Consider the following 144,179-nt stretch of genomic DNA (forward strand, 5'->3'; position numbering starts at 1 on the left):
TACAGGTCAGGTTAAAAGGTAAAAGCAGGAAGTTGAATTAGAACTGATAGAAGGGTGGTAGCTGATGCCCAGCAAATACTTCTAAGCTGGAGCTAGCTTGCAAAGACACAGGGAGACTGTTTCACAGACGTATGCTTCTGGGAAGAAAAGGAGTTTGCATGATAATGTGTCTTGGAATACGGTATCAAGTAATGTAGTTCAAGTTTCTAGTAGGTCTAAGGTGATCAACAAAAACAAGGTGTTGTTGGATCTTGTACAACATAGTAACTGCGCTGATCCTACGGCGTTTGCCAGTTTAGTTCATTTAACATTTTGGGGACACTTTTGGGGGACAATACCAGTATTGAGGGAGATTTGGAATATGTAGGTAAGGACAGGGGCTGTTTCTAAGTACAGTTCCTTCGATAACCTAGGTGGCAGTTCATCTAGGCCAGAGGCTTTGCTTGGATCAAGATTTTTAAGGAGCTTTTCTACACCTTCCTGGGATATGTTGACCTTGGGCATGACTGGTTTATTTACAGGTGTTAGCAGCTGTTAGCATGACTGGGCGAGGCTAAGGGGCTGAGGCCGTGAGAAGACTGACTCAAATTGTCGATTGAGTATATTTGCTTTTGCTGTCGGATCGACACATGTTTGACCTTCACTTTTAACAGGAGCAACACCACTATTTTCTGTCCTATTTGATTTGACAAATGAGTAAAAAAAAATTGTTTTGACTTGGGGCATAATTCATGAAAAATTGGTGCCAGAGTTATGAACCTTGTGTCATATGATGTTGGTGTGGCAATCTGATCACCTCGGCCTTTATGCTACGTATTTACCGGAGTATACGGAAATGCCCGATGTTGCACGATTGGTTGGTGTGGAACAACTATGACTGAAATATCAATCAAGTAGCGCCTATTATCCGGATTTTACGAATAAGGTAACGAATTAGCACGCCATATTTTGGGAAAATGTCGAAGCGGCATCGGATCGACGTTGGGGATTCGCATAGTAGTCGAAGAAGGTACCATTTTGACTTGTCATTTACAGAAACGAGTAAAGAAATTGAACCTGTTAGACCCGACCCAGCAGACGTTTTACTTGCAGTTTTTTCCCCCTCACTTTTGAGGGGTCAGTCCTTATTTAGCTGGGGGAAATCTTGACCCGAACGAGCTGAAAGGGAAATTTTTGTGGCATAGAAACGATAGTGTGGTTATTTTAGCCACTGGTGGAGAAGGTATCAAGTCAAAACGTCCCCTAATTAAAACACCCCCCATTTTGGTCAAAACGTCCCCCATTCAGTTTAGAATTTGGTCAAAACACCCCCCTAATATTTTTTTGTATTATTCTTAATTCTTTTTAATTAATTTATATATTTTATTATCTTTTCAATTTGAAACTTACGGATTATATACTGATAATACACAAAATTGATTTATTAGCACCTAAAATAATGCAATCAACACCTATCAACTATATATAGTTGTGCATTAATTGAGCTGTGGACTTAATGTTAATAGGTGTCATAAACCCATTAATCACCAGTAATAAGGTGTGAACATTTGTGAAGGGAAAATCTTTTCTTCTATACAATCAAAATTTGTATAGAATGAACAAAATGCTGATCAGAGTTATAACTTTATTTATAAAACATTAATTAATAAAACATCAGAACAGTCACAACTGCATATTTACTAAGTAAAAATAACATCACACTATTCATTCACTGTTCTTCACCAAGATGTCAAATTCACAATATCATATATTATTATTATTGTTATTATTATACCAGATTTGTTGAGCGCCCTTTTCGTATGAAATATACGGTCAAGGGCGATATAAATACAATTAAACATGTGACATATCGCAGATATGTAGGAAAATCACAAAACATGGCATATGCAATTATAAAACTGAAACTGAATAATTTGCTGTTCCAGTGTTCGTAGGTAATTCCAGTCTTAGTGAACCATTCTGGGATCGTAAGTCTCGTTTTGGTTGGTATACATTCAACATTTTCTTGATATATATTGGAACTTTGTTACGTAATGTTTTATAGGTAAGTGTTAGGTTTTTGAATTTGATTCTGTACTCTACAGGTAGCCAGTGGTGATCTTTCAGGATAGGAGTAACATGGTCATAGCGGGACAATTTTGTGATGAGGCAGGCTGCTGTGTTTTGAACGAGCTGTAGTCTTTTAAGATTTGTTTTCGGTATTACATGCAGCAGCACATTACAATAGTCCATCCGTGATGTTACTAGGGAGTTTACTAGACATTTTGTTGCGTCAGTTGTTATATATTTTCTTATGTGACCAATTTGTCTGATCTGACCATAGCATGATCTGGAATCTGAGTTTATGTGCTGTTTCATGTCTAATCTCGTGTCAAGAATATCACAATATTATTTCAATGTGTTCCAGCTACACAATATCAAGAAGTCCAATTCACGTTTATGCAAGTTAATGTTTTCATCTCAATTATTCCTCATCCTGAACTGTTCTGGTGAGCCTTGGTTTGTAAATGGTGCTCATCTTTTTAAGCCCCTGTGCAGTAGCTGTAAAAGACATAAGAAACATTTATAGGAGATAGAAATCACAAATTGTGCATAAGTAACTGAAAAAAAATATAGTAAGAAAATGAAACGACTGAAAAGAATGTTAATACCTTTTTACACAAACTATAATAATAATACTTTTTTACACAAAATGCCTTCGGTGACTTACTAGCATTGTAATTCTTGAAATAGTGAAGATAATTACTTCAAATTTTAAGATTTGAAAGATAAAAGAAAGTTATTAATGAATATTTTGCTATCTTAATTTTGATTTTTGTCACTAATACAGGTTTCCTCATGGAACGGCCCATATTTCTTCATTATATCATGATTTCTTTTTAATTCTGGTACTTGTAAATAAATATTTATCATTTATTTCTCATTTGTTTTTACTAATCAGTTCGATCAATATACAGAATCTGTTGATTGAATTAACACCTATTGTAATCTGTTTCTGTTATAACACATTATCTACTCTGATTGGATTAACTTGACAGTGCATTGATTACTTGTATATTTGAATTTGTTTTCTTTTCATAATGCGATTATGATCTGTATATTGTTTTTTTTTTTTCTTTCTGACCAGATTTTCAATATTTTATAAAATATTATTAAATGGTAAAAGGTAGTTAATCAAATTTTAACAGAAAATTACATATTTGCCAAAAAAGTAGTTAGACAATTTTGAATATGATAAGTATTCCACAAAAGACATTTACTGAAGTCTAGTAATTCAAGAAATCAATAATAATAATAACATGAATATAACTTACCTGTGTCACAGGTTCTGTGTTGCCCGTTGTCACACGAGTCGCAGGCAATGGCATGTTGACGCAGTTTGACTTAGTTCCTATACACTTAATGTAAGGACACTTAATTTTTAATAGTTATAACTTTTTTCACATTATTTAATTGTTGTGCAATTATACTTTTAGATACCTGTTTACAAATTAACAGCTTGTTTGATCCATTACTGCCTTGTCTTCATACAATTGTAACAATTTCATTTATAACATAACAACATTATAATTTCATTTCATTTAACTTTATTAATAAATAACAGAAACATCACTTTTACACAATATAAACATCAGATAATTTCACAACATGTAACATTCTAAAACTAATGGTTTACAATATTCTAATTAAAATCTATGCATGTAAAACAATATAATGAACATTATAATTTAATAATGTTTACCAAATTAACTTAAGTAATATGTATTTACATATATAATTTTTAAGGGGGGTGTTTTGACCTGGTAATTTTTGGAAGGGGGGTGTTTTGACTAGAAAAGGGGGACGTTTTGACCAAAATGGGGGGTGTTTTGACTAGGGGACGTTTTGACTAGGGGACGTTTTGACTAACATCCGTGGAGAATGTACAACCATTTTGGCTAATCCAATATCAAATATTTGATTTCTTTCTCCAAAATAATCATTCGTTTTCGCCAAAATTGAACAAATTATTTTGCATCTGCAAAAAAAATGACGAAAAGTGCAGAACCCGATAGATTATCACAGAAATGACATGACAATTCTAGTCCATATATTCAAAATTCAAGAAATTGACTAACTATTTATGACAGTGCCAGAAACAAGTTTTAAGGTTCATCAAGTGTTTGTAGTTCAATAACATTAAACTTGTCCAGGGCGCCTTTTAATATTGGAAGTGTCTAGCCGTCCGGTAACCGGATGCCTAGCCTGCGTTCTAGCCGTCCAGTTACCGGACGACTAGCAAATCCTCGGGATTTTCTAGCCGTCCGGTAATTGATTTCTTAATGAATTAGTAATGGTTTGATATAGTTTTAAATGTTATTTACTTAAGATATCAATACTTATCTGATATTTCAGTCAATAAAACGAATGAGATCGTGTTTGTATACAAATCCGTTGATATTCTATTTTTAGAAATGATAAAACATTGTTCGCCGAACGTCCATGTTATTTTGTAAAAGTGATGTTTTTCTAACAGCCTAAACTTTAATTCTTAAAACACAAAATATATTTGTTTTGAAGAATAGAAAGCTTATAAAACAAGCAATTCATTAATTAATTTTGACATTATTTCGAAATAAAATGCATTAATTATAAACGCTTAACTACTGTTTTACTAAAAGTTTTGAACATCACACTGCCGCTATTGAAATTAAATGTCATTTGAAACAGTTATTCATTAAAAAAATATTTGAATACTAAATATGAAAATTGTAAGTAGAATCTGTTTCAAAACTGTTTTAATTTTGAAAATCCACTGAAAATGTTGTTAAAATTTAAATATTCCGAAAATAAAAGCCATCAGATGAACAGAATTTAATGAGTGACGTCACGGCGATTTCGCCATTATTTATTTCGGCTTCCTTTTATCGGCTGATTAATGCAGTGATTTATTGTAAATCTTCAATATGTATTCACTCAAAATTTTGTTTGCAGATAACTATCGATATCTGAAGTAAATAACATTAAAACTATGTAAAATTATTTTTATTCATTCAGAAATCTATTACCGGATGTCTAGAAACTCCTGCGAGGATTTGCTAGTTGTCCGGTATCCGGACAGCTAGAACGCAGGCTAGGTGTCCGGTTACCGGACGGCTAGACACTTCCTTTAATATTTGGACGTTCAACATGTCCCTGTGTCAAGTTTAATCGAATGACAGCCGTTTGCATAGCAAAAATTTCAACCTTATTAGCTCGACTATTCGAAGAATAGTCTAGCTATTCTACTCACCCTGGCGTCGGCGTCGGTGTCTGCATCGGCGTCACACCTTGGTTAAGTTTTTGCATGCAAGTACATACAGCCATCAATTAAAGGCATATAGCTTTGAAACTTATGTTTTCTTTTTCTAGGTCAGTTGCCAACCTCTCTGGGTCAAGTCCCATAACTCTGACATGTATTTTGAGCAAATTATGCCCCCTTTTGGACTTTGAAAATTTTGGTTCAAGTTTTACATGCAAGTTACTATCTCCAAAACTAATGCAGATACTGATTTGAAACTTCACATGTGTCTTTGGGGTTATAAAACTAGTTGATAGCAGCAAGTCTCATAACTCTGACTTTCATTTTGGCCAAATTATGCCCCCTTTTGGACTTAGAAAATTCTGGTTAAAGTTTTGCGTGCAAGTACATACAGCTATTTCTAAAAGGCATATAGATTTGAAACTTACTTTTTCTTTTTCTAGATCAATTACCAACCTCACTGGGTCAAGACCCATAACTCTGACATGTTTTTTGAGCAAATTATGCCCCCTTTTAGACTTAGAAAATTTTGGTTTAAGTTTTACATGCAAGTTATTATTTCCAAAACTAATGCAGATATTGATTTGAAACTTCACATGTGTCTTCGGAGTTATAAAACTAGTTGATAGCAGCATGTCCCATAACTCTGACCTTCATTTTGGCCAAATTATGCCCCCTTTTGGACTTAGCAAATTCTGGTTGGTTTTGCGTGCAAGTACATACAGCTATTTCTAAAAGGCATATAGATTTGAAACTTATTTTTAGCTCACCTGTCACAAAGTGACAAGGTGAGCTTTTGTGATCGCGCAGTGTCCGTCGTCCGTCGTCCGTCCGTCCGTGCGTCCGTCCGTCCGTAAACTTTTTGCTTGTGACCACTCTAGAGGTCACATTTTTCATGGGATCTTTATGAAAATTGGTCAGAATGTTCATCTTGATGATATCTAGGTCAAGTTCGAAACTGGGTCATGTGCGGTCAAAAACTAGGTCAGTAGGTCTAAAAATAGAAAAACCTTGTGACCACTCTAGAGGTCACATTTTTCATGGGATCTTCATGAAAATTGGTCAGAATGTTCATCTTGACGATATCGAGGTCAAGTTCGAAACTGGGTCACGTGCGGTCAAAAACTAGGTCAGTAGGTCTAAAAATAGAAAAACCTTGTGACCACTCTAGAGGTCACATTTTTCATGGGATCTTCATGAAAGTTGGTCAGAATGTTCATCTTGATAATATCTAGGTCAAGTTCGAAACTGGGTCACGTGCGGTCAAAAACTAGGTCAGTAGGTCTAAAAATAGAAAAACCTTGTGACCACTCTAGAGGTCACATTTTTCATGGGATCTTCATGAAAGTTGGTCAGAATGTTCATCTTGATGATATCTAGGTCAAGTTCGAAACTGGGTCATGTGCGGTCAAAAACTAGGTCAGTAGGTCTAAAAATAGAAAAACCTTGTGACCACTCTAGAGGTCACATTTTTCATGGGATCTTCATGAAAGTTGGTCAGAATGTTCATCTTGATGATATCTAGGTCAAGTTCGAAACTGGGTTACGTGCAGTCAAAAACTAGGTCAGTAGGTCTAAAAATAGAAAAACCTTGTGACCACTTTAGAGGTCACATTTTTCATGGGATCTTTATGAAAGTTGGTCAGAATGTTCATCTTGATGATATCTAGGTCAGGTTCGAAACTGGGTCACGTGCGGTCAAAAACTAGGTCAGTAGGTCTAAAAAAAGAAAAACCTTGTGACCACTCTAGAGGTCACATTTTTCATGGGATCTTCATGAAAGCTGGTCAGAATGTTCATCTTGATGATATCTAGGTCAAGTTCGAAACTGGGTCACGTGCTGTGAAAAACTAGGTCAGTAGGTCTAAAAAAAGAAAAAAAAACGATGTCATACTTAAAACTGGGTCATGTGGGAAGAGGTGAGCGATTCAGGACCATCATGGTCCTCTTGTTTCTTTTTCTAGATCACTTACTTACCTCACTGGATCAAGTTCCATACCTCTGGCATGTATTTTGGGCAAATTATGCCCCCTTTTGGACTTTGAAAACTCTGGTTAAAGTTTTACATGCAAGTTTCTATCTCCAAAACTAATGCAGATATTGAATTGAAACTTCACATGTGCCTTCGGGGTTTTAAAACTAGTTGATAGCAGCAAGTCCCATAACTGATATGCATTTTGGTCAAATTATTCCCCCTTTTGAACTTAAAACTCTTTTGATATTTAACCTTTTTGGGTAATATTTTCCTGCTTCTGGGACAATATTTCGAATAGTCGAGCTTGGCCGTCTTACGGACAGCTCTTGTTTTATTAAAGAGTAATCATGTAATGTAGGAAAACTCTCAAACACGTAATAATGTTGATTTACCGTAATTAAAACTGCACCACCAATCACTTCCCCGACGCGTTACACATGAATCTTCTAGCGTAATTTAATGAAATACCATGAACAATACAACACTGAATAAATGTATAGAATCAATTATACATGCTTAGACGAAAACGTATACATTTAACCAACGGCACTAGTAAAAATCTGCGGCCATTATGCCCCCGGCATCTACTGATGCAGGAGGCATAATTTTAGCGATTGTCCCATCCGTCCGTATGTCCGTCCGTACGAGGTTAACCAAATGGGACCGTTTCGTCTAGCATTAATACCACTTACAAGAATGAATTGATACTAGATGTAACCTGTGACCATTCCTCAACTTCAGACATCACCTGACCTCAGTTTGACCTTGACCTCATTATGGACTTGGGTTGCTTTATATGGGCCATCACTCGGTTAACCAAATGTGACCGTTTCGTCTAGCATCAATACCCCTTACTAGAATGACTTGATACTAATGCAGATGTAACCTGTGACCATTCCTCATCTTCAGACATCACCTGACCTCAGTTTGACCTTGACCTCATTTTGGACTTAGGTTGCTTTATATGGGCCATTTCTTGGTTAACCAAATGGGACCGTTTCGTCTAGCATCAGTACGGTATTACCCCTTACTAGAATGACTTGATACTAATGCAGATGTAACCGTGTGACCATTCCTTATCTTCAGACATCACCTGACCTCAGTTTGACCTTGAACTCATTTTGGACTTAGGTTGCTTTAAATGGGCCTTCTCTCGGTTAACCAAATGGGACCGTTTTTCGTCTAGCATCAATACCGCTTACAAGAATGAATTGATACTAATACAGATGTAACCTGTGACCATTCCTCATCTTCAGACATCACCTGACCTCAGTTTGACCTTGACGTCATTTTGGACTTGGGTTGCTTTATACGGGCCATCTCTTGGTAAACCAAATGGGACCGTTTCGTCTAGCATTAATACCACTTACAAGAATGAATTGATACTAATACAGATGTAACCTGTGACCATTCCTCATCTTCAAACATCACCAGACCTGTTTGACCTTGACCTCGTTTTGGACTTAGGTTGCTTTGTATCGACAAGGATGCCACCGGGGGCATCAAGGTGGTACCTACTTTCACATTTCTCAAGCTACAGCCTCCAAATTTGAAGCACATGCATAGTTTTGTGTACCAAAATGAACTTTGACCTTGAAATTGATCTAGTGACCTACTTTAACATTTCTCAAGCTACAGCTTTCAAATTTGAAACACATGCATGGACCACATGCACAGTGTTTTGTACCAAAATGAAGTTTGACCCTGATTTTGACCTTGAGCTACATGGAGTCTTGAAATTTGGAACATTCAAAAATGGCTCTGTGGAGGGCGCCAAGATCACTCTGTGATCTCTTGTTACTAAATGGATTTGATTCAAACTTAAAATACATGTATCACCTTATCACCCACATCATGTGACTCAAGGTGCATAACTCTGGCACCATTTTTTGATTAATTATGCCCCCTTTTACTTAAAATTTAAGGTTAATTTTGATGCATTTTCACTATATCTCAGTTATTACTAAATGGATTTGATTCAAACTTAAAATAGGTATTCCACCTTATCACCTGCATCTTGTGACACAAGGTGCATAACTGTGACGCTAACTTTTCATGAATTATGCCCCCTTTTACTTAGAATTTAAGGTAAATTTTGATGCATTTTCACTATATCTCAGTTATTACTAAATGGATTTGATTCAAACTTAAAATAGGTGTTCCACCTCATCACCCACATCATGTGACACAAGAAGCATAACTATGACACCAATATTTCATGAATTATGCCCCCTTTTACTTTGAATTTAAGGTTAATTTTGATGCATTTTCACTATATATCATTTTGATTGGCTTAGAGTCAAAGGGAAGTAACCTTTTTTTAACTTTTGTACTGAGTTACTTCCCCTTAAATTCCAAGAATTAGTCTATTTTTAGAAATTCTATTTTTAGATTTTTTAATATTTTAGGTATTTTTCTAACTTTATTATTATTAGTGCTATGTAAAAAGTAAAGACATTTTTCTGTGGTAACATGTGTCGGTAAGACGTTTTTGTATTCATTTTCAGTTTATCTCTGATATAAGAGATTTTTATATTAATACCTCATCCCTCATCCTGGGCACATATACTAGTATTACTTATATGTTCCACGGAAGCCCAGGATGAAGTACTCGATAGATGAATAAAAATTTTTTTTAAGTATTAAGTTTTTTTTTTACGTTTTATATTATTCCTTTTAAAATTTCTTATGGTTGATGGTTGCCATTCTTCTGTGACAAGACCGTATGGTGGGGGTATAAGTCACTCCTGTGACAGTTCTAGTTCCTCTAGTTTTCTAGAAGTTTACTAATTGCATTGAAAGTCAGGGCTTTTTTCCCCTATAAATCTACCTCCGGTAAAAGGAGGTAATCTCAATGCAAAAAAGTATGTTTTTTTCCCAAAGTTGAATTTAAAATTCCCAAATGATTATACCTCTTAGGGTTTTTGCTGTTTTAAGATAGTTTTGCTAATTTGTATGTATATTTAGGTAAATTGTAATACTGTTGAACAATTTAATACTAAAATGCAATTCATTAATATTTCACACAAAAACACATGTTGATTTTGGTAATTTGGAAATTGTCCCAATTAAGACAATTTCCGAGAGCATTTTCCCAATTCCACCGGTATCGGTGGCATTCCCAAACTGATGAAAAAAAGGCCTGAAAGTAAACAACTAAATTTTTATCTCTTGGGTTGTCACTAGGGCCAACATTTTTAGCTCACCTGTCACAAAGTGACAAGGTGAGCTTTTGTGATCACATGGCGTCCGTCGTCCGTCGTCCGTCCGTCCGTCCGTCCGTCAGTCCGTGCGTGCATGCGTAAACTTTTGCTTGTGACCACTCTAGAGGTCACATTTTTCATGGGATCTTTATGAAAGTTGGTCAGAATGTTCATCTTGATGATATCTAGGTCAAGTTTGAAACTGGGTCACGTGCGGTAAAAAACTAGGTCAGTAGGTCTAAAAATAGAAAAACCTTGTGACCTCTCTAGAGGCCATATTTTTCATGAGATCTTCATGAAGATTGGTCAGAATGTTCAACTTGATGATATCTAGGTCAAGTTTGAAACTGGGTCACGTGCGGTCAAAAACTAGGTCAGTAGGTCTAAAAATAGAAAAACCTTGTGACCTCTCTAGAGGCCATATTTCTCAATGGATCTTCATGAAAATTGGTCAGAATGTTCAACTTGATGATATCCAGGTCAAGTTCGAAACTGGGTCACGTGCGGTCAAAAACTAGGTCAGTAGGTCTAAAAATAGAAAAACCTTGTGACCTCTCTAGAGGCCATATTTCTCAAAGGATCTTCATGAAAATTAGTCAGAATGTTCATCTTGATGATATCTAGGTCAAGTTCGAAACTGGGTCACATGCGGTCAAAAACTAGGTCAGTAGGTCTAAAAATAGAAAAACTTTGTGACCTCTCTAGAGGCCATATTTGTCAATGGATCTTCATGAAAATTGGTCAGAATGTTCAACTTGATGATATCCAGGTCAAGTTCGAAACTGGGTCACGTGCGGTCAAAAACTAGGTCAGTAGGTCTAAAAATAGAAAAACCTTGTGACCTCTCTAGAGGCCATATTTTTCAAGAGATCGTCATGAAAATTGATCTGAATGTTCATCTTGATGATATCTAGGTCAAGTTCGAAACTGGGTCACGTGCGGTCAAAAACTAGGTCAGTAGATCTAAAAATAGAAAAACCTTGTGACGTCTCTAGAGGCCATATTTCTCAATGGATCTTCATGAAAATTGGTGAGAGTGTTCAGCTTGATGATATCTAGGTCAGTTTTGAAACTGGGTCCAGTGCGGTCAAAAACTAGGTCAGTAGGTCTAAAAATAGAAAAGCCTTGTGACCTCTCTAGAGGCCATATTTTTCATGAGATCTTCATGAAAATTGGTCAGAATGTTTACCTTGATGATATCTAGGTCAAGTTCGAAACTGGTTCACGTGGGATCAAAAACTAGGTCAGTAGGTCTAAAAATAGAAAAACCTTGTGACCTCTCTAGAGGCCATATTTCTCAATGGATCTTCATGAAAATTGGTCAGAGTGTTCATCTTGATGATATCTAGGGTCAAATTTGAAAGTGGGTCACGTTGGGTCAAAAACTAGGTCAGTAGGTCTAAAAATAGAAAAGCCTTGTGACGTCTCTAGAGGCCATATTTCTCAATGGATCTTCATGAAAATTGGTGAGAGTGTTCAGCTTGATGATATCTAGGTCAAGTTCATAACTGGGTCATGTGCGGTGAAAAATTAGGTCAGTAGGTCGAAAAATAGAAAAACCTTGTGACCTCTCTAGAGGCCATATTTTTCATGAGATCTTCACGAAAATTGGTGAGAATGTTCACCTTGATGATAACTAGGTCAAATTCAAAAGTGGGTCACGTGCCTTCAAAAACTAGGTCATTAGGTCAAATAATAGAAAAACCTTGTGACCTCTCTAGATTCATATTTTTCAATGGATCTTCATGAAAATTGGTCAGAATTTTTTATCTTGATGATATCTAGGTCACATGTGCTCAAAAACTAGGTCACTATGTCAAATAATAGAAATAACGACATCATACTCAGTTCAACACTGGGTCATGTGGGGATAGGTGAGCGACTCAGGACCATCATGGTCCTCTTGTTTATTATTGGCCATAGGGGAAAACCGAGACCACTTTTCTGTGGTACAACATGGATGGTACCTCCAATTTTTAGGTGTATTTTGACATATCTATACCTTGAAAGAACTGTTTTTTCTTTTTGGTTAAATTTCTTCCCTTAGTTGTTCCTGTCCTTTGGATTTAGATATTTTTTCTGAGGACCTTCTTGTCCTCAAGTGCAATGATAACAGGTGAGCGATATAGGGCCATCATGGCCCTCTTGTTTAATTTTCTGGTTTATGGGAGCGCCGACCCTATTTTTTGACAAAGCAAAATAAAAATAAAAGTGATTTTCAGTACTTTTATTTTCATTTTATCCGCCGACCGTCCATAATTGCTGCTGCCAAAAATAAAAGTTTAACTGTAAGGTAGAGGTTTTTAATCAAGATTGTAAGCAAATTGGATCTGAGTAGAAATTACAGAACCTAAAGCTCAACATTAGGAATAATCACATAGGAAAAATGACCTTCACTATCAACGCTGTCCAGATGTTGAAAAATCTGGCGTATCACATGTACGAGATTTGTTGTCTGTATATTATAATTGGACAACGATCAAATTCATGTGGGACTGTCAGAAAAATACCACATTTGATAAAAAGGAAAGAAACCAAAGAAATGGCAAAATGGAAGAGCAAAAGTGAGATTCAACTTGCTAAACACATTTTTTTTTAGCCCACCATCATCAGATGGTGGGCTATTCAAATCACTCTGCGTCCGTGGTCCGTGGTCCGTCCGTCAGTCCGTCCGTCCGTCCTTCCGTTTTAACAATTTCTCATTATCGCATCTCCTCAGAAACTACCAGGTGGATTTTGACCAAACTTTGTCAGAATGATGTATTGATACCCTAGTTGTGTCCCCCTGAAAATCAGACTGGTTCAACAATTTTTTAGTGAGTTATGGCCCTTTGTTTATTTCTATAATTTACATAGGTTTATGTAGGGAAAAAATTTGAAAATCTTCTTGTCCAAAACCACAGAGCCTAAGGCTTTGATATTATGTATGAAGCATTATCTAGTGGTCCTCTACCAAGATTATTCAAATTATTTCCTTAGGGTCTAATATGGCCCCGCCCCAGGGGTCACATGGTTTATATAGACTTATATAGGGAAAAACTTTGAAAAACCTCTTGTTCAAAACCACAGGGCCTAGGGCTTTGATATTTTGTATATGACATCATCTAGTGGTCTTCTACTAAGATTATTCAAATTATCCCCCTAGGGTCAAATTTGGCCCCGCCCCAGGGGTCACAGTGTTTACATAGACTTATATAGGGAAAATCTTTGAAAGTCTTCTTGTCCAAACCACAAAGCCTAGGGCTTTGGCATTTGTAATGTAGCATCATCAAGTGGTTCTCTACCAAGTTTGTTCAAATTATCCCCCCCAGAGTCAAATATGGCCCCGTTCTGGGGGACACATGGTGCATATAGACTTGTATAGGGAAAATATTTTTGAAGGTACAGGCTTCAAATTTGGACCACATGCATAGTTTCATGTTCCAAAATGGAATTTGACCTTGATTTTGACCTACTGACCTACTTTCACATTTCTCAAGCTACAGCCTTCAGATTTGGACCACATGCATAGTTTTGTGTACCGAAACAAACTTTGACCTTTACATTGACCTAGTGCCCTACTTTCACATTTTTGAAGGTACAGGCTTCAGATTTGGAACACATGCATAGTTCTGTGTTCCGAAATAAAATTTGACCTTGATTTTGACCTAGTGACCTACTTTCACATTTCTCGAGCTACAGCCTTCAAATTTGGACCACTTGCATAGTTTTGTGTACCAAAATGAACTTTGACCTTAAGATTGACCTAGTGACCTACTTTCACATTTCTGTAGCTACAGGCTTCAAATTTAGACCACATGCATAGGATTGTGTACCGAAACAAACTTTGACCTTGACATTGACCTAGTGACCTACTTTCACATTTTTGAAAGTGCAGGCTTTAAATTTGGACCACATGCATAAATTTGTGTTCTGAAGTGTAATTTGACCTTGATTTTGACCTAGTGACCTACTTTCACTTGTTCTTGAAATTGATCTAGTGACCTACTTTCACATTTCTCAAGCTACAGCTTTCGAATTTGGACCACATGCACAGTGTTGTGTACGGAAATGAAATTTGACCTTGAGCTAGTCAGTAAGTCTTGAAATTTGGAACACACAAAAATGGCACATTGGTGGGCACCAAGATCACTCTGTGATCTCTTGTTTTACTTTGAAGTCTTGGATGTTAGAGTAGAAAAAATAACTAATACCATAATTTTCAGTAGTTCTGTTCAAAACAAAGTGCATTTCAATGTAAAATGACACATGTCCCTGCAAATGCTTGACAAAGATACAAATGTACATGTGATAAAAAATGCAAACTTCATGTAGTCGAAATAATTGGACAGTCAGATTAATGGTTGTTTAATATTTTTTACAGGCAGTCTAATCCGAGTGGAGATATTTCTCATATGAAAAGATTATCTCAATATTTCCTACATTGTAGGATCGTGTCAAATTTGTTTGACTAAAGTTCTAGCCAGGTACTGTAACTCGAAAGATAATTATCAAACATCAAACTCTCAGCAATATTCTCATGAGTCCTGTTCACTTGAAGTATACCGATAAAATCTGTAAGAAGACACTTTGAAAGTATGTTTGGGACAAACATTCAGACACTATATGCCACATGTGCCTTTGACACTGAGGAACACATAATGACATATTCAGTAATGAATGTTTTTTCGGACCCATAACTTACTAAGTCCAAGTCCGATCTCAGTGAAGAGTCTTATAAATATCCGATACTGTTGTTTGAACATCTACCGATAAGGTTGTTATTTTATACACATTTTAGCTGAACCAAAATTCAGTTTGTTTTGACTTCTTGTCGTACAATATAGGTGGCACTGACAATCGGCAAAATATAAAACAATATTTAAGCCACTGAAACTTAACCAAAGCCATTTAATTTTAAAGCCAGTTTATCAATTTGTAATTTTTGCTTTCTAGTATTACATGCCTGTCTTTTAAGACTTTTTATCTAAGGCCAATTAATATGCAGGATGCAGACCTAAAGTAGTCATTGCATATCCCCATTCTAATAGCAGTTTTTATTCATGTTTATATAATAAACATTATGCAATGTTCTTATGATATGTCAACTGTGGTATCTGTATATTTTATTATGAAAAACCACAAGACTTAGTATATTTTTACTACAAAATAGATACATACAAAAACACAAATAATACATATCTTGGTTGACTTTGAAAATTGCATTATTCATACAAGTTACACATAAAGAAAACAACAGTATACTGAGATGATGAGATATAAACCAGTTCAGAATAGTTCATTTGTGAGTGTGTATGCAATTTAAGCTTGCAAGCTTTTGTTTTCTGTGGTGTACAAAAAATAAAAAAAATTGTATCCTTTTGGACATTTTATTTTTAGCTCGACTATTCGAAGAATAGTCTAGCTATTCTACTCACCCTGGCGTCGGCGTCGGCGTCACACCTTGGTTAAGTTTTTGCATGCAAGTACATACAGCTATCATTTAAAGGCATATAGCTTTGAAACTTATTTATTCTTTTTCTAGGTCAATTACCAACCTCACTGGGTCAAGTTCCATAACTCTAACATGTATTTTGAGCAAATTATGCCCCCTTTTGGACTTAGAAAATTCTGGTTAAAGTTTTACATGCAAGTTACTATCTCCAAAACTAATGCAGATATTGAATTGAAACTTCACATGTGTCTTCGGGGTTGTAAAACTAGTTGATAGCACCAAGTCCCATAACTCTGACCTTCATTTTGGCCAAATTATGCCCCCTTTTGGACTTAGAAAATCCTGGTTAAAGTTTTGCGTGCAAGTACATACAGCTATTACCAAAAGGCATATAGCTTTGAAACTTATTTATTCTTTTTCTAGGTCAATTACCTACCTCACTGGGTCAAGTTCCATAACTCTGACATGTATTTTGGCCAAATTATGCCCCCTTTTGGACTTAGAAAATTTTGGTTAAAGTTTTGCGTGCAAGTACATACAGCTATTACTAAAAGGCATAGAGATTTGAAACTTATTTTTTCTTTTTCTAGATCAATTACCTACCCCATAACTCTTAACATGTATTTTGAGCAAATTATGCCCCCTTTTGGACTTAGAATATTCTGGTTAAAGTTTTACATGCAAGTTACTATCCCCAAAACTAATGCAGATATTGAATTGAAACTTCACATGTGTCTTCGGGGTTGTAAAACTAGTTGATAGCACCAAGTCCCATAACTCTGACCTTCATTTTGGCCAAATTATGCCCCCTTTTGGACTTAGAAAATTCTGGTTAAAGTTTTGCGTGCAAGTACATACAGCTATTACTAAAAGGCATATAGATTTGAAACTTATTTTTTCTTTTTCTAGATCAATTACCTACCTCACTGGGTCAAGTCCCATAACTCTGACATGTATTTTGGCCAAATTATGCCCCCTTTTAGACTTAGAAAATTTTGGTTAAAGTTTTGCGTGCAAGTACATACAGCTATTACTAAAAGGCATAGAGATTTGAAACTTATTTTTTCTTTTTCTAGATCAATTACCTACCTCACTGGGTCAAGTCCCATAACTCTGACATGTATTTTGGGCAAATTATGCCCCCTTTTGGACTTAGAAAATCCTGGTTAAAGTTTTACATGCAAGTAACTATCTCCAAAACTACTACAGATATTAAATTGAAACTTCACATGTGTCTTCGGGGTTATAAAACTAGTTGATAGCACCAAGTCCCATAACTCTGACATGTATTTTGGGCAAATTATGCCCCCTTTTGGACTTAGAAAATCCTGGTTAAAGTTTTGCGTGCAAGTACATACAGCTATTACCAAAAGGCATATAGCTTTGAAACTTATTTATTCTTTTTCTAGGTCAATTACCAACCTCACTGGGTCAAGTTCCATAACTCTTAACATGTACTTTGAGCAAATTATGCCCCCTTTTGGACTTAGAAAATTCTGGTTAAAGTTTTACATGCAAGTTACTATCCCCAAAACTAATGCAGATATTGAATTGAAACTTAACATGTTTCTTCGGGGTTATAAAACTAGTTGATAACATCAAGTCCCACAACTCTGATATGTATTTTGGTCAAATTATGTCCCCTTTCGAACTTAAAACTCTTTTGATATTTAACATTTTTGGGTAATAATTTCCTGCTTCTGTGACAATATTTCGAATAGTCGAGCTTGGCTGTCTTACGGACAGCTCTTGTTATTTATTTGGTCGACTGCTCATAATTGGGATTTTTATTTTTATTTGTCCCCCCCCCCCCCCCCCCCCCCCTCCCGACCCAAACTTTTTGAAAAATCTCCCGTAAACCAGAAAATAAAAAAATGCTGGCCTCACTAGGTATGTCGTGTGCACTGTAAGTGTCGCAGGGCTCCAGATAAGCATCGTTTTATCATTAAAACGAAATGATTTTCATCAAAAAAGAATTAAATTCCAAAACCTGTCGTTCAAAAACGAATTGATTTTCAATTCCAATCGTTTCAAAAACGCTTAAAATCGCCGAAAATGACAAGAAACCATCTTACGATCGCTGTTTACATTGATACATTTTGTCAGGGTGTTAAATTACAATTACACCCCTAATGCAAGTCAGCGATAAAATCCGAACACCACGCCGTTATTAGCATGCTAGAATGATGTCGTCTCCAAGGAAATAGGGAATATGGCGTTGGCAGTAAGAAAGCGAGATTGAGCAAAAATTGAAAAAAAAAACTGACAGCGCATTTCCTTCTATGATTAATTTTGTGACAGAAACTGAAAAATCTAAATGAAGAAATCATACGTGGAATTGTGACAGAGATGGTAACAAATGTCATCGATTCTGGTCGGAAAAAGCCCATAAAACATAGTGGACAGTATCTAAGACTTAGAATGCTCATCTGTAGCTTTATAAAATACATGTACATGTAGTACCCCATAGAGTTGAATTATTGGTAAAACACTCGTTATTAAATGAATGATAAATACGCTCCCTCCGACAAAAAAAACTAAAAGGTTAAACTTTTGCGATGAAAAACTAATTGAAAATTTAAAAAAAACTAATTGAATTTAAAATTTGGTAGTGAAAAAACTAATTGCGAAAAAAAATCAAGAAGTGAAAAACTAACTGCATGAAAAATTATCTGGAGCCCTAGTGTCGTCTGCTGTGAGAATATTCGGCTGCATTTTAATATGTTTTAATGAAGATTCTTGTACTAATAATAGACTAGCAGTTTTCAAATTTATAAATTTATGTCTAAACTTTATCATCAATGTTGTAGCAAGGTACATGTATGTAGTGCACACTATGTTCGTTGTCTGTTGAGAGAAATATTCAGAGGCATTCTACAGTATATTTTTATCATGATTCTCTTAAAATATAATGTTTATATATAATGGTTTTCAGATGCAATTTTAAGATGTATATGACATTACATTTACTTATTTGTCAACTGAATGTGTGAAATTTCGCCACCCGTAAGTGGGGGTGGGGGGAACTTTTTCATCTGGAAATAGACTGCATTTACCAAAAGAAAAAATACCCTGTAGAACTTACTGCATTATATGAAAGAATTTTTCTAAGTGAGAGAAGGCAGTAAATAATCCCTACTATAGAAGAAAAAAAAAACCCTGGCAAACATTATAATTATTGAGTACATAGTTTTATCATTGTTTTACAGAGATGATGACAGAGATAAGAAGCGCGACAGGTCAAGGTCGCCCCATCGTGGTGACATCAAGGATGAAAAACACAAGTCTATATTTGAACAGTTTAACATTCCTAAACCACAACTAGCAATTAATCCTTTCTCAGGTATGTTCTTTTGGTTCTTGAATATATTTGTGATGAGGGAACAGGGCTCAACAAATTACTTTGTTCATTAGTAAGTACAACTAGAATTCAGCTCTGGGCAGGTGTAACTTGCTGTACATAGTATAATGGTATTTCTAGAGCTCTTAAAGAGGCAGGGTGCTGTCTAAAGGGATCAGGATGCTGTTCTCAAACGGAAAAAGTACTCTAGAAGTGATTCCTGATTTGATGTTTTGACTCTACTGCACACTTGTCACAAAACACAGTGGTGAATAATTTCTTTCCAAACCAATAGGAAAGGTTTTTTATGCCCCCAAATGTGGGCATGTTAAAATCGCACCATCCATGCGTGCGTCCGTCCGTGTAAATTCTCTTCCGGGCTGTAACTCTGCCATCCATAAAGGGATTTTGCTCCAAGGTCAAGGTCACACTTAGAGGTCAAAGGTTAACAGGGTCCGTTTCGTTTCTGGTCCGTAACTCTGCTATCCATGAAGGGATTTTGAAATAACTTGGCATAAATGTTTACCATAATAAAACGACATGTCATGCGCAAAACGCAGACCCTTAGCTCAAAGGTCAAGGTCACACTTAGAGGTTAAAGGTTAATATGGTCTGTTTCTTGTCTGGTCCATAACTATGCCATTCATAAAGGGATTTTGAAATAACTTTGCATAAATGTTCCCCATAATGAGACAACTTGTCATGCTTAAGACCCAGACCCCTAGCTCCAAGGTCACGGTCACACTTAGAAGTCAAAGGTTAACATGGTCTGTTTCTTGTCTGGTCCATAACTCTGCCATCGATGAAGCGATTTTAAAATCACTTAGCATAAATGTTTTCTATAATGAGATGACATGTTTTGCTTAAGACCCAGACCCCTAGCTCCAAGGTCAAGGTCACATTTAGAAGTCAAATGTTAACATGGTCTGTTTCTTGTCTGGTCCGTAACTCTGCCATTTATCAAGGGATTTGAAAATTATTTGACACAAATGTTAACCATATTGAGATGTGTCGCACTTATGACCCGGGTCTCTCAGGTCAAGGTCACAATTTGACAAAATGATTCATATTTTGCGCAGACAACTGTAGCATTCTTGGGCACGCTTCGGGGGCATTTGTCACCAATAGTGACAGCTCTTGTTTAAATTATAAATTTAGATCTTTTCATATTTTTGGTCAAACCATCCATTTTCCAATTAAGATATATCACCAAGAATATGAAATTATTCATATAATTGTTAAAAACGAAGGGCCCTTATGTTTAAACTTGAACCAAGATTATGTTACAATTAAATAAAAAGGTACTGTTTCAGCATTGTAAAGCAAAATTCATGTTATTGATAAGGCAGACTTGCTAACAGAAGTTTCGATATGCCAACCAGTCGATTCAGTAATTATGAATAGCCATATCGGCAAAAGAAACCACCAAGTTTGGATAAAAAAACCCACCATGTTTGGATTATTGACTATTCATCTGGGGAACTTGTCAGGCACAGGTCTGAAAAGGTAGTTCTAGTAAAGAATATTAAATAAACATGATTCTCTGCCCACAGTTGCGTAATGATAACTGTTGAAAACAAAGATATATTTTATTATGGGGTGCTTTTAGGTACAGTTGAAACTTGGTTCGCTTGAACTGGGATTAATCGAACACCATCCTATGTTAGAACTCATCGTCAGGTCCTGGTAAAATCCCTGTATCAGGGTTTTTTCTTTCTGATTTGGGAACGTAGCCTATACCCCCAATATTGGGAATTTTGATGGGTAAATGTTCCAAATTGGGAAATATTTAGTCCCATAGGATATAGTAAGGATGTATTTAAGTACTTTCTCATACACTTGCTTCACATTGTACAACCTCTTTAACATACTGTCATTACAATATTGTCCACAACTTGGTCAGTGTTTGTGTAATTTTGATGAAATTTTTCTTCAGAATGTTGATTGGGAATTTTTGCACTAATTTTGGGAAAAATATATACTTTTTGGCATTGGGAATATAGCCCAATAATGGCTATAAAAACGGCCGAAAAAAAACCCTGTGTATAATGTATTTTGCTCGATATTTCGAACTGCCGATAACTCAAACAAATTTTTCTGAACAGTCTAGTTTTAGCAAACGAAATTGTGAGGTCACGCGTTGTCGTGCTGATAGACTTATCCTTGACGTTGACGGAATAAAGGGACAACTACATGACGTAATATCTGGTCGATGTAACGCCTGGCTGTGAGATGCTTCTGTAATTTGCACCTTTTTATACTACACTAAGTTCAAAAACCAGAAGCCCTAGAGCTTAGATATTTGGTGTGAAGCATTCCCTAGCGGACATTTTGACTACTATAAAAGTGATACAGAATCATAAGTTCTTGGGTAAATGTGTTGAATTAGGAACAAACTTTGTTCTTTTGTTTTTACATTTTTAATGTCATGCATGGTTTTGTTACAGGTTTACCACACACACCAAGATATTTACAGCTTCTTGCGAAAAGAAAGACATTGCCTGTTTGGGAATATAAGGAAAAGTTTGTAGAGGTGCTTAATAAACATCAGACCCTTGTATTGGTTGGAGAGACTGGTTCCGGTAAAACTACACAGGTAAGTCAGAGCTAACAAGATACTGTGAAAGTGGCCTTACTTTAAACTTTTGCAGACTCGTTTTGTTTGGGAAATTTCTATATCGTATCTAATGATTTTCAAAAAGACACTTTCATTTTTTGGCTTAAAATGCTGTACAATTGTGACTTTGGGCATTCAAATCCTTAATGATGACTGGATATAAAAACATAGTATGGCCCCAGATAGTTGACATTTGATATGTGAATGATAGTTGTATATAGCATAGGTAGATAGAGTTAACATTGCTGTGGTACTGGAACTTTTTCAGATTCCACAATGGTGTTTAGACTGGGTACGTTTACGATATCATAAAAAAGGTGTAGCATGTACACAGCCACGTAGGGTAGCTGCGATGTCTGTGGCACAGCGTGTATCAGAGGAGATGGATGTTGGTCTTGGTCAGGAAGTTGGATACAGTATCAGATTTGAAGATTGTACATCATCAAAAACAATTCTCAAGTAGGCCATTGCTTTATGATAACTCTTCTTTATTCAGATTTTTCATTTACTTGAGTATTAGGACTAAATTCATCTTTCATTTGTTTAATCAAGATGTACATTTATCTTACATACATATGTTATCTTAGGGGTACGAAAATTCTGCTCGCATTGACGAGTAGAAATAGCCAGAGGACGAGTGGAATTTTGTGTTCGGTCGTCCTGCAGGACGAGTGCATATTAGAAATGTAATGAATGTGCCAATTAATCAGACCATCGTCGTCTGTAAAAAATATCAGACTTCGGAAAATTGCAGGACTAGCTAACTCTGTTGCAGGATCGGTAACATTTGTAAGTCACTAGCCCTGCAAGATGAGTAACTGTTGTCTCTAAAATAAAATTGTCCCCTGATCTTTCAAATGGCATTGATACCATTTACTTCAAATACGTGGCTCAAAAGAACAGCTGTAACAATAAGCTTAGAAACCAGTCTCAAACTGTATGACTTGCCAAAACCCTTGTTTCTATAATGTGAACAGGAAAGACACATTAAAATGTTGGGAGTTGGAGGCTTGTCTCCAGTTTTTTTCTTTTTAGCCTTTAACTGTGTATAGTTTCTGATTTTGCTTTGTTTCCAGCTGTAATGAGTAGGTGACAACCAGAGATTCACGATAACATGTCCTTCTACAAGTAACTAACACAACTTCTCATATATCAGGGGCTCTTGATTGGCCTTGCTGGGTTCTGTTTTTTGAGATAACTTGTTGGGGGTGGAATTTGAGTAAAATTTTTGTTTTTCGACAGATACATGACAGATGGTATGTTGCTACGTGAAGCTATGTCAGACCCACTTCTTGAGAACTATGGAGTTGTGATAATTGACGAGGCTCACGAACGTTCTCTCGCCACAGACATTCTGATGGGTCTGTTGAAAGAGGTAGCAAAACAAAGACAGGATCTCAAAATCATCATTATGAGTGCTACATTAGATGCTGGAAAATTTCAGGTACTTTTGACACGTAAAGTTTGTATTTAAAGGGAAGTCGTATAGCCTGTCTAATTGATATTACATTATGCGGTATGAAAAAACATCACATGATTGTATGCTAATACTTTGCTTTTCGACAACAGTAAAAAGAAATACATATAAGGTATTGAATATGTGCGTGGTTTAGACAAATGTGTCCTTGCGTGATTTAGTAATTATTGTGATAGTAAATATTTAAATGGTTGTTTAATACATATTGATAAAAACATTCTTATGCATACAAACAGACTGGAAGATTTTCCTAGAAATGCACGGAATGATACTCCAGATGATAATATTTTCTGCACTTTCGATAGAGTGAAAACAGAAAGGGAAGTTTAGAAAAAATGTATTCGTAGATAATCTGCAGATACTGTTGAATGTTTACAGTTGAACATGTCTTAGGGGTCACTGGTATTAAACATCTGCTTGTATAAAGCCATTAGTTAGCTAACTTTCCCATTTGAGTCTCTGTTCTGATTTCAACTTTTCTTTAGCAACCACCTACAATAAGCAGCAATATTGTGTCACTATCTCAGCCAACTGTGTAACAAGTCTTTGACTTTATTTGTTTGATTTTCAGAATTACTTTGACAATGCTCCATTGATGAGTGTTCCTGGCAGAACCCATCCTGTGGAGATTTTCTACACACCGGAGCCCGAGAGAGATTATCTTGAAGCTGCCATAAGAACAGTACTGCAGATACACATGTGTGAGGAGATTGAGGGCGATATTCTGCTCTTTTTAACTGGACAAGAGGTAAGTTGCAAGACAAAAGGTCTGTAATTCTAGCACCAGTAATTCATGAGTTATGCCCCCTTTTTCCTTAGAATTTCAGTTTGATGCAGATGCTTTTTCACCATATCTCTGTTTCTAATAAATGGATTTGATTGGTTGATCATCACCCACATCATTTTGCGCTATGTAAAGTGCCTTTGAAATATAATATGGCATAAGTTCTATAACTCTGGCACCAATATCATATGACTTATGCCCTGTTTCAGGTTAAAGTCACTAATTGTGATGAGTACAATGATCTGATTTTACCTTTCAGGAGATTGATGAAGCTTGTAAAAGAATACAGCGTGAAGTGGACAATTTGGGGCCAGATGTAGGCGACATGAAATGTATACCATTATATTCCACCTTACCCCCAAATCTTCAGCAGAGGATCTTTGAACCTCCACCTCCGAACAAAGCAAATGGGGCCATTGGCAGAAAGGTGGTTGTATCCACTAATATTGCAGAGACCTCACTAACCATAGATGGAGTTGTTTTTGTGATTGATCCAGGATTTGCTAAACAAAAGGTAAAAAACTGAAGGTAGATGTTTCTGTTATAGAAAATGGTACACAGAATATGAATACACACTAATACTCTTGCCTTTCAGACAACATATTAAGGTTAATCAGTTTTACTTACTAAGTGATTTTTGGCAGTCTTTGGTTGCCAGTGTGAGATTTGTTCACATTTGAGAATTTCAGATTGCCAATATAAACATAGACAGTAGTAGAAGTGATGTGATTGTATTGTTACATTGCTATGGACATGTGTCTGACATTGATTCCCTTAGTTAATTGACATATTGACATTGTATTTATCTTTGTAGTCAGTCTGTTGTTGCCAGTTTGAGATTTAGTCACATTTTAGAACTTCAGATTGCTGATAATACATAGACAAAGGTATAAGTGATATAATTGTTGCATTTCTTTGTACATATGTCTGAAATTGATCTTCCAGGTTACTTAATTATGTCATGTGCGTTAATATCGGTCACCGCCTCGGTAGCCTATTTGTAGAGCGTCGGCTTCGAGTGGGGGAGGTCGCTGGTTCGATCCCTGGCCGCGTCATACCAAAGATATAAGAAATGATACTAGTAGCTTCCTCGCTTGGCGTTCAGCATTAAGAGGATAGCACTAGGACTGGTCAGCCAAGTCAGTATTATGTCACCTGTCTACAGCTTGATATTCCAGTAAGGCAGCACTATAAAGTTGGGCATTGTGCTCACTGCAAGTAGAAACTGTCGTTTATACGACTGAAAAATTGTTGAAAAAGACGTTAAATCTGAACACAACACAACTTAACTTGTGTGCAGCAATTTACAAAGATAATGAAGGCAGTCTTCGGTTGCCATTGTGAGATTTGTTCACTTTTGGGAATTTCAGATTGCCGATATAAACATAGACAGCAGTAGAAGTGATGTGATTGTATTGTTACATTGCTATGGACATATGCCTTACAATGATTTCCAAGTTAACATTATCAAGTTAAACAAGTTACAGAGAAAAAGAAGGCAGTCTTTGGTTGCCAGTGTGAGATTTGTTCACAGCTGAGAATTTCAGATTGCCAATATAAATACAGACAGCAGTAGAAGTGATGTGATTAATTTGTTGCATTGCTATGGACATATGTTTGACATTGATCCCTTAAGTATCTTCATTCTGTCTGGATCTCAGCAACTTAAATATAATGCAGGCAGTCTTTGGTTGCCAGTGTGAGATTTGTTCACATTTGGGAATTTCAGATTGCCGATATAAACATAGACAGCAGTAGAAGTGATGTGATTGTATTGTTACATTGCTATGGACATAGGCCTTACAATGATCCCCAAGTTAACATTATCAAGTTAAACAAGTTACAGAGAAAAAGAAGGCAGTCTTTGGTTGCCAGTGTGAGATTTGTTCACAGCTGAGAATTTCAGATTGCCAATATAAATATAGACAGCAGTAGAAGTGATGTGATTAATTTGTTGCATTGCTATGGACATATGTTTGACATTGATCCCTTAAGTATCTTCATTATGTCTGAATCTCAGCAACTTAAATATAATGCAGGCAGTCTTTGGTTGCCAGTGTGAGATTTGTTCACATTTGGGAATTTCAGATTGCCGATATAAACATAGACAGCAGTAGAAGTGATGTGATTGTATTGTTACATTGCTATGGACATATGTTTGACACTGATTACCTTAGTTACCCAGTCAGTGTTGTCTTTTTGCTGTGAAATCATATAGTTTTATGGGTATAAAGTTCTGTAGCTTCAGTTGAAACAGCTGATTTAAAGGGACAAGCATTACTTGATTTCATTAATGGGCATTTTATTAGTTCACATGAATAAATTTGTGGGGTTGACAGTGTTCACGAAAGACCCTGAAAATTCACAGGACAGTCGGTCTGGTAAACATGATTTTTTTACAGGACCAGATAATATTTTACCAGACCGAATTCTTTTTAATAAATTTGATATCTGATCTTAAAAATTGGTATTTATACATAGTCTATATAGACAGCATTACATAAATTACATCCCTTAAGTTTATTTCCACATATTAATTGAAACAGATTTCAGACATTAAGTTTTCAGGCTGTAAAAAGTCTCCCCATACTTGGATTCAGTGTTGTTATATTTTCTGGTCCTTTGGGATCATGGAGTCCATTCAACATATGTGTAATAGAGTCCCGGTTAAGCCAGTGCTAGGGGGCGTGAGAGGTGTTGCACATTTCATTACCTCTCATGAACAGACTCCATTAAACGGACAAACCGAGTCTGCTGTTATTGTACCCCCCGACAACAAAGTTGTAAGGGGGGGTATACTGGTTTCAGGTTGTCTGTCTGTCTGTCTGTCCGTCTGTCTGTCTGTCCGTCTGGTCGTCTGTCCGTAGACGCAATCTTGTGCGCACCATCTCTCCTTATCCCCTTGACAGAATTTAATGAAACTTCACACAAGTGATCAGTACCAACAGTAATTGTGCATGGGGCATGTTAGGTTCTTTAAGAAAAAAAAATTGCAGAGTTATGGGACTTTGTTTTTTGTTACTATACTATATACATAGACACAATCTTGTGCGCACCATCTCTCCTCATCCCCTTGACACAATTTAATGAAACTTCACACAAGTGATCAGTACCAACCCTAGTTGTGCATGGTGCATGTTACATTCTTTTAGATAAAATTCTGCATAGTTATGGGACTTTGTTTTTTGTTACTATACTGTATACATACAGTCCACATAATTATGCAGTCTTGTGTGTGTCAAATTCAATGTACTGTGTCAGTGCATGCGGGGGGTACATTCATCACCTTTAGTGATAGCTCTAGTTCTTCTTGGTTGCATTCTTTGCTTCCGAAGGATCTTTTTACAGATTTTAGGGGGCCTCCGTGGCCGAGTGGTTAGAGTCGTTGACTTCAAACCATTTGCCCCTCATCGATGTGGGTTCGAAACCTCATTTGGGGCGTAGAATTCTTCACGTGAGGAAGCCATCCAGCTGGCTTACGGAAGGTCGGTGGTTCTACCCAGGTGCCCGCTCGTGATGAAATAGTGCACGGAGGGGCACCTGGGGTCTTCCTCCACCATTAAAGCTGGAAAGTCGCCATATGACCTAAAATTGTGTCGTAGCGACGTTAAACCCAACAAAATAAATAAATAAATTTTACAGATTTTATTCATATTCATTTTCTATAGCATCGATGTCTTTTCCCCCACAAGTCTATTGTTTGCACGGTGACATTGAAAGAGAAAGATGACCTCTGAATTTCTGGGAATTCCTGTCTGGTTCCCACGTACTTAAATTGAGTACCATCCAGGATTAGTCGAACAACACATCCAATGATAACGCGCATTCTTAGAATTGTCGTGACGTCATGAGGGGTTTCCACTGTTTCTATTTTAAGGACCAATCAAACAAGCGCTTACTAAAATATAGTTTGACAACAATTTCTCGGGATTCCATGTTACAATAATAGTGAAAGTAAAATTTTTAGCTTGACTATTCAAAGAATAGGAGAGCTATTGGACTCACCCATGCGTCCGCGTCGGCGTCCCGATTTGGTTAAGGTTTTGTATGTAAGCTGGTATCTCAGTAACCACTTGTGGGAATGGATTGAAATTTCACACACTTATTCACTGTGATAAACTGACCTACATTGCACAGGTTCAATAACTTTATTTTGCTTTTTTACAAAATTATGCCCCATTTTTGACTTAGAAATTCTTGTTTAAGGTTTTGTATGTAAGCTGGTATCTCAGTACCCACTAATGAGAATGGATTGAAACTTCACACACTTGTTCACTGTCATGATCTGACATGCACTGTGTAGGTCCCATAACTCTACTTTGCATTTTTTTCAAAATTATGCCCATTTTTCGACTTAGCAGTTTTTGGTTATAAGATCTTGCAGTCCATGAAGATTAGTCTGTTACAAATAAAAACGATTTCACGATAAATTCGTTTTGATCTTGTCTTGTTGTATGGTGAGTCATTAACATGTAATACCTAATCCATGTAGTTTTTATTGATACCTTGTTGTACTTTCAGAATTTGTTGATTTTTTCTGATTTTAGGTGTATAACCCAAGAATTCGTGTCGAGTCCCTGCTAGTCACAGCCATAAGTAAAGCTAGCGCACAACAGAGAGCAGGTCGTGCTGGAAGAACAAAACCTGGAAAATGTTTCAGACTTTACACTGAAAAGGCATTTAAACAAGAGATGCAGGAAAACACATATCCAGAAATTTTACGATCAAATCTAGGTTCTGTAGTGTTACAGCTGAAAAAACTGGGAATTGACGATCTAGTGCATTTTGATTTTATGGATCCTCCAGGTAGGTGGTCATTTAATCATATATCACTAAGCTTGGGCACTCTCATTTCTTAACGAGTCCTCGTTATACTTACACAGAATATAAAGTTGAAACTCGGTATCTCGAATTCCAAGGGATTGAGTGTTTCACTTCCAGATAACCGAAATTTGACTAATGTTTTATGAAAGTGTTTTCGGGATGGTCTTCAAGATAGCCGGAATTTCAAGAAAAGTGAGTTCGAGATATCAAGTTTCAACTGTAAATATATGTATCCTTATGAAAATTCATAACTTGAACTTTGCTTAAACTTTCACTGGTTATCACTTTTAAGATTAGTTACAGAATTTTTAAGGAGCACATGGTTTTACCTCTTTTAAAACATTCAGTGGCAAAAAATACACCAGTAGATGTTAATCAGACATGAAGGTAGACTGAGAAATAGTATGGGTTGGGTCTAGTTTGGCATGTCATCAGTTTTTAGCTCGACTATTCAAAGAATAAGTAGAGCTATCCTACTCACCACGGCGTCGGCGTCACACCTTGGTTAAGTTTTTCGTACCAGTCCACATTTTGACAAAGTCTTTTGAGATAAAGCTTTGAAACTTTCAACACTTGTTTACCATCATCATGGCCAGTTATAGGCAAGAGCACATAACTCCATCAAGGATTTTGGCTGAATTATGGCCCCTTTTGACTTAGAAATCATGGTTAAGTTTTTCGTACCAGTTCATATTTTGACAAAGTCTTTTAAGATAAAGCTTTGAAACTTTAAACACTTGTTTACCATCACCATGGCCAGTTATAGGCAAGAGTACATAACTCCATCAAGGATTTTGGCTGAATTATGGCCCCTTTCGACTTTGAAATCTTGGTTAAGTTTTTTGTACCAGTTCATATTTAGACAAAGTCTTTTGAGATAAAGCTTTGAAACTTTCAACACTTGTTTACCATCACCATGTCCAGTTATAGGCAAGAGCACATAACTCCATCAAGGATTTTGGCTGAATTATTGCCCTTTTTGACTTAGACATTTGGGTTAATATTTCGTACCAGTTCATATTTTGACAAAGTCTTCTGAGATAAAGCTTTGAAACTTTCAGCACCTGTTTACCATCACCATGTCCAGTTATAGGCAAGAGTACATAACTCCATCAAGGATTTTGGCTGAATTATGGCCCCTTTTGACTTAGAAATCTTGGTTAAGTTTTTCGTACCAGTTCATATTTTTTGTAAAGTGTTTGACATATGGCTTTGAAACTTTTGTCACTTGTTTAGTATAATAGTCTCTATCTGTAGGAAAGAGAACATATTAACTCTGTCATCTCTTTTGGCTGAATTATGGCCCTTTTTGGACTTTGAAATTGGTTCTGTTTTCATACAAGTCCATGTTTTGTCAAAACTATTTGACATATGGCTTTAAAACTTTGAACACTTGCTTATCATTATGATTTACATCTGTAGGCAAGAGTACATAACTATTTTGACTGAATTATGGCCCTTTTTGGACTTTGAAATTGGCTCATATATTGCCATTTAGTGCAAGACTTATGGAAATCAAAGTAATACAGGAACATTGTTTGTCTAATCTATTTATTTCTTTTGTCTGAATATCCGTGGAAATATTTTGACCCCATTCTTCAATCAATTCTTCGAATAGTCGAGCGCGCTGTCATCAGACAGCTCTTGTTCCATGTGGAATGATATTGTTTGATATATAATAGATTTGTCATTGAATGTTTAATCTAGACCACTTTTCTTGTACTGCCCATTTAAAGTTGAAATGAGGTGTTATGAAGTGAAAATTTATTCTAAATATTTTGATTAACGTAACCACAAATAAGTTTGCCTGTACATTTGTAGCTCCTGAAACTCTGATGAGAGCTCTGGAGTTGTTGAACTATTTGGCGGCCCTTGATGACAGTGGTGACTTGACGGAGCTGGGTTCCATGATGGCGGAATTTCCGTTAGATCCACAGCAAGCCAAGATGGTGATAGCTAGTACAGACTTCAGCTGTTCTAACGAGATTCTCTCCATCACTGCCATGTTATCAGGTATACTCTATTTCTTTGAGAGGGTTTTCTCTCAGTACATTTCTATGCAAATTGAATTTATGATATGCTGAGGTACATCTGGAGAATTGTATATAAACATGGTTAAAATATCATAGTTTTGAAGCTTGAGTGTGCATTTAAAACCTATTTGTATATCTAAATTTGAAAATTCTAGTCAAAATGCAGACAGTGGCTTGTGGACTTGTGTTGGTAGTTTGCTAACCTTTATATGAAACATTTTCATCATAAAGATAGTAGGTGGTTTTCAGTGCGAATAAATTGTCTTGATCTGGAACAAGGTGAAGTATGTGAAGTCAGTGATAAATTTAAGTTTAAAAATGACTAAAGACAGACAATAAGTTAGGGTGCCACCAAGTCCACTGTCTGATAGATCAGCTCTTTTTAGTTTTCATATGCATTTGAGATCTAATGGAGAGGGGAATGGGTCCATTTGGGCCCCGACCCAACACTTCTTAGTCCCGCAGTGTTTTGTGCGCCCGACTGAACTAAGGAAAGCAGCAGACGAGTGCAAGATGAGATTTGCCCATATTGATGGTGATCACCTGACACTGCTCAACGTCTACCATGCTTTCAAACAGAGTAAGTACCCTTACAGTTTCTGTAAAAAGTTCTTCCTGTTTATGGGGTGTGGGATGGGGGCCTCTGAGGGTGGCTGACTATGAATCACAGGCCCCTCACTGCTGGGTTTTGAAACCTGCATATGATATAGGATTCCTTCTTCTTGAAGTAAGTAGCTGATTTGAACTGGTTCATTGGTTCTACATAGGGCCCTGCTGGTACATGAAATAGTGCCTTAGGGTACATGGGGTCCTCCACAGTCAGCTCGCTTAGCTCAATAGGGAGAGCGCAGATCTATGGATAGCGGGGTTGTGAGTTTGATCCCCAGGCGAGGCATTTGTTCTCCATGACGATTGATAAAAGACATTGTTTGAAATCATTCGTTCTCCACCTTATGATTCCTGTAAAAAAGTTGGCAGTTGCATGGTGAATAGTAAGTACTGGTACAGAATCCAGGAAAACTGGTTAGGTTAACTGCCCTCCATTACATAACTGAAATACTTTTAAAAAAGTGGCACAAAATCCACAGCATACAAGCAATTCTCAACAATAACAGTTGGAAAGTGGTCATATGACATGAATTTAGTCATAGGGTTTAAATTTAAAACCCTGTCGAAAGAATTTCTCTACATTTGTCTTTACCCAGAAAATAAGCTGAAAATTACCTATTACTGTCTGACACTGAAGATATAGTATTGACTTTAAAAAATGTATAGACATCTTAAAAGGAAAAGTAAAGGGTACACATAATATATGAACCTTTAGTAACTTTTTTGTGTCTGCATGTATCTTAAAAAAAAGGCTAAGGCACACGTGTGTATGCATTCAAAATCTCACCAAAAATTACTTCAATCTTAGGAGAGATAAGCTCCCATTCATTTAATTTGTCTTATACAAACCATGTTATAGAAACTGTTGAGAGAAATTATCAGCCGAAATTGTTCAAAATTTGCTGAAATAGAGACCACATTTTACTGTTTCATTTTAAACCAAGACTAATTAATACAAAACAATTTATAGACCAAGAAGATCCACAGTGGTGCTATGACAACTTCATCAACTTCCGATCATTGAAGAGCGCAGACAACGTACGACAACAGTTGGCTAGGATCATGGACCGGTTCAACCTGAAGCGTAGCAGTACCGAATTTACCAGCAGGGATTATTACCTGAACATCCGGAAAGCATTGGTATCAGGATTCTTCATGCAGGTGACCGATAGTTTTTTCAGTTTTTGTGTTGTTAAAATACATTTAGTGGACATTTACAGTATGAAGATGACAGTGTTTTATCTGGAATTAACAGCGACATAGACTAATGTTTTGCGTTGTTATGAAGTATTAGATTGTAATAGGCTTCTTTACGACTTCATTAGATTGATATTTTCTGAAGTTACCTAAGAAGCCAATAGAAAATTAGACTAGCTATGTTGCAAGTCAAAATGTTAAATTTTGATGAATAGTTTTTCTTATATTTGTTAAAATGGTCTTTATCAGTTGTGAGCCTGTAAAGGAGGCAATTTACAGATTTACACCTCAGATATAGACTTTATTCAACCAAACATTACACATTCTTTTCAGTAGGTCAGTATAAACATCACGTCATGCAGTGTTCGCGTTTACGGCGTAGAAGTATCTAAATACGCAATGAATTTGGTTTGCACGCAAATTTTTCGAGGCTATTGCGTACTCGGGACGCAAAGTAAAAATGAAATTGAATGTTATGAGTTTAAAGTCAACAAATACTAATCACGATGTTGGAAACCCAATTTCATTTTCAGCAGCATTATTTTCTAAAATTAGTGCAGAATGACGTAGCCTGTTGCAATTCAGTGACGTATTCAGACTGGTTTAGCGTATTGATCAAAATCTCTACTTACCTATGTAAATCATATGGGAACAGTCCAGTTACTGTGGATATTATTGAAAACAGCTGACTCGCGCATTGCAGATCGAAAGTAAGATGGAGTCTTAGGCGAATGCAAAGTCTGGTTTTGTTTGTGAATGAAGGGCTTGAGCTAGGGGGCAACTTGGGTGAAACTCAAGTCACTCGATTTTTTTTATTCACACTACGCTAATTATCCACGGCCTATTGACACTTTACCTGAATACACATGGCATAATTTAAGCTCCGTCTCCAGATGCAGATAAGTTTGAAAGCAATCATAATGGTCTCTGACACCTTTGTTTTGATAAACTAAACAATAGGGCTTTATATTACATTAACCTGTACATTCTCCTTTGACTTTTCAAAAATTATCTTCCCTTGTATAATTTCCCTTAAATCCACGTAATTTGAATTATTTTACTCCTAACTTTAGAAACATATCACTGACACATTTTGTGACTAAAATAACAACTGAAATTTACACAAATTTCTGACAACTGCAACAGAAACTGGGTTAAACATGATTGACAACTTTTTCTTTTGATGAGTGCCCAGACTAGCGGACCAAAAGGAACAGGTGATGTCACTGCTACTGATGCGGTGATGACATGTATTTAACTCACATAGCCAGTTCTAGTGCAATATTGCTTTAATTGGTTTTAGTGTTTAGACTGCACATAGCACTAGGAGCTTGATTTATTTTTCGCTGGGCCAATTTTAGAATATGAAATGAACCAGACTTTTTTGAAATTGTATTCATAGATAATTAAAGGGAGTTTGGTTTTGGCAGTGATTAGGAAATTACCTGGAAAAAATACTTTGAATTACAATTTACAGTAATCACATTATATAAATTCGAATGAATAAGAAATAAGTTCATAAGGATAAGAAAACAGATTCACTTACATTTTCAGCGGGTTTGTTTTTTAATTTAATAGGCTTAAACAAAATGTAATAGACTTAAACAAACTTAAGGAGAAGTGGCTTCTCCCTAGAATATCAGCCTAGCTTAAGCCCTGTTAAAGTAACTATTAACTAGTCAAACCCATCATACTTGATGAAACTTTGTAATTTCTTTATACCTGTGTTGTGTTTATCAGAAGTGGAATACATTTATGAAGTTAAATAAGCGGTGTTATTTATTGTAAAACATGGACAATTGTCAATATTGTAGCCACAAAACCTGGGACTCTATCATATTTGGCTGGGACTCAACATTTTTGGGAGTACTGAGTCCCAGGGACTCAGTGAAATTTTCAGAAAATGCGAACACTGACATCATGTGCATTGCAGAAACACTAACCAGTTCAGTTTTAATCGAATATTCCCACATATCCTTTGTAAATTCATATCTTATAATCTGTAGTCAGTCAAAGGCTCTGAAAAACATATATTGATAGTTACGCACTTGCTTGTGAAGGATATAAGCTGTTTCATACTGAATTAATTACGTTGGGAGTATCTTACTAGTGCAGGGTTTTCCCGGACGCAGGTTTTCTGCGTCCCTGACGCGCTTTTACTGCTTTGAACTCGCATTTTTTAGTGCCTCTGCGTCCCACTGGACCCGCAAGATCGGTCACGAAACTCCTTTGCACTGATGCCTCCTTTGCGCAGATACCCATGTAAAATGCGCAGTTTTTTACCACCGGGACCATCCACAAATCGTGGGTGCTCATTATACACAGGTATAAACGATTTTCCAACTTCAAAACAAGTTTGTTATCGATGTTCGCCATTTTGGTAAAGGGAAACTACTCTCCGCGCTAACTGTCACCGCTAAAATCTAAGATTGCCGTTACGTTCCGTAAAAGATCGAATGTTTTTTTTTTCATTAAACAAAATTAATTTCATATAAATTTAAGGTATTTTGATGAAAAAATATTAATAAATCACAGAAATTATAATACTAATTAAGGATCGAGTATTATCTTTAACCGAGATAAAACTGTGAACAACATAATTGACACGAGGTGACACGTTAATTGCCGGTAATTACTGGTTATTTGATCATAACAAAAAGACTATAACACATTTTGTAATCGGTCTGAATTGAGAAGCTCATGCCATTTTGAAAGGTACCATTCCGAAATATTGAATCAACTGCTATCTAAATTAAAAAGATACAATTAAGTTCATTCGGTTTTAGGGTAAATTTTTAGAGTAATAATGTCTATTTTCAAGATCAATAATTTGTGGACCCCCCAAAATTATTAGGGACCCTTAAATTAGCAGCCATGGGAGTCCATGGACTCCCAAATAAATAACCCGAGGGAAAACCCTGCTAGTGCGTGTTTCATTTTGAAATGCATAGCAAGTATCCTTACTAATTCATGTTTTATAAAGAAACAATTACATTCTGAGTATCCTTAATAGGTTGTGTTCGATTGTGAAGCAATTATATTGCAAGTATCCTTAGTAGGCATGTTTGGTTGTAAAGTAATTACATTGCAAGTATCCTTAGTTACTAGGGCATGTTTGATTATGAAATAATTACATTGCGGGTATCCTTCAGTAGACCATGTTTGAATTATGAAATAATTTTAATTACGTTACTATCTTTACTAGTTTGTTTTTGAGGCTTCTCTACGACTTCATTAGACTTGTGTTATCTGAAGTTACCTAAGAAGCCAAGAGCAACTTTGAATAACTTTATATACACTTGAAAGCTTGTTAGTTTCACTGTGGTACAAGTTATTTAAACAATTTTGCCGTATTTTAGCATGATAAACAGTTACTTTTAACATCAGCCATTTGTATCTAGGAAGGAAACAGGGACTTTTACCTTAAACTTTTTGTAAATACTAAAATTCTTTTATAATTGGCATCTTGAGAATTTGCTGACTCAGCAGATCAGTTAGTTGCTGGATAGGATTAAAGATATATGTCTTGCCGAGTGGTAAAGTTCATTTGCCTAACCCTGGGGAGTTTGAGCCTAGTTAGCCTTGGATTGCTGGAGATTTTACCATTATCATGTCTTAATGTGTCCAGATGGTTGCCCGAGTACTTCTTCCACAATTAGAGTGTGACCATATCTGTTTGTGTAAAAACATAGGGAAAGAAAACTAAACCACTGACAAAGTATCACAAGATGGTTATTGATTGATTAAACTTCACGAGGTAGTTATCTAAGGTCACATACTCTTAAAAACTTTAGATTGACAAATAATGTATTACTGTTTTTAACGATTATAGGTTGCACATCTGGAGAGGACGGGACACTATCTGACGGTGAAAGACAACCAGATAGTACAGCTTCACCCCTCTACTTGTCTGGACCACAAACCTGAGTGGGTGCTGTACAATGAGTTTGTGCTGACTACAAAGAATTACATCAGAACTGTGATTGATGTTAAACCAGAATGGTAAATTTTCCGTACCATATTTTAAATTTCTGTAAGAGTTGCAGTTTGTTTGACTATCTACAAGCTGAGACAGGAAATTTGGAGAAAAAGATTTTTTTTATTAAGTTTTTGCAGAGTATGTATCTGTTAAATTTATTCCTTAGTGGTGATTTCACCAAGTTCAGATTATTTCTTTATTTGTTTTTAAGAAAAGATTTTTTTACTGTCTTAAAGGTATCCTAAGACCCAAATTCCATATTTGAAGATCTGAACAATACTGCATTATTATAGTTTATACAAATTTAAAACATTTATTGTGGATTAACAGTAATATGCACGAGGTTTAAAATACTTGTATAGCTGAACACAGTATAAATGTGTACTGTATTAAATAGAGAATCAACTGTTACTGCATAACATTTAGTTTTGAATGCAGCTCTACTTAACACAATTTATATATTTAGTAAGTTAAATATATTTCACGAGGATGTTCTGCATTTGAAGTAGTATCTTTAAAAAGAACTAGTAAAGTGGCAGTAATATGCTGTTTGAAAATGCCATATATTGTCAAAGAATTAGGTAAAGCTTATTAGTTTGTTTTCCTAGACCAGTTTCAAAGTACATTTAGTTCTCCATAATAGCAGCTTCTAAACAAAGTATTCCTCAAAATGTGCTGAACTATGGTTTGCATTGTATACAGTAGATATTGTTAAATTCCCATTGGTTTTATTTTCACTAATAATTGTGAATGATGTCTCTTGCCAATTATATTTGTGAACATCAATCACTATGCCCCAAAACGCATACCCTGGACCTTTTGCGATTTCTTAAATTGCTTAATACCTATGCAAAAGTTACCACATCTACAGTATAGGTTTGAGCTGAAGACAATGCCAGGGTTTTTTTTTTCTGTTATATTCAGTGTTAAATATGGTCAGCAGTCTTTCTGTACTTTGATTTTGTTCTGTTACAGGATGGTACAGATTGCTCCACAATACTATGACATGTCAAACTTCCCACATTGTGAGGCAAAGAGACAATTGGAAAGAATTATAGCCAAAGTACAAGCTAAAGGATATGAATAGTGCTTCTTGAATCTTCTGTAGTGTCAATCAACTCTGAGATCATTACTTTGTTACAGTTTTCAAGTCTTCGCATTAGTTTTGTATACAATGGAACTGTTAGAATATGCCCTAATTTGATGGCAGTATATATGGGATCAAGTGGTACAAGACTGTACATTAGATTAAATGTATGGTTTATCATTTTCATAAGGGAAAAGCTGTAAAAATTAAAATTGGAACTTTTTTTTAGCTCACCTGTCACAAAGTGACAAGGTGAGCTTTTGTGATCGCGCGGTGTCCGTCGTCCGTCGTCCGTCCGTGCGTCCGTAAACTTTTGCTTGTGACCACTCTAGAGGTCACATTTTTCATGGGATCTTTATGAAAGTTGGTCAGAATGTTCATCTTGATGATATCTAGGTCAAGTTCGAAACTGGGTCACGTGCCATCAAAAACTAGGTCAGTAGGTCTAAAAATAGAAAAACCTTGTGACCTCTCTAGAGGCCATATATTTCACAAGATCTTCATGAAAATTGGTCAGAATGTTCACCTTGATGATATCTAAGTCAAGTTCGAAACTGGGTCACGTGCCATCAAAAACTAGGTCAGTAGGTCTAAAAATAGAAAAACCTTGTGACCTCTCTAGAGGCCATATTTTTCATGAGATCTTCATGAATATTGGTCAGAATGTTTATCTTGATGATATCTAGGTCAAGTTCGAAACTGGGTCACGTAGGGTTAAAAACTAGGTCATTAGGTCTAAAAATAGAAAAACCTTGTGACCTCTCTAGAGGCCATATTTCTCAATGCATCTTCATGAAAATTGGTCAGAACGTTCATCTTGATGATATCTAGGTCAAGTGCGAAACTGGGTCACGTGGGTTAAAAACTAGGTCAGTAGATCTAAAAATAGAAAAACCTTGTGACCTCTCTAGAGGCCATATTTTTCATGAGATCTTCATGAATATTGGTCAGAATGTTCACCTTGATGATATCTAGGTCAAGTTCGAAACTGGGTCATGTGGGGTCAAAAACTAGGTCAGTAGATCTAAAAATAGAAAAACCTTGTGACCTCTCTAGTGGCCATATTTCTCAATGGATCTTCATAAAAATTTGGTCAGAATGTTTACCTTGATGATATCTAGGTCAAGTTCGAAACTGGGTCATGTGCGGTCAAAAACTAGGTCAGTAGGTCTAAAAATAGGAAAACCTTGTGACCTCTCTAGAGGCGATATTTTTCAATGGATCTTCATGAAAATTGGTCAGAATGTTTACCTTGAAGATATCTAGGTCAAGTTCGAAACTGGGTCACATGGGGTTAAAAACTAGGTCAGTAGATCTAAAAATAGAAAAACCTTGTGACCTCTCTAGAGGCCATATTTTTCATGAGATCTTCATGAATATTGGTCAGAATGTTCATCTTGATGATATCTAAGTCAGATTCGAAACTGGGTCACAAGGGGTCAAAAACTAGGTCAGTAGGTCTAAAAATAGAAAAAACCTTGTGACCTCTCTAGAGGCCATATTTCTCAATGGATCTTCATGAAAATTGGTGAGAATGTTCAGCTTGATGATATCTAGGTCAGGTTCATAACTGGGTCATGTGCGGTCAAAAACTAGGTCAGTAGGTCGAAAAATAGAAAAACCTTGTGACCTCTCTAGAGGCCATATTTTTCACGAGATCTTCATGAAAATTGGTGAGAATGTTCACCTTGATGATATCTAGGTCAAGTTTAAAAGTGGGTCACGTGCCTTCAAAAACTAGGTCATTAGGTCAAATAATAGAAAAACCTTGTGACCTCTCTAGAGGCCATATTTTTCAATGGATCTTCATGAAAATTGGTCAGAATTTTTTATCTTGATGATATCTAGGTCACATGTGCTCAAAAACTAGGTCACTATGTCAAATAATAGAAATAACGATGTCATACTCAGTTGAACACTGGGTCATGTGGAGATAGGTGAGCGATTCAGGACCATCATGGTCCTCTTGTTTCCTTGAGGGGTTTAGAGTGGGGAAATCAAGATGGAAAATGGTAAGCGTTATCTACTAGTTTACTTTAGTAAAGGGAACAACGTCTTGATCTAGAATTCATATTGGGGTCCATCCTTTTATGACATTGGCACATTTTCATTTTTCTATCACTTTGATTATTTGAAAACCATTCAAGCACACTCATTTACAGATAGGCAGATTTGTACTCCAGTTGTGAGTTTGATGTGTAAGTTTACTGTGACAATTGTGTCTCAAAACATTTGTCCTTCACCTCTGATACATGTGGGAAAGAATTCAGTTACTTGGAGAGAACAGGTTAGTACTTGTACAGAATCCAGGTACACTGGTTAGGTTAACTGTCCCCTGTTGCATCACTGAAATACTGTTGAAAAACGGCACTAAACCCAAAACAAAGTATATAATAAGTACTACTTGAAAAGGTAAGTATATGGGATTCCTTGCTAAAACCTTCAAAATTTTAGTGTAGTTCTCTTCATGTATGAATCATGAGGAATTACTCCGATTTAAAGTATTCAGCATCATTTAAAGTATTCAACATCACTCGAAACTGCTTTGAATTGACTAAATTAGGGGCAGTCTGACATTGACTTGATCAGGGGCAATCTGGCCAGGTTGGTTTAATCAAAAACAGTCTGTCCTTTAAATTTTAAAGATCAAGGACTGTTTGGCCTCACTGATTTCATCAAGTGTAGTCAGACTTGAGAGAAGACTAAATGGATATTACTCGGTGAAATATCCAAAGTTTAACATTTAGCTCTCCTAGCAAAGTACCATGGATGAAGTACAAACAATGAGATATGAGCACTTTACTTCATGGGTGTTCTTAATGTACATGTAACAACATAAAGTAATTTATTGTATGTTGTGCTATTGTTGATATGTTGTTATAAATATAGATATATAAAACATGGTCTGAAAGTATATGTTTTTGTTTGTGTCTGCTCTCCAGCATGGTCACAACGTTTATGGGTATAATATCTTGGACACACTTGATAACCAAAAGCGTCCTGTCGGTCACTCTTGAGTAATGGCCTTTGAATTACTTGAAATTGCAAAAATTGATTGTCCATGTAATAAATAGTTCTTAGCCAATGTCCACCAAACAAACTGTTTAAGGGCATATTATCTTCAACAAGATCGATAATCGGGTGGATAGTCTGATGCTCTGAAGTTCTGGCCCTTGAATTAGTCGAAATTGAGAAAACTGACAGTCACATTGATAAGGAAGGCATTTCAAAAGTCAAAAGTAATTTGCTGTGACAGGCGTATATAGTTTGCCACTTGTTAGTCCCCTACTGGTTGAAAACCAGTTTCGGGGACTATAGGAATGCGCTTTTCCGTCATTCCGTCCGTCCGTCCGTCTGTCCGTCCGTCCGTCCGCAATTTCTTGTCCGGTCCATAACTCTGTCATCCATGAAGGGATTTTAATATTACTTGGCACAAATGTTCCCCATGATGAGACGACGTGTCATGCGCAAAACCCGGACCCCTAGCTCAAAGGTCAAGGTCACAATTGGAGGTCAAAGGTCAACAGGGCTTTTTTCCTGTCCGGTCCATAACTCTCCCATCCATGAAGGGATTTTAATATTACTTGGCATAAATGTTCCCCATGATGAGACGACGTGTCATGCGCAAAACCCGGACCCCTAGCTCAAAGGTCAAGGTCACAGTTGGAGGTCAAAGGTCAACATGGCTTTTTTCCTGTCCGGTCCATAACTCTCCCATCCATGAAGGGATTTTAATATTACTTGGCACAAATGTACCTCATAATAAGACGATGTGTCATGCACAACTTTCAAACCCCTAGCTCAAAGGTCAAGGTCACACTTAGCAGTCAAATGTTAACATAGCATGAACAGGGTCTGTTTCGTGTCCGGTCCATAACTCTGACATTCATTAAGGAATTTTAATATCACTTAGCACAAGTGTTCCCCATGATGAGACGACGTGTCGTGCGCAAATCCCAGACCCCTAGCTCAAAGGTCAAGGTCACAATTGGGGGTCAAAGGTCAATAAGGTTTTTTCCCTGTCCGATCCAGAACTCTGTCATCCATCAAGGGATTACAATATTACTTGGCATAAATGTTTCCCATGATGAGACGACGTGTCATGCGCAACACCCAGTACCCTAGCTTAAAGGTCAAGGTCACACTTTGAGATCAAAGGTCAAGAGGATTTTTTTCCTGTCCGGTCTATAACTTTGTCATGCAAAGCAGGATTTAGATATCAGTTGGCACAAATATTCCCCTGGATGAGACAACATGTCATGCGCAAGAACCAGGTCCCTAGGTCTAAGGTCAAGGTCATATTTAGAGGTCAAAGGTCAAATTCAAGAATGACTTTGTACGGAACATTTCTTCTTCATGCATGGAGGGATTTTGATGTAACTTGGACCAAATGTTCACCACCATGAGGCACCCTTGTTTTTAGAATTACGTCCCTTTGTTGTTACTATAAATAGATTTTATTGTAACTTTTTTATTACTGGCGGTAGAGAAAAATCGTGACCACTTTTCTGTGGTACAGCATGCATGTTACATCCAATTTTTAGGTGTATTTTGACCTATCTCTACCTGGTAAAGAGTTTCTTGTGGACTTATATTATATAGATATCAGTTCATTATGTTATACTGCAGTAGAGAAAATTAGGTGCCCTCCAGTAGGGGACTTTGTATTGCATGGCAATACTTCATTCACTTGTTCAATTTGACTTCAATGTGTCAAAATACATCATTTAATTGATATGTAGTTATTTTCTTTCAAACTTTATTATTATTTTAAAATTTGGAACTGACTAGATGCAACAAATAGAGTTGAGAATGCAGATTGTTAACCATTGCAAAATGGATCCGTATTCCTTTGTAACAAAAGAAGTGCTGATCACTTCGTCCACTGAGCTATATAAATAAACCACACCTATGCTGCTAAATATGCAAAGAAATATTAGCTGTGCAAGTCGTGTCCTGGTTCTGTTTTACAGCCCAGATTTTCCAAGCAAGTGCAGACTTACGGACGCAAGACATGTAATGTGCAGGAAATTATTCGATTTTTTGAAAGATATGCCTTTTTATGCCCCCCTTCGGAGGGGTATATTGTTTTGCAGATGTCGGTCTGTCGGTATATAGACCAACTGGTTTCCTGATGATAACTCAAGAACGCTTGAGCCTAGGATCATGAAAGTTTATACGGAGGTTGGACATGACCAGCAAATGACCCCTATTGATTTTGAGGTCAGTCAGTCAAAGGTCAAGGTCACAGTGACCTGGAACAGTTAAACGGTTTCTGGATGATAACTCAAGAACGCTTGGGCCTAGGATCATGAAAGTTGATAGGGAGGTTGATCATGACCAGCAGGTGACCCCTAATGGTTTTGAGGCCACTAGGTCAGAGGTCAAGGTCACAGTGTTCCAGAACAGTTGAACGGTTTCCTGACTCAAGAATGCTTGGGTCTAGGATCATGAAAGTTGATAGGGAGGTTGGTCATGACTAGCAGATGACCCCAATTGATTTTGAGGTCAGTAGATCAAAGTGACCCGTAACAGTTAAACCGTTTCCGGACAATAACGAGAATGCTTGGGCCTAGGATCACGAAACTTGATAGGGAGGGCCAGCAGATGACCCCTATTGATTTTGAGGTCAGTAGGTCAAGGTCAAAGTGACCCAGAACAGTTAAACCGTTTCAGGACAATAACTTGAGAATGCCTGGGCTTGGGATTAAGAAACTTAATAGTGAGGTTGATCATGACCAGCAGATGACCCCTATTGATTTTGAGGTCAGTAGGTCAGAGGTCAAGGTTACATTAACCCAGAATAGTAGATCTTTTGTGTACAGTGACCAAATAATTTCAGTTCCTTGTGCAATTAATCAATGCATCAAGTTGGTGGTGGGGGGGGGGGGGGGGGACATTTCGTGTTCTACGAGTTCTTGTTAACTTTATATGCATAACTGTAAATAGTGGTATACAATGTTGCATCCATTTAGATGGTCATCTGATGGAGAAATTAAGTTTTGGAGTAACGGAGTGCAGCGAAGTAGAAGCAATGATTTAATTCATTAGAAGGTCAGTTAGTGATCTGTTAGAACTACTTGAACTATAAGATAATAAATGTAAAATCTTTTCTACAGATGTTCAATCAATAAAAATGAAGAATTGAGGACACGTCATGGCTGAGATATTTTAGCATTATTGCAATACAATTTGTATTAAAATTGTGTTTTCAATACAAGTGCTCATTAGATAAATCCTCGATATCTAGATATGAAAATGAGGGATGTGTTTTGTAGGATTTCAACACTGAGTTGCTCTAATATAATAGTGACAAATGACTGAAACGATTGGGATTCTTGTGTGATTTGGATAGACAAAACGATAGTAAGGTAACAATATATTTTTGTTTTAATTTACGAGTTGTAAGCTACAATATAGAAAAACCATTTTAAGAAAATCAAACTGGAAGATAGAAATAACTTCTAATTAGGTAATGAGTCCTCATACACCTGTCAAAATTTGTCATTAGTTTTCACGATCTGTCAAACGTCTGCATTCTACATATGCATTGTTTTTGTAAGTATCTTGATAGGACATTGTAGTGTGTAACTTGCTTTACATTCCACATCAATATTATGCTTGCAGTTGCTTTATTGAGCTAAGAATTTCTATTGTTTTAGTTAATTGTCTTTAATAAAGGTACCAAACCTCGTTATTTAGATCTAAGAATTGTACATTTCTGGTTGGGAAAGGAAACTATTTGGTTGAATTATAACACGATTTTTGGAAAGAACTAAAAAAAAATTTTTTTTGTCATTCACTGGAAATTCAATACGTGATCCCACCTTAAAATATACCGACGAGATAAAAAAAACGCCTCATGGAAAGTTGGCGTTATTTTTGTTACATAGTTTAAATCTGTTGGATAATGCCAGAAATGTACATGTACTTTGACCGACAAACACAGCCGGCCGAATCTCGTACGATTGTATTCGGCTCATTGTTAATTCATGTACCTGCTTATGATTTCCGAGTTTGTCAACCATGTGGTTTTATAGAGCAAATTTTACACAGGCACACATGTTAGTCGACATACGATCATCTGCCGCAGGCCCTACCGTGGTCTAGTTTTTGCGCTACGTCACCGTCACCAACGTCCAATTTGGGCCCGCAACTATCGCGGTCAGCGTTGGCTTTTGGAACACCGACGGACGTATCCATGACTACAGAAGCATCGTGAAGGCTACGCTAACAATTGCGTTCTGCAGCACAATCCTTTCGGTGGGGGCAGAATTATGGTCTGGGCAGCTATCAACCATAGGTTTAAGTCCCAACTCGTTGTGTGCCAAGATAATCTCACTGCCAGGTGTTGCACTGACCAGATATTAGGCCTACGTCCTGTGGTCAATTCCGTCAACGTCAAGGCTTGGTCCTTCAGCATGACAACGCGCGACCTCGCGGTGCACGTGTCCACAGGAACGTTTTACTGATGAGCAACATTGACGTTTTGCCTCGGCCAGCGTGCTCACCGTACTGCAATCTGATTGAACACGCCTGGGATTACCTTGCACGGCGGTGACGTCAACGTCAATCGCAGCCTGTCAACGTCCCAGAATTGATAGCAGCGCACCACCAGGTGTCGGCCAGAATCCCACTGTATCTGCTACGTAACTGGTGCGGGTCCATTGGGCCTTATTGCTGTGGTTGCCAGTAGAGGTGGCCACACGCGCTACAGATTGTGTCAGTGAAATTCCTCTGACCAATCTATTGAAATTCAATATTTGGAGCATAATGCGACCATGAATCTCTAATTAACCAACAATTCTTTTAAATCATCACATTTGCGAATGGAATTGTTCTCACCTAATTTTAAATCGCGATTAACAAAATATTGTACAACGAGTTTGAATGAGGCGCTTCTTTTTCTTTTTATCAAGACGATTTTGTATTGGTATTTATGCATTTGTAAACAGAATGTTAGTAAGCCGGCTATGTTGTAAACCACACATTTACAGAACAATATGCGTGCACGTATACTGTATTTCTTCCCATTCTGGGGTACCTGCAATATAAACGAGGAAACGAAAAATTACCTAAAGCAAGAAGTGTATATTTTTTACATGTGCAGTTACAGTAAAAGTCTGTCACCTTTATATCTAATAATAAAAGAGAGTTAAGAGGAACAACACATCAAACACCGGGTGTAGTTAACAAATTTAATAAAATCTACCGGTTTCGGTCATATAATGACCTTCATCAGGATAAAATATAAAGAAATTTCTACACTGAAGTATATAAAATGTGGACGACTTTGATGACAAATTGTTACTATAAATAGATTGGTTCTGGCAACTGTCCAAAAATTGTTGGCATCGGTCCAAATGTAAAAGGAGTCTGTTTTTTGAGTTTTTGAACAAGAAGAAATAATTTTAACTTAATTAAATATTCTGTAAACTCTGTTGACACTAATTAATTGTTCATTCTCATTACTGAACATTCCGTACTCGTCCTGGCATAAGGTATCCGTGCTGGAACAGGGTGTTGGTTGGATTGGCGACAAGGGCGATGGTATATTGAATGTAAGTGTTCCGATTGGTGGTTCTTCCTCGGACTTCCTGCTACGTTTAAGTTTCATCTTGGGTGTCATCTTGACATACGGCATTCCAGTTTTTCCCAGCATGATCCTAAATTTAGGTGTCTTCATTAGAGTTTTGTGAGTAGGGTTTTGTAATCTGGGAAAGGTTACCACTTTGTCGTGTTTCATCACTGTGACTTTCACAAATTCTTTTTCCTCAAAACCATGTATCCTGGTGGAATGGTGCTTAAGGGTGTCTCTCCTGACATATAATTTCTCACACCATGAGCATTTGTATTTTATGTTGTGGTCTTCATGGGTTTTTTTGTGTTTGTATTTTTGATGTTTAGTTGTGCATTCTTTTCCACAGATTTCACATAGGTATACGTATTCTGGCTTGTCATTGTTTTTCCTTTCTAATCTTCTAATTTTGTAGCGAAATATATTGGATCTGTCATTGTTGCAAATTAAGACCTTCTGGTGATTTAGTCCTAAGCTTTTTTATCCAAACTTCCTCGGTTCTTAATCGTTTATTGACATCACGTCCTGTTTGTTGGATGATTATGACGTCGATTGCGTTAGCGTTATGACCCGCGCTATTAAAGTGGCGGGAAACCGGTTTTACGTCGTTCTGCATTCTAATATCGGCGAGATGTCCATAGAATCTTTCCCTCAGTGTATTGCCTGTTGGCCAACGTACTGTAACTTACATAGCTTACATGTAATTAAGTAGATCACGCTGACCGTTGTGCATGTATGATGTCCATTAATATTGAACGTTTCTTGAGTTACTGTACTTGTGAAATCAGTAGAGTTAGACATGTGCTTGCAAATTATACAATTTCTGCCACATGTATAGCTGCCCCGTTTAAGTTTATTATGTATTACGTCGGACCTAACCAACATATCTCTTACGCTTTTGGATCTTTGGTGTACGGATAAAATTTTTGTATTATTGATGAAGGTTGTAGAAATATTTGCCCTAAGGATCGGTAAATGTACGTTGAGGATACGTTGTGCTGGTGGGATAAATGGGCTGTATGTGGTAATGAAAGGTATCACATTCCCTTTATCTCTTATCTTATTCTGTTTAGACAGTAAAGTATATCGGTCTAATTGGCCGGCTTTATTTATAGCTCGTTGTACAAGACTGGCAGGATATCCACGTGCTGTTAAGTTCTGGAACAAATATTCAGTACAAGTTTTGAATGACTGGTTATCACTACAGATGCGACGTATACGTACCGCCTGGCTGTAGGGAATGCTTCTTTTCTGGTGTTCCGGATGAAAACTTGTGTAGTGTAAGTACATATGAGCATCCGTCGGTTTTGTGTATAGGCTTGTGTGAAGTAGGCCCGTACTGTCTTTCGTAATGTGTGTGTCTAAGAAGTTTGCAGAAACTGAGTCGATCTCATGTGTAAACTTAATTGAGTCGTGAAAGTTGTTAAGGCAGGCCATGAAGGAATACAATTCCTGTCTGCTGTGAGGCCATATCATAAAGATATCATCAATAAATCTCCACCAGACTAAAGGTTTCAACATTTGAGTAAGTATAAATCTTGACTCCAGATATCCCATGAAAATAATGGCGTAACTGGGTGCACATTTCGTTCCCATAGTTGTGCCCGAGATCTGTTCGTAGAATCTTCCATTGAACTTAAAGCATGTCTTCCGTAAAACAAACAACATTAGTCTTAGAATGATCCATGTTTTAGGTTCCTGAGTTGGACGTCTATTCAGTGCTTCTTTGAGAGCTATTATTCCATCTCGGTGAGTGATAGATGTATAGAGCGCTGAAACATCGATTGTGACTAAGTGAGAGTCTTTAGGGACGTTGCTCAGTTTATGAATTTTGAGAAGGAAGTCATTTGTATCCTTAATGTATGACTTAACAGACTGTGCTAAGGGTTTGATATGATAATCAATGAATTGAGATAGTCTTTCCGTCGGACTGTCGCATGCCGAGACTATGGGCCTGCCTGGGTTATTAGCTTTGTGTATTTTTGGGAGCATATAGAACACTGGGGTTCTGCAGTTCTTCGGTTTTAAGCAATTAATCGATTCTGTAGGTAATAATTTATGTTTTTTTAGGTAGTCTAGAAATGAGTTTATTTCAGATGATATTTTCGGTGTTCGGTCGGCCGAGATTGCTTGGTAGAATTTCGGATCATTTAGTTGTCTAAGACCTTCTTGTATATACGATCTTTCTATCTAATTAATATTGCAGAAGGTACAACACAATGACTAGCTCTAAAGTAAGAAGTCGTAAAAGATATGGTCTGTACAGCATCTGCAGTGCATAAAGAAAAGCTTATCTCCTATAGCATTCTGCGTTTTTTAGCTCGACTATTCGAAGAATAGGGGAGCTATCCTACTCGCCCCGGCGTCGGCGTTAGCGTGTGCGTGAGCGTGAGCGTCACACAAATGATAAAGTTTGCGTACCACCCCAAATATTTTCAAAAGTCTATTGAGATATTGCTTTGATATTTTGCATACTTGTTTACCATCATGACCCCAGTCTGTAAAAAAGAGGAGGCAACTTTATCGAATATTTTGACTGAATTATGGCCCCTTTTCGACTTAGAATAAATGTTAAAGTTTGCATACCACCCCAAATATTTTCAAAGTCCATTGAGATATTGCTTTGATATTTTGCGTACTTGTTTACCATCATGACCCCAGTCTGCAAAAAGGAGGAGGCGACTCTGTCAAGCATTTTGACTGAATTATGGTCTTTTTTCGACTTAGAATAAATGTTTAAGATTGCGTACCACCCCAAATATTTTCAATGTCTATTGAGATATTGCTTTGATATTTTGCATACTTGTTTACCATCATGACCCCAGTCTGTAAAAAGGAGGAGGCAACTCTGTCAAACATTTTGACTGAATTATGGCACCTTTTCGACTTTGAATAAACGTTAAAATTTGCGTACCACCCCAAATATTTTCAAAGTCCATTGAGATATTGCTTTGATATTTTGCATACTTGTTTACGATCACGACCCCAGTCTGTAAAAAGGAGGAGACAACTCTTTCAAGCATTTTGTCTGAATTATGGCCCCTTTTCGACTTAGAATATGCTTAATGTAATGTTACAGTTTTACTCATAACTTATATTATACTATCAAGCACTGAGAGCGCGCTGTCCACTGACAGCTCTTGTTATTTCCTCTATTAATATAAACATTTTTCTCGCAATATGTCGCAAAACACAAATGCATTGGCGTAGGAGAGATTTTAAAGTTAGAAGGGGGGGATCTTTCACAGCTACCAGTATTCATGATTTTGGAAATGTTTGTGCTCCCCTTTTTCTGATGTAATATAGTAATTCGTCTGTATGTACATCCGTCATTCACGCATTTGACTTTCAAAGTACAAGAAGTTTTTAATGAATATTGACTTATTAACGGAGGGACTTACCAAATGTTCGATTTTCTCCATTATTATGGTTTGGACAAATGTTTATTCAACTTCTACTTCACAAAGTTTAATCAATATTATAAATGCACGAAATGCCATACAATATGAAGTGCGTGATCATGTTTGTGTCACGGGGAACTAATCTATGTTCACAGTTCAAACACTAAAAACTTACATAATTACATCTATTCACATCAGTTCAAACGCTTATTTACAGAAATTCAGACACACGGTTAAATACCTCTAATCATGGAATCTAACTTACCTCTAATTCCGGAGGTCCAGACACTAACCACAACATTAGCATCTACCTCGCGTTGAGAATTATTGCCCTGGCCAAAGCCGTTACTGATACAAATGATCCCGGCATTGATGGTATCAGTTGGACGCCAAAATCTCAGCATATCTAACGTATAGCCGTACACCAAACCACCGTACGTGCACGTAGCGTCCTGGGCAGTCTCTGTATAGGCTAGTGACCCGCTTCCTGGGAATCTATAACCTGCATTGGAACCGTTCAAACTCTCCGCCTTCAATAAAACGGATGTTATCGGATGATTTATCATTTATGGACAAATACAAAAAATGCAACAAATTCCAAAATAACGATACTTCATTTAAATGTTTTACAAAATATCGATGAACTAGAGCTACAACCTAAAACTTACTGGTCCTAAAATATGTGCAAGATCAGTATTTTCGAACTGCTATTCTAACCCTGCTCTAGTTTTTCAAAGACTGAACTTGAACTTCACTGTATAGCTTTAATATCCCATTTAAATCAACGGATTCAATAAATCTTACCCACACTTGTACAAACATGTCGTTCGCTGTACCAGTCAAGGGCATTTCAAAATTTTCGTCGACTACATTAGGACCGAGTTGTGAATGCTTCTCTATAACAGCGGGTAACGTATCTGCTTTCCATGCATGTATTTCTAAATAACCATCAGTGGTTTGTGTTGGTATATCCCAGCCATCATTACCTTGGAAAATTATACCTAAAGAAAACATTGGAATGCCAGTAATTGAGGACTGACCTATATGTGTTATCAGTTTGTTTGATTTTTTCAGGACAAGCTCGGCAGGTATTTTATTTACAAAACTGAATTCAGGCTGAGTTTAAGGTATTGGAACTGTAATACCTGGTTTAAAACTAAGGCTGCCTTCATTCAATCTGACTAAAGTACATCTCCAATTAACGCTACGCTTTGGACCTGAAGACTGCTATTGATAGCCTCGTTCTGAGTACCCTTGAGCTAGCCAATCAGAGCCTTGCTTTCAACATTTTTCATGTTTACAATAATTCTTATGACGACGACATCATGACTGCGCCCTCGTGTTTTGATAGGAATCATATGTCACGGTACGGAGTGTCAGGCAGCCGGTTAGCTCAGTCGGTAAAGCACTCGCCCTGTAAGCGAGGGGTCCCGGGTTCGAGCCCCGGACTTCTCACCCTTTGACATTCGACGCTATTTTGATGGTTCAGCCAAATGCTTCTTGAAACGAGTCGTCTGAATGGTTCAAATAAAAATAGATTTGCGAAAATAAAAATAGCAATATCGGAAATCCAAATATACAGAAAGATGAATGTGAATGGGTCATCCTCAGATCTTTATTTAGAAGATCAAGTACTTTAGACAGATTGGCCTTCATTTTATGTGTCTTTAATAATTGCTTCACCGAGTTTTATGACCTAAAACGCAGATCTACCAATTAAGTCAATTCTCAAAACTCTACACGAATTTTTGTGGAACTATAGTAACAATGGAACCGTCCTAGTGCCAACAGAGAGATTTGCAGAACGTCCTACTTGCTGCGAAGTACCTCCTTCGTATGATTGACTAAATCTTACATGCAACTTTATAACTCCTATGATGGACAAAGCAGATCCTTGACGGGACCTAACTACCCCCTAACGTAGGGCATAATAACTTAAAGGTGCGACTTCTAACTCCTGCTTACGGCTTACTGACTCTATGTAGGATTTGGTAACTTCTACGTAGTAATTAACTAACTCCTATACATGTATGACATGGTAACGCCTACTTACGACTTACTTATTCCTACGTATGACCTACATAATAACTACTATATAGGAGTTAGAAAGTCGTACGTAGGAGTTAATAAGCCATACATAGGAGTTGGTAAGCCCTACATAGGAGTAAGTAAGTCATATACAGGAGATAGTAAAGTCGTACGTTGGGCTTACTACAAATCTCTGCTGGCTCCAGAGTGCTTCCATACTATTCTGGTCTAACTTTAAAAAATATTTACCTTCAGGGTCCGAGGAGACCCAAACGCGTACGTTCTGTTCGTTAAACCCATAAACTATATATCCTGGTTTACTATATGGGTCTAAGGTAACAGTCACAATGTTGGCACCTGGAATAAATGTAGGTTATAAATACAAAGACAATAACCCAATTCAAATAAAGCACTATCCTTCCTTTCAAAATCTAACATTAATTAAAATGTGCATGCATTTTTCTTTTTTGTACAAAGCTTTAAATACTCGGTCCAAGATCAAAATATATTTCACAGAATGAATACCATAATTATGCAATATTTTCATTAGTGGCATAACCACAGGTGAAACTTGAAATTATGGTGTTCACGAGTGAAATATATTTCGATCTTGCATGTAAAACAAAAAAAAAAAGAATCTTTTTATTTCATGAATTTTATGCATGTTTGGGCATATGATGTGGATGTGCCCTTTTGTTGTCGTGATCAGTAGGTCAAATGTCAAGGTCACAGAGACCTGAACCTTAAAAACGGTTTCCACCCAGTGACTTGAGAACTGCTCGACCCAGAACCTTAAAATTTGGTAGCCTATTTGAACTTGTGAATTAGGTGACCCATAATGTTATTGGGGTCAAAGACACAAAGGCCGGAACCTTGAAAGCCGATTCCGCTCAATAAGTTGAGAACTACCTGGCTCAGAACCTTCGAACTTAGTACCTTGATTAGGCTTTTAGATTAAATGAACCTGTTGTTTATGGGGCCATTAAGTCAAAAGACCAAAGTCAAAGTGGCTTGAACCTTGAAAACGATTTCACCCCAATAGCTTGGAAAATACAAAATGAATTATTTCGTCCAAGGATTCATTCCCGTCACCACGATTATATGAGCTGTTACTCTTTCAAAAACTAAGTGTATTAGCTCGACTAAACGAAATGTGGAGAGCTGTCCTACTCGACCCGGCGCCGGCGTCTTCCGTGTCCGCACCTTGGTTAAAGTTTTGATGCACTTGCTCTTTATCTCTGTAATTACTAGATGGATTTGTTTACTCCTCATCATCACCAAAATGATATGGTACAAGGGATATAACTGTCACACCAATATTTCATGAATTATTCCCCATTTTACTTAGAATTTCGGGTTAAAGTTTTGGTGCACTTTCACTTTGTCTCAGTTATTACTAAATGGATTTGATTCAAACTTTATATAGTTGTTCCACATTATCAAGCACATCGTATGACACAAGGGCCATAACTCTGAATTATGTCACTTTTAAACTTATTTAATGTCTTGATACAATACACTTTACCTCTATCTCTGTTATTACTTTTGACACAGATTTAAGCTGTTGTCCACTATCTTCATTCACACTGGAGTCATTTAACACAGCTTCTTTAGATGTTTAACAGTTTAAATATGAAACAAAGAAATAGTTTAAATTGGGTAAGCTTTATATTCGAGATTAGCTTATATCCGCGAATAACGTCATTGGAGAATTCAAAATATTCGTGAATATTAATAAGCATCCTGTCCTGAAACATTCACGTTTCGATTATTCTAAAAACCGCGAATGAAATCGCAATAAGAACCTGCGCGAACTTTAGGTTGCCTGTGTAAGACAGGGTTTTCCTAAACCCGAGGGGCAGCGTGTAATGGAAAACCGAGGCAGTCGGGTTAAAATCCTTGCCTATCGTTGATATTATTGCTATATTTTCAAAGCTAATGATAATTATAGGTTATTAGCTTTGTATCGGGAAATATGCACGAGTTCTTCAGCGGAAATATTGCGCGACTTTAGGAGCGCAATATTCTTCCGCTGAAGAACGAGTGCATATTTCCCGATGCAAAGATAATAACCTTTTTATTACATACGCATCAACACGTATAAATATTATGTAAATATCATAAATATGTTCAATAGCCTGAATAGGATTGACAATACTGAACTAGATAAAAAAAATAGTGCAACAACACACACTGAATTACGTCACGCACCCGATATGAAATTCAGGCGTCAGTGTATGGAAAAATATTGACGTTTCCGGTACCAGTGCAACTTAACGGGGAATAGAAACGAGTATGTAATAATACACTATGACGTCAAATTATCACGTCAATACGTGCACAAGGGAAAATATTATGTTGTAGAGACAGATGGGAATATCCGGCGGGAGGGTGTATTGGCGGTAACGAGGCTCTCCGAAGTTACCGCCAAACATGCCATAAATATACTACCACTTTAGATTCCTTACAGCTTGTTAACTCAGCGCCGGGTTATAGTGATGAGTACAGCCAGTCTACCTACCCCTCTGGCCCGTGACATTCCGTGCAAAGCATAGTTGTAAATACATGTACACTATTGACTAGTGCACAAATTAAACCAGCTACTAATCCCCAATGATAACGAGATTCCGCCGAAACGCGAGGACGACTCTATTTCATGATAACCGATGAAATAACAATTCATAATGCTTGCACATTACCTGACAAGTAAATATTAGTATTTCTTTCTTCGTAAATATTGATTATATGCAACATAGCTCAGTCGGGTAAAACACAGATTACAATTGGATATAAGCAAATCATTTTGTGGGTTCGAATCCTCATGAGGGTTTTTTAATTTTTTTTTGTTCTTTGTTTTTTTTTCTATTCGTATTCATTTTTGTTCCCGTATTTTGCTTCTTTCTTTGTTATCCCCCGCCGATGAAATCGGGAGGGGGGTATTGAAATGGCGTTGTCCGTCCGTCAGTCCGTCCGTCCGTCCGTCCGTCCGTCCGTCCGCAGCCATTTCTCAGTAACTACTTGGTAGAATTTCATGAAACTTGAAATAAACATGAACCAACATACTGCGATGATGCCCGTCAAGTTTTTTTTTTGATTAGTCAATTTCCCTCAGAGTTATTGCCCTTGATTTAATAAAAAATGTCCGTCTGCAGCCATTTCTCAGTAACTAACAGGTAGAATTTCATCAAATTTGAAATAGACATGAACCAAGATACTGCGCTGATGCCCGTCAAGTTTTTTTTTTGATAGGTCAATTTCCCTCAGAGTTTATTGCCCTTGATTTAATGAAAAATGTCCGTCTGCAGCCATTTCTCAGTAACTAGCAGGTAGAATTTCATCAAACTTGAAATAGACATGAACCAAGATATTGCGACGATGCCCTTCAAGTTTTTTTTCGATTGGTCAATTTTCCATATAGTTATTGCCCTTTAATTGTTTAAAAATCCACAGATCTGTACATAACAAACCAACCAATTGGAAGAATTTCATTAAACTTCTTTCATTCTTTTCCATGAACATTTATTATAAACATGTGATGTTGTGTACCTACACCTGGTCACCACCTTACCTTGGTCACCCCCCTCCTCCCCCCCACCCCCCCCCCCCCCCCCATTTTTTTTTTTTTTTTTTTTTTTCATTTTTCGTTTTCTATCAATATTTATAATCAGCATGTAAACTGTTGTATCCTCACCCCACCCCCCACCCAAACAAACCATTCATTTTCTTTTAATTTGATTTTGACTAATGAAATTATTTGCTTCTTGGTAACATTCTTAACTTTTTGCTGGATATATTTTTTTGCCGTTCCTCAACTCTGACCCTTTCGGCGGGGGATTCCAATTCATCGAATTTGCTTGTTGGTTTGTGTTTTATGTATGTCTTTATATAACACAACAGTATGTTTATTATTTGTATGGCTTAAATGTATGCATTTAATCAATAATATCTTTGATATAATGGTAAACTTTTCTGATCTGCCATATCGGCTTAAGATACATCTCTGTTATGTTGTCACAGAGGTCATGAAGGAATCTAAATGTTTATTCGAAAGTGAAATAAAAATTTAATGCCGATGTTGAGTTTCGAACTCATACGGCAAAAGATTTGTTGAACATGGACTGTATGCTTTACCTTTGAGCTAATTTGCAATTGGTACAAAATCTAGAAATATTTAGACTGTAACATGTTAGAAAAATGTTGAATTCCCTATGTTCCATTTTAATCTATTTATAGTCATGTTTGTATATATCAAATTATCGTTGGGGCATAGTAGAGCTATTGCGGCTTAATATATTATGTTATTATTAAGTTATTAAGCATATATCTATTTCGTGAATTTTAACAAAAACGTTTGAACATTTAGGTTTTTATTTATTTATTAATAACTCCCTTACATCTTTAAACGATGTTTCAACACCTTTAAACGATGTTTAAGCAAATAACTTTATTTACACTACAGTAAGTTCTTTGATTTTTATTCCCCCGAAGGTGGGCATATTAAAATCGCACTTTCAGTCCGTCCGACCGTAACTTTGCAAATTCTTGTCCGGGCTGTAACTCTGCCATCCATGAAGGGATTTTGAAATAGCTTGGGATAAATATTTTCCTTAATGAGGCGACGTTTCATGCGTAAGACCCAGACCCCTAGCTACAAGGGTAGAAGTCAAACGTTAATAGGGTCTGTTTTGTGTCCGGTTCGTAACTTTGCCATTCATCAAGGAATTTTGAAATTAATTAAAATATCAATAAAATAAAACAAAAAATTTTTAGAATTGACATTGTAAAATAATGTCGATTTATAATACTGCTCTTTCTTTCCTGTGTGACTTGTAGTATATGTTATCAAAAGTTTCAGATCCCAGGTTAAAATCCTGATTATGACCTTGTTAGATTTTTACAACCACGTGCATTTTTAAGTCACAAAAATACATAATATAAGTTGTGTTTTTTTTGAAAACGGTTGATTACAATTTATACTATTACAGGTGTAGATTTTACCTTTTTTACTCTAAAATGGTTAAATATCATACGTGTATCAGTTCAGTAATTCTTAAGATATCGGGAAAGTAAGAAATTAAATGAATCGAAAATTTTGGTATGTTTGTAGAATAAATAAAAGGGAGACTTGTGTCACCCTTGGTCTAATAGATCATTTTCTCTTTCTTTTAAAAAAATATTGGCAATCAGCGTGGTACAGGTATTTTGCCATATTCAGTGTGAATATAACTACACAAATTTCACCAAACTGTTGCAAAATAATAATAAAACAAGAAGCTGCGTTCAATAAACGCTTGATGCCCCCGGTGGCATCCTTGTCGATACAAAGCAACCTAAGTCCAAAACAAGGTCAAGTTCAAGGTCAAACTGAGGTCAGGTGATGTCTGAAGATGAGGAATGGTCACAGGTTACATCTGCATTAGTATCAAGTCATTCTAGTCAGGGGTATTGATGCTAGACGAAACGGTCCCATTTGGTTAACCAAGAGATGGCCCATATAAAGCAACCTAAGTCCAAAATGAGGTCAAGGTCAAGGTCAAACTGAGGTCAGGTGATGTCTGAAGATGAGGAATGATCACAGGTTACATCTGCATTAGTATCAAGTCATTCTAGTAAGGGGTATTGATGCTAGACGAAACGGTCCCATTTGGTTAACCAAGAGATGGCCCATATATAGCAACCTAAGTCCAAAATGAGGTCAAGGTCAAGGTCAAACTGAGGTCAGGTGATGTCTGAAGATGAGGAATGGTCACAGGTTACATCTACATTAGTATCAAGTCATTCTAGTAAGGGGTATTGATGCTAGACGAAACGGTCCCATTTGGTTAACCTCGTACGGACGGACGGACGAACGAACGGACGGACGGACAAGACAATCACTATATGCCTCCCGCATCAGTAGATGCCGGGGGCATAAAAATGATTTGGAAAAGTAAAACGGCATTATAATTATATTCAAAACGCATTTATAGCCTTATCAGTGTTGTACATGTCTGTTTTGTTTTAACGCTCCTTAATTAGTGGTAATTGGGGGCCAATAAAACGGATATAAACGCGTGATGGATCAACAATTTCTATCAGCTTTCATTCGTTAAAATTACAGTATAGAAATGACATTCATGTAAAATCATTTTAAATTGAGCATGTACAATCAATTATGAAAGTTTCATAATGAGGTAAAGTAAAAAACGACGATTTTCAAAATAACTGAAAGAAATCATAACATCAGTTTAAATTTTCACAAAAGTAAAATTATATTTCCACACAAAAATGATCATGATCATTTTTTTCTAATTTAATAAAAAGTTAGTTGATATCATGAAAACATACGTATTGCTGTGGCAGTTTAAAGCACTGACAAAAAATATTTTTATGATATCTATCTTGCATTCATTGAACATTTATCTGTTATCATGATACATTTTTAGTTTTTATTAAAACCGATATTATTGTTGCAAAAGTTTCATCAAAGCGACCAAAACGTTGGTGGTGTGGGAGACAACGTTAGAACAGACAATACAGAACTACATCTGGTGATTACTTCCCTTTGTTTATAAAAGCATAAAGTGAATGAGAATAATTTGCCCGTTGTCTCAAACCCATAAAGCAAACAATACGTGTTTTTTTTTCAACACGCTTGGCCTGTTTTATCCTTAGACTACCTCTGTTAGGGTATTAAAATGATTCCTTCCGCAGTATCCCTTATTCGCCTTCTTTTGACATGGAAACAAAGCTTAATGTTCCAGATCTTGCAAACTTACCTTGGCCGCGCAATTGTCATAATTGTGCTCGCCAGCCTTTCTGTACTTTCAGTATTTTGATTATTCATTTATTGAGTTTAGACTCTTTTAAAATGTTGAAAGTATACTTAACTAACCCTAAACTCTATTTTTGGTTTTTGTATCCGTGGAGACTTATGATACAGGCTATAATTGGAGTAACCCTCAAAATAAATGAAAAACTGTTAATTCAGGAATTGTCCGTTTTGCTTCAGATATTTTCAGAATGTCATTCTTAATGTTTTTACTAGACGAGGGAAAACAAATATATTTAGTTAACTGGTGCACATAGCTATGATTTCACACTGAAAGAAAAACTTGTAAAATATTTTAGTGAAAATTTGCCAAGCGATTCTTTCACCACTTTACATAATGTCATCTTATCTTAATCTTTGTTCATTGTACTATATACTTAATGAATTTCTAATTATTATTATTATTATCATAATTGTTGTTGTTGTTATATGTTATCATTATAAAAGTTTAGAATTCAATAATGATCGAAAAGCGCAATGAAGGATGAACATGATAAAAAAATATTGCCGTTGTATTGTCCTGTCTTAAAATACTTGTCCGATGTTTAAGTATGTGTGAATTTTATGTATGAATTACATGGAACGAAACTTTTGTGTATTTGTTGAGGGTTGAGGTAATAAAATGAATGGTATTCATTGCTTTTTAAATAAAATGAATGATTTTCATTGCACTGTGTAGTAAATGAATGGTATTCATTGCAAATTGTAACAATATGGTATTCATTGCAAATTGTAACAATATGGTATTCATTGCAAATTGTAACAATATGGTATTCATTGCATTTTTTAATAATATAGTATTCATCACAAAATGCTTTTATAATAGAAATAATATCAATATTCTATAGAGTTTAAGATTCAAGTCTTGTAACACAAATAATGAACATTTTACCATTATTTATTTTAATTCTCGTAATTTTCCTGCATAATGCGGGCGACATATTGCTGTTGCCAACGGAAAGGTCCCCTTGATTTAACTTCCCCTAGTCACGGACCAGGGGTGATCCTATCAAATGTTTCCGCAAAAATTACACGAAAATCTCAATTGGAAAAAGGAAAAGGCAGAAAGGTCCATTCCGTAGAATTATAACGATTAAACAAATAGTATTCATCCGTTATGCGGTTTTTTGAGAGGCATTAGTAATTTCGAGAACTCATCCGCTTTCACCTCTTTTATACGAATATATATTCAATTTTGTCCTTTTTGGAGCATTCATTAGCGCTCCTTGTATTGGCAGATGTTTGCAGTAAATACAAAAATGTTCACTAGATTTGCCGTGTGTGTTTTAATTGGAATGTTCAGCAAGTGTGAGTACATTATTTTAGCATTTTGTTGCTTCCCTTTGTTCTTTTCTTCAGACATTTTCTAACTGTTCGATCTACAAAATGTAGTAATTTCGTATGCGACAAAAAGAGCTGATTTTATAGCCTTTAAAAGTCCTTATTATTTTGATTCACCAGCAGCCATTACTGTTGGTATGATTTACTTATAAGTATTGGTATTTCGAGTTCGATGGAAACATTTAATATTTGACTTTGCAAGTTCTTAATTCGCAACCAAACGTTCGCTGTACGATAAAAAGATTATACATGGATAAAATGTAATGTAATGTGTTAGAATATTAGAATCTTTCTCTGATTGAAGGTTCGGATTGAAAACTCTCGACCGAGGGTAACTCTTTAGATTGAAACGAGGCTCTGTCGAGTTATCGCACAAAAATGTTACCCCGAGTGCCGGATTTTTCCATTCCACGTGCAACCAGTCGTACGGATTCTTTCATTTGCATACCGTATTTTCAAATAATAGAAGATATAAAATAAATGGAATGTTTTTCTTTAACACATGTAAAGACTATTTTTCCAAAATTTCGTATGAATTTACGCATTTCATTCACAAAATACAGCACGAGAGTCATCTTAAGTCGAGTTTTTCTAGTACAACAAAACCAAGGGCAAAAAATCACGTGCAGACCAATATCAGCCTGCACGGAAGTTCGCTATTCAATCAGAAAATTTTCAGTGAACACCCTTTCGAGTAATAAACGGTATGGACCAGTCTGTTATAGAAATTTAGCAGTGTAAGGGTTAAACATTTATACACACTGTTTCGTTACAGAAAAAAAAAATCGCATTAAAACTGCTAAATGGTATGGAGAGAAGCAGTGGAACCCATTTTAAAAACTTATAAAAATTGCATGCAAATGTATATCACGCTCCAAAATCTGATGTTTAAAATGGCACGAAAGTTCAATTTACGGATGTGCAGGCTGATCTTGGTCTCTGCCAGAATCACTTGCCGCAAACAGGCTAAAGGTTAAATCTGAAGTTAATAAGTTAATCTTATTCGTCCCTTATATTTCTGTTAAAAGGCAACCTGTACTTTTATCATTTTTATGATGATTTTAATATGTTGTACATGTGATGAGAAGTTAATAAACATGCTAATGACTTACGAAAATCCGATGAGCGATATAGGGCTAGTTTAAATACATTGATAAGTGCATGGTACACAACTAAAGCAACGATATCAGAAATCACTAGTACATTGATATGCGAAACTTTCGACTCAGTGTTTTGTGACTTTTCATGTAAAACAAATTGGATAAAATGATGTCTTTATGGAATAAAATTAGGGCAAAAACACAAAGTAAACAACTTTTCCAGCAAAATCTGTTAAACATTTCAGGTCTGCCTGTACAAACAATGGCTGCGACGCCTGCCACTTCACCAATGACAAATAATTCTACACAAACCCCAAAGGAAACAATCGCTGAGGCGTCAAACAATTCGACACTAACCCCAAACGAAACAATGGCTGAGACTTCAAACTACTCGGCAATATCACCAAACGAAACAATGGCTGAGGCATCAAACGATTCGATACTAACCCCAAACGAAATAATGGTTGTAGCGTCAAACAATTCGCCACTAACCTCGAATGAAACAATGGCTTAGGCGTCTAACAATCCGACACTAACCCCAAACGAAGCAGTGGCTGAGACGTTAAAGTACTCGGCACTATCCCCAAACGAAACAATGGCTGAGGCGTCAAACAATTCGACACTAATCCCAAACGAAACAATGGCTGAGACGTTAAACTACGCGACACTAACTCAAAACGAAACAATGTCTGAGGCGTCTAACAATTCGACACTAACCCCAAACGAAACAATGGCTGAGGCGTCAAACAATTCGACACTAACCCCAAACGAAACAATGGCTGAGGCGTCAAACAATTCGACACTAACCCCAAACGAAACAATGGCTGAGACTTCAAACTACTCGGCAATATCACCAAACGAAACAATGGCTGAGACATCAAACGATTCGATACTAACCCCAAACGAAATAATGGCTGTAGCGTCAAACAATTCGCCACTAACCTCGAACGAAACAATGGCTGAGGCGTCTAACAATTCGACACTAACCCCAAACGAAACAATGGCTGAGACGTTAAACTACTCGGCACTATCCCCAAACGAAACAATGGCTGAGGCGTCAAACAATTCGACACTAACCCCAAACGAAACAATGGCTGAGACGTGCGGTGGCACAGAGGTGACATCCGCAACACTGTATTTAAATTGTGGCCACAACTTAGTAAATTGTGGCCACAATTTAGTAACTAGTGGCCACAACTTAGTAAATTGTGGCCACAAGTTACTAAATTGTGGTCACAACTTAGTAAATCGTGGCCTCAACTTAGTAAATTGTGGCCACAATTTAGTAACTTGTGGCCACAACTTAGTAAATTGTGGCCACAACTTAGTAAATCGTGGCCTCAACTTAGTAAATCGTGGCCACAATTTAGTAAATTGTGGCCACAATTTAGTGACCACGACTTATTAGCCAATCGAAACGATAAAAAGATGGACAGACGGACGGACGGACGGATGAATAGATTGGATGGTACCTACTACCTACCTACTAATTTATTTGTTTGTACTTCCGTCCGTCTATCTTCCCTTCCTGTATCACACTTTGCAGTGACGTAGACATTTTTGTGCGTTCATTTCGTATGGTTTCTGATTTCTGCCATTTTGCGTTATCTCCCCGCAAACCTGACGAGCGAAAACACGAGATTTAACAAGTTAAAATGCGGGGACGCAGGTTGAAAACTCTATTTTAGCAGGGACGCAGAGCGAAAACACGATAATTACAGGGGTCGCTGGGTGAGAATAAGTAACTGGTATGCCCGGAATGGGGAGCGAAAACACGATGATTAGCGCTGCCTAAACGTAGTGTTTTCGAACCGCGCCCCGACATTCCAGTTACTAAATCTCACCCGCGATCTTGATAATTATCATGTTTCCGCTCCTCGCCCCCGCTATAAAGCGAGTTATCACCCCGAGCCCCTGCCATTATTAGTTCTAAATTTCATGTGTTTTCGCCCGGCGGGGTCACCAGGCGATAAATCGCTATTAAAAGTTTAAGCAGCGCTAATTATCGTGTTTTCGCCCCGCGCCCAAGACATACCAGTTACTAAATCTCCCTGGCGGGGTTTCGACCTGCTTTCTCGACATTTGAACTTGTTTATTCTCGTGTTTTCTCTCGACGTGGCCGCGAGACGAAAATATAATTTAATAGGGCTAAAACGCGGAATGACAGAATTAGCCAATCGAAACGAATGTTTTTTCTTCGCTGCTGTATAGGAGTGCAAAATAGGAGCGCACAAAAGTGTCTACGTGTCAGCGAATGTTAAACAGGAATCAAAGGTAGATATATGGATTGCTCTACCTATCTACCTATTTATTTGTCTTTCTGTCCGTCTGTCTATCTTCCATTCCTGTCTAACCCGTTGCAGGGACGTAGACACTTATATTCACGTCCATTTTGTAAGGATGCTAAATTCTGCCAATTCGCGTTTTAGCCCAATTAAATTATATTTTCAGCCCGTGGGCCCGTCGAGCGAAAACACGAAAATTAGCAAGTTAAAATGTGGAGAACGCAGGCCGAAACCCCACAAGGGCGATTTAGTAACTGGTATGTCTGGGGCGCGGTGCAAAAATACGATAATTAGCACTGCTTAAACGTTTAATAACGAGTTTTCGCCTGGTGACCGCGCACAGCGAAAACACGTGAAATTTATAAGTTAAAATGGTGGGTGTCCGGCGTGATAACTCGCTATTTAGTGGGGGCAAGGAGCAGAAACATGATGTTTAACAAGATCGCGGGGTGAAATTTGGTAACTGGATGTCGGGGCGCGGTTCGGAAATACTATGTTTAAGCAGCGCTAATTATCGTGTTTTCGCTCCCCACCCCTGACATACCAGCTACTAATTCTCACCCCGTGGCCCTGGTAATTATCGTGCTTTCGCTCCGTTTCCCCACTCAATAGAGAGTTTTCAGCCTGCGTCCCCGCATTTAAATCGTTAAATCTCGTGTTTTCGCTCAAAAAGGGTCGCAGGGAGATAACGCAAAATGTCAGAAATCAGCAACCATACGAAATGGACGCATAAAATGTCTACGTCACTGCAAAGGGTAAGACAGTAATGGAAGATAGATTGACGACCGGAAGTGCTGACAAATAAATAAGTAGGTAGGTACGTAGGTATCACCCAATCTATTCATCTGTCTGTTTGTCTATCCATCTATTTATAGTTTCGATTGGCTGATATAAGTCGTGGTCACGAGTTATTATATTGTGGCCACAACTTATCAAATTGTGGCCACGATTTACTAAATTGTGGCCACAATTTAATAAGTTGTGGCCACAATTTATTAAGTTGTGGCCACAAGTTACTAAATTGTGGCCACGATTTACTAAGTTGTGGCCACAATTTACTAAGTTGTGGCCACAAGTTACTAAATTGAGGCCACGATTTACTAAGTTGTGGCCACAATTTAATAAGTTGTGGCCACAATTTAGTAACTTGTGGCCACAATTTACTAAGTTGTGGCCACAAGTTACTAAGTTGTGGCCACAATTTACTAAGTTGTGGCCGCAATTTACTAAGTTGTGGCCACAATATAAATAAAGTGTTGCGGATGTCACCTCTGTGCCACCGTAGAGACGTTAAACTACGCGACATTAACTCAAAACGAAACAATGGCTGAGGCGTCTAACAATTCGACACTAACTCCAAACGAAACAATGGCTGAGGCTTCAAACAATTCGACACTAACCCCAAACGAAACAATGGCTGAGGCGTCATACAATTCGACACTAACCCTAAACCAAACAATGGCTGAGACTTCAAACTACTCGGCAATATCACCAAACGAAACAATGGCTGAGGCATCAAACGATTCGATACTAACCCCAAACGAAACAATGGCTGTAGCGTCAAACAATTCGCCACTAACCTCGAACAAAACAATGGCTGAGGCGTCTAACAATTGGACTCTAACCCCAAACGGAACAATGGTCAAGGATTCCAACAACTCGACACTAATCCAAAATCAAACCACGGCTGCGATGTCTACCAAGTCCATCACGAGGACAGATCTGACGACTGAGAAAGAACATACGACCGTAACACCTCACAATGGCTCGGCAGGACTGAATATAGACAGCTTCTACTTTGTCACGTTACTGGTGATAGGTTTCATAATGTGTCATAATAAATAATTGAAAGATACAACAACCCAACTTTCCAGTTCAATTTACAGTTTTATTAATATGACTTTATTACTCTAAAACGTATGCCATCACATCGTTGTCATCAAGTTAGGGCAGTTTTGCACATCCCGATCAAATCTTTTTTCCACAATGAAGAATTTGACTAATTCATGATTGCTTATGACTTCAGAATATTCTTAGAAAATTCAGCAAATTAAAAGATCAAGTTGCTTGTTTCTTATCGACTGATTTGAAGAATTCAGACCTTTCGAAAGATTTATAATGAAAGACTGTTGGAAATGACTATTTTGATGACATTTGTTCAATAGTGCAGATTTTAATGAAGGTGTTCCCAGCTGAAAATCATGATATTGCTTTCATATTTTTTTTGCTAATCATAATTTTATTACAGTACACAAATCAATATGAAAACGTGATAAAGTTATACAGACATGTACTTTCCCACACACGTAGATTGTTAAGAGATATATTTGCTTATATAAATTCAGTCCAAAATTCGGATTATATATGTAAATATGAACAGGCTGAAAAAAACCGTATTGTACCTTTTGTATTATATGTTGCCGGACTACTTTCATAGAATATGCATGACCTGGCACAGTTATGTAAATAGCACACATAAAACCATCATTCATTTCTTTTTAATATCAACAAACAATTAAGATTTCGATCCTTCACAAATAAAAAAAAACAAAAAGGTGGGGATTTTTATAATAAAAGGGTCATTGCATCATTGCAACAGTAATAACTTGATGTGGGATTTTCTATTCGGCAGGGCCGTCGCCGGCTTCGACAAAGTGGCTCGGTCGTGGGACCGCGAGTGCGAAGGCAGGTGGGTGGTGGGGGGGGGGGATGAAAGCACGAGAGTGGGGATTTCCCCTCTTCTCTTAAGGGGGAGGGGTGCGGGGTCAGCGACGGCCTTGTTCGGCTCTCATGGGCTTTGCAAGGACGGATCTGATGTGGCAAAATTCACTCGAGCCGAATACAGCATCCCAGATCAAGCTTCTGTTATAATAACCTTATTATATAATTCTATCACTATTTTCAATAATTCCAACACATCTAAAAAGTATTTAAAAGAAAAAAAAAAGAAAAAAAAAATAACAAAGAAGTTGAACTAACAAGTGAATGTATGATGAAGTATTGCCAGGTAATACAAAGTCCCCTACTGGAAGGCACCTAATTTTATCTACTGCAGAATAACATAATGAACTGATATCTGTCAAAGATGTATAAACAATAGTGTACTATATAATCAATATGTCTTTGATTAAAATTTGCATATACAAAAACCTACAGTTGTTGATTGTTTCATAACATTTATAAATATAAACAAGCGTGTTAGAATGTCACAATATATGCGCATCATAACAAATTTCTTTACACTAGCACCTGTATTATCATATGGATTTTTTTGTCAGTTATGAAAAGTTATAATATAAGTTATTCATAGTAACAACAAAGGGAAGTTAATCCTTAAAAAACAAAACCAAAAAAATCTATATAATATAAGTCCACATAAAACTTTTTGTCAGATAGAGATAGCTCAAAATACACCTAAAAATTGGATGTAACATGCATGTTGTACCACAGGAAAGTGGTCTCGGTTTTTCCTTACGACCAGTAATAAAAAGTTACAATATAAGCTATTTATAGTAAAACAAAGGGAAGTAATTCTAAAAACAAGGGTGACTCATGGTGGTGAACATTTGTGCCAAGTTAAATTAAAATCCCTCCATGCATGAAGAAGACATGCTCGGGACAAAGTCATTCTTCAATTTGACCTTTGACCTCTGTGACCGTGACCTTTTAGCCAAGGGCCCGGGTTTTGCAGGGGAGCATTTATGCCAAGTAATATTGTAATCCCTTGATTGATGACAGAATTCTAGACAGGACAGGAAAAGAAGCTTATTGACCTTTGACCTCCAATTGTGACCTTGACCTTTGAGCTAGGGGTCAGGGTTTTGCGCATGACATGTCGTCTCATCATGGGGAACATCTGTGCCAAGTAATATGAATATCCGTTCAAGGATGGCAGAATTATGGACTGGACAAGGAAAAAGCCCTGTTGACCTTTGACCTCCAATTGTGACCTTGATCTTTAAGCTAGGGTTGTGGGTGTTGCGCATCATACATTGTCCCATAATTGGGAACATTTATGCCAAGTAATATTGTAATTTCTAAATGGATGAAAGCCTTGAGTGGTAGGTTATTTTTCTTTACTTGCATACCGTATTTTACAAATTATAGAATAAATAAAGTTAAATGACATACTTCCTTTGTAGCATTCTTTTTTACAGTAGCATACTTACATAAAACGCGAGAAGTTAACGTCCGTAAGCAGAAGTGAATTCATGACTGACGTTTCAGTGACGCCCAGCAACAAAGTTCCGGTTTAATTTTACAAATTGTAACACACACCCTATTACCTGATGTCCACCACGCCGAGGGATGCGGCTGCCACAGAGGTAGGAAATCAATAACGGTGAATAGTGGTGTTGGTTTTTTGAGCTGTATTTTTTCATTTCGACTTTCCATGAAGATATTCTGGTGCAGGCATATGTGTAAATGCCTAAACATATTATATGATTAATCCTGGTCACCAACTTTGCGAAATAAAGAAGTATTCAGCTATTTAAATTGGACGTTTATTAAAATTGATACGAAAATCATATTCTACGGCCCAATTCGAAGTGTTTACAAAATAATTTTATCGGGTTTACCTCACACGTCAAACGATCAATCATCTGGGGATAGTCCTGGCAAGTTTCAAGTCTGTCCGTACGTCTACACCGACGTTATGACCCTCCAAAGGGACCCGGGTACAGTCACGTATGATAAACTTTACCGCAGAGGGCATTTTTAAATGATGCCCATCCCACCGAGGAGTCAAAATATAGGATATCGTTTACGACAGAGGGAAATTTTGTGTAAAAATGTCTATTTTGTGTGTTTGTTTTGCTTTTGAGTCCTGGGAGGTCATGGAATTATTTGCAGTATGCATTGTTTATACTTGTGTTTAATAATTGGCGATTTTCAATGGCGAACACCGCTGAAACATGGTGGTAATCAGTCTAGATTGAACTTCATTCTATCTCCGACGTTGTTTTGCTACTATAAGTCTTCGTTTCGTAAACTCAATTTTGTTTCAATTTCTTTTCTCATGAAATATACAGAAATAATGATATCTCAAGTCCTGATGGTATCGGTACTTGCATTCTTGCTCGATTCAGTGTTGAATTTACGGTTTATATTAAATGCAATCAGTATATATATGCATACAATCTGATACTGTACAATGTATAGAGTTGTTTTGCCACTGAAAGTCTTCGTTTTATAAAATCATTTTTGTTTCTTTTTTATCATAATATACAGACATTTGCTGCCAGCAATGAAATCCTAAGTCCCGGTACTTGCGTTTTTGCTGGATTCAGTGTTAATTGAATATAGGTTAATATTAAATATCAAATTATTTTGCATTATCAAGCTTTTATACTGAGAGCTCGAGGCTACTGATCGTAACATAGTTCTACATAAAAGATCCGTTAGGCTAGAAAATTAAATATATTTGTCAGTGACATGAGTCAAGTGATCGGTTCTAAATAAAGCTGTTATTCATTAATCGTTTAAAGAAATGTTCTAAACAATTTATTTTGTATTCAGGTTCAGAACCAAAGATGAAGGCATACACGTGCTATTACTGTAACAATGATTTTGAAGTTAACACTGGAGTGATTGACCATTTAGTTAATTGTCATGTCAAGAGAGATCTATCAAAATGCAATGGAAATAACTAAACCATCTGATATTACCGAGTTACTATCTGAAATGAAGATTTCATTCTGATCGATCTCTCTTGAAAACTTTAAAGATGTATTCAGTTTTGATATTTTGCCCTGTAACTTCGATACATTACCACACGCTGGTCACTAGAAATGAATATTTCACCTTCATTTGGAATCACGTCGGTATATGTTTTCTGTCCTATATCCAGCATTCCAAATGTTTTCGTCGTATTCCAGTTCCATGTACTTAAATGGTCAATCACTCTAGCGTAAGTTGCAAATCAGTGTCTTTGCTTTTTTTAAACAATTCTCATGCATTTCAAATATATATGCTTAAATATACTACTCGACAAACTGTGTTTAACTATATGATCTGATGTGTATTTAAATGAAAGCTGTATATAACAAATGCCAAACGATTTAATATCTAATATTAACCGTAACTTCAACACTGAATCCTGCAAGAACGCACGTATCAGGACTTAAGATATCATTATTTCTGTATATTTCATCATAAAAGAAATTGAAACAAAAATGAATTTACAAAATGAACGTTTACAGTCAGCAGCAGAACCAATCTATACATGTAGCAGATAGTATGCAGTGTCGGAGATAGAAATACAATCTAAACTGATTACAGCGGTGTTTGCCATTGAAAATCGCCCCTTATAAAACATAAGTATATAAACAATGCATACTGCAAATGATTCCATGACCTCCCAAGACTTAAAAGCGAAACAAACAGCCAAAAAAGACGTTTGTACACCAAATTTCCCTCTGCCGTAAACGGTATCCTATATTTTGACTCCTCGGTGGGATGGGCATCATTTAAAAATGCCCTCTGCGGTAAAGTTTATCATACGTGACTGTACCCGGGTCCCTTTGGAGGGTCATAACGTCGGTGTAGACGTACGGACAAACTTGAAACTTGCCAGGATTATCCCCAGATGATTGATCGTTTGACGTGAGAGGTAAATTCGATCAAAATATTTTGTAAACACTTCGAATTGGGCCGTTGAATATGATTTTCGCAGCAATTTTAATAAACGTCCAATTTAAACAGCTGAATACTTCTTTATTTCGCAATGTTGGCCACCAGGATTAATTATATAATATGTTAAGGCATTTACACGTATGCTTGCACCAGAATATTTTCATGGAAAGTCAAAATGAAAAAATACAGCTAAAAAAACTAACACCACTACTCATCGTTATTGATTTCTGACCTCTGTGGCAGCCGCATCCCTCGGCGTGGTGGACATCAGGTAATAGGGTGTGTAACATAGCGTTCTGTTTATAAAAGCTTATTTTGAATTGAGAAATATACGAAAAGGAATGGAGAGCAACTATCAAGGTATTTGATTTTCATTGTATTTGATATGAATACTGTAAAATCTGTGCACGAATCTCGAGTTGTCATTAATATAACGAAAGCCATCTGGCATGGGGTATCAGATAGGTTTTCCAGCATGCGTTATATAACCGAAAACGTTTTCTTGCACACCAGACTGTTTTTTCTTTCCGGTGATTTTACCCATGTCAGCATATTGTATCTTCAGTAGTTGCCTTACTTGCAAACGTTTAACATAAATGTTCATGATTCGTACTTTACCTACTGCGTCGGAGAAGTATCCAACTTTATTCAACAACTCTGTCCTTACTCTCACTAAACCAGGATATTCACCAAAACCATGTGTCTCCTCTATGTACACCCTGTTGGCTGTAATAATTTCATTGATCATGTTTTAAATATTTTTATTGAAAAATATCTAACAGACAGAAAAACAATTTCCCTCAACGTAACAAAAAGATATAAAAAGAAGACAATTCAACTGAACACAATCGCAGGGACTTTTATGTTTCGATCCAGACGCTACTAAGAAATTAAATTTTTTTCTAAGGTAGGGTCTGGACCGAGGCACAAGTCGAGTCCCTATGAGCGCAATTATCTAGTTATAGTTTGGAAACACATAGCACAATGACAGAAATGCTTTCGCATACTGCGTTGTTTTTTCATACCCGCCTTTTAGAACGAAAAAGACAGAAGACAAGCTTTCAGATCCCATGGAAACATTTTTACCTTGCTTTCTTTGTGAGCAGGCAAATAGAAATATGTACTGAACAAAACAGCTAACTTGCCAGTAGTTCTTTGGCCTGTAATTTATAGATTACTAAACGTACAATTTTGCAATTAAGTCTACGCTTAGAATAATATGTTGTTGATAAGTCTTCACAATTTCTACAAAATCAAATCATATAAATTCGCTCATTTTACGACTTTAACCCATCCTTGAAAAGTCACAAAAATACACTAAAACATCTGGAATTTACAAACTAGCGACAAACGTTATGAGGGAAGAAAATGAAACAAAAACAGAATAATGGCGCTGACACGCCCTATCGTAATGCATGTGAAATTTAAACATTTCCTAGTAAAAGATCAAAATATACACTTCCGTATTTATGTAAACTGTATATTCATTTTCGAAAAACGCATCTTTCCTGTGTATTTTTACGGGCTTTGGTAGTAAAATTAATAAAATTATATTTTTGCGTAATTTCATACCATTGAAATTTCGATATGTCTAACTGTCTAACTGTCTAACTGTCCCCTTAATTTAAGAAATGTACTTTCAGTAATTTTAAACTATATGCAAAACAGCAAATGGCGGGTTAGCTCGCTTTGGTCCAGTATATAAACCCAAAGAGATTCTTTCTAAATGAATGTCGTTTCCTTTTTGCGTGACTGTTCAATGGTATACCAGTATATGAATTTTACAGATCTTTCAGTCTCGGTTATGTTGAACATTCGCATGATCAACGTAATTAACAGGCGGGATAGCTATCCTAGTATAGCATTGACTGTTTGTACATTTGTAGATACTTCTGTTTTATTTATGTGTTGGACTACTTGTATACACTTTCGTTTTATTTCCGGAGTTGGGTCCAACAAGAAGAGCTTGTGCTTTGAGGCTTATAATGACCCTGCAGCATGTGTAAGGACAAACACCTTTAGGTTAAAGGTCAGTAATTCAAATCCTTCTTTGTTTCATATAAAAACTTCATGTCGTCTTTACGTATCTTTAGAGAACATCACTTTTCTATACACCAATTTTTCATGAAAGTTCTATCACAAATTAACGAAAAAATGAAAAGAAAATAGGGGGTTGAATAGTTCCTAGTGAACTGCCAGTCAGTTGTGGTCTGCTACCTTAAAAATGGCGCATATTTGCTCTCCTCCGCGCAATAAACACCTACTTCCGGTTTCGATCCGCAAAACTTGCCATGTGGGTTGTATGAACATGAAAACCGTCTTATTTCATGCAGAATGTATTCTTGTAGCGAAAAAGTGTGATTAAAGCACTCGTTCTACACGAATTTACGCAGAAAATGGGAAAATTAGAATCTATTTATTACGGACTTCTTTCGCTACACCACGGAATCACATTTTCGATCGAATTACTGACCTTATTCCCTTATTATTGATAAGGCCAAGACGGTGATTGGGGATTCCCACCTTTCCCTAGAGCTTTTCAGCTGAACCCGAGGAAAGTCTACATATGCAGGCGGAAGTTAGCAATTTATATTTCTATAAACACGTCAATTTTAAGCAAGGTAAGAAATTGAAAGAAGAAATAATTACCATCTGTTGATCCCGCTTGAACAAAGATACCCAGTTTGTTGAAATCTGCTGCTGGCAAAGAAGCAGCTTTCCATGCACGAGTTTTTACATGTACATCGTGGCTAGACTGGTTGTTTGGACCGGCAAAATAGTCATTGTTTGCTATAAAAAGAATTATAGTGCAATAAGCAAAATGTTAACTATAACATATTTTGTTACGGACTCACTTTAGAGAGTGTTTTGAAATTAACCAATGACCATTTGGAATAATGAGACCGATCCCTAAACCTTGGAACTCAAATTGTGTTTGGCGGAGCAATTGATATTCGAACCAAAAACTCTCTTCCGTTTATATGTACTTGTACAAAAGTCTGCGGTAAACGAAGGGATTATGTTCCTGACCACTTCCACGATATGATTAAAACGAAATTGTTGAAAATTGGATTAAGCTCGACAACATAGTCAAACCTGTGTTGAAGACTACCTACAAGCAGAGACCATCTGACTCGAGACAGCAGGCTTCATTTTAGGATTAAACTTTCGTCATGTATTGACAGCTCTTACTAAAAAGCAAATGCCAATAAGTTTGAGGCTTATTTGCTCTTAAATGATCAGTATTTACATGCTTTGTCAGATTCAGACAAACGCTGAACGGCCCGACATCAAAATACAGTTGGAACTCGGTATCTCAAAGCCCACTGGATAAAGCGTATTACTTCGAGATAACCGAATTTCGACTCAAAATAATATTTTATGCACGTGTTTTCGGGACGGGACTTAAAATGTTTTCGAGATAGCCGGAATTTGAGATATGCGAGTTCGAGATATAAATTTTCAACTGTATGTGGTTATACAACCTAAATGTATTATAGTATTTCGATTACATGCTGTGGTTTTTCTTGTTATTATAAACTAAAACAATTATTTCGCTTGAAAGAAAAGTGCAATATATATGATACAAATCAAAGGCCACTTAAAACAAAGACAAATATCAAACAGGAAATACCACGTACCAAAAACACAGCCTCCCCAACACGAAACCCACAGCACGCAGACGTGCACACTACACACACATGCACATACACGCACACTCACACACAAAGCCAACACATGAGGACAAAACGAACAAAGGAATACAGTGGGACAACGGTCAGTGGCAAAAACACCACTGGGGAGCTTAAACCGGTTTATGGTGCTCACCCAACCTAACTCTTACCCCCACCATGTTCCAAAGACACGGGACAGTGTAAATAAAAGTAAACCCCTCCAGGTGAATCTTTAACACACGTAATGGAAACAAAAAGGCTTGGCATGTAAAACATAAAAATGCTCGTGTATAAATATATAAAAAGCAAACCTTTAGAAACAAAAACGTATGTACTCAATGCCTTTTCAGAAGACAGAGCAACAAGAGAAACATCCATACATCAAAAATTCGATCACCGGACAACGGGAATGGTTTCCTTGACGCTATGTCTTGAGATAACAAGTTGTTCGTTCTTAATCTGAGAAGTTACTACTTGTAGGGAATAAGTGTTAACAGTACTGTTTGATATACCTTTTCCTTAGCAAGGTGTTCCATTGATTCTTCTTAAAATTTAATACAATACAATTCATTGTTTATATCATTCTAAAACACTCTGCTGGAGGTAACAAAAACTTTTCAAATGTTCAAAATATATTGATTCCTTTATTTATTTCATTCACTGAAAGTTAAAAAATTTCAGTTGTGACTTTATACACTAGTATGTTGATTGACTGTTATAAAAAATAATACACGTATATCTTATAGTTAGCGTAAAACAACTTTTCAGTGTAAAATAAATAAAATGGGCAAGAACTGTCCACAGAGAAAACATTTTGTTATAGTACAGTTATTTACAAAAAAAATCTTAAAACACTAAAAGGTCCTTCTATCAACCAAAGAGACATACTGGTATACAGCTCATGTCTGGGCCTTGAAAAACGAAGCTGCAATTCACGAAAATCCCTGTTACAGATCTGGGCCCGTATTCATAAAGCTCCTAAGGAGAAAAGTTAGGAAAATCCTTAACTTTGTAAAATTTCCCAAACAACATAGCACAAAAGAAAAGTGTAGACTTTATAAGATTTATTGATAATCTTCATTACAATGCCAGACTCTATGTGACAATGTTGTTAGAATTCCAACTATCTCAACGATTGTCCACAAAATGCTTCGGAACTTTCCCCTTAGTTAGTCCCTTAGGGAAAATTTTCCCTTAGGAGCTTTATGAATACCAGCCCTAGTAGATCAAACAGTAGGTCGGATCACCGTGAAAGAACTGAAAAATATCTAAATGCTGCATAAACCAATTTTAGACAGACAAACAAAGACAGACAGACAGACAGACAGACAGACAGACATGACTAGAACAGAAAATACCAGAACAGAACGCTCAGACAGACAGACAGACAAACAGACCAGTACTAACCCGTATAAAGAGCCATTCCTCCGTCATATTCATTCTTCATGATTGGTGCCGATACGATGATTTCTTCATCATTATAGATATAGATCACACCGCCATATTGTTCTTCAATATCGTCATCGCGTGGACAGCCTCCTTAAACACATTATTGAACAGTAACTTTAGGGTAGGGCTTAACACAATGGTCTCTTAAATACCTCTTTGTATATTATGAGAAAATCTTATTCCGAGTCAGAAACCAACCAAACCCTGAAAGAACTTCAGTTACAGATATAATTACAGATGCATTTTCAAGAACATTTAAATAAAAAAGAAACCAGATCATAGCTCCAATCAAAAAGTAACCAAAAGCAGTTATATAGTGTTAACATACATGTGTCTTTTCAGTTCTCAATCTGAGAAAATTAATCAATTTAAGAGATTTTTTGTGAAACATGATGAAGTTACTAGCAAATATACAACTTTATTAGCCCGCTGCTGGTTTGAAACCAGATTCGGGGTATATAAGATTGCACTTTCCTTCCGTCGTTTAGTATTTCTGATTCGGTCTTTTCGTCCGTTCACATGTGTCTAGTCCATTACTTTGTGATCCATGAAAGGATTTAAGATTGCTTTGCATAAATATAAAGACTTTAACCTAAACACCTTTTAGAAAAGGGAAATATCCTGTTTATAGGTGAAAATGTTCTAGTGAACAACGTTTCTGAATGCAATGGAAAAGCAATCTGTCTGTGCTACTTGTAGCACAGGTTAACACAGTCCCACAAATTGTTTTCTCTGATTTTCTCATATTTCTACACACATTTTGTATTTCTCCCATACGTCAACGTGCAAATACTTTTTTCACTACCTTAATCAACAGATTTCATTTTGTGAAATTCTGCGGGTTACCACATTTTTTAAAACAATCGTCTGTTTGCTCTGGCAGTTTTCCGGGGCATTTTTATATATTTTTCTTCACTGACAAATAAAGTTTCTGCTCTTAACCGTCTCTAGTATAAATTATGCCTGCCTTTTTCAAGCCCAGAAGTAGAAATGCGCATAGTTTGCAGGATATGAAAAGTTCCTAGTCTCAGTGGAGTATCCACTTTCTCCAAATATTTTACCAAGGATAATGTTTTCACCCAAAATATACACGAACCAGCATACACCTTAAGAGAAGTAACATAATAATTAATTAATCAATCGCCTTCCCTATCGGATGAATTTTGTTCCATTCTGCTCCTTTCTGCGACTTGTTACATTTTGTGGAGGCTATACATTTACGAATCTTTGCATTTTTTTGTGGAGAAATAATAACTGTTGGAGGTTTTCTCACGAATCCGTGATTTTTTCTGCAATAACGGTAATGACATTTTGAAGAGACTTCAGGCATAGCAGGCGAGCGAATAATAATTAGATCATGTTTTGTCTTTTCTTTCCTCATTAAATTCACAGTAACAAGCAATCTTGTACCGATGCTCTATCTATGATAGATTGGGATTGGATTTTGTTGTTTCCCTCAAAGAAAATTCACCATTAGATTTTTGCCGATCTTTTATATATATAGCACAAGACATGTCTTTAAACAAAAGTTCACTAAATGGTAGGCGGAGGAAAATCTTGAAATGTCTGATCGTACGATGCTCTATAATTATAAGGTCATGGTAAAATAAGTCGTGTTTTTAAGGTAAAATAAAACATATAACAGGCATTTGCGTGATTTAATGTGCGATTTTGCATGAACGTTCTGTCGTAAATTTAACAAAAAGAAATAAAGAAAATAAATAGAATAACAATAAGGATAGTACTCAGTATCGACTCTTTCCTCTTCAACGTATTCATTTTAAGATAACAAGTATTTCCACGAATAATACACTAAAAGATGCGCGATTTGCCCAGCATATGATCTTGTATCAGAATTAAAAAGGTGCGATCCAATACTTTTAAGTCATGGCTGTGCATGGCAAGCAATATTCAGCTCTATAGCGAGTTTTTCTTTTAATTCATAACTGCTTGATGCTCACATGACCAGTCTTTGCTTGATATTTGGACGTCAACGTCTGTCACTGGAACGTAAATAAGGTCATATGTCCACCGCGAATCGGTGATAGGTAGTCAAATACTTATTCGACATTTAAAAAGATTTTAATAGTAGAGAAATTTAACGTCATGAGGTAGAATGAGTGTTCTCATACCAATCGCGGGGAAACTTAAGCCCAAATTTGGATCTTCAATCGATTTAACTTGTACATCAACCAACAGTGGCACCTCCCCAAGTTTATGCTTGAACACGGCACTAGCTTTTCCCGGGTTCTGTGATCGCAGTGGGCGCCATGGGCTTTCGTAATCCGGATCACCAATGGAATTAGCAGCCTGTCCTACAGCATATACAAGCATGATTAAGTCTTAAATGTAAGTAGAAACTTAAAATTACGATACAATTGCTGACAATAACGGTTAGCCTCTTGCTGTACCACAGTATTACAAGTAGAACATTTAATGCCCATTCTTTGCATTTTGCGTACTCCGTTCCATGGTACTTTCGTTTTCCTAAGCTATTTAAAATGCCAGAGTGAAAAAATCATCCAAGGATCGCTAGCGCCATTCATGGATTTGCAGGAAGTCCCAGTGTGGTTTATATCCGTTTTATCACACAAGAAATTTGATTTATTTCTTAAATAACAATGTTACATATATACATTCATTTAAAAAATGAAAAAAAAATAATAAAAAAAATTTCTTACTGGTTGGTGAAAATTGCACTCATAGGTTTCGCTGTGAAAATGCACTTGGTATATTTAATGGCAAATAAACAACAACAAGAAATATTTCACTTTATCATATTCCAATAGTTCACTGAAAGCATGTTATACTTTATATTATATATTATATCATGATATTTTCACTGTTTTAAACAGAGTTTAAATTTATCAAATATTATCTCACAGAAATTGAACAACTAAAAACATCAGAACATACAGACATCTCTCTGCGTCATATACATGTCCGACGAGCATCACTTTTAAAACTATATATATATTACCTGCATCCATATGTAACAAAATGAAGTGAAGTATAAAATAAAATCGTTTTTCTGCCATCTTTACACTTTGAAGTCCATTCTCTCAAATCTTCAGATCAAGAATGCTTTGTGAGAAGTTTGATTTCATTTTTGCATGTTTGCTTTCTTGAAAGCATTAATTAGCTGTTGTAAGACTGCAGGGCGACAGAAAATGATACAATGCACCCAGACCACTGCGTCGCACATGCGCTTATTTAATGTGTTTCCTATTTTGATCCTTTTGTGCGTTTGTAGACATCATGGAAGCTTTTGACATCTTAACATCTTTACATCTTAATCAAAACTCTTAAGTTATTGAGATGAAGTGATCACAGGAAATCGCCCTAGCATGTGATCTTATATTATACATTCAGCTGAATATTTAATTCATTGTAATATTCAAAATGAATCGGTCTTATTGTTTTCGTTGGTCACATAAGAGTCCGTATTGGTGCACGAAGTAAGCCTGTTTCGAAGAAAATGTTTGTTTTTTTAAAATATAACTTCATTTTGAAAATGCATGATACAAGTAACCATTCAATATGACTGATGAGCCGAACAATGCCACCAAAATAATGTTATGGTTGTTTTCTATTAGAGGTCATTTATTACATTAATACAGTGATTTTGCAGTATGTAGATTTTGTAGCAATATGTGAGACTCGTTTAAGGAAAAAATATTCCGTGGTGACAAAATGACTACATCTTTTGGAGAATTTTATTGGCTTCAAAATAGACAATTACCTTCGCTGAAGTAACTAATATTCTCATTTGCAGACCTGGGCTAATCAGTCATCGGAACCAGATGTAATCGATTACATTCGTTAAAGCTGTCACGTATATTAGTTGCCCAACATATTTGACTACATGTAATCACAGTGTACTTTTTTACATCAGAAACTAATTGGTTATCATGATAACATCTTGATTACATATATGTTAACAGGCTTTTCTGGTTTGCGTTTATAAAGCATTTCTTATTTTTTCTATGTCAGTTTTGCTAAAATTGAAAGCAGTCTCGAAACATAATCAGCTATAATGGATCAGTAACAATGGAGACGTTTGCAACACTTAAAACTTAGAACACCCGTATGGTTTTACATTGAAATAACATGTACATATATCCCTAAATGATTAAAAGTAATCATATCCGTGAGACAAGTTTTGGAAGAAGAGCTAGCCCTTGGTAAAAAACTGTAGGAATTGTGTCAATCTCACAATGTATGTCCAAATTTGTCAAATGTAATGAATCATTTATAATTTAGTGAATTAGGATTGTGTTGAGCGAAGATCTTGTCGGTGGGAACGAGATCACCTTGTGCTGAAATCTAACATACACATTTGAAAACAGTTATCGTCAGTCATCTGTTGTTGATGATGATGCTATTATTTTACTACGACTGATGGAAGCCCATGTTTGCCGAAAAGAAGATTACGTCGGATACTCACAGAGAAAGTGCATGTCTCATATTGTCTGTGTATTGTCAACAAAAAAAGAACGGGAAATCATATCGCATAGATCAGTATTTGTTTTTTTCTGTTTATTGTAAATTTGTAAACTTATGATCTGGTCTGATATATTTTCGTGATTGTAACACGTTACACAAATTGACATTTATTTTGTGTGAGCTTCTAGAGCGTTACTATTATTATGCATACACGACAAATGTTGCTCTGACCTAGTCTATTAATTACACTACAGTACTCTACAGTACTCTACAGGGTAGATTCTTGAATCAGAAAGATCAGCGGCTCAATAATAGTTTGGGTTCCAACAGAGGACACTTTATTGTATTGTTCGTATGAGAAAAAAAATCAAAAAGTCATAGATAGATTGCTTTTCCATTTTTAATATTGATTTAACATGAATACGATTTAAGGACTGACAACCATTTCTCTCTATAAATAGATTGTTTCCCCCTCTTTATCTGCATTCAAGGAGAGTAATCACGTTACAGATATGATACAGCTGAATCCTGGTATCTCAAATTCCAACGGATTGAGCGTTTTACTTCGACATATTCAAAATTCGATTTAAAATGATACAAACTGACCTAATATAAAGCCCTTGCAATGCGCTCTTGTATGGTGTTCCGAAGTCCTTGCTGAATAGACTTCAAAACCCTCAGAACACTGCAGCTCGCATCATAACTTATGATCACATTACACCTGTCCTAAAAGAACTGCACTGGATACCAGTTACTCACAGAGTGGACTTTAAGAGTCTAGTTCACATATACAAAGCATTGCATGACCAATCACCGATCTATGTTAAAGACTTGCTAGAACTCTATCAGCCAGCATGAAATTTGAGATCCAAGAACAACACAAAATAACTAGTTGTTGTTCTAAAAAGCAAAACTGTGAGGTACGGTGATCGTAGTTTTTTTTATCAGCTGCACCGAAGTTATGGAATACTCTTCCGGCTACCATTAGAGACGCTAAAAGTTTGGATGCTTTCGAAAGATCATTAAAACACACTTTTTCTTCAAGGTCTATTGAAACTCTTCAAGGTCTGTTGAAACTAACTTTGCACTGGAAAACACACTGTTGTATGACGGTGCAATAGAAGTTATTTACTGTTGTTAATTGTTCTATCAAATATCTAGTATAATTAATATGTAGAGTCAAACCTGATCCTAACTTACTACCTTTTAATGTTGATATATTTTTAAATATATATATTTTTGTTTTGTATTGTGTGTCCATATCATTCTATGTTGGTGGTATAACGACTATGCTCAAGTCAATATAAATCAAAAAGTATTGCACACCTGAAACAAAAATAAGAGATGAGGTAATATACTGGCGATTGTCGATCATTTGAGCCGGTAAAATGATGTTCCGGTGAGTTTTGCCCCAAGATTAATGCATGGTTGATGGTTCATTCAGGAGGCAACAATTAACTTATTTGAAACTGGTTAATCTTATGTTGGTCAAGTAATTTTCTGGAACTTTAACGTTTGATCATTTACACTCATATATTTTCGCTAAACACTTAATGCATTTTTAGATTTTCATAAGATATATCTATAAAAAATAGTTGTTATAATGTTGCACATCATAGATAGAGCTTTTTAAGCATAAGTATAACCTATTTATAGGAATGATACGAATGTAAAAGCAGTTGTATCACATTAGTCAAAGATTTGCAGTTTCATTTAAATCAGGGTGGTCAACCCACGTGACTTTTGGATATCGTATCGTATTGCCGAAATACATTAGAAATCAGGTTTATATAAGACTTACGCCCCTTTTGCTTATACCAATATAGATTGGATATATATATATATATATATATATATATATATATATATATATAGACTTCCATCTTGTGCCGAGTCTTTTTATTGTTAAGTATATATATAAATAAAAAAGAAAACATTCAATGGGTTTCCTCTATATGTATTTTTGTCTACCTATATATACTATATATATAAAAGCAGAAGCTACGAACAATTGTAAGTTGAAAATTGTTGAAGATAATGATTGTTGACATGTCTCGATACCGATCAGGCCCCGTGTTCACAAAACATTTTCAGTCTCAGCTGAGTTTGACTATGAAACTTTTTTTGTCATATATATCGTAATTGCATGTTAAAAATAACATTTTAAATAAATAACTACGTTTAAGTGACTCTTCTTGATGGGTAATATCAGTTGAAATTTAATCTTGAAGTTTTAGTAAAATTGATATTAAAATTTCAAACTCAAACTCAGCTGAGACCGAAAAATGTTTTGTGAAAACGAGGCCAGATGAGACTGTACAATAAAAGAAAATAAATCATACATTTCCAAAATGAGTATAATTCCATGAAATAAACCTTTTTATATAAGTCTCTAGCAAAATATGCGACATGAAATGATGCTTAATTTAAATGAGATAAACTACCATTGTTTTCAATCAAGATCATTTTACCGTTATATATATCACAATCTAGTATAGTTACTATTAGATAGCCTTTATACGTTAATACGGAAACATTTAAATCTTTGATGAATCTCTTTGTCTTGTCAGATTGAAGCATAAATATACACGAACTGTTGAAGATGTTGGAATTGTTATACGAATCATTTGTTTATTGTGTTATGAATTAAATGTTCACTGTTGCCATGTATATATAGCGTACCATGTACCACATGGGTCTATGACCTTCTTGTTTAATGAAAACTTTAAAAACTTTGAAACCATAACATCAAACATGTGCATACCCATGAAATATGAACCACTGAAGCGTTCAATTGTTCGCACATTATTCAATCTACATTTTGGCATGTTAAAATACACATGGCATAGTTTTAATCTGACCCTTCGATATTATTTACAAAGTCTCATATCGTATCTCGTAATAATTAGACAGAAAAACGCTCAGTTAAACGTGTATCCATCTAATCTGGATATATATTTATTTCCATAACTTGAATTCAAGATTGAAACAGGTACTAGTAATATGAAAATATTAATGGATCAAAATATCTATTTATCACTTTTTTGTATATGAAAAAATAAGATTGGTTTCGATATTTTTCTGAATATATGATATATATAATAATGAGCTAGAACTGAAATATTTTTTTTCAGTATAGACGTTTTAGCTCACCTGTCACGAAGTGACAAGGTGAGCTATTGTGACCGCTTGATGTCCGTCGTGCATCGTCCGTCGTGCGTTGTGCGTCGTGCGTAGTGCGTCGTCCGTCAACAATTTCTAAAAAAGTCTTCTTCTTGAAAACCACTGGGCAGAATTACACCAAACTTCACAGAAATGATCCTTGGGTGGTCCCCTTTCAAAATTATTCAAAGAATTGAATTCCATGCAGAACTCTGGTTGCCATGGCAACCGAAAGGAAAAACTTTAAAAATCTTCTTGTCCAAAACCACAGGGCATAGGGCTTTGATATCTGGTGTGTAGCATCATCTAGTGATCCTCTACCGAAATTATTCCCCTAGGGTCAAATATGGTCCCGCCCCGGGGGTCGCATGGTTTATATAGACTTATATAGGGAAAACTTTGAAAATATTTTTGTACAAAACCCCATGGCCTAGGGCTTTGATATTTGGTATGTAGCATCGTCTAGTGGTCCTCTACCAAGATTGTTCAAATTATCTCCTAGGGTCAAATATGGCCCCGCCCCGGGGGTCACATGGTTTATATAGACTTATATAGGGAAAACTTTGAAAATCTTCTTGTACAAAACCACATGGCCTAGGGCTTTGATATTTGGTATGTAGCATCATCTAGTGGTCCTCTACCAAGATTGTTCAAATTATCCCCCTAGGGTCAAATATGGTCCCACCCCGGGGGTCCCAAGTTTTACATAGACTTATATATGAAAAAAAGTTTAAAAATCTTCTTGTCTGAAACCACAACACTTCGACCTTTGATATTTGGTTTGTAGCATTGTCTTATGGTCCTCAGCCAAAATTGTTCAAATTGTACCCTTTGGGTGAAAAGAGGCCCTGCCCTTGGGGACCCAAGTTTTATATAGACTTCTATAGGAAAAAGCTTTAAAACTCTTTTTGTCTGAAACCATACGACCTAGGCTTTTGATATGCGGTATGGTGTATTGTCTAGTAGTCCTCTACCAAAATTGTTCAAATTATGCCCCTGGGGTTAAAAGAGGCCCCGCCCTGTGGTCACTTAGTTATTATGTGAGTTATATAGGAAAAATACCTAAAATATCTTCTGATCCCATTTCCAAGACTGTTTAATTATAATTACCTGATGACCCCAAGTAATATGATGTCACTTGACTGTGACCTTGACCTACTGACCTACTTCCTTGCTTTTTAAGATACAGCCTTGAAATTTTGATGACATACACAGTTTTGCACACAAATCGTAAAACTGAATTTCATTGATCATGAATGTGACCTACTGACTTTCCTAATATTTTATCATCAGTTTGACATTTGAAACATGTAGCTAATATTACTCAGGTGAGCGATCTAGGGTCATCATGACCCTCTTGTATACTGTCTACGAAGTATACAGTAAAGCAAAAAGTGCTACTAATATAAAAATTCAACAGTTTCAACAGTTGTCAGTTGGTAATTCATATCCGCCTTAATGATCGCCGTATGATCCAATAATGTAGGATTAATACTATGCCCCAGCGATAACTTGATATTTACAAACATGACTATAAATAGATTAAAATGGAACATAGGGAATTCAGCATTTTTCTAGCATGTTACAATCTAAATATTTCCGGATTTTGTTCAAATTACAAATTAGCTCAGTGGTAAAGCATAATGTCCATGGTCAACAGATCTTTTGCCGTGTGGGTTCGAAACTCAGTATTGAGGATTAATTTTTATTTCACTTTTGCATAAAAATTAGGTTTCCTTCACGAGCTCTGTGACAATACGACAGAGAGGTATCTAAAGCCGATATGGCAGATCAGAATAGTTTATTATATATCAAAGATGATAGATTAAATGCATGCACTCAAGTCATGCAAATAATGAACATGCTATTGTGTTATATAAAGACATATATACAAATTCAAACCATCAAAGTAAGAAACAAAAGTAATGAAATAAAAATGAAAACGAATAGAAAAAAAAAACAAATCTGAAAAAAAAACTCTTATGAAGATTCGAACCCACAAAACGACTTGCTTACATCCAATTGTTGTCTGCAGTATACCCAACTGAGCTATGTTGCCATATACATAATAACTATTTAAAATGAAAGAAATACCAATATTTAATTGTCAAGTAAATGGGTAACCATTATGAATTATTATTTCGTCAGTTATCATGAAATAGACTCGTCCTCGCGTTTCGGCGGGAATCGCGTTATCATTGGGGATTAGTATGTTTGTGCAATATCTCTGGTTAAAATGTTTGCATGAGCTTAATCCTAGATAGTTTTTAGTCTACAGCCGTATTTTTACATCCTTGGATATGCTTAGCACAAATGCTTTATATCACCGTACTGACTACATCTGATTTCAGCAATAATCACTGTTCATTTCATGAGATTTTTGTCTTTTGAAAGATTAGGCACAGCACTACAAATATTGAAATATGAATCAACGTATTTGATACCATGTTCATCCAAAATTTGGATACAGTTCTTGTGCTTATAAATAAAGCCACTCACAAACACTCCATCCAGTGACAAAGCTTTCTTTATTTTTGTAAGACTTCTCGCCAACTTGAAGGAATCCGAAGTTTCAAAATACATGTATGTCGAAACTTCTGGTTCAAGTAAGAGACGTATTTCTGTGTATTTTACAATGTTTCCATTAATATATAATCCAGTGGTAATGTCAGTACCAAAAACTATAATAAGTACATTCTTTTGCTGTAAATTATTCTTGCGAACCAATTCCATGACAGCAAAATCGCCATCGACTTGCAGTTTGATACTTTTTCCATCCACGAATTTCGGAAAGATGGTGCCTTTCAAGAAAGGAATATTTTCTGATGCCTCCAAAACAAGATAATTTCCTTCTTCCTCAGTGAAATAACCACCGGTGTTTATATAGATCTCGCTTCCATCTATTTGTTTTATCTGATCCAAAATAAATGATTTTAATTGGTCTTTAGACCCACATAAAGTCTGAGTACTCCATTGTTCAGTGCGGTTATTGAATTTTAATCGAACATAAGTTTCATCAATATCTATAAAAGCAGTATTCGTCAGAGAAAGCAGTGCTGATGCGCGTTGAAAATCTTCTTCTGTGTCAATATCACAGACCGGATGCTGAATCACCATGGTTTGACACGGCAATGTTGGTATTGATTTTGTTTCGAGAAAATCAGCTACATGAATGACATAGATACTGCCATCTAAAGCAAATGTCTTGCTGTCTTGTCTGGGCGTTCTCGTTTTCCACAATGGCTTATTGTCTTCGTATAGAAAAACATGCGCTGGCTGCACACTGACGCAACCTTTACCAGATGCACTGAGTCGCAGCGCTTCTTCTATATCTTGGGATGTAGTTGTCGGGGAAGTTGCTTGTAGAAGAACGACTGTTGCAATATCTGGACGAGTTTTGACGAATTCCATAACCACGTCTTCCGTCGGTGATTTGTCTGTAGCCGTTTCCGCTGATCGCTTGTGCACTTTAACACCTGGTGGTGCCAACGCCGCATAATGATCACTGTCTGTTGAAATCCATACTTCATTCAAAGAAGAAACTTTCAGTGCCTGCAAAACGACATGATGGAAAAGTGGTATACCGTTAAGCAAACGAATATTTTTATTTGGGACACCTTTCGATCCCGAACGGATAGGCGTGAATGACACTATCATTTTTATGTTATTATGGCGCACACTCTCCTTACTGTTTATCCGTAAAAAATATTATCAGTTTCATACACAAAATATGTTCTTCCTCTTTCGCTGTTTCGTTGATAACTTTAATACAGTATTTAATAACTGATCATACCTTGACGAACACGCTCATTTCATTGCTCGATATCGCTGGACTAGAAAACAAGATTAAATTACATTTGCATTTCATTTACATCATGCTGAAATGTTATTTCATAATTTACATAACTTGAATGTTATTATATATATTCCTTCATGTAAATAAGTCTGATTAAAATCATCTCCTATTGACGGTGCACATACATTAAAATTAAGTGCAATTTAATGTGCGAAATGATGACGACAATGAGATAATTCAGATTAGATGCAGACATCAATGTAACATTAAATGTCTTAAACTACTTTACACAGATATTTTGTCTGTCTTGGTACGCGTTTATATTTTTATTCTCACCTGAGTAAAAAGTGCTCGGGGTGTGCTATTGTCCGTCCGTTCGGCGTCCGTCCGACCATTGTCCATCCATCCGCACTTTTCTTCGAACGATAATTTCTCTGTTCCATGTGTAGGAACTTAATGAAACTTGGCCTTGATGTTTTTTTGGTGGTCTTCTTCCACAGTTGTTCAAACCGTTCCGCTTGGTTTCACATACGGGCCGCCAAAGCTAAAGATAGAAGAATCTTTATCCTCCTAAACCGCTAGTCTGATTTTAAAATTATGTTACACAAATGGGGCTTACGTAACCATTGTTCGTATTATTCCGATTCGTCAAAAACATGGCAACCATGGTGGGTGATCACTTTTCCCAATTTGTATATAGTGGTAACTATAAAAAAAATCTTCTTCAAAAGAACAAAAGAACAACAACAACAACAACAATAACAAAAATACATTACCGCCAGGTGGTGTGGTCACTTCCACTTATATGTATGTTGTGAAAGCTTTAAAAATCCTGTTTATTTCATATTGTCACAAAGTATCCATGTCATACAACACAAATATTCCTTTGGTGAACCTGTATGAAGATTATTCAAATTATTCTAATTCGTCAAAAACATGGCCGCCAGGGGTCGTGGTCATTTTCCCCCAATATGTATACAGTGGAAATTTTAAAAATCTCATTGTTACAGGGCCAATTATAAAATAGTTTTACACTAATGTTTCTTGGGTGACCCTTTACGAAGATTTTACAAATTATTCCGTTCCGTCAAAAACATGGCTGACAGGAGGTCTGGTCACTATTCCCCCTATATGTATGTTGTAAAAAAAAATCTTCTTGTTTGATGCTGTCTCTCAGTACCCTAGATCATCATTCCCCCAACTTCTTACCCCCACCTCCCCCTACCCACACCCCAAACAAACAAACACACATTACTCGCACGTATTTATTTAGTAGAAACTTTTTGAATATTCTTGGCATTTTTTAAAAAATGGTTTTTGAGGGTGTGGATTTTTTAAATCTTTAATCTATTGAATCATCACCTTGTTATCTTTCACAATGTTTTCGATATGTTTAAGATTATTTAGCTATTATTTATATTTCAAACTTTTTTTCAGCATGGCTACAACAAAGGAAATCAGGCTGTTCTGAACAGAATTCATTTTTACAGAAGCTTCAGTATTGATAATCCATTTGTCTCGAATTGTTCCAGTCTATCTAGGAATATTTCAATGCTTATTATATAGTTATAAAACATCAAGAGATTCGATGATTTGATTACAGAGTGACGTAAATATCAGCACAACTATGAAATCGAACAAAATAATTCCCCAAGAATAATAATGATTTCATTAAATAGCTGAACTTGATTTGACTTGTTATATTGAATAATATAAAGAATGAATCGTAACAAAATATAATTATCTATTAGCTAAAAATAAGCAAGCCCCTATTTTCAACCTGTTTTTTGTCCGTTTCATATTTAATGTTATACATATTGTCTTGGTTGTTGGTGGATTTTCTTTCCTTATTCTCCATTCCCTCTCATCTCTTACCCCCGCTCCTTTCACTATCAGAGAAGCTCCACAGTTGGTCAAAGTCACCCTCGTCTACACAGAAGTGGGTGGGAGGCCGGTGTTGCTCCCCTGCCCCTAGTGGCCAGAGAAGTGACCTACACTTAACAAAGTTTTGACTCAAAAATGCACCAGAACCCACCATTTCACACCTGTATTAAAATAATTCCCGGACCCTCGATCTTCTATACCCAACGCCAAATGTTGAACTATAATATGTTTTTTATATGCCTCCATCACTTCCTGTGTCCAGATTAATAATATCTGGGTACTTAGAATATAGACAAAAGATATAACAGTTGCCATCATTTCATTCCTATCAAAGATGTAACAGAGGCCACCATTTCATTCCTATCATAAGATGTAACAGAGGCCACCATTTCATAAATATATTTCTAACATTTTCAGGGGGAGTACAGCGAACATTCTTCCAAACCTACCTCTTTCCCACCCTCTCCAACCACCACCACCATCATCACCACCACCACAACTAGCAGCTCAATGAAATAGTAATAGCACATATGCAGTAAACATATGCCGTTTTATTTCAGTGCTCAAAGGCAAAATGTACCAGAACCAAATCGAAATATGTCTTTTTCTAATGACTGTGGCTTCTTATTATTGGATAACGGTTTTGGTAATGTCAGTGAATGACATACTGCCGTAGATTAAAATATAAAAAAATGTAAAACCACAGGTCACCCAGCACGACGTAAATGAAAATGTATTGCAGGACCGGTAAATAGAAGCTACCGTCAACGCCCTCTAGCCAGAATTAAGAAGATCTCAACAGTAACACATGCTACAAGTACCAAAATATAATTTAGAGAAACATGCACTGTATAAGTACGGCAATATACATGGAACCTTAACGATACACAGAATGCAATTCCACGAGAAGCGGCGTATGGTCTCCAGTTAAAATTATGGATTTGTCTCACACGAAAAGATTATGGACAGAACTAAACAAACGAATTCAGAGAGGGAATCTGACGTTATGGAGCCTGCATATACGAGTATATTCTTCATATGAAAAAAAAAACCCCATCCAGCTGGCTTACCCTAGGTCGTTGGTTCTACCCGGATGTCCGCCCGTGATAAAATAATGCAAGGAGGAGCACCTGGGGGAAAACAATTGTTTTTTTTTGTAAACAATGTATAATTTAGAATGAAGAAAAATATCGAAGATGTTACCATTTCCCGTTCCTTGGGCGGTGCCATCAGTGTTCTTTTTCTCATCGCTGTCTGTTTGCGTCCGTGCGTGCATGTGTGCGTCTGTGTTTCTATTTTAGGCGGGCCTATTTGGCGATGTGTGGCTCTGGCTGTATTTGCCGTGCCTTATGCTTGCAAAGAATCTACCCTTACCTTTTCCAAGATGATTACAGGAACAAATAAATCTATTTCAAAAACGGACTTGATAAATCTCATGCAGCTGACATTGTTAAACGAAGAACTTGAAAAAGCCGCCTAACTCCCTTTAGGCTTTACATTTTATTGCATTATTTCACACTTTAAGCTTTTTTCATTTTCCCGGCGTCGGATTTAATTGTACGCACAGGCATATCGGCGTATGCCCAGGTACGCCCCTGGCTTTGCGTAATTCTTTGGAGCAAAAAGCTGTTCTACCACCTTCTCATTACTGGTCGTGCAAAACGCGTGCATTATATCATAAATCAAAGTGGATGTTTTTTAGAAAGATCAAATTAAAATTTTGAAATTGAAATTGTAAAACCTGTCAATATCTTTATTAAAAGCACAGACATTTTACAGTAATACCCCAGTCACACATACGGCGCGGATAGCTACCTCTAGCCACGGATAGAAACGTAGTAATCCGTATCGATCCGTACCTGAGCCATACCTTAAAGTAGTAACCCGTATCAATCCGTAACAGTCCGTAGGGCTCAGGTACTGATCGATAAGGATTAAGTACTACGTTTCTATCCGTAGCTAAACGTAGCTATCCGCGCCGTATGTGTGACTGTGGTATAAGACCATATTTCCCCGACTCGTGTCTTAGACGGGTGGTGAAGTTTCGGAAGTTTAACGTTCATTCCTAGCTGTTGTTACTGAAAGACCTGCTCACATACAAAAAAAAAACTAACTCAAAATGTGACATTTATTTGTAAAGAAGGAAACTAAGTCATGTCAGATCATTACAGTGAACAAGTGGATAACGTTTCAACCCATTTCAGCTAGTCAATCAATGTATTTGCTGAATGATCAAGGCTGTTAAAAAATCGTAAAATCCTGAAGTCCTAAGTCTTTATTTGAGAAAGAGAGTAGTGTTTGATTATTCTCACAATTTCTACATTTTTAGCAACATAATCCACAGGCTTCACCGTTTTTAGCCTCGGATCATTACGGGCTCTAGAAAGCAAAAATATGTTCACAATTGCTATGTTTGTTGTGTTTCAAAGTTCGAAAGTAGTTGTATTCTTTATTTTGCCTCAAGATTCTACTGGTACTCATTCAACCTTTCTTAAGAAAACACTGTCATGGCAAAAGTAATGTTGGCAGTGATATGCCTACGATATGCCTACGAATACATAAGTTTGTTTTTGAACGGGCCTTTGTTGTATTCATTCACTATCCTTATAAATTTAGTGTCTCAAAGAATGTTATTGATTTAACAACTCTTCTAGTTTTAATCAAGAGTTTTCTTTACATGAAATTACTCTCAGCGGAGGGAAATTTCCTTGCAAATTTCTTCAAAGAAACCCATGCAGTTTTAAGATAGTGATATTCATGATTGAATTAATTTTTTTATTGATTTGATTCAAACCCTAATTTTTATCCAATGTTTACAATGATGCTTGTTATTTTCGATCGTGTTATGTCCATTCAGCATCTTATTATAAGATTCTTTCGCTGGATGTAAGTGCAGATGGGAATATCCTGCTCGGGGTTAACTGTTTAGACGGCAACGAGACTTTGCCGCGTTGATGTTAATTATTTGCAGGCAAGTTACTACAGATAAGAGGGCTATCCAGATCTATTAATATATAGGATCTAGACAAGACACCTTTTCTTAATATCTAATTTTCGATAAGAAGCAAATAAAAGACAAACTCGGTTTTCTTTTATTCATATACAATATGAACAATAGCTTTAAATATTATTATAGGCATGAATAGGGACCATATCATTTTACAATAAAATCTGTGAAAAGATCTTTTGGAAGCATAGAAGACAACAAAGTAATATAATAGCAGACTGAGTCAAAATCTGTTCATGACAGGTAATAAAATGTGCAATACACCTCATACCCACTAGCAAGCTGCTCCGATAGCTTTTATTATAAAACTGTATATTCGAAGCATGGCATGTGATTTTATATCAACCACGTAGTCCGCTTAAAGAACACATCAATACAGAGAGTGGTATGATACTTTTAGATATTTTGTAGTGCACCTGCTTAGCTCAGTTGAGAGAGAGAAGATCTACCTATCACGGGGTGTGAGTTCGATCCCGGGGCGAGGCGTATGTTCTCTGTGACGATTTGATAAAAGGCACTTTGCCTCAAGTCATTTTGTCATCCACCTCTTATTCACGCGGAGAAGCTAGCAGGAAAGAAGTGGTACAGAATCAAGGATTACTGGTTAGGTTACCTGCCCGGCGTTACATAACTGAAATATTTGTTGTTATTGTTGCCTTTGATGTAGTAACTTTATAGATTATTAAGAGTTAACATTATTAACTCTTTGGTTGAGAAAAGTTCGGTTTCGCCTAAATTATCATATTTTACCAAAGTTGATACCATAAATTTAGACTAGAATTTGAAAAATGCTTTATTATACATATATTCTTTTCAAACAAGAGATATTCGGGGTGGGTCATGTATCTATTGCGACAGTTCTTAATTTGCATTACGGCGTTAACAACTTGCATGCAAAGAATAACAGGTATTGCTTTTTGAATTTTTGATTAACATCCCCTTTAATAGCTGCCAAAACTCTTTCAGAACAGAAAATGAAATAACATAAAACACAGTTGTAAATGCACGAGACTTTGAGAAATGTAGGTCAGATATAATGAAAAAAATGTGATATGTCATTAAAGAAATGTAATAGCTTAATTGTTTTGTGATTGACAGATATACATGTAGTGTATGTTGTCGTAAAGATGAAACATTATTACTTTATCAACTTACTTTGAATTTGGCAAAAACTTTATGCTATGTAACTCTATGCAGAAGTCTCCAAATTAACTTCTCACTAGTAACGCAAGGTAGCCTATGGAATAGTATGCCCGAATAACATGATTACAATTTATTTTACACGAAATGTTGAATAGATCATATTTCGCTGAATACTAATGTCACAATGTCATACTTTTGACAATCCTTTTCATGCACTTCATTTTATTTGTTATTTCGACTTTAGTAATTAATTGTAGAACGCAAATACACTGGATATTTGTAGTTTTAATAAACCCTTAATTCATATATCTTCGACATATTATTTTTTGTAGGGTTAAACAGTTATTGGTCATAATTATGGAGGCTCTCCAGCTTTAGATGGTGAAGGGAGACCACAGGTGCCCCTCTGTGCATTATTTCATCACGGACGGGCACCGACCTTCCATAAGCCAGATGGATGGCTTCCACTCATGAGGAATGCAACACCCAAAGTGAGGCTTGAACCTACATCGGTAAGAGGCAAGTGATGCGACCTTAACCACTCGGCCACGGAGTCCCCTTCGACATTTTATAGCCATTGCGTTTATATTATGGACAGTTATTCATTTTGCGGGGAGAATGTCGTTAGATGGAAAATAAAACCTATTATAACAGTGTAGATTACCACTGTTTCAATTCTATTGAGCACCTACAGATATTTCTAATTTTGTCTGAATGTCACGTTGCAATACTTATGCATAACATAACTGTGTAGGATAGATAGGAAACAAAACTTCTTCAGCTTGATTTAGAAATTATTCATAAATCTTAGGGGAAACAAATAATGCTAAAACTCTTTGATGTATAGAAGATATTATGCGGTGTATACAATATGTTGTAACGCAAAGTGATTGAATTTAATTTTGCATATATTGCTAAAGTTGTTTAATGCTTTCAAATGAATTACTATAAAAAGAAATAATTTAACACTATTTATGCACGATGGGCAATATAGATATGTAAAGAGTGTTAAAACACGGTTTTGCTATACATTATTTCAATTCTAATATGCTTTAATCTAAAACAGTAGATAAAATTTAGTAGCGCTCTTTCTTGGACACAACAAACATGACGTCACCGCACGTTAACGTGACGTCATTCTAGCGTTAGTGTGTTTTTACAGAGACAAGCATATTAGAATTTTTAATTAAAGGTAAATTACTTATTGCGAAAAGATTAGTTAAAAATTTAATAAGAATCCTTAATATCCTTAATATGCGTACAATGTTTCGGGATCTAAGAGGTTATATTGCCAATCTATTTCTGTCAGAAGGAGCAGAGCAATACGTGTGACAGTTTCCAATTTCTCTTCCCGGAAACATACGCACGGTTCTTCAACATTCGTTAAGAATTCCTGAATGAGCTCCGCATTGGGATGGTTTGTCGATATAACCATAGATTTCATTATATAGAAGCTGCCTCATTAAATAATGTTCTATTTTTATAGTTATTTTTTTTCTGGCAATTTCAAAGTGCCGGATACACTTTCGTGGAAATGGATCAATCTCTGTTTAAGAGTGAAATGTCTTTTTTAAGAAACACCATGTTGACATTTGAATAAATTTTGGATTTTCTCCACTTTATCAGTTGTACTTTTATAGTTATTTTTATTTAAAGAGTACAACAAAAACGCGGTTAGTTTGAAAAGAGAAAAAGAGAAAACACTAAATATCACTTAGAACTTTAAAGAAGATGTGAAACATGTTTTAACAGAATACAGATAAAACACCTAAGCATATTTAACCCTTATTATGCTGGACACGATTGATTCTGCCTTTGCGATCAGTGTAGTCCGATCATGATCTGCACTGTTCGCCATTCAGTCTGGAATCGTTTTGTTAAGCACCCTCTTTAACAGTTAATGGTACTGTCCAAATTGAAAAATGGACAAGTCCATTACAGAAATTTAGCTGGGTAAGGGTTAAGCAATTGAGAATGCTATGAAAATGTTGTAGAAGTAACCACACTTATTGCGAATAAATTTTGCTTCCAGCATTATTGTTATTAATAAGTTCTATATTGTTTAACACACTTGTCTTTTCTCTTTTAAATTTATTTAAGAATTAAATGCTAATTTTTGTGGTTTAAATGCTCAAAATAGCATTCAATTCTAATTCTAATTTTAACGTTAACATTTTGCAGTAACTTGCTACAAAAAAGCTGGCCTGCTTCTTTCTATGAGTACCAGATAATCAAGATAAACATCTAAATAGAAGAGCAAAAAAAAAAAAAAAAAAAAAAAAAAAACAGACCCGCCGCGTTCAACTGTAATTCATCTACCGATAAGAATACATTCCTGGATTCTATTTGAAATATCGTTAAATCCAATGAAAAGACCATATGGTCGTGTCGCTTCAATTTTGATCATTATTGTGAGAAAAAATAGGTTTAGCTTTAATTTACTGCCCTTTTTGAAATTTTGGTGTCAAGTTTGAAAGATATTTCCGAACGACGTCATCTTGTTCATGCCTTTTTGTAAATGATGTTAGATTGCGCGAGCAGTCTCGCGGAAAGAACCATCCTTGATGTCGTTAGGCCAATGTTGTTTTTACGAAAATAAACGCATTTTCTTTCCATACAAAATATATACAGAATGTAAATGTCTCGTAATAAAGACGATTTGAATATCAGGACCTAACACACTCACAAAGGCAATATGTTTAAACAGATAGAATATAGAATATTTTGAAAAAAGGATGTCGACAGCAGTACTAGTTGCCACTTCAGGGTTAGATTCCTTACACGACTTTATTAATTGAATGGATAATTCAGCTTAAAATGAATTTGGGACTATATTTTTACACGTCCAGGTCACATAGAAATAGAAGGAAAACTCAAACGACGCGAGGTTGAAACTTGGTAGCTAAAGCACTGGCTAAAAAAGTTTCACATATCAATTAATGTCAAGCAATTGGCAGTTTGTCCTATCTTAAACTGATAACGCATTACTCTATAAATTAACAGGTCAGTCCAAACTAAATTACTTGACTAAAATTTGTTCTAAAAATGCCGTAAAATGTTTAATGCACTTCTTGTTACCGACATAACTTTGTAAACGTCCAAAATGACTAAATTGAAAGAGAAAAAAGTGGTAGGGAATGGTTGAAACATTGCATTTCATGTTTTGTGTGATGTTACGAAATATCATTATCTCGTAATGTGTTCCACGAACATTTAAGCTCATGATAGAGAAGACAAACTGACTCCCTGAAGTTGTTTATCCGAAGCTATATCAACATTAGTATGTTTCACAAACTTATGTACTGGAGTGTAATGCGAAAAATTTGATCCGCAGATCATCGTTGATTGTGGCCTTATTACTGTATAAGCGGAAATGTTAACGAATTTCGTGAATTCGCGAACATATTAGCCAGTGTAAATTTCAACGTTCACCAAGACGGGTCATTATAGTCAAGTAAAGATAAACAGTCTAAACTTTTGCACCCGCTCGCGAAACGTTTCGAATTGGCAATTTGCCAACTTTTTGACCTGCGAATATATCTACTTATGCAATACGTTTTCTATGTGTGGTAGTAGAATATACGTGATTTTTAAAGATATCTTTAATAATCCTAGTTTTATAACAAAAATGTCATTTGCCTACACGAAAGTTGTTTTAACGTATGCCTTTCCAGATTTTGCAACTTTTTATTGAGACCTTTCACTCTAATGCTTATTAAGATATCCTGAAAGATTTATGATAGATTAGAAACAAATAAATTAGAAATTGAGTCTTTGAACGATTTAAGTGATTAAAATGACCAAGAATGTACAATGTTCGATACCATTTTAAGGTTCATATTGACGATATTTTCAAAAATAATCAAGATAACGTTTCAAAGGAGATGAAAACCGTAAGCTAATTTAGTTTTCTGTCCAATTCCTCCAATGTTACATTGCAAATATTTCATGAATTTCTGAAATAAAAATATGTTTAAACAAGCATTTTGAAAATTAAAATCATTTGCATTACCTCCCTTTGAGTTATTTAAAAAGATTTATGATACAAATGGTGGTACTATATAATTCAACAGAAAACAAGCCTAAATCTTATTATTGAAAAAGTTAGTCAAAGAGTAATATTTGCAAACCGATATTCCACTGATTTCTCTTTTGGAAGCAGAAATATAATTGATATTCTACATTGTTCTAAAAAGCTTTAACGTTGATAACGTTTTGAGAATATCTTGTTAAATTTTGAAATTTAACGATTCAAAGTTGTTTATGTCTTTTTATGATGGAGTAAGTGATTGAAACTTTACTACAGTTACTGAAGACATACGTGTGTTTCTGAACAATATTACTTGTTCATTCCTGCATGACGCACTCTATTGAATGGTCCGTTGGCAAGACTGTAGTTATCCAGTAATCAACGTTATATTTTAGAACGGAGTTGCCAATATATAATTGCAAGAATGATTTAACTAAAGTACACCAGTAGCACTATAATTCATTTCACTATCAGTTGTAGATTCTTTATGACACTGCGGAGCTTTAGAAGTAACTTAAAAAAAGTACATGACGTCTATTCATGCTGTCACTATAACAGCTATGTTTAATATGAAGAGTCAGACAAAAACTATTTTTTACAAAATAACTCGATTTATTTTTCATTTTAATTTCAATGAAAGTTGTTACATCGTTTTCTAAATTTTAAAACTTAGAGAAAATTTTGAAGGCGAGTTCTATTAAATATTTTATTTGTTTCAAATTCGTTCGAACTACTTTCAAATTGCTGGCCAATCACAGCAGCTGCACCTTTTGAATTAGCTTATGATTTTAGAGTTACTTGTAACGGACGTGTGAAATATGTAATCAAAAACGTACATGCAAGATAGTGTGTCTTGCAGACGAGGTAGCACATTCATATTTTTTTCTTTTAAATATTTTGACAAATTCCATGTATTATCATGTATAATGAAAAACCGTACTCATCCACCGAATCCAAGCAAAAAACGAACGATCTGCAAATACAAGGAAGCCGATGAAACTTCTAACCAGCGAGTGTTTAAATGTGCTTATTTATCGATAACATACAAGTGTGTTTTTCTTGCTCAATTTAATTAGATTAGGCAAATTATTTAGGATGTCTGTGGAATATTAGGCCACTAGAACAAAGTACACAGAGGACATTGTATGTTTTAACAGGGTATTTATTTACTTTGTTCTGAATTACTATATCAGTTTGATGATCAGTTACTTAACACCCATGATAAGATTTGTAAAATTATTAGCTAAAGTCATGCTGATGCTCAGGCAATTCTTAGTATGGTGTTTAGTTAAAACCTCCATAGTAACCTAACTTGATTTCTCCCGGGGAAATTATTAGTCATGACTACGCTGGTAGCGCTAAAACACTTTTGTATTCGGATTTTCACTGGGCCAAATGTCTTTTTTGTGTGTGTGTGTGGGGGGGGGGGGGGGGGGCGAACGGAATACCATACATACACATACGTACACGTATACTTCTATCACATTTACAAATGAATTTTAATCAAATAACAGCTTGATCATACATTTTTTAACCTACTCAGACATTTCAAGCCTCGGACATTAATCAAATTCTGGTATGCAGCAAAAGACTAAATTATGGAACGTAGCCTAAAAAGACAGAATTAATAATGTGAAAAATAGAGGAGTGTACCAGAACAATGACAAAAGTAAGATGAATTGTTGCATTTGTTGATGTTAACATTTCATTATGTTAGACTTTGAAAGCAAAGAATACTTCAGTTGTCTGATATTTGCATTCGTTTTGTCACGTAATCCAGAATAATGATCAAAGTTTCAAAATGGATCTGTTTTGTTTGATAATGGTTTCATTTCTGTCCAATCACTTTCAGACGGATTGTTTACTACTTTCAAATGGTTTCACTTGATGTTGTAGACAATTGTGTTATCCGTTCAGTGTACAAAATATTTTGTTCTCAAGAGTAATCTTGAATGTATCTCTGAGTGCGTTTGTGGTAAACCAAAGGGCTTTATATCAAGGGACTGTTGGGTCACTTATCCAAATATTCACAGACTTTCAGGGATTGCAGCAATATAACTAGAGGTTTGAAACTTTGCAATGTAGAATAGTTTTAACTGATTTAACATCATATATTTTAAACACAAAGACAATGATTCAGTAAAATAAGCCTGCTCAAAGGACACAGCTTACCAAAGATAAAACAGCACAGCAGTGTAAGTGATTTATATCTACGCAAAAGTGTACAGTCAAAGTAAAATGAAGATAGTTATGCATTTGGAAGGTCTGATTGATTATGTATATTTAAGAAAGTATCATTAGTTAGAATTCTAAAATATACCCATTTGAACCATGAGTTGATCCTGACTTGAACCTGCTCCGAAGATATTGACGAAGATGTGATGTTCCTGGACACTTGTAGCCGCACTCGAGCGTCCACTTATGTTTGACAACCAAGAACCGATTTAACTGTTTATAAGCTTCTACTGATATATGTATATTGATGAATCAAGAGGTTTTTCATGAGATTAAACGACACTGAAGTCAAAAAGTGTAACATTTCCTTAGCGACTCAACGTTTTTCTGAAACATTCTATCGTTTTAAATTTTCTTCTTTAAGATAACGAATCTGAGTTCTGCCAAAACAGGAAGCAATGGTGGCACTTCGGACGATAAAAAACATATTTCCGCGAGGGTTCCTACGTTCTACATTAATTAACGTAAGCCCGACAGTGGCGAACTAAGCAAATTACGCCACTAAAACACTTACAGTCACCTCTTAGACAGTTTTTAATGTACTCTTGGAATTTCAAGACATGAAACTAGTTCAGAATTATGAAGTTATGTGCTTCACTGAGCACTGAAAGTGTTGAACTGTAAATATTATTGATAACTTCAATTACATTAATAAATCTTAAATTTACACATACTTTTAAGTCTGCTTTGTGTAAACATTTTGCGTTTTGTTATTGTGACGTTCGTTAGAGAATTACCTGACATGCATAAATTTATTGTATGTAATATTGTCACAAGGTGGGCTTCGTGCTCATCATTAACTAGTTTAAACTCCGTAGATGAGTTTCTACCACTGTCTGCGCAAATGTTGAAATTATATTGTGTTTAACATATACAATTTAAACATTTAAGGAAACTTTATGATGTAGATACATAACAGCATATCAATTTACCCTCAAACTTGAAAATTCGGATTTCAATAAAAAAGACCATTGGCCTTACAACATGTAGATACATGGGTAAATATTTATTTTTGTAAATGTTTAAAGTTATTTTCTTTTAGTATAGCATTAATCTTAATTTTTTTTTCAAATTAAAATATTTCACATTAAAATGTCCGAACTCTTTTTACTATCTTACTATTTTCAGGGGAAAAAATTATGTTACATGACTATTGGCAACACTTAGTTCTTTCATCATTCTTTCATCATACACTTTAAAACATGTACATGTAGTTCTAAGCGTGTGCAACTTTAGCATTTATACCATTACCATGTGATCGTTACAAAAAATAACTTAAGGGGGAGCGGTGCTCTACTGGTTATGTCGTAGGCTGCTCAATCCGGGGGTCGTAGGTTCGAGCCCCTCTGGGATCACGACCACGCCTCCTAACATGACACCAGTACTGGTTATTCAAGGAAGCGGACTCAAGAGTGGTTCAAATAACCTTGAAGCTTTCATCAAAACTGAACTGAAATAGATTAGTATACACTAAAGAAATGGCTGTTGATTTCTCGATGAACAGTATCTCTATATTTTAGTTGTTGTCTTAGTTCTATTTACATTTCCGTTATCTCTTTTTCTAAATGAGTATCATTATCAGTTGAAATAAAATTGAGCCGTGCCATAAGAAAACCAACATAGTGGGTGTGCGACCAGCACGGATCCAGACCAGCCTGCGCATCCGCGCAGTCTGGTCAGGCTCCATGCTGTTCGCTTTTAAAGCCTATTGGAATTGGAGAAACTGTTAGCGAACAGCATGGATCCTGACCAGACTGCGCGGATGCGCAGGTTGGTCTGTATCCGTGCTGGTTGCAAACCCACTATGTTGGTTTTCCCATGGCACGGCTCAATTGTTCCAATTTTAGCCAAATCCATAAGCAGTTTTGATCTCTGACATTATTCCTAAAATGGCAGTCTGTAAACTATCGCTGCTATTTTTGCTTGTGAGGGGAGTAGTGTCCAATGAGATAGACCACTGGTGTTACAGTCCGACAGGAGACGACTGCAGTTGGTATAGACACTGTCTTGCGGTAGGAACTTGGTTATTTTTTGTCTAGATCATCAGGATTATGTCAAATATTTGTATGCAAGCTGAACCATCTTTAACAGAAATTGTTATTTCAAATTTAGATATGACACCAGAGTGCACTAGAGTTTGTGCATCTAAACAGCTGGAACACTTAAGGAATACAATAAATAGTTAATTGCAAATTAGCTCCTGAGAGACTATAAATCTTGAGGTCTTAAATGTTTGACAGAAGACAGGTTAAGGAACGAAAATGAATTCATTCGTGCTATGACATATAATATGTGTAGAGAGGTTGAAAAAAAGGCGTTAATTACATATTAAAAAAGATGGAAACAAATGATTACTAGTTTCAAATTTGTTCATAATTACATAACCCCTTTTCAGAGTCTGTACATCCAAAATACAAATAAAAGAACAAGCCTGAAAGAGCATGGTAATACCCAAAATGAGCACAGCACAATGAGAAAGAGGTTATACATTTTTCAAACATTGCTTTAGGTCTTGGTGACATAATACTACTAATAGCATCCTTTGTAGAACACTGTTATTGTTACACTCGGTTATTGTAGCGCACTCGGTTATTGTAGCATTCGAATATTGTAACACTCGGTTATTGTAGCACTCGAATACTGTAACATCGGTTATTGTAACACTCGGTTATTGTAGCACTCGGTTATTATTAACAGTTGATTATTGTAGCACTCGGTTATTGTGGCACTTGGGTATTGACTCGGTTATTGTAGCACTCGGTTATTGTAACAATCAATTATTGTAGCATTCGGTTATTGTAGCACTCGGTTATTGTAGCACTCGGTTATTGTGGCACTCGGTTATTGTAGCACTCGGTTATTGTGACACTCGGTTATTGTAGCACTCGATTATTGTAGCACTCGGTAATTGTAGCACTCGAGTATTGTAGCACTCGGTTATTGTAGCACTCGTGTATTGTATCACTCGGGTATTGTAACACTCGGTTATTGTAGCACTCGTGTATTGTATCACTCGGGTATTGTAACACTCGTGTATTGTAGCAATCGGGTTTTGTAACACTCGGTTATTGTAGCACTCGATTATTGTAGCACTCGGTTATTGTAACACTAGATTATTGTAGCATTCGGTTATTGTAGCACACGGTTATTGTAACACTCGATTATTGTAGCATTCTGTTATTGTAGCACACGGTTATTGTGGCACTTGGTTATTGTAGCACTCGATAATTGCAGCACTAGGTAATTGTAGCACTCGGGTATTGTAGCACTCGATAATTAAAGCACTCGGTTATTGTAGCACTCGATTATTCTAGCACTCGGATATTGTAGCACCCGGTTATTGTAGCACTCGGTTATTGCAACACTCGAATATTGTAACAGTCGATTATTGTAGCACTCGATTATTGTAACACTTGGTTATTGTAAAACGGGCGCAGTGGTCCGGTGGTAACACTGTCAGACTACGAAACCAGTAGTCGTGAGTTCTTTTTGGGATAAAAGTCCCTTGTGTAGGTGATTTACACCATGCAAGCTAAAGAAAGATTTGGAATCGGAGCGTCCTCTATAACCTGCACTGTCCTCACACTGAAGTTACTGTCTGCTGAAGGAGTCACTCATGTGGTGTAACGGTGGCGACTTTAAACAAGTCTAATTACAAACAAGCAAAAAAGATTTTGGAGCATTAGAGTCCTCCTGGCGGATAAAGCAAAACTTGGATAAATTATGTTTATGATCCATATTTCGGACAACCAGATACAATCCTGATATTCGTAAAATAATAAAAAAAGTTACAAAAGTCAAAATCTTGAAAGACATATTTATAACATGCGGAAATTAATCAGTTATTACTGCATTTTTCATTTTTTAATTATGTGTCATTGCCAAGTTTTCGGGCAAACCATTTGCAAAAAATCCTGAAGCAGACATCATGCTTTCGTTCCGTCTATTTCACTAGATACCATGTTTTATATCAATTATCTTAGCATTAAATGTCTCGAAAGAAGAAACGACATTACTTTCTACTTAACAACAGTATTACAGGTCCTATATCGCTCAAAACAGTATCTTACGTTTTTTTTTTAAAATTTGTACGTTTAATGCATATGCGGACAGTCATGCCCTTTTTAAAGATCATGTAGCGTTTGCTATTTTAGTAGATTTTCACCTAGAAATAGATTCTATGTCGTCATTTCAATTCCGGACAGTTGTGTTCTGTTTAGTAATTCGGCAAGGACGACTGTAACATATTTACAGATATAGTAAAGTCACCTGGGCCTTGGTGTTTATTTCTGCCAATCTGCCATTTGTAAAAATGTATACTGTTTATTTTCGTTGCCACCGAAAATATACACAAGATGTTTTGGAAGATGTAAGATTCCTATGAAGTTCAATCGATTCGCACAGTTGGTTAAGAAGGAAATGTCATTTGTATAAATCTCATGTAGTTTCATAAATAATGAGTAATGTCCCGCAAAGAAAGTCGTATGTTTTAAATATTTAAAAAAATATTTCAGTTTCACACAGCTCTTACCATTATAAGCATGACATGATTTTTTGCATTGTATTAAGCAAACTTTTCTATCCTATGTCTGAGTTTATCCAACTCGGCCAATAACGTCAATAGGTATGAATGGACTGACGAACATAGATATGGACAGACGATGGACGATGGTCAGAATAGCTTACCCTAACGTTTCATGTCTAGGGGAGCTTAGATATAAGTAATAAAATAAAGTACGACCTTACCAGTCTTTGGAACATATAATTACATGTATAGCGTTTAAGGAAAAAATGTGTCACGGATCCAGTTAAAATCTGCTATATCCAGAACATCGAAATTTGTACTTCTAAAGTACCTTCTCCAATTTGCTGCTCGATAATACATTAGTTTCCAAGTCCAGTTTTCTGTGATAGATGTAGATGTGTTTTAACATCTGCTGAGTCCTGTTGAAATTTGTTTTTCGCAATAATTGTATCCGAAAAATATATATTAAAACTGAAATAACCTTCATATTTAACCCTTTCCTTGCTAAATTTCCATAATGAACTTGTCCATCTTTCAATTTGGACAGTACCAGTAACTGTTAAAAGGGGTGCTTACCAAAAACGAAACTGACTGAATGGCGAACAGTGCAGACCATGATCCATGCAGGCTGATGTTGGTCTGCACTGGTTGCAAAGGCAGAATCACTTGCCGCCAGCAGGCTAAGGATTAACTAACAACACGAGGCATAGTGGTAAGTTCCCTGGCTTCCGCTCACGTTTTTTTCTCTCTTGACACCTGCATGAATTGTCCGTAGAATGAATGAACACTGACTTTCCTAAAAATATTAAGAAACGCAAGTGACGAGTAATTTGTCTTCACATCTTAGTATTTGTTAGAATTTTGCCAACATTTTGTACAACGGTTTACTGACATGTCCATGGAAGAAGGTTGAATGCAAGAGTATTTCTTTCAATCAATGAAGCATATAAAAGACTGTACTTTCCTGTCAGTTAAGTTTGAAGATAAAATAATAATAGAAGAAAACATGATACTGTCTCACACAGAACTGTAGCCAGCAACCCCTTTATTTGCAGCTGAATATTTTGTCCCCACAGCTATCAGCACGCGCGACATCATGTTATTTAAGAAAGGTATTTTTGGATTGTTTATTTTCTATAGTTTTATTTCTATTTAGGTTCGGATATCGAAAATTAATTTACGGAAACATGCGGAACATTTGTCAGTTTCAGGTCGCTACTTAAGGTTTAGAAGTATATCTTCAAAATACAGAAATATTTGATAAAACGAAAACAACATCTTTACCAAAAATCTACCTGACCATTACATATCTGCCGTACTGTCCCGTACGAGGTATACTTAAAATATTCCCCTTTAAAAACGAATACCATTTGTAAAGGAATGAAAATAAACTATTGCTGAAAACTACGTTCAACCTAGTTATGTGAAATTCCAGCACTGGAACATTATTGCAAATGCATCGTAACAAAGATATGTAAGAGTTATTTGAGAATGGTGAGTTACTAAAATCGCTGAACTGTTCGGAAGTGTGGCCATTTTATGCAGCCCTTTTCCGAAATTCAATGTATATATCAGTAAACTGACAGTTGTTGTGTAGAGTAATATACATGTTTTATATGCTGTTCAATTTTCATGTGAAACAACCTTTTCTTTATAAGTATGTTCTGAAGTTTTGAAAAAACAAGGTTTAATCAAATTCTACATTGTAGAATTTTTTTTTCTTTAACAGAAGTTTAAGCTCCAGACTTGAACACGACAATAACAACAGTTGTATACAGGATTGCACTTATGACCACACTTAGACCTACAAACATCTTTAGCTTTATATCGCATTAGAATTCTTTTAATAAATGGCCCCTTTTAACTTACACTTTCAGGTTAAAGTTTTGGTGCACCTTCGCTCTGGCTGCATTATTACAAACAAAATTGAAATAGTTATTTTCCAAATACAGTTATTCACTTTCTGTGTACCCAGTAACGCTTTGCTGGAAAGGTAAGATGAAATGCATGTAGTATAACTCCTGTTGCATTGTTGAAAAGATAGTGTTATTTGAAATTATTTGGAGCATTTAAGATTTTGTGTCCTATTTAGAAAAATATATAGCAGAACCTTGTTTTATTAGATCGAAACAATACGAAGTGGTTATACACGTGCGAAATAACAGGGATTACACGCTGCGTATAACCAATTCAGAGCCTTCATATATATCAAAACATGGTCCTGCTACACTTTATTTTGATGCTAATATGGTTTGATATAAACAAAGAAATGAAATTAGGAAACACTATTTCGTGGCGCATGTATGCCTAAAAATATAGTAGATCGACGTGATGTCAACGCGTGAACGTATTTAAATGGATGGAATAAGTCCCTCGAAATAACTTAGATGTTTGTAGAAATCTACCCAGTTATTCAGTGCGTCTTATAATCGATTCAAAATGTGCAAATTGAGTGTAACACCATTCGGTTACATCATTTGATTCTGAAATGTCTTTTATATAAAATAGCAGATCAAATTTCGTAGCACTCTTTTGGCGGCAAATAATATGTAGACATGACGTCAATGTTGTCAAGTTTTAATGAAGGTGTGGATGATATTTCATATTAATATTTCTAATAATAATTTAATAAATGTTAGAAATGTGAATGTTTATTTTTTAGAAACGTTTTCCATGCGAGGCAGCCAACGACTCTTACGCCATCGGCTTTGGTGATACAATATGCAACGACTTCAACAAGAACCGTCCTGAATTTTCTGATCTTGGTAAACGTTGGGTAGATGAAACAAGAGCTTGCCTTCAGGTAAACATGTAAACATAGAGAAGTCAAACCGTCAGAACCAAAAAAAGTTGTCTTAAAATTAATCTTTACTTATTTTGCTTCTGAACCGTAATGAGACATTCACTATTAAAACAATGTACCAGCTCTATTCTAGAAATGGAAAATAACAACATAGCTTATTTACATACCAGGAATGGTGTCAACAAGTACATTTTCAAGTTTACGTATGCGGCATATACATTTAGCCTGTCTAATGTTTCGTTGATTTGCATATCAAACAATTTTGCATAACAATTGTACATTTTAACCACCGCAGATTTTTCCCGTAGTCACAACATTTAGAAGTCACAAATGTGCTCTTTACAGAAGCAGCTAGTACCAGTACTATCTAAGCAAGAGATGACGTGCCCGGACATCCAAGCTTTTGCCTTTCATACACATTCCCACTGCTACAGTAACCCTCCAGAAGGATCTCCCTCGTTCTGTGATCTGCCATTCTCTGACTGGCTTCATATCACGTGGATTGTAAAGCAAAGTTTCTTTCGTGAAACTTCAGAGACTGTGAAGCAAATTGCTCATATCCTTGGAAATTGTGCTTCAATTAGTCTTTTTGGAAAGTAAATATCTACTGTAATGTATAGATAAATAGCGAGGTCTTCTAAAACAATTTTGTTAATGAACGCTACATTAAACTTAAAATTAAAAAATATAGCAGGACATTATATTTTATTCAAGATTTGTGTTTTTTTCCAGAATATATATAGGTATTAAAAGTAGTCAAAACTAGAAAAACCCTTTTTTTAAAAAGTCACTTCATTTTATTTTTAACCAACGTTTCGGCTACATTAGCCTTCTTCAGGGTTCAAAATAAACATAACAAAGGAAGTGACGTCAACCATCAGACAAAGTATATCGGACCCACATGGGTCCCCTGTGGGCTACCCATATGGGGAGTGCAACAGGGTTCCCTGTGGTTCCCAAATGGGCAGCCCATGTAAGTCTAAAATGGGACCTATATGGGTCCTATATGGGCAGCCCTTATATCACAAAGCAGGCCCTGATACGCTGTATTTTTAGCAGGATTGGAGTCTTTATTGCTTGGGAAAGCCTAAATTATTCTACACGGCATGTTACCTGAAAGCATTCCCTTTATACGTTCCAAAACTCTCACAACTAATATCTAATATATATAACATCCCAGTTAGAGATCGGTTTTATATTTACAAGTCGCGAAAATAGGTTATAAAAGGTAAATCAGATACAATATAAAATTATTTTCAAAATTACCTGTCAAATATGTATGTTGGGAAGTTTATACGCCAAATGGAAACCTTTTCATGCCAATAAGGTATCGAAAATATCGAAATATGAATCATCAAAGCTTTCCGCATGTAATTTACCAATCTTGTGTTTTGCCGGCACCGGAAATGTGAGTGCGCATGCGCTGAACTTTAAAAATTACTTTTTGATATGTATTTTTAATACATTTAGATGCTAATCCATTTATACCCAACCCCACAGTAAATATTGAATATTCAATAAAAAAGTAAAATATTTAGAGACAGCGTCATACATGTAATGCATGGAACAAGGAAATATGGGCTGCCCAAATTGGTCCCACGAGGGACCCTTAAGGGTAAATATCGATCTACACCAAGGAAAACTCGCGTATATGCTCACCTGAGTGTAAAGGATCAGAAGACATACATTGAGGTATTAAAATATGAGAATATTTAAAATGATTGCATGCATTGCTCTATATTTTATTACAGAGCAGTATATGGGACCATTGAGGGTCGCAAATGGGCTAACCCATATGGGCTTCCGAGTTATAGCCCATATCGGACCCATATGGGAACGTTTGCTGGGCAACGTCTAACAAGAGTCAATGACGACGACGTCAAAATTTAACAAAAATGTTTGGCGGAAAAATCATAAAAAGGATCATAGTATGATACATAAAATACTGGTAAACATTCAAAGATTTTTTATGACTACGCTAACAGTAGTGATAATGCCCATGATAATTTTATAAACTTGTACCTTCTGGCATTCACAAAACTTTCCAAGTAGATATTTGGTGTCGGAATATCGAGCCAAGTCTTACTTATTATTTTGTGCATTCATATTCAAAGACATTAACCCAAAAGCTATCTACCTCAAAAAATGGATGGTAAAATTGCGATTCATTGACCTCAAAATGGAGAACGGTTAAAAAGATGTAGCGATAAAATCAGTTTCCATGGCATAAACTCCTTAAATCAAAATGGTGGATGATTAAAAAGCTGTAGCGATAAAGTCGGTATCCATGACATAAACTCCTTAAATCAAAAATGGTGAACGGCTTAAAAGCTGTAGCGATAGAATCAGTTTCCATAGCATAAACACCTTAAATCAAAACTGGTGAACGATTAAAAAGCTGTAGCGATAGAATCGGTTTCCATGACATAAACTCCATAAATCAAGAATGGTGAACGGCTAGAGAATCAGTTTTCATGGCATGAACTCCTTATATCAAAAATGGTAAACGATTTAGATGCTGTAGCAATAGAATCGGTTTCCATGACATAAACTCCTTAACTGATAAAAAATGGTGAACGATTTAAAAGCTATAGCAATGGAATCAGTTTCCATGGCATAAACTCCTTAAATCAAAAATGGTGAACGATTAGAAAGCTGTAGCGATAGAATCGGTTTCCATGGCATAAACTCCATACATCAAGAATGTTGAAAGGCTAGAAAATCAGTTTCCATCGCATAAACTCCTTATATCAAAAATGGTGAACGATTAAGATGCTGAAGCAATAGAATCGGGTTCCATGACATAAACTCCTTAAATCAAAAATGGTGAACGATTTAAAAGCTGTAACGATAGAATCAATTTCCATGGCATAAACTCCTTATATCAAAAATGGTGAACGATTTAAAAGCTGTAACGAAAGAATCAGTTTCCATGGCATAAACTCCTTGTATCAAAAATGGTGACGATTTAAGAACTGTAGCGATAAAATCAGTTTCCATGGCATAAACTCCTTAAATCAGAAATGGTGAACGAATAAAAGTTGTAGCGATAGAATCGGTTTCCGTGGCATAAACTCCTTATATCAAAAATCGTAAACGATTTAAAAACTGTCGCTATAGAATCTGTTTCCATGGCATAAACTCCTTATATTGAAAATGGTGAACGATTTAAAGGCTGTAGCGATAGAATTGGTTTTCATGGCATAAACTCCTTAAATAAAAAAAATGGTTAACGATTTAAAAGCTGTAGCAATAGAATCAGTTTCCATGGCATAAACTCCTTGTATCAAAAATGGTGACGATTTAAGAACTGTAGCGATAAAATCAGTTTCCATGGCATAAACTCCTTAAATCAGAAATGGTGAACGATTTAAAAGCTGTAGCGATAGAATCGGTTTCCGTGGCATAAACTCCTTATATCAAAAATCGTAAACGATTCAAAAACTGTCGCTATAGAATCTGTTTCCATGGCATAAACTCCTTATATCAAAAATGGTGAACGATTTAAAAGCTGTAGCGATAGAATTGGTTTTCATGGCATAAACACCTTAAATAAAAAAATGGTTAACGATTTAAAAGCTGTAGCAATAAAATCAGTTTCCATGGCATAAACTTCTTAAATAAAAAATGGTGAACGATTTAAAAACTGTAGCGATAGAATCGGTTTCCATGGCATAAACTTCTTATATCAAAAATGGTGAACGATGTAAAAACTGTAGCGATAGCATCAGTTTCAATGACTGCGACTGAAACTAGAGGAACATTACCTCAGACTCTTTATTGTATAAACTATTCTGATATCTACCAAAAGATTGTGAGAACTAAATAAAGACTATACATGGTATCTTGAGTGAATTGCACAAAGAAGAAGATCGCCTCTACTAATTCTATATAGACGGACAAAGCCTACTAATCTTAATTTCAAATAACATTTGGAAAAATGAAGTTCTTTATTTGAGAAACATAAAATTTATCTATTGTAATATGCGTTTTCTTTTCTATTAACGTGTTTTTATTTTAAAGAAGTATCAGTTTTGTCCATCTACATTCAACTGAATTTAAGGGACGTATGTTTAACTTATATCGAATGAATATAAATAAGTTGTAGAAGCAATTAAATAAGCTTTCTTAAATCTAAATTCGTCTAGGAATAATTTTGTCCCTTTACCCAACACCATCGCCTTGTCACGCGCCACTAAAATTGAACGATGTACATCGTCGGTTTTACAAAATGTAACAAGAAGAAGCAACAGATTTTATATTACTACTTAGTAGATATACAGCCATGTCAAACTTACCGATCGATATTTCCTACCTTTGATAAACGGTCAGAGGTTCATATCTTGGGAAAAGAGGACAAGATACTGAGTAGAAGTTTCCGCGTAGTAAAATTTCGAGACATGTAATTCAAAATTTCGAGTTTTTTTCTTCAAAATTGTTATATACTAAAACGTATATTTGAGATATGTTTAACAAACTTAAGAGTTAGGAAGTCGAAATTTTGAGATACTACGTCGGAATTTAAATTCTAGTCACGTTTCTCGAAATTAGCAGTTGGTAACTAGAAATATGAGATGTTTAGTTTGTACTAGTGCCGTCATTGACTTACTGAAAGTGTTCAGCATTATGATATGTTTTAGTTTTAATTTGTTTGGCCTATTAAATAGAAAGTGCTGGGCAAAATAAAAAGAATAAAATATGTGCCTTTTCCTCCAAGTACCCATTGGCGAAAAGTACACTAACACATTTAACTAATCGGAAAGCTGTGATGCTAAAGATTGCGGCTTCGTCTTATTTGATCAAGATACTCATAAGGTAAGCCAACTGAATCAATTACGTTTCTCGAAAATAGCACTTGGTAACTCGAAATATCAGACATTTAATTTGTATCATTTCCGTCACTGAAAGTTAAAATTGATTGGCCTATGAAATAGAAAACTCTGGACAGAATGAAAATCATTGTGCTTCTTCCTTCGACTGAAGTGATAGGAGAAAAGTAGACTAACACAATTAACTAATCGCAGAGTTGTTAACTGATTCATCATCCGCTAATGATTGCGGTCTTGAATTATCGGATGAAAATACTTAAAGTAACGTAAATCAATTAGTCTTTGTCGTAGCTTAGCTTTATATCTATTTAATGAGCTCTTCGATTTAACACAATGTTAAAAGTGCATTTCTGTACGAAGGCCGTTATGGAGAGTAACTTGACGTATTCAGTATCAGTTAAACGACAGAACGGGAAATTCCTGTAAGATGCTGAAAACATTTAAAAATTCAATTACATTTGCGTTTTCAAAATAAATCCAATTGAAAAAGGTTTATTAAAGGTTTATTATAGTTATAATACACCTTTCCAATTTCGTGCAAAATAACTTCATTCGGACGTTCAATTGAAGCCTGAGTCAATGCGTTTGCAGAGTGCTACAGGGTCTTGAAATAAATCAAACGTAATAATTATGCTAAGAAGATTTTTTTCTTCAATCTCTTATAATATGCCTGATCAACACGACACCATGGCTTAAATATTTGATCATGTTCTTGGCAGAAGCAAACATTTCGTAACCATATTTACAATATACATCAGGTACTGTCTTATGACAGTGATAATGGCAGTATAGTATTGAACACTTTACCCAGAGAAATTAATTTGGAAAATACTGAGTGATCGTTGTCACCTGATTTTTGCATATATTCTATTTTCTCTAACGATAACAAAGGGACCTCTGTGACCGAGTAGTTTATATCACTTGCCATTAACCGATGTGGGCTCGAGCCTTACTTTGGGCGTAGAATTTTTCATGTACGGAAGCCATCCAGGTGGCTTACGGAAGGCCGGTGGTTCTACCCAGGTACCAATTTGTGATGAAATAATGCCCAGAGGGGCACCTGTGGGTCATCCTCTACCACGAAAAGCTTCAACGTCGCTATATGACCTATTGCTGTGTCAATGTTGCCTCGTTTTATAACATCAGTAGAATACTATACTAGAGTAACAGGAAACAAACATGTGTTAACGATGATATATCATTACGAAAATTAAAAACTTAGTTTAACAAATAGTATGTCTATAGGAATTCATTCTTAAAAATGCATCATTATGTTATTTTAACTTTGTTATCATCCATTGTAGGCAAATCTCATTCTTTCTATTTATCGTATCTGTCTGCTGTGTTTCTTTTATGATGAAAAATCCTAATTTGATATTTTATGGCCTTTTCGTATTAAGTATGAACAGTCATGCATTTTACAATATGAACAAGTTTTCATTGTACATTATATTATAATCGTTTTACTACACCTGTTTATACATGTTTAATATTATCTGACTGCCGCAAATCACCGTCTTAGGAAAGATAAAAATAGTACTGTTGATTTCACTCTGTACTGGTGCAATAAATGCTAAATTTAGAAATTGATTGAAAGAAAACAGTCGTGTATCTTTGGTGAAAACAATGCTAAATAATAGATCAAAAGACAAAATTTATTACTCCATAATTATACTGCATTCCGAAGAAAATATTGCGTATTAGTTGAAACATATAATTTCATCAATGGCCCAAAAACGCAAAATATTTAGGTATCAGGAAATTACTGCTATATTTCTCAAAGACGCATGAAACTTGTATACTGACAGGCTATATGTTATGGAAACACATGATTACTAATTTATGCATTGCAAAGTGAAAAGCGTTGGTAATGCTTTACATGAAATAAACTGCCTTAATTATAAATATTTGTTATTAACTTGTATAAGAAGTTCATAATGTTAGATTATCAACTGCATGGTCATTGATTTAGAAAATGTGCAATATCGTAACGTTGCTGATTTTCAAAAAAAAGAACAACAACAACAAAAAAACCCCAAGTACACAGGCAATACACTTTAGCATTTATGATAAATAGAGAATATTAGGTTACTGTCTTATAAATTTAAATTTATTAAGTGAGTCGGAGAAAATATATAAGACAGTAACCTAATGTTCTATTTATCCTACCTTCTGATCAAAAATCATTCTTTAATTCAAAATTTACCACCAACTAGATCTGAGTCTGTCTTGCACAGAAATTAATACTTTGTGTCTGACTTCTCTGTTCTGCTGAACATTAAAGAATAATTTTAATTTGCTGCCAAGTGAAGTTTTGTCCGAAGTTCAGTTGAATGTCGGATTGCCCATCCTCACCAAGCAAACGATTGACGAGACTTATATACACGCCATATCGCCGCTTGACAAAACGAATAGGCAAACCGTTTCCTCGATGATTTTATTCAATAACACTCCATTACTGATGCAATATATTCCTAGATTGACGAGTAGAAAGCTAAAATTCTGAACAAACGCTATTAGTTTGTTGTAATTGCAAGTACGGTATGCATCCACTATACATTTGTGATGGTCTCACATACCTAATAAAAGCGCGTTTATGAAAATAATTGCATAAATATGTCTTTTAGCAGTTATTCTCAAAAACAAGATGGCGTCGTTTTAAAAAAAATCCAAAAAGTAGTCCGCCAAGCTTTATTTAGTCACTGACCAGATAAAGCAAAATTTATCTGACCCCTTGATTTTTGCCTTTATTTTGCATGAAGGTAGGATAAATCACATTATAGAAGCCTTCATTCCATCACAAAATCAAGATTTTTATCTTGATAATTAACAATAATAAGTCAAACGTCAATATGCCTACGTAGTTTGAATGTTCTAGCCAAAAAGGTTCTCAAGTTATTGATCGGGGACCGTTTTGCAAGTTCATGTCACCTTGCCCGTGACCTTGCCCTTTTGACATAAAAACCCCAAGGCCAACATATATCATCTACTGACAAAGATAATTGGAAGGTTCTAGATAAAATTGTTCTCAAGATATTGAGCGAGTTCAAGCAAATCTTTTCTCCTTATTACTAGTTGATAATGTAATAATTATGAGATCTTTGTTCGTACTTATGAGATTTTTTTCTCGTAATAACGAGATCCTTTTTGTAAGTTATCTCGTAATTGCGTGATAATCTAATCGATAAATCTTTTTCATTTGATACGAGTCGGCTTTCGTATTAAACACTACATAACTAATAGATAAGAACAATTCATACCTTCTAGTGTTCATTATAAAGTGAGACCTAAAATGTTAAATGATAGGAATTGTGTTACTACTAAAACTAATTCTATTTTCTTTCACAAAAACAAACACACCTGATCACTTAGCCAATTCAGAGAAAGTTCGTGTAGATCATTCATGTGCAAAGATTGTTTGCTATATATAGAACGAAAACGTTCGTTTTTCAGGTTTTAAGTTACAAAGATTATTTTTTTCTTGAATTGTGACCTTTTCGGTTTATGGTAAAGATGAGGGTATGAGTACTTTTCGCCTTTTAGAAGTTGAAAGAAGATTGAAATTATTTCATTTTGTAGAAAAAATTGTAAATAAGTGGTAAAAGAGAATTTCTATGATTCCGCGATGCTTCGAGAAAGTATATACAGAAACAAATGGCAATTTATTTCTTCTTTTTTTTTGATATATGGCAGATAAACGCTGTATTCTTATAAAGACTATTTTTGTTTATTTGTGTTTAGAGAACATATAATAAGCATTATGTGTCTTCTTCCAGAGCTATCGTTGCACTGCTTTCCAAACGAACAGCGTCTTACCAGTCAATGGTTTCCTGAGTAGGCATACGATGTACATTATTTTTCATTGCCAACAATTTTCAATTCAGTTGACCTCTTTGGACATTCAACACACTGTCTTGGCCTTATACATAGCACTTTCAGTTTGTAAGTAGAAATTTGTTTTTCTCATTTTTCTCATGTAAAAAAAGCATGTAAAATACCATCATGGAAATATAAAAGAATACAGTTATTTTGTGAGGCGTCTTCAACTGATTCTAAGTTATCTATTCAGATTGTACAATATCAACAAAATCTTGCTGACCGTTTTGGAGCATGTCTGTCTTTTTCTTTTGAGTATTGTGCAGAAAGATACTGTATTGTCAATACAATTTACGCCTTTGTCTTTTGATATTATAGTATAGTTTTGTTGTAGGAGTAAAACAACATACCTACTACAAGGACAGTTTTTACTCTAGAGGATAATATGAAATGTTAAATGTCAGTCTGGTTTGCAGAAGGCGGAAAACTTTAAAAAAACACAGACTTATTTATTAAAATTGTTGGTGTACTATTCAGGAAATGGTGTAATATTGAGAAAAACAATTTCAGTCGTACAAAGGAGAATTCAGTGATTAGAATTTCATGTCTTTCGCAATATCATTTCCTATTGGCACAGAAACATTTATCAGAAACCGCTAAATAAAAGTTGAAAAGTATGAAAGGCACTGACCAATATAATATCGAATAGCTAGTGTTTAGAAACAAATATTCCCTGGGCTATCAAATTCAGCTGGAATACAGCCAGGTGATAAATCTTAAGACGTAGGTAGTAATTTCGTATCATGGTTTGTGACGTGTTGTGATTCCACTTCCCCATGTGTCTAGGGTTCCTATCTATTTTGATTTAATGTTATACATCCTGACAAATGCATGAGAATGCATGACATATTCTAAAAGAATGCATGAGCATGCATGGCACATTCTAAAGGAAAGATCTTGTTAAATGCTATATAAAAGAGGGCACAATAACCAACTGACAACAGACACATAACGTATTAAGGTCCAAATAAATACAATTTGATTATAGGGAATGTTCAGTAAGTAGAACAATTTAGAAAAGGGCAAAGAGTGTAACAAAGCTTTTCAGCTGAACAACAAGTCATATGACATCACTTTTTATTAGAACAAAATAATAGACACCCACTTGCCAAAACAACAGTGGTACAACTATTATAAAGGATATCAACAATCAGCTTCACAGACTCTGAAGCGTCACCAAATAAACTTTGCTTTACGATCCACGTGATACGAAGCCAGTCAGAGAATGGTAGATCACAGAACAAGGGGGATCCTTCTAGTGGGTCACTGTGGCAGTGGAATGTGTGTAAAAGGCAAATGTATGAACCTGCGTACACGTCATCTCTTGCATAGATAGTACTGGTTCTAGCTGCTTCTGAAAAGAGCACAATTTAAGCCACTTTGAAACATTGAGACCATGCAGGTCATATATACTGGATACTTTTCTTGGGATCATTACGGTAGTTAAAACGTAAAATGGTTTATTTAGATCGTTTTGACATCCAATTGATTGGAAAAAAGATATATGCCGGTGCGTTTTTTAGCTGTTGTAAGTTCCTTTTCGTTTTTCTAGAATATGGCACATGCATGTTTACCAGTAAAAGTTTTTAGAATTTAGAAGTTCTTATTATTAAAGGTGCTAAATAAAGACAAATAAAAAAACACAAAACTTATAAAAAAAAACTACTTATTTTGAAATATACTACTAAAACATTACGATAGCCGTGCAATATTCCCTTGAAGTCAAACATGTGCAGAGAAACGAATGATTTTTTTTGTATTTTCTTAGAATGACATGGGTGGTCTTTTTGTCCTACTTTCGTGTTTATCGCTTTTTCGTAATTGGTCGGAAATTCTTCGGGATTACGCGATTTTAAAATTAATTCAAACGAATATCCGTTTAAATAACGTACTAATCCCCAATGATAACGCGATTCCCGCACAAACTCAAGGTCGCGTCCATTCCATGATAACAGATATAATAATAATTCATATTGCTTGTGCAATACTTGACAAATAAATATTAGTATTTGTTTTATTTTAACCGTCCAATAAGTATATTGCACAATAGCTCAGTCGGGTAGAATGCAGATACCAATAGCAAATCATCAACTCGTTTTGTATGAGTTCGAATCCTCATTACGATTTTTTTCATAATTTCTATTTTTCTTTTGTTTTTCTTATCCGTTTTTTATTCTGTTCTCTTTTTGATGGTTTCTGTGTGCATTTATGTCTTTATAAAACATATGTTCATTATATTCGCTTTCTATTTATGTGTTTAGCACATGCATTTAACTAATATCACAGAACTTTTATCAGCTGTCATATCGGCCTCAGACATTTCTCTGTCATTGTGTCATAGATGAACATACACAGTATGCTTTACCACTGAGCTAATTTATAATTGGTTTGCAAGCAAGAAATATTTACATTTTGACCAGTTACAAAAATGTTGAATTCCCTATGCTATGTTTGTAAACATCACGTTATCGTTGGGGCATATAATATATTTTGCATCTATTTATAAATTATAGCCCCGTTTCGGAGCATTCTTCCGAAAAAATCCGAAGATGCGCGACGGGTCCGTAAGCAATCGGAAAACACACTGGTTTTCATATAATACTCATTCGGGCGTTAGTAGTGGACCTTTAACAGAACATTCTAATATGCTTTTCTTTGTTAAAACACTTACGCTAGAATGACGTCACGTTATCGTGCAGTGACGTCAATGTTTTTGTTGCGACCAAGAAAGAGCGCTACTATATTTCATCTACTGTTTTAGATTAAGGGCATACTAGAATCGAAATAATTTATACAAAAACCGTATTTTAACACTATTTATACACTCGGGCGGTAATACGTCGTACAAATAATTTCACTCGGGCTGCGCCCTCGTGAACGTATTACGCCCGACGTATAACCGCCCATCGTGCATAAATAAGTGTTAAAACACTCTTTTGCTATAAATTATGTCTTAAGTAAACGTGAATTTTAAGACAGACTTTCTTTTTCTTCTTTCATTAACTAAGAAACAAAGCGGGATCAAGAACACCGACATAATTGTGTTGGAAAGGATCCTAGGCAGGATCTTGGCCTTTTATTGTGCCAGACGACATTCAAACTGTACTTGTCAAGGCAGTACATTCATTTACATAGTTATGTAGGTAGATTGGCAATCGCTGAATTCTAAATCAAGCAAACAAATTTAAGCGTTTTCTCTTCAAAAATGTTCTCAAAAACGAACGCATATTTAAATAGAAATGGCATTCGATTTGTCCTAAAGCAAGCATTTTTATTGCATAGGCGTCTTGCACTTTTGCGAAAGTATGCCTGGTAAAGTATCAGGAAAAATGACCAATAAAAGCTTATTCAATGACTAACGTGTTGACAACTCTGTATACCTGAAGGCAAGATATTGCATCATCTATCCAACCTTTACCAAGCCCGTAAAGTTTAGCTCGGTTCTTGTTGAAGTCATTGCATAATGTATCACCGAAACAGATGATATAAGAGTTGCTGACTGCTTCACATGGAAAGCGTTTTGAAAAATTCTAAGGTTTCTAAAACGTAGTGTTAGGAAATCAGGTTATTATATCATGTTTTTGTTTGTTTTGGGTTTAGCGCCGTTTTTCATTAGAGGTATGTAAGGGCAGACTGTTAACGTAATAAGTGTTCCTGTATTCTGTACAAGTACTAACATGTGTTCTGCAAGTAACTCTCAATCTCCACATGAATCAAAGTTGTAAGATACAGTGTTTTTTATCAAATGGTCAGGGAGAACATACGATACGCCTCGCCCGGGGATTGAACTCACGACTCTGCGATCGCGCTCTCCCTACTTAGCTAAGCGGCCGGCTATCATATAATGACCTACTATATCAGGCAAAACGAGATAAAAGTACATCTGTCTCAAAAAGTAGGACTCGGAAATCGAAGAAGAACATTTCTAGAAATTTCTATAAAGTACAAATTCCGTTGTAACATTGGCTTAAAATGTCTTAATTGGATTCGTGCCACATCATCTGTACTCGTTCTATGATATTTGTCTTTAATCACTGTAGTTTGATACTCGGAAAGACATCTCTTGTGAACAATTACTATTGAAATGATAAGGCCATAATTTAATACTTGCTTTTCAGTCGATTTAGACACAAAACTTCAGGTTTAGCTATTCTGGAAAGATTTGTCCGTCGCCTATCATTTGTCTATTTAAACGTGTTTAATCACATGCTGCGTACATGTCTTGCACATCGGACTGGCATTTCCGGTATTTTTTTACCCATGCCGGTCATCCCTTCCCCACATGTCAGAAGACTCTCGTGCTGTTAATGATAACCAAAGATTCATGCATTGATTATAATATTATGTCGTTTATGTAAAATTAGATATATAAATGAAATACATTGATGGATGCTCTTTATTCCTTACAATGTATTTCCCGATTCCAAATGTTATGTTTCAGAAAAACTAAATGGGTACAAGATATGATAAAACTAAAGCGACACTTTATTGTTGTGCGTCTTTGAAACGTCATGACGTAATGACAGTATAATGACGTAAATATTCTGCGCTTTCTCTAAATACGCTAGTATGAGGAAGAGTGTCTTTTGTATTAATAAGCTGATCCCTAAACGTATACTTCTAGTCCTATTTTAGTATGTCCATATGCGCCTATGTTTTATAATGCTCGCTGATATAAGTCCGAAGGTAATTGCTAATAAAGTACCCAATTGGAAAGACTATCCTGCTGGTTATCGAATAAGATAATATAGCCATAAATATTCCGACGACTTGTTTGTTTGTTTGTTTTGGGTTTAATGCCGTTTTTCAACAGTATTTCAGTTATGCAACGGCAGTTAACCTACCAGTGTTCCTGGATTCTGTATCAGTACAACCCTAATCCCAAAAAGTAAATGCCAACGTCCACACTTGAATCAGAGTTGGAGAACGAATGATATCAGACACAATGAATTTTACCTCCAACGACTTCGATTGTTGAAAATTGAAAAAGAACTGTCGGGCAATTTCCATTTTTGCCGTGTTTTAATAGCCTACAAAAAGTAACTAAATTTTACGACCTTATTATTTTATATAATCAATTTACTTAGTCTCGGCCTTTCAGGAATTTTTACAAATATTACTTCCTACCACTCGGTGATGTTCTATTCAAGATACATGTTTTTGATGTATTTTGATTACACAAAATTCTGACAAATGCAAAACAATACAATATTTCAGGACATGACAGCAATAGTTTCTGTACAGTCTTGCGCTGTCGTATCTGATTTACTACAATAAAACTCGCCCAAAACAATATGAATTAAGTATGTATCCGAAACTCGGTACAGTTACCACTTGCTGTAAATCTAGTTGTCTATACATGTTCAAAATGCCGATTCAGTACATCAAAAAGTTTCAAGATATCGATTTGTCACATATTTCGCATCTAGAGTTTTAAGAATGTTTCCCTAGGATATAACCTAATGATCTACCTTTCAAAGCTAACCTAAATTTGATACAGGCAAAAATGCCAACCCTTTTTCATGAATAACTAGTAGAAGAAATATTGCCTAGGTTATAGTACTGTTCTAAGCCTCCCCAAAACGAAACTCACAGCACGCAGGTGTGCACACTGCCAACACACACTCACATACAAAGCAAACGCACGAGGACAAAACGAACAAACAAATGAACACAGTGGGGTACCGCCTTGGGACGGTCAGTAGCAAAAACACTGAGGAGCTTAAACCGGTTTATGGTGCGCATCCAACCTCACTCTTACCCACACCATGTTCCAAAGTCACGGGACAGTGTAAATAAACGTAATCCCTTCCAGGTGAATCTCTAACACACGCAATGGAAACAAAAGGCATGTCATGTAAAACACAAAAGCATCAAGAGAAACACCCGACAAAACAGGCCTGAAGACAGAAATCAAAACAGTTTAGTCCCGGTGAGATTTAAACGCTGCTTATCACAGAGTCCCCACTAGGTTCCGTCAGACAAAATCAAAGAGGGAAGCGTATAGTGTCCATAACACTTAACATGCTGTGTGTCTCAAACAGTTGGGTCGTAACCTCTTTTAATAAAACGTTTTATAATTTTACCAAATACAGTTGGAAAGTTACCACGACCCAAAATCTTAAGAAGTTTGTCAACCACATCCCCGTAAAAATCAGGTGTTGAAATACCTTATCGCAGAAGTGTCTTTAAATTACTACTGACTTTTAAAACCAAATCAGAATTACGATAGTAAAATTTAGCAAAATATTTACGCAATTTGTAATAACGGTAGTTCTGCTGAAGAAATTTATTTGTAATATATTGATTACGTTCGTTGAAATCCTCAACATGACTACACGCTCTGGCAAATTGAGAAATACATACCCCATAAGATGTAGCCTGAGGTACATTACCATCCAAATGGGGGACATTTACTATACTAAAATTAAAATAATCCCTCTTCTCATAAATTTTGGTATGTATAATATTGTCATAAATAGAGAGATGTAAATTATCCTTATTAAGAATATCATCCAGACAGCGTGATGTATTATTAATTCTAACACGACTAGCAAAAAACCTACATACATGTAGAGCAAAATCTATCTCGGGTTATTCTGCAATAACCCACGCGCGTGCAATGACGTCATCCGATCCCGGTGTGTAGCACGTTCGTAAAAAGTAGTTACCATTTTTTCTAACACTGTTGATACTAGTAGGTCGTGTTAGAATCGAAGTAACAAGTTCCCAAGTGTGATTCATCGTAGAATAACCCGAGTGTTTCGTTCTTATGCGAAACAATATATCACTCAGGCCTATGGCCTTCGTGATATATTCTGACGCATAAGAACTCAAAACACGGGTTATTCTACGATAAACCGCCACTTGGGAACTTATTATTTATTAAATGCAGTAATACTGTCTGCTTGCCTATCAGGAGAAAGGCTCAACATAAAGTATCTTTTATAACAATTTTAAAAACAAATCTGCGACAAGAGGTACACAGTCAATTTGTTCCAGTGGGACTATCAATTAGCCTACTTGTCTGAAAATTGCATTCCCAAACCTGACGTAAATGTTGTTCAATAAAAAGTAAAGGGCTTTACAAACTTCGTCACAGGTCCACATTGTAGTATGTTCATAAGATGACATAGCACAACAGTTACAGGCAGAGCACGTTTTCGTGCGCCCACAGAGGTAACACTATATGACCCTATTGTTAACAACGGGTGTATAAAATGGCATCTAGAATATTTACAATTTTTTTTAATGATTTGACTTAGACAACTAGTGTTTGAGTCAAGAAGGCCCTTTTTCAAACTATGTCTAGATTTTGTTAACACAAACACTTTGACGATGTTTCATTACGATTGGGCTACAATTGTTACCTGTAGTGAAATAATGAACGATGGATGACGACCACAGTGCTTCCACAATAACTCACCCTGAGAACTCAGATGAGCTAAAACTAAAAACTCAGATGCAAAACTTCTAATGCTGAAAACTATTCCTATAAAATTTCATTCCAGTTGTTCAAATACTTCTGGTAATATGCTTAAAACAGGTTTTCTCTGTCTGACAGATGGATGAACGAACAGACAAAGCCAAATATGTAACCCCCACCGCAAAAAGTTGACACAATAAGCCAGACCTAATCACTTATATAGGTATGTTTGTCCTACAGCGTATAATATAACTAAATTCTGTTATGACCTAGTAAAATTGTTTGACCAGTCAAATGTTGAACGCAACATGTATGCCGTGCCATTCATTATATTAACCGGCGAATTTGTAAAAGTTGCCATTACCTACTTGTTAACTAGTGTTACAGTTGCAGTTATTAGAGATTCAAAAGAAACGAGATTTAACCAACATTATTCCGTTCAATGTAAAGAGGTTAAAATTCTCAGGTATGGCCAGAGAAATAGTTCTGTTCTGACCGTACCACAGTACATATGTAGTGCATATTTATTTGATACGTGATTTATCTTGTACTGTGTGGCATTCTATGTGACGAATCGGCATCTTTCATCTCATAGATTCTAGTCTGCAGAAGACATTCCATGGGCGGCCACTGTATTCAAACATGTGCCTAGTTTTTAAATGGTCGAGGCCGATTTGTTTGAAAAAGACTTAACTGTAATTCAGTGGAATGAAAGTAATATACAGACATTAAAAAACTGAGCGAACGCTTGAGAATACTTTGTAAAATGTTATTCTGGTTTGTAGTAGGCGAAAAATTAGAAAAAAATATATAATGAAATATTGTAATTCTATTCAAGAAACAGCGTTATACTGGTAAAGAAATTTTCCAGAAATACGAAGGTGAATTACGTGGTTTAAATTTCAGTATCTGATTAATGTCATTGTGTCAAGACACTTTGGCACACAGGCTACTTTTAGTCACATATAAAGGGTGCTACGACCCGATATCATATTAAAGAACCGATTCCTCTAATAAAGGCTGAACATTAACCAAACTTTCAGGAACGAAGACAGCCCATCTAATCAGTGGTTACTCATCCGATCTCTTCAAACAAACGGCAACTAATGGTGCAGATAGAAAACACTTTGAATCTAAACGTAAGTCTCGATGTCGAATTTAGTTCAAAGTTAACGGACTGGTCAACTAATTTAATTAAAGGGGAATATGCAACATTCTGCAACATTTCTAATCAGAAAGAACTAGATGAAACTTTAACATTGATGAAAAACGTATCAAAACAATCATTTGAATACCGCCTATGTAATGAAAGGGCAGCCATTTTTGGCACAGTGACATCATCATTCTTTCCTTATACGGGCATTACCATAGATGGTAAATCTGTGAATAACGACTAAGAGATTTTTAGGGCGATAATACCGGTATAATATGAACTTTAGTGTTGTGTAAAAGTGTATACCTTAAATTTAAGCTCCTTGTTTAATTGTATTTTACATATTTTTGCCATGAATACTATATTTGGTAATACCTATATAAGGAAAGAACGATGACGTCACTGTGCCCAGAATGGCTGCCGTTTCATTAAATTGATAACATTTAAATTGCCATATCTTTTATGTTATTAGTCTGATTTTCACAATGTTTTCGCCAATTAATATTTTTCATTAAACTCTTTTTAAATTGTCAAATGTTGAATATAACTTGCTTTTTTACGAACATTTGACTGTTATTTTCAATCACTTTATCATTTTTCAAATTTATATAAACATTCTATGCCATAATTGGTGGAAATACACTTTTTTCAATGTTTAAAAAGGCAGACCTATTTTCTAAGATTTGTTTTGTAAAGGGAAAGCAATGTCTAGATTTAGAATTAATAAAGGATGCTATTATTTGAAATGATTATAACATGTCCTAATATTTCTTGTAAATACGTTTTGTTTAGGTAATTACATATGCAATTATTATGAAAAAGTGGGAATGGATAAGAGAATGATAAAGCGCTAGCATCAGACCTGCTAAAATCAACATTAAGCACAGTTGTTAACATTTGTAAAAAAACAGAGACAGGTGTGATTTGAAGATTTTGGCATATTCTCTAGGACATACCCTAACCACATGTCGGTATCATTGTGTGTATTGTAAATTGGCTTAGCCAAATATGTTATCCACTATAAATAAAGTCGTTATTATTATTATTATTATTATTATTATTATGTATAATTCAACATGTTACCATTAAGCCGACACTATAATTACCAATATTTGTTAAGTTGAAAAGTACTAATAGAGATAAGGCATTTTTCAAAGAATAAAATGTATAGATATCTCCTGATGTGCAAGTATTTTAATGCACACGGAGTTAATTGGTGTTAAAGGTGATACCATCAAATTATTATTGTAAATGTTCTATCGTTTTTGATTTGGTAATATATGCACAAAACTTGGTCTTGGTTAAAAAGAACGCAATTTATGATATGGTACTTTTAACGTTGCATTCCATTCAGGGATCGATTTGAACAGTTGCCCTATTGCCCAGGATAAGTAACATTTTAGTTCGGTCAGATGAAATGTCTCGTGATCTAGTAATCAGGCAAGTGATCAAGGCAGCAATTTTATAATACTCTTGAAATGTTTAAGTTTTCTGTAAGGCGTTATACAAATGGATGTGTGTATTTAACATTCAAAAGTTTAGTTTTCCTGTTGTCTGCCCGTCCGTCCGTCCGAATTTCATAACCTATCAGTAGATTCTTAACAGCTTGAAAAATATCTATGACGCTTGGGTGGAATCTAGTTTTACGAGTTTAAATCTTTATTATAGTCTCATCTATGTACAAACAAGGTCAGAAACATAATATACACTACATCAATACATAGTACATAGCCATTCAATATAGAAGAATTATAAGAGACTTATCACAGTAAATAAATCCACATCCAAATTTATGGTTCATTTATTTCGACCGAAGGCCACGTTCTCAATAGAAGTTCAAATATCTTAATTGACATATACTGTTAATCGCACTTTTGCTAATTAGTGTGACTGACATAAGCGGACTATTTTTTATCATTAAGTTACATTATACTAAAATGTCTGTAAAGACTAGTTTTAAACTGTCGTTCTTATATAGATTAAAAGATGCATCAAAATGATTCCTAGAAGCTGAATAGAATAACAATTGAAAACCTCCGTGGCCGAGTGGTTAAAGTCGCTGACTTCAAAACACTTGCCCCTCACCGATGTGTGTTCGAGCCTCACTCTGAATTCTATGCTATTAAAGAAAATTCAATTCCAGATACAACACCAGGGACCCTTAATTCCCTTACAGTTCTTTTTGATATGACAATTGCCTTTAGAAAGTCTTAAACAAACCCTGAACTATTCAAGTCCAAATATAATGAAATCAAGTCAACTTACAAGGACTATTTTGCAATTTACACAGACGGTTCAAAAGATGAATCAAAGGTTGGGTGTGCTGCTATCAGCCACCTTCATCAATCAAAATTACGTTTGCCAAATAATGCAACAATATTTTCAGCAGAGGCAAAAGCTCTTGATTTAGCCCTAAATTTTATATAAAAATATAGTGAAGAAAATTTTATTGTCTTTTCTAACTCGCTTTCTGTTTTACAATCAATTCATAACCGAAATATTGAAAATCCTTTCATTCAAAATATTCTTCTCAGAGTTCATGAACTATCTTTAAAAAAGTCTATCATATTTTGTTGGATTCTCAGTCATGTTGGTATTCATGGAAACGAGGATGCTGATGCTGCAGCAAAGAAATCCCTTTCATTATCACAATCTAATTTGAAATTACCACATACCGATTTTAGGCCAAATATAAACAAATACATTTTATCTAAATGACAATCGTCATGGAACAATGCTTCATATCATTCAATAAACTTCATGATATTGAACCTACTCTAGGGGAATGGCACCAAGGGAACAGATCTGTTCGCAGGGAGAAAGTTGTTCTTTCTCGTTGTCAAATAGGTCATACCCGTTTGACTCATTCTTATCTTTTGAATAAAGAAGATCAACCCGAATGTGTACCATGTCAAACACCGCTAACTATTAAACATATTTTAATCGACTGTGTGGACTTTGCTCCATAACGCAGTACATACTATGACGTTCAGTCTTTGAAAGAGTTATTTGAAAAAGTTTCAGTCGGAAATATTTTATCGTTTTTAAAGCAGATAGGAATTCATAAAAAAATCTGAACGTTTTATATCTTTATTCACATCTTTTGCAATATTATTATGTTTGCAGTTGATATTTGAACACATACGTGTATACATTTTACATAAATGATTTTAGATATGCTTTACATTTCTTAATAAATGATTTTAGATATGCTTTACATTTATGCTTTACATTTTTACATAAATGATTTTAGATATGCTTTACATTTATGCTTTACATTTTTACATAAATGATTTTAGATATGCTTTACATTTTTACATAAATGATTTAAGGTATGCTTTACAGTTGGCGTTTTCAATATAGCTTCTTCTCGGCGATATATGACCATTTTGTGTCGATTCGCCGTAAAACACAACTCACTCACTCACTCACTCACTCGAGCCTCACTCCGGGCGTTGAAATCTTCATGCGAGGAAGCCATCCAGCTGACGTAAGGAAGGTCGGTGGTTCTACCCAGGTGTCCACCCGTGTTGAAATAATGCACGGAGGGGAGCTGGGGTCTCCTCCACCATCAAAGCTAGAAAAAAAGAATACCAGCATTTAACAAATGAAATAAGAGGAACTAAATTATAGGTGAAGCTGCTGCAAAAGGAACAATATGTGGGCATTGAATTATTATTGTACAAAATACGTACAAACAAAAAGCAAAGCCGGCTACCAGACGTGTTGATGATAAGTCTTATTGATTAAGTCCTTTGAGCCTCGCTCGGGGCGTTGAATTCTTTATGTGAGGAAGCCATCCAGCTGGCTTACGGAATGTTGGTGGTTCTACACAGGGGCCCTTCAACAATGAAATAATGCACGAAGGGGCACTTGGAGTCTTCCTTCACCATAAAATCTGGAAAGTCGCCATATGACCTATAATTGTGACGGTGTGACGTTAGGCCTAACAAAAACAAAACACTATAAAACAACAATAGACTTTAAGTGCCGTGTGGTGGCCATAAAATGTGTCATGGTTTTTATATTATTTGGATCTTGTCCATACAATATCTGTGCATTCTTGCATACCTGACTGGGATTTCTGATGATTTCACCGGTGCTGGAAAACTCCATCTTACACCCCGGGGTGTAAGATGACTCTCGTGCTGTAAATGACGTATAACGAACTACATGTACATCTGTATAATAGATTTGTGTAGTAATAATTATGTTTTACGTAAAACAGGATAAAAATCAAATACCTTGATAGTTTCTCTTTGTTCCTTATAACATATATCTCGATTCAAAAATTTTACGAAAAAACATAACGTTTCACTTCAGATGATAACCCCCCCCCCCCCCCCCCCCCGGAAATACGTTGTTTTCGTCTTTGTAACGTCATGACGTACTTCCTGTTTACGGACGTAAACTTCTCGCGCTTTATTAATACGCTACAATAAGAAAATAACACTGTAAGAAAATCATGTTTGAATTTATTTTTACTATTATTTGTTGAATATGACATTAGCATGTAAGAAAAAGATTCAATCGGTGGTGGTAGGTGCAGATGGAAATATCCAGCTCTCGGGTCACTGTTGAAGCGGTAACTCGGCAGAGCCTCGTTACCCTTGAGCCGAAAATTCCCGTCTGCACCTACCACTCATGAAAGACTCTTATACTAGAATTTTCTCAAGCCGGTGCTACGTGGGGGTAAGGGTCATGGGGAGTTTTGTGTTTCAGTCTCTTAAATACTAGTATACTCAGTAAACCGAGTCTGATATTATTTTGCTAAGTTGCATTCTCTACTTCCAAAGAATCTTTATATAGATTTTATTGCGTTGTCACTTCTTCAGAAGATACTGGTGAATGACCGAATATTGTACTCAAATGGCTCGTATTGAGCACAGTCGAATATAAAAGGGCAATAGCCTTTTTTTCTCACAAATCAGTTGAACATAAATAGTTCAGTGTATGCAGCAAGGAGCGTCAGCTTTTTAATATTAGCTTCTGATCATGCAATCAAATGCCTTATTTAGCATACAGTAATTACTTTCTTTAATGGTAACCATACTTTATTGAACTGTTCTTAACAGACAAGACCAAAACTCATGAGGCTTGTCTGATCCCTACAGCAAAATCCTAGGATGCTTAAATAATATCATTTAAAAACGGCGACTTTACCGAAGGCCATTGAAACTTACAGTGTTTCCGGCAAGATAAATGTTTCTAGGAAGAATGTTACACACCTACACACTGAACAGATCATACAGCATACAGTAGGGAAGTAGGAAAGTTTAATAATTTCAAAGTGATAACATTTAACAGTTTGCATAGGCAGCGTACCACCAGACCGTATACAACAAGTACATAATACTAAGTACTGCATATATGAAAAATGATTCATATGACAAATGCAGGCATAGCATATTCATAAGACATAAATTGAAGCTATTCTGTGGTTTGAAGATACAAATACGGTAATACTAGGCAAAAAATCCTTTTCTTAATTCCATACACATTGCATTTTTTCTTATAAGGTTTCTGTTACTTGCGGACATAAAAGTATTAAACTAATGCTAATTTTGGAAATGACAAATATTTTTGGAATAAATTTTTTTCTTAAATGTGCGTAAGACTGACATACAAGCATGAAATGGCACTTTGTTTCAAGGGAAGTATCACAAAATATAAAGCATTTAGAAGGTACTCCAAGTAAAGCAATATGCCGACCATTTCCAATCATGTGCTGATCTAACAAAATCGAATAAAATCTGTCTGAATTTCAATATATCAATAACTAACACATACTTTTCAACTTCAAAATTCTGTTTAAACTGGACAATGCAGGTAACTGCCTGTTTTGAGAACATTCAGCTTTCTTAATGGTGAGTACTGGTCTTTCAACCTTTTGACATATCAGTTTAAAAGTTTTCTTAATTATCTACTCTCTGCTGCTTCAAAATGTAGTCAAAACCTTACAAATTAGCTTTAATCCTTCCCCCAGTTTTAAAGCCCATTTGATCAAAATCTACATTGTTTTGACATATCTATTATCTGGCAAAGTCCACAATTGTATCAAAAACTTCGTACATTTTTTTGAGGAATCAATGTATAGAGTCTTCCATAATGACCAACAAAGAGGCGTTAGATGTTCAAAGGGATTGTTCATAAAATATGCACACACAAACAAATGTACTCGTTGAATAAGCCTATCATTTAATATATACCCAAATTCAACTCCATATAATAACATTGGCTTAATACTAACATTAAAAAACAAGAGGGAACGCCACAAACCCGCAGCACGCAGACGCGCACACTTCCAACACACACACTCGCACACAAAGCAAACACACGAGGACAAAACAAACAAAATTAAAACTGAATTGTTTTCAGTCTGTTTATATGGAGAATGTTTACTTCTTAACAACATGCTGGCATACCAAAATGCATTATCATAAAGCTATCATTTCTACTGCCCTTTAAATTCACAACCATTTACTAAAAACTCAACTTTCGTTTTTATGACATTATCAAAGTTCAGTCTTGAAAACAAAATTTTCTAAAATTGACTCAAACCCATGTACAATATCATCTGTACATATAGCATCTAAGAGATTACCAGTGCCAGCATTCAAGTTACCTCATGGTATTAATCCAGTACTGCAAAATAACTCAGAATCAGTATGAAATCTACTTTTCTTATACCTTCCCGTATAAAATCTTAATATTAAATAGAAAATAGAACTATAAATTGATTTATTTTTTTGTTTAATTGAATGTCTCTTTCCGTCTTCAGTTTCAGTATCTTGACCTATTTAATAAGGATGACAGTAGAACATCTGAGGTCATCGGAAGAAAGTATGCAGAGCATATCTGAATATTTTATATCTGTTACCATATTTTCTGTCTATGTCGTTAGCTACATCAATTTAATATTTAATGAAAATATGCAATATTGAAATAATTAGCTTTAGGTCTATCCAATCCGTGGTCAAGGAAAAAGTTAATTTTAGAATGACGGGATTTTAAATTGAATCAACAAAGGAATACAAAACTATCATTTCATATAATTCAGATTATTAAAGATAGTCAAAAAACATGTTGAATCTGTGAGAGGCTAAGAGTACTTGTATATAAACATGTCATAAATTAGGATGCTTGCCTTATTTCCTTGGTTTGGCATGTTGGATACCACATGTACACATACGCATACAAGAAACATATGTGCTAAAAGCTATTAAACCAAGTTTAATATTTTTCACATATATTATCATACCAGACTTATATAATACCCTTTACACGATAAACATGTTCAACTGTGGCAGTCTCTCAAGGCGCAAAAGTCACCCTCTATCAGTACAAATATAGAGCAAACTGACCAGATTGACAGACAGAACAAGGAAAGAGGAAAAGTCTTAGATACAGTCATGCCAGGCTAACTTAGCCTAGCTCTTCATGAAATTACAGCATGTCTCTTTGACGTGCGTTGTGAATTGCATCGATACAAGCGAATGCCTCTTTTCTGGGAAGAACCAGATTTCTTAGTTGCATGGAAGACACACGGAAGAACATTTCAGTGTCTGGACTGAGGTTCGAGGCCCGGGCATCTGGACTGACAGTAAAACGTGTTCCCAAAATTCAATTCCAGATACAACACCAGGGACCCTTAATTCCCTTACAGTTCTTTTTGATATGACAATTGCCTTTAGAAAGTCTTAAACAAACCCTGAACTATTCAAGTCCAAATATAATGAAATCAAGTCAACTTACAAGGACTATTTTGCAATTTACACAGACGGTTCAAAAGATGAATCAAAGGTTGGGTGTGCTGCTATCAGCCACCTTCATCAATCAAAATTACGTTTGCCAAATAATGCAACAATATTTTCAGCAGAGGCAAAAGCTCTTGATTTAGCCCTAAATTTTATATAAAAATATAGTGAAGAAAATTTTATTGTCTTTTCTAACTCGCTTTCTGTTTTACAATCAATTCATAACCGAAATATTGAAAATCCTTTCATTCAAAATATTCTTCTCAGAGTTCATGAACTATCTTTAAAAAAGTCTATCATATTTTGTTGGATTCTCAGTCATGTTGGTATTCATGGAAACGAGGATGCTGATGCTGCAGCAAAGAAATCCCTTTCATTATCACAATCTAATTTGAAATTACCACATACCGATTTTAGGCCAAATATAAACAAATACATTTTATCTAAATGACAATCGTCATGGAACAATGCTTCATATCATTCAATAAACTTCATGATATTGAACCTACTCTAGGGGAATGGCACCAAGGGAACAGATCTGTTCGCAGGGAGAAAGTTGTTCTTTCTCGTTGTCAAATAGGTCATACCCGTTTGACTCATTCTTATCTTTTGAATAAAGAAGATCAACCCGAATGTGTACCATGTCAAACACCGCTAACTATTAAACATATTTTAATCGACTGTGTGGACTTTGCTCCATAACGCAGTACATACTATGACGTTCAGTCTTTGAAAGAGTTATTTGAAAAAGTTTCAGTCGGAAATATTTTATCGTTTTTAAAGCAGATAGGAATTCATAAAAAAATCTGAACGTTTTATATCTTTATTCACATCTTTTGCAATATTATTATGTTTGCAGTTGATATTTGAACACATACGTGTATACATTTTACATAAATGATTTTAGATATGCTTTACATTTCTTAATAAATGATTTTAGATATGCTTTACATTTATGCTTTACATTTTTACATAAATGATTTTAGATATGCTTTACATTTATGCTTTACATTTTTACATAAATGATTTTAGATATGCTTTACATTTTTACATAAATGATTTAAGGTATGCTTTACAGTTGGCGTTTTCAATATAGCTTCTTCTCGGCGATATATGACCATTTTGTGTCGATTCGCCGTAAAACACAACTCACTCACTCACTCACTCACTCGAGCCTCACTCCGGGCGTTGAAATCTTCATGCGAGGAAGCCATCCAGCTGACGTAAGGAAGGTCGGTGGTTCTACCCAGGTGTCCACCCGTGTTGAAATAATGCACGGAGGGGAGCTGGGGTCTCCTCCACCATCAAAGCTAGAAAAAAAGAATACCAGCATTTAACAAATGAAATAAGAAGGAACTAAATTATAGGTGAAGCTGCTGCAAAAGGAACAATATGTGGGCATTGAATTATTATTGTACAAAATACGTACAAACAAAAAGCAAAGCCGGCTACCAGACGTGTTGATGATAAGTCTTATTGATTAAGTCCTTTGAGCCTCGCTCGGGGCGTTGAATTCTTTATGTGAGGAAGCCATCCAGCTGGCTTACGGAATGTTGGTGGTTCTACACAGGGGCCCTTCAACAATGAAATAATGCACGAAGGGCACTTGGAGTCTTCCTTCACCATAAAATCTGGAAAGTCGCCATATGACCTATAATTGTGACGGTGTGACGTTAGGCCTAACAAAAACAAAACACTATAAAACAACAATAGACTTTAAGTGCCGTGTGGTGGCCATAAAATGTGTCATGGTTTTTATATTATTTGGATCTTGTCCATACAATATCTGTGCATTCTTGCATACCTGACTGGGATTTCTGATGATTTCACCGGTGCTGGAAAACTCCATCTTACACCCCGGGGTGTAAGATGACTCTCGTGCTGTAAATGACGTATAACGAACTACATGTACATCTGTATAATAGATTTGTGTAGTAATAATTATGTTTTACGTAAAACAGGATAAAAATCAAATACCTTGATAGTTTCTCTTTGTTCCTTATAACATATATCTCGATTCAAAAATTTTACGGAAAAAACATAACGTTTCACTTCAGATGATAACCCCCACCCCCCTCCCCACCCCCGGAAATACGTTGTTTTCGTCTTTGTAACGTCATGACGTACTTCCTGTTTACGGACGTAAACTTCTCGCGCTTTATTAATACGCTACAATAAGAAAATAACACTGTAAGAAAATCATGTTTGAATTTATTTTTACTATTATTTGTTGAATATGACATTAGCATGTAAGAAAAAGATTCAATCGGTGGTGGTAGGTGCAGATGGAAATATCCAGCTCTCGGGTCACTGTTGAAGCGGTAACTCGGCAGAGCCTCGTTACCCTTGAGCCGAAAATTCCCGTCTGCACCTACCACTCATGAAAGACTCTTATACTAGAATTTTCTCAAGCCGGTGCTACGTGGGGGTAAGGGTCATGGGGAGTTTTGTGTTTCAGTCTCTTATATACTAGTATACTCAGTAAACCGAGTCTGATATTATTTTGCTAAGTTGCATTCTCTACTTCCAAAGAATCTTTATATAGATTTTATTGCGTTGTCACTTCTTCAGAAGATACTGGTGAATGACCGAATATTGTACTCAAATGGCTCGTATTGAGCACAGTCGAATATAAAAGGGCAATAGCCTTTTTTTCTCACAAATCAGTTGAACATAAATAGTTCAGTGTATGCAGCAAGGAGCGTCAGCTTTTTAATATTAGCTTCTGATCATGCAATCAAATGCCTTATTTAGCATACAGTAATTACTTTCTTTAATGGTAACCATACTTTATTGAACTTTTCTTAACAGACAAGACCAAAACTCATGAGGCTTGTCTGATCCCTACAGCAAAATCCTAGGATGCTTAAATAATATCATTTAAAAACGGCGACTTTACCGAAGGCCATTGAAACTTACAGTGTTTCCGGCAAGATAAATGTTTCTAGGAAGAATGTTACACACCTACACACTGAACAGATCATACAGCATACAGTAGGGAAGTAGGAAAGTTTAATAATTTCAAAGTGATAACATTTAACAGTTTGCATAGGCAGCGTACCACCAGACCGTATACAACAAGTACATAATACTAAGTACTGCATATATGAAAAATGATTCATATGACAAATGCAGGCATAGCATGTTCATAAGACATAAATTGAAGCTATTCTGTGGTTTGAAGATACAAATACGGTAATACTAGGCAAAAAATCCTTTTCTTAATTCCATACACATTGCATTTTTTCTTATAAGGTTTCTGTTACTTGCGGACATAAAAGTATTAAACTAATGCTAATTTTGGAAATGACAAATATTTTTTGGAATAAATTTTTTTTCTTAAATGTGCGTAAGACTGACATACAAGCATGAAATGGCACTTTGTTTCAAGGGAAGTATCACAAAATATAAAGCATTTAGAAGGTACTCCAAGTAAAGCAATATGCCGACCATTTCCAATCATGTGCTGATCTAACAAAATCGAATAAAATCTGTCTGAATTTCAATATATCAATAACTAACACATACTTTTCAACTTCAAAATTCTGTTTAAACTGGACAATGCAGGTAACTGCCTGTTTTGAGAACATTCAGCTTTCTTAATGGTGAGTACTGGTCTTTCAACCTTTTGACATATCAGTTTAAAAGTTTTCTTAATTATCTACTCTCTGCTGCTTCAAAATGTAGTCAAAACCTTACAAATTAGCTTTAATCCTTCCCCCAGTTTTTAAAGCCCATTTGATCAAAATCTACATTGTTTTGACATATCTATTATCTGGCAAAGTCCACAATTGTATCAAAAACTTCGTACATTTTTTTGAGGAATCAATGTATAGAGTCTTCCATAATGACCAACACAGAGGCGTTAGATGTTCAAAGGGATTGTTCATAAAATATGCACACACAAACAAATGTACTCGTTGAATAAGCCTATCATTTAATATATACCCAAATTCAACTCCATATAATAACATTGGCTTAATACTAACATTAAAAAACAAGAGGGAATGCCACAAACCCGCAGCACGCAGACGCGCACACTTCCAACACACACACTCGCACACAAAGCAAACACACGAGGACAAAACAAACAAAATTAAAACTGAATTGTTTTCAGTCTGTTTATATGGAGAATGTTTACTTCTTAACAACATACTGGCATACCAAAATGCATTATCATAAAGCTATCATTTCTACTGCCCTTTAAATTCACAACCATTTACTAAAAACTCAACTTTCGTTTTTATGACATTATCAAAGTTCAGTCTTGAAAACAAAATTTTCTAAAATTGACTCAAACCCATGTACAATATCATCTGTACATATAGCATCTAAGAGATTACCAGTGCCAGCATTCAAGTTACCTCATGGTATTAATCCAGTACTGCAAAATAACTCAGAATCAGTATGAAATCTACTTTTCTTATACCTTCCCGTATAAAATCTTAATATTAAATAGAAAATAGAACTATAAATTGATTTATTTTTTTGTTTAATTGAATGTCTCTTTCCGTCTTCAGTTTCAGTATCTTGACCTATTTAATAAGGATGACAGTAGAACATCTGAGGTCATCGGAAGAAAGTATGTAGAGCATATCTGAATATTTTATATCTGTTACCATATTTTCTGTCTATGTCGTTAGCTACATCAATTTAATATTTAATGAAAATATGCAATATTGAAATAATTAGCTTTAGGCCTATCCAATCCGTGGTCAAGGAAAAAGTTAATTTTAGAATGACGGGATTTTAAATTGAATCAACAAAGGAATACAAAACTATCATTTCATATAATTCAGATTATTAAAGATAGTCAAAAAACATGTTGAATCTGTGAGAGGCTAAGAGTACTTGTATATAAACATGTCATAAATTAGGATGCTTGCCTTATTTCCTTGGTTTGGCATGTTGGATACCACATGTACACATACGCATACAAGAAACATATGTGCTAAAAGCTATTAAACCAAGTTTAATATTTTTCACATATATTATCATACCAGACTTATATAATACCCTTTACACGATAAACATGTTCAACTGTGGCAGTCTCTCAAGGCGCAAAAGTCACCCTCTATCAGTACAAATATAGAGCAAACTGACCAGATTGACAGACAGAACAAGGAAAGAGGAAAAGTCTTAGATACAGTCATGCCAGGCTAACTTAGCCTAGCTCTTCATGAAATTACAGCATGTCTCTTTGACGTGCGTTGTGAATTGCATCGATACAAGCGAATGCCTCTTTTCTGGGAAGAACCAGATTTCTTAGTTGCATGGAAGACACACGGAAGAACATTTCAGTGTCTGGACTGAGGTTCGAGGCCCGGGCATCTGGACTGACAGTAAAACGTGTTCCCACTAGACACCTGGGCCAACTTTACAGACTAGCCACATCGTATTTCTATATGAAACAAAATAATATATGGAAATGAATATTGTTTATTGTATATTGTATTGTGTATAATGGATGAATGAAAACAAACTGCTATTAATCTATCAAAAGCATGTTGAAGAAGATGAGAACATCCGGTTACTGTTATTGCAGTGACGAAGCTGTACCGAGCTACCGCAAAAACAAACCCCAAGAGAGCCGGATATTCCGATCTACACCTCAACAAAGGTAGATTATTTTTCATGCATACCGTATTTGGTAAATACATAATAGATAAAGCAAAACGAAATCATTTGTTAGTACTTTCAAAGACATATAACAATAAACTTCCGGTATAGTTTCATCAAACGCGAGGAAATCGCAGGGGAGTATGTTTGCCTCGTAAACTTGTTAGCAAAGTCATAAGATGAACCATGAACCTATTTATGAGTTTCGATGGTCTAGTGGTCCAGTTTACTCTAAACCTAATTCATTAAACAGAAAAGTTATACATATTCAGAACATATAAAGGTATAAACCGCATTAAAACAACTGTTGAAATGCTTTGCGTCACAACCTATCTGTTAATTTATGTTTTCCTTAATAAATTAAACGTTGATCCAATATCAGCCAGATGGCATTGACTCTGAATTACTAAATTACTATTGAAAATTACTATTGAAAATTCAATAGTAATTTAAAGACACTTCTGCGAGAAGGTATTTCAAAACCCGTTTTTTATGGTGATGTGGTTTACAAACTTCGTAAGATATTGGGTCATGGTAATTTTCCAACTGTATTTGGTAAAATTATAAAACGTGTTATTAAAAGAGGTTACGACCCAACTGTTTTGAGGCATACTGCATGTTTAGTGTTCAACCCGTTTACAGTTGGACACTACGCTTCCCTCTTTGATTGTGTCTGACGGAAGAGGGGGAGGACTCTATGATAAGCAGTTTTTAAATCCCACTAGGACTGAACTGTTTTGATACCTGTCTTCCGGCCTGTTTCGTCGGGCCCTTAAGGGTGTTTCTCTTGTTGTTCTGTCTTCTGCAAAGGCATTGAGTATATACGTTTTTGGTTCTTAAGGTTTGCTTTTTATATATTTATACAGGAGCATTTTTGTGTTTTACATGCCATGCCTTTTTGTTTCCATTACGTGTGTTAGAGATTCACCTGGAGGGGATTACTTTTATTTACACTGTCCCGTGTCTTTCGAACATGGTGGGGGTAAGAGTGAGGTTGGGTGCGCGCCATAAACCGGGTTAAGTTCCCCAGTGGTTTTTGCCACTGACCGTTCCAAGGCGGTGCCCCACTGTGTTCCTTTATTTGTTCGTTTTGTCCTCGTGTGTTTGCTTTGTATGCGAGTGCGTGTGTGTGTGTGCGTGTGTGTGTGTGTGTGTGTGTGTGTGTGTGTGTGTGTTTGTAGTGTGCACGTCTGCGTGCTGTGGGTTTCGTTTTGGGGAGGCTGCGTTTTTTGAACATGGCATTCCCTGTTCGATATTTTCTTTGTTTTTTTTGACGTCTAAGTATTGATATTTCATAAATGTTCTTATATGTGATAAAATATAAAACATTGTAAAAAGATATTATTATGACGAGCAGTTACAGTAAACCTCACTTATAAGGAACTCGGATATAAGGAACACTCGGTTATAAGGAACAGTTTTCAATTCCCCGATCTTATTCCTTCTTTATTCAATGTAAAAATCCTCGGTTATAGGGAACTCGGTTATAAGGAACACTCGGTTATAAGGAACACTTTTTCCAGCCCCAAAGTACGAAATTCAATGGAAAAACCCTCGGTTATAGCGAACAGACGTAAAGAATGAAAATTATTGAAAACCGGAAATAAACAGGAGAATTGCTGATTACGTCAGAGTAACGTCGGTACTTTCTTGTGCTTTTATGTACATGAATAAACACACTTATTTTATTTCTATGATCTTAAGTTTGTTAATTCACGGATACGATAAATAGAATATGCAATATAATCATTAATATTTATCAAGTAGAAGGAGCTACATATATGACGAATTTCATGTTAACAATAGTAAACGAAAATCAGTCACGGTTACGGTCACATTCACAAAACCTTGGATTTTAATATTGGTCATTATTTGTCTAGTTTCGTCACAATTGATATATCCTAAATAATGGTAATTACGCGCGACTAACAATAGCAAACAGTCCAGTCTACCAAATTTCTAATTGTAAAAAAATATAGCAGGTGCTAAAATGGAGAATGGCAAGACTATAGGTGTAGGCCTAATTTACACTTTAATGTATGGCACCGTTGACCAGTGTGTGCAAAATAATAATAAATGAACATTTATTTTATATTAATATTGATGCCCCTTCACATAACATGCAATCGAGGAAGTTACGGGAAGTAACTGCAACATTTCTTATAGTCATAGCGCTCTTTAAAAGAAAAGATAGAAATAACCGATAAAAATTAAACAAAATGCTCTCGCATAAAGATTCATAGTCGACCTAGAGTGTTAACACATAGCCCTTTTCAAACGTCGGTCAAATAGTGTTTGCTATACAAATTGTGTTCTTTATACATACCTCGGTTACATGGAACTAGTTCGCTATACGGATATAAGAAACCTCAATTATAAGGAACAATTTTTAGAGGTCCCAAGCTGTTCCTTATAAGCGAGGTTTACTGTATATCAATAAATTATCAATTTGCAAGCTGGTTCTCCTAAACATGACGTCACAAATATATATCCTTGCATGAAAAAAATTGTTGATCAAATTATAATGCATATATTATTTATAAAATTAACATTACGGTTCATGGTCTAACGAGAGTTGAAAAATTTTAAATGTGAAAGGCAAAACTAAACTAAAAGTTCAGATGACCATCTAGATGGCTCTAAACACTAAATGTTTAACCACTTTAATATGAAAACCATGTATTTCCTGAACATTTTAGGCTCACTATCCATTGTTTTATTTATTTATTTATCCAGTTTCCGGTCTGGCCTTGTAGTACAAATGTTCATAAGTGACCTCAAAGTATTATGTATGTCCACTAATTTCTCAGGAGTTTTCTAACGGTGGTCAAATGGCTTTAAACCTATTAAGTGCACACCAAATCGTTAATGTACGTACATCGTTGTGTCTCGTTTTACGCATATATCCAAACTCTGGTAGTGTTGTAGTTCTTACTTTTAAATATCTATTCAGTCAATATATATTGAATGGCCTACAACAATTATCACGCTACTTTCGTTTCTGTCTTCCTTTAAAACTGAAACCAGAACGCATTTATCACAAGGTTAAACCGTTGTATATTAACGTGATTGCAGGTTTGTGGGAAAAAGGTAATAGTTGTGTCACGTAAATGACATTTTGCCGTGGCTTAAGCTTCATATCTACTTAATCCTCATGTGTTTGACAGAGGTCTTTGCTTTGTAACACAGTTAGACGCGTATCTTAATACGCGCTGCAAAGGTCAATACCAACAATAACGTAGTGTCTATTTATTACCAGCGAAAAGAACTGAAAGGTCACTTCTGCCAAATGCCGTAAATGTTTGAGAATTTTCTTTATTACGACATTTAGTTCATTTTGTCAAGGACCTTGGGCAATTTTCAGAAAAAGTGTCTTAGCAAATTAATTTCTGTCTCCACGATGTTAACGTTTATTTCTGAGAGTCTAAATAGACGGAGTAATTTGGATAGTTATGATAAACCACGAGAAAGGTTGATGAAAATTTGGGATTGGTTTGTTGCATTGAGTGCACAAGATAGATAAAATCTAGAGGGACAGGCAATAGTGGTTTGCCATTGAGGACTTGGGGGTGATGTAGCAAGTCATTTTATAGTGTTTTTTTAAGTGATGTAATTCCATACTTGTTGTTGCAAGTAACACTTTATCACTGTGTTTGTAAAGTGAAAAGAATGACCCATTTCAATTGCCCAAATGTTTCAGATAAAACAGTTTGACAATGATTACTTAGCAACACTAACTTAATGTCAGCTATGTAATTGTCACTCTTTCATTATCTTACTCATTACATTGCAATTCCATCTTATTTATGATTCGATAAAAACGATAAAACAGTGTGGTGAATCGTTCTCGGTAATCTTTTCTGACATCACCATGTGCACATGTAGTACAGAACGAAAATAATGCAGTATTCGTAATTTTACAATAATATGAGAAATGATAAATGAAAGTGGTCTTAAAAATGATTCTCATAGTGAAACTTACAATAGTGCACTTTTGGTATTTTTATTTTATTGTTCCTTCTCTTCAGAAGGAATATCTTAATCCGGTAAGTCAAACTTGACTGAGCTACTGAAATCGAAAGCTGTTGTAATTACAAGCTGGCCAATTAAACTCCGTGACCTTAGAAATAACCTCTGACGTTAAATTATTCTTTCCTAATTGAGGCGACTCTCTGACTTAACGCGTTCCATGCATTACATATTACTAAACCCGAGGATGATTGATTGATTCTTTTATTTCCTCCATTCTTGAAAAACATAACATATGTACATTCAGTCGACCAGATAGACATATATCAGCAAATTTAAATGTAAACAACTAAATATTATCGTTACATTCAAATGCATGGAGATAATATGTGAAAACAAACCCCATTGCGACCCTCTAATTATGCGCAAAAAATTCACGCATCGAATCGTAATGGATTGACCGGGTCTATGTTTTATTGCCGTATTTACTCTACTGAAAGTGGTAACAAATTTAATTTGTTGTTTGAATTAACAATTTATGTTAAATAACTAGCGTAAATACTTACCTGACATTTTTTGGCAGTATAAAACAGACATTGCAACCAAAATTTTACAAGATGATTATTTTATATTTATATAGAAGTGCCCTAGAAGGAACATTTGCTATGCTTTAACTTGTTAAATAAATGCACACTGTACATTCATGTATAGTATACACATATAGATGAAATGACGCTTGATACACCAGTCAGCATATTGTGTTATCATTTTAGTCAGATGTTGTAGAGTTGGTTGTGCCTGAAAAAAATAAGGCGGATTAAAACTTAAATTACTCATAATTTCACAGCACTAAATACGTTTAGGAAAACGTAATCTAGGGCAAGATTCAAGATTGATCATCAACTCTTCAATACGGAAAGTAAACATGGTCGAACTTAGGACTTTGCTTGAGAAATTCGCAATTGAAATGGGGGAAAAAAGAAGTATCCTGATAAAGACGTTAGCCGAAACGTTGATGAGATAAATTTCTACAAACAAAAACTTTTATACGTCTTGTTGTTGAAATACCTACAGCAATTGAAATGGACAAATATTTCATCTCGTTCACAACCATTTCTCTTTATTACACTTTTGGATAAGGTATGATATGTACACAATGTTAGTTGTACGGTGTCAGCGGAACCAAAAATAACATTGTACTTTGAAGGTTGTTTTGCGTAAAGCATAATAGTGTACTCCTCGTTTAAATGGGTCAACAGTGTTGTTGTACTTCTAAAATAGACTGGCCCGGTTTATACAATGTAGGTTGGTCAGGGCTACGGATATGCGATATGTATTGTATTTTGTCATTATTTTTTAGCATGGATCCCCTTCAGTTTGGAACTGTCCATGTTTACAAACACATTTGTTTATTTTATGAAGATTATTTGTGTAATTGTGTATAGCTAATTTATAATACCATTTTCAATATAATAAACGAAAGTTTAGGCCTTAGTTGTATTCAGTTCGCCATAAAGCATGTGAATGTAATAAAGTTTACAAACCACTACCGTTATATACGTTATTCGCTTTATTTACAAATACTAAGACATATTCATAATAAATAGGTTGAACAGCTTTTAATCAGGTATGCAAAAGAAAACCTAGAATGAAGAATTCTACTATTAAAGTTTATACGGTAATATATGATTTTCAAAATGTGTTTTTCAAAGGAGCAAAATGCATCACATCATCGTTCTCTTGTCTGCACCATTTAAAAAAACTGTAATAGACTAAGCAGTTTGAATTTTTACTGTAGAGACCTACATTTAACCCGCAAAGAATTAAAACTATAACACTGTCACGCTGCTCTATGCATACGCATTGAATTGCTAGTGTACAAGATAGTACAAGTATTGAACAGCCGTCGGCGAGAAATATGGAATTTTGGTATTTCTAATAACTCTGAAATCTAATGTTTCAATACGTACTTCTATCCTGAAGACAGTGACGTTACATTATTTGAAAACTTATCTTCGATTCACATGGTTATGCCTCTAGAAGATTTTATTGGAAGACCGAACATAACTGTGACGTAATGACTTAATTCGGGCACAGACCGATACAAACAGGACATCTGAAGGCCTCTCTCAGTTTAATTAACCATAAATGAATAAAATATGCAACAAAGGGCATCAAGCTACTGATCATGCAACACAAGACCTAAATTTGCATACAGTAATGACATGCTGTCAAGATCACTATACTTTATAGATATTTTGAAATGACCGACTTGGAAAAATATACTATCATAAAATTTAAGCTTCGGCAATATCGAAGAAGACATTGGTCCAAAGTAACTGCTTATCGAACTTGACATCGTAGGTATAGTAAAACATAGTCTGTAGATATCAAAGAAAACCTAGTTTAGTTATCAATTAAAAAAAGTTAATTTTGACTATTTTGACTAATTTAAAGTCTATAACTCAGGAGATACTGACCTGAACAAGCTGGTTATCGAATTTTACCTAGATTCTATATAAATACACACTATGTTTAGTTCTGAGAAAAAATCTCTAGTTATCGAGCGGACACTTGTCAATTTTAGCAATTTTGACCAATTAATAAAAGGACCATAACTCAGGAGATATGGACCGGACTCGCTGGTTATCGATCTTGGCCTATATTTTATTAATACATCTTCTGTGTAAATATGATTGAAATCAAAGAAAAGTTACTCTGGTTATCAAGCGGACACTGTCAATTTTGACCAATTCAAGGGCCAAAGCTCTTTAGATACTGGTTCTAACTGGCTTTTATCGAACTTTGCCTAGATCGTAAAGAAACATACTTTGTATAAGTTTAGTTTAGTTCTGATACAAAATACTATAGATATTTAGTGGAAATCGATTTCCCCCCATCCTCTCGTAAAGGGTGAAAATACAATACTAATAAAATAATAACTGTATTTAGAGCAACGTTTTAACACAAATGATTAAACATATATAGATGTATGAAGGTAATTTTGTACATACGTAGTTATTGCAAACGTCGTTCTCACATGTCTGTCGAAATAAGACAACACTGCGACTGAATGAGTTGCCCCGAAATACGACAAAAAAAGTTGGAATCAATGTTGGAACGCCTAAAGAGACATAGTCAATGCATTAACAAATAGCATTCAAAGATAAATTTATCCCACAACTATTGTTAATTTCAATATTAAAGGTATACTCAGGTATTGTTTCAAGATACAGATCCATGATCTATTTATTCTTTATTCATTTTTATTTTGTTTATTTTATTTTAACGTCGCATCGACACAGTTTTAGGTGATATGGCGACTTTCCAGCTTTGATGGTGGAGGAAGACCCCAGGTGCCCCTCCTTGCATTATT

General features: G+C 35.7%; 3 protein-coding genes across 3 annotated transcripts; 2 read left to right on the forward strand and 1 right to left on the reverse strand.

Annotated features, from left to right (window-relative positions):
* Positions 1-877: 877 nt before the first annotated feature.
* LOC123547546 (putative pre-mRNA-splicing factor ATP-dependent RNA helicase PRP1) lies at positions 878-40,754 on the forward strand. Its single transcript, XM_053551819.1, has 13 exons — positions 878-1,009; positions 19,103-19,236; positions 21,681-21,829; positions 22,119-22,309; positions 23,093-23,294; positions 23,899-24,075; positions 24,371-24,625; positions 28,659-28,917; positions 30,757-30,948; positions 31,426-31,548; positions 32,548-32,738; positions 36,607-36,776; positions 37,729-40,754. The coding sequence occupies exons 1-13, from the start codon at positions 957-959 to the stop codon at positions 37,838-37,840; spliced, it is 2,208 nt and encodes a 735-aa protein (XP_053407794.1). The 5' UTR covers positions 878-956; the 3' UTR covers positions 37,841-40,754.
* A 3,468-nt stretch (positions 40,755-44,222) lies between these two features.
* LOC123547547 (uncharacterized) lies at positions 44,223-78,215 on the reverse strand. The gene is made up of 9 exons (XM_045334735.2): positions 78,124-78,215; positions 77,276-77,458; positions 75,102-75,233; positions 72,670-72,810; positions 70,639-70,746; positions 52,097-52,204; positions 50,624-50,820; positions 50,085-50,349; positions 44,223-45,884 (listed from the first exon to the last, which is right to left on the reverse strand). The coding sequence occupies exons 1-9, from the start codon at positions 78,179-78,181 to the stop codon at positions 45,832-45,834; spliced, it is 1,245 nt and encodes a 414-aa protein (XP_045190670.2). The 5' UTR covers positions 78,182-78,215; the 3' UTR covers positions 44,223-45,831.
* A 22,499-nt stretch (positions 78,216-100,714) lies between these two features.
* Positions 100,715-106,869, forward strand: LOC123548146 (uncharacterized). Its single transcript, XM_045335378.2, has 3 exons — positions 100,715-100,858; positions 106,034-106,174; positions 106,520-106,869. The coding sequence occupies exons 1-3, from the start codon at positions 100,736-100,738 to the stop codon at positions 106,772-106,774; spliced, it is 519 nt and encodes a 172-aa protein (XP_045191313.1). The 5' UTR covers positions 100,715-100,735; the 3' UTR covers positions 106,775-106,869.
* Positions 106,870-144,179: the final 37,310 nt, after the last annotated feature.

Source organism: Mercenaria mercenaria, chromosome 9 (assembly GCF_021730395.1).
Source record: "Mercenaria mercenaria strain notata chromosome 9, MADL_Memer_1, whole genome shotgun sequence".
NCBI classification, from domain to species: Eukaryota; Metazoa; Mollusca; class Bivalvia; order Venerida; family Veneridae; genus Mercenaria; species Mercenaria mercenaria.

Excerpts from the sequence above, each read along its gene's own strand:
- LOC123547546 (XM_053551819.1), top strand. The coding sequence starts at position 957 with ATGTCGAAGCGGCATCGGATCGACGTTGGGGATTCGCATAGTAGTCGA. Across the intron at positions 24,076-24,370 it reads TCTTTTTAACTGGACAAGAG|GAGATTGATGAAGCTTGTAA; the intron begins GTAAGTTGCAAG and ends TTTACCTTTCAG. Across the intron at positions 36,777-37,728 it reads ATTGATGTTAAACCAGAATG|GATGGTACAGATTGCTCCAC; the intron begins GTAAATTTTCCG and ends GTTCTGTTACAG.
- LOC123547547 (XM_045334735.2), bottom strand. The coding sequence starts at position 78,181 with ATGGCAGAAAAACGATTTTATTTTATACTTCACTTCATTTTGTTACAT. Across the intron at positions 75,234-77,275 it reads CTTAAGTTTCCCCGCGATTG|GAGGCTGTCCACGCGATGAC; the intron begins GTATGAGAACAC and ends AATGTGTTTAAG. Across the intron at positions 72,811-75,101 it reads AGGAATGGCTCTTTATACGG|CAAACAATGACTATTTTGCC; the intron begins GTTAGTACTGGT and ends TTCTTTTTATAG.
- LOC123548146 (XM_045335378.2), top strand. The coding sequence starts at position 100,736 with ATGGCAGTCTGTAAACTATCGCTGCTATTTTTGCTTGTGAGGGGAGTA. Across the intron at positions 100,859-106,033 it reads GGTATAGACACTGTCTTGCG|AAACGTTTTCCATGCGAGGC; the intron begins GTAGGAACTTGG and ends TTTATTTTTTAG. Across the intron at positions 106,175-106,519 it reads AAACAAGAGCTTGCCTTCAG|AAGCAGCTAGTACCAGTACT; the intron begins GTAAACATGTAA and ends TGCTCTTTACAG.